General features: G+C 53.1%; 6 protein-coding genes across 28 annotated transcripts in view; 2 read left to right on the top strand and 4 right to left on the bottom strand.

Moving 5' to 3' along the window:
• SYT7 (synaptotagmin 7) overlaps nucleotides 1–47,633 on the top strand; it is a 61,847-nt gene extending 14,214 nt beyond the window's left edge. Inside the window, exons 2-13 of one of the 8 annotated variants that reach the window (XM_047691527.1) lie at nucleotides 10,425–10,528; nucleotides 14,912–14,991; nucleotides 18,897–19,028; nucleotides 19,920–20,144; nucleotides 23,579–23,947; nucleotides 27,879–28,001; nucleotides 32,772–32,907; nucleotides 37,061–37,331; nucleotides 40,520–40,689; nucleotides 41,179–41,293; nucleotides 41,835–42,034; nucleotides 44,343–47,633. In XM_047691527.1, the coding sequence (XP_047547483.1) occupies nucleotides 10,425–10,528; nucleotides 14,912–14,991; nucleotides 18,897–19,028; nucleotides 19,920–20,144; nucleotides 23,579–23,947; nucleotides 27,879–28,001; nucleotides 32,772–32,907; nucleotides 37,061–37,331; nucleotides 40,520–40,689; nucleotides 41,179–41,293; nucleotides 41,835–42,034; nucleotides 44,343–44,447 (2,030 nt within the window). In that variant the 3' untranslated portion in view covers nucleotides 44,448–47,633. The remainder of the gene's footprint in view (nucleotides 1–10,424; nucleotides 10,529–14,911; nucleotides 14,992–18,896; nucleotides 19,029–19,919; nucleotides 20,145–23,578; nucleotides 23,948–27,878; nucleotides 28,002–32,771; nucleotides 32,908–37,060; nucleotides 37,332–40,519; nucleotides 40,690–41,178; nucleotides 41,294–41,834; nucleotides 42,035–44,342) is intronic. The other 7 variants (XM_047691528.1, XM_047691529.1, XM_047691530.1 and 4 more) reach the window with 7 other exon arrangements.
• A 3,972-nt stretch (nucleotides 47,634–51,605) lies between these two features.
• On the bottom strand, nucleotides 51,606–53,642 carry LRRC10B (leucine rich repeat containing 10B). The gene is made up of 2 exons (XM_047692085.1): nucleotides 52,215–53,642; nucleotides 51,606–52,048 (listed from the first exon to the last, which is right to left on the bottom strand). Exon 1 carries the CDS (start codon nucleotides 53,575–53,577, stop codon nucleotides 52,699–52,701), a length of 879 nt encoding a protein of 292 aa, XP_047548041.1. The 5' UTR covers nucleotides 53,578–53,642; the 3' UTR covers nucleotides 51,606–52,048; nucleotides 52,215–52,698.
• A 12,271-nt stretch (nucleotides 53,643–65,913) lies between these two features.
• On the bottom strand, nucleotides 65,914–73,925 carry PPP1R32 (protein phosphatase 1 regulatory subunit 32). Of its 4 annotated transcripts, none has more exons than XM_047692049.1 (14): nucleotides 73,826–73,925; nucleotides 73,153–73,292; nucleotides 72,582–72,699; nucleotides 72,144–72,297; nucleotides 71,042–71,170; nucleotides 70,386–70,449; nucleotides 69,808–69,920; nucleotides 69,398–69,457; nucleotides 69,173–69,259; nucleotides 68,739–68,852; nucleotides 68,563–68,657; nucleotides 66,744–66,908; nucleotides 66,190–66,271; nucleotides 65,914–66,022 (listed from the first exon to the last, which is right to left on the bottom strand). In XM_047692049.1, exons 2-13 carry the CDS (start codon nucleotides 73,259–73,261, stop codon nucleotides 66,202–66,204), a joined length of 1,278 nt encoding a protein of 425 aa, XP_047548005.1. In that variant the 5' UTR covers nucleotides 73,262–73,292; nucleotides 73,826–73,925; the 3' UTR covers nucleotides 65,914–66,022; nucleotides 66,190–66,201. The 4 variants fall into 4 exon arrangements, with proteins under 4 accessions (XP_047548005.1, XP_047548004.1, XP_047548006.1 ...); XM_047692048.1 differs by lacking the exon at nucleotides 73,826–73,925 and adding an exon at nucleotides 73,478–73,543; XM_047692050.1 differs by lacking the exon at nucleotides 73,826–73,925 and adding an exon at nucleotides 73,519–73,542.
• A 16,151-nt stretch (nucleotides 73,926–90,076) lies between these two features.
• Nucleotides 90,077–105,005, bottom strand: SDHAF2 (succinate dehydrogenase complex assembly factor 2). Of its 4 annotated transcripts, XR_007121229.1 has the most exons (5): nucleotides 104,850–105,005; nucleotides 101,279–101,502; nucleotides 101,085–101,194; nucleotides 90,420–90,861; nucleotides 90,077–90,386 (listed from the first exon to the last, which is right to left on the bottom strand). XR_007121229.1 is itself a non-coding variant. In XM_047694040.1 (4 exons), exons 1-4 carry the CDS (start codon nucleotides 104,883–104,885, stop codon nucleotides 90,731–90,733), a joined length of 501 nt encoding a protein of 166 aa, XP_047549996.1. In that variant the 5' UTR covers nucleotides 104,886–105,005; the 3' UTR covers nucleotides 90,077–90,730. The 4 variants fall into 4 exon arrangements, 3 of the variants coding, with proteins under 3 accessions (XP_047549996.1, XP_047549998.1, XP_047549997.1); XM_047694040.1 differs by having other exon boundaries at nucleotides 90,077–90,861; XM_047694042.1 differs by having other exon boundaries at nucleotides 90,077–90,861; nucleotides 104,739–104,855.
• A 25-nt stretch (nucleotides 105,006–105,030) lies between these two features.
• On the top strand, nucleotides 105,031–127,319 carry CPSF7 (cleavage and polyadenylation specific factor 7). 7 transcript variants are annotated; one of them, XM_047694037.1, is made up of 10 exons: nucleotides 105,031–105,120; nucleotides 105,741–105,859; nucleotides 111,946–112,164; nucleotides 113,002–113,105; nucleotides 113,482–113,627; nucleotides 116,523–116,937; nucleotides 117,437–117,555; nucleotides 119,758–119,926; nucleotides 120,564–120,731; nucleotides 125,305–127,319. In XM_047694037.1, the coding sequence occupies exons 2-9, from the start codon at nucleotides 105,806–105,808 to the stop codon at nucleotides 120,724–120,726; spliced, it is 1,389 nt and encodes a 462-aa protein (XP_047549993.1). In that variant the 5' UTR covers nucleotides 105,031–105,120; nucleotides 105,741–105,805; the 3' UTR covers nucleotides 120,727–120,731; nucleotides 125,305–127,319. The 7 variants fall into 7 exon arrangements, with proteins under 7 accessions (XP_047549993.1, XP_047549989.1, XP_047549990.1 ...); XM_047694033.1 differs by having other exon boundaries at nucleotides 113,482–113,654; XM_047694034.1 differs by having other exon boundaries at nucleotides 105,044–105,193; nucleotides 113,482–113,654.
• A 23-nt stretch (nucleotides 127,320–127,342) lies between these two features.
• On the bottom strand, nucleotides 127,343–136,825 carry TMEM216 (transmembrane protein 216). 4 transcript variants are annotated; one of them, XM_047694043.1, is made up of 6 exons: nucleotides 136,402–136,825; nucleotides 136,079–136,168; nucleotides 134,573–134,674; nucleotides 133,941–134,033; nucleotides 131,057–131,258; nucleotides 130,241–130,776 (listed from the first exon to the last, which is right to left on the bottom strand). In XM_047694043.1, exons 2-6 carry the CDS (start codon nucleotides 136,134–136,136, stop codon nucleotides 130,761–130,763), a joined length of 471 nt encoding a protein of 156 aa, XP_047549999.1. In that variant the 5' UTR covers nucleotides 136,137–136,168; nucleotides 136,402–136,825; the 3' UTR covers nucleotides 130,241–130,760. The 4 variants fall into 4 exon arrangements, with proteins under 4 accessions (XP_047550002.1, XP_047549999.1, XP_047550000.1 ...); XM_047694046.1 differs by lacking the exons at nucleotides 130,241–130,776; nucleotides 136,402–136,825 and adding an exon at nucleotides 127,343–129,959 and having other exon boundaries at nucleotides 136,079–136,382; XM_047694044.1 differs by lacking the exons at nucleotides 136,079–136,168; nucleotides 136,402–136,825 and adding an exon at nucleotides 135,256–136,055.
• Between the last annotated feature and the right edge of the window lie 375 nt (nucleotides 136,826–137,200).

Genomic DNA, 137,200 nt, shown 5'->3' with positions numbered 1-137,200 from the left:
CTTCGCATTCTATTCTATCCCAGAGAGATCCCTTGAGCTGTCAAAGATTAACTGTACCCTTTCTCCCACCAAAACACCAATCAAAATATCTGAATCTCAGGATGGAAGATTCCTAGCCCCTGAGGCTTTTTCATGGCTCCAAGCGTCAGGTGGGAGGGTGTTGGGCAGGACAGGTGCCCTGGCATATAAGGAAGCCTGTGACTTGGGGAGCTAGAGTTGAGTCATCAGCATGAGGAACTCTTAAGTGCTCTGAGATCCTCGAATAAAACAGAGCACACCATTCCAACCTCAGCTTCTTTGCAGCCGTGTATTATTAATAACAATAAGATGCTGACTTAGGCCAAGGCACAACGATGCATTATTCATAGTAACTAGTGGTCAAGGCCTGCACTTAATCATCACACGTCCCTGATCCTGCCCCTGCTCCACACTCCTGGTGGAGAAGCCCTCCACCTGAGCTCCTTCCTTCCTGAACTCCTTCTGTTCTGATGGACATGAGCATTTTCAGGGGTATCCAGGTGGCTTATCGGCTTTGGGATCAGCATGGTTGAAGAGGGTGGTTGATTCCCAGCTAACTCAGAGCTGGCACCTGATCCCCTTCATCTTGAATGGCTTCGACCCTCATGACTTCCAGACTCACCAGCTCTCTAGAGTTGCTGATGGTCTCAACCCCCCTCCCCCATCTTCCAAGGCTGAAAACTGAAGCTAGATGTACCAGGCTTCCCTAGGTCAAGAACTGTGGGAGGTGGGGGTGGCTGTGGTGAGGAAGAGGTAGAAGATACCCCATCGCCATTAAATATGGCAGGAGATGTGAAACCCTAGGCAAACTCAGGAGTACTTTGTAAACTCCTCAGCACTGAACAAACGTGAGCTGTTATTACCAAGGCCATGCTCTCTGCTGGAAGAGAGAGCCAAGGTAGAAAAGGCACGGAGGACTCGTGGATGAGGCCTTTGTAGCTCAGCAGGCCCTGCTCCCCTGATGAGGAGTTGACATGCTGGTGGATCCTGACATGTCCCCGTCCAATTTCTTGCTGGAACGGCTCCTGGCCCATCCGAACAATCCTTCATTTGCTGTTTACTCACTTGGCATCTCCTCTGAATTCTAAACCGTCTGCATCCAGCCGGCCTCTGTGGCCCCTGCCAGCGCTCCCTCCCTAGCTCACTCACGCATTATCTGTTTTTATTACAGTCAAGGTTGAGGAGGCTTGCTCATGCTAAGCCCCTATTTTCAGTTACTTGTAACTTTCCAAAACAATTCCCCCTCGGGCCTCCTCTTTCACCAGCCTTGGGCCCACCCGCCCCAGGTGAAGTCTGAGGGTTTGTGGGTGTCTCCTTGGCTTTCTGAAGGACACTCAGGCAGACTGTCCAGGGGGCACGGGGCTAAGGTAGAGGCCCAGCTTTCCTGGGAAATGAATGCCAGGCTCTCTTTCCCCCTCCTTTTCCTCCTACCTGCCCATCTTATTTTCTATTTCCCAAGGTGGGTAGCTTGGAGGAGGAGTTTTAGACTGGAGAGAGAAGGCAGAAAATTCAGCATGTCAGGAGGCCCAGAGCTTTGCCTGGCTGTGTAAAGTTCAGAGTTTTGCTCATTGGTTTTCTGTTGCTTTCTCCCCGGTTCTGCCTTTTTCTAGCTCTGTGTGTGTGAAGGAAGGTGGGATAGGTACTGAAAATGTCCCCCTTTCCCATGCCCAAAGAGTCCTAGGGCTGGTAGGCTCTGCACTTGTAAATACCCTCCCACCTTCCCCCCATTTCCATCTGCTCAGCACACACGTGGAGGGGCGCTTCCTTTGGAAACCTGTGACTCTAGCTTTTGCTGCTTTCCATCTTGAACGTCATAACGCAGCCACCAAAGGATGGAGGGGGGAGACGCTGGGGCCTGATGTGTCGTAAGTAGTGCAGAATCAGGTGGGAGGAGGCAGGATTAGGATGGGAAGACGCTGGCAGACGTAGCCCCAACCACCCCCAACATCATTCTGCTTTATTCCGGAATAGTGGTTGTGCCCTAGACGATACCAGAGACAGAGCCCTGGGCAAATCCTGGGCTACCCCACTTGTCTCTGCTTCCTGCTCACCCTTATCTAACCCCAGGGGCCCAGCTCCCCAGCCTGTTCAGGGACCTTTAGGTGGACTGAGCCTCTAATGCTGGTGCTTTACTGAGGCTGAGGGCTGGGCCAGTGCAGGGAGGAAGGATCTCTGGGAAGGGTGTGTGTGAGAGGAGCCTGTGAAGCTCTTGGGGTAACTCGGGCGTGGCTCTCATTGGTAAAATTTGGGGGGAAATTCCTCCTCCTGACTGCCTTTTCTTTTGTGTTCCCTCTATTTCTTTCTTCTCTTGGCTGTCCTCAGAGTGTCTTGGCTCAAGGCTCAGCTCTCCTTGGATGGAACAAGAGAGAGGGTGAGCTGTAAGGTTTGAGGTTTACAGACTCCAGGTGCAATCCTGGCTTTACCTCTCTTCTGCTCTGTGCCCATGGGCAAGTATTTAACCCTTCTGAGCCTCAGTTTCTTTCTTTGTAAAACAAGTATGAGCCTGTTTACCTCCAGAGGGGAGCTAAAGATGTGAACATGATTCAGTGTTTAGCGTATATTACTTACTATAATGAGAGGTATTTGGTAGGGAGAACAAGGGCCTGCAATCCAGGGATCCCAAGAGGGAAGCAGTCTAGGTTTGGAGGGTGTGGTGGTGATGGGACAACTTTGGAAGGCCTGGATATGGAGAGTGTGCGTGTCACCAGCTGGGAGTACAAGAGCAAGCAAATTCCAGGAGAAAAGTCTGTGTGCACAGATTTCCAGCGTGTCCAGCACCTGTCCAGCGTGTCAGTCTTGCATCCTGGGCTGTGGGCTGTGGGGGAGCCCAAGAGATGGGGAGACATGATCTTACCCCATTGGCTCTGCTTGGGGGACAGGCCTATCCCCAAGAAAAGGGTGCTGGACAGAAGGTCAGTTAATTCAAACTTGGGGAATGAAGAGACTGCTGTGAGCACTTGTCATCAGGAAGGGCTTCCTGGAAGAGGCAGGCTTACCTGGGGGCCTTGAATAACTTCAGGCATCTGTTCAGCACTTATTTATCCAGCTCTCTTGGGTACCAGACTTGGGGCTACAGAGATGGGTGATCGAGGGGTTCCCATCGGGGGAAAAGACAGAAAGTACTAATTATTAACCCACAATGATGAATTGCCATAGTTACGGGGGAGGCAGAAAGGAATGTGGGAGGGAATGAAGACCATCTCGTCTCGGGATAGTAACAGTAGGAGATAGAAGGAAAGTATTCCAGGCAGAGGGAAGAGCTTGTGCCGAAGTGGGAAAGAGGTTGGCCTTCTTGAAGGCGGAAGGAAAGTGAGGCGTGGCTGTACCACGCAGTAGAGCCCACAGTGGAGGGCTGGTATGTCCTTCATCTCAGAGGGAAAGGGCAGGCTCGTGTCCTTAATCCACCGTGCCAGTCTCTTCTCTGTGAAATGGGGATGATCGTGGTATCTGCTAGAACCCCAGCAGGGGACGTTAGGGGTGGTTTCCGACGCTTGAAGGTGAACCGCTGAGGCCCAGAATGGGCCTACCCGGGGTCGCAGGCCAGGGGCGGAGACGTGACTTGAATCTGGGCCACCTGCCCCCAGGTCTACTTCTTGTCCCACTGCTCTGCCTCAGAAGGACAGACAGAATTTGAGTAGAGGAATAACAGGTCCTGGGAGAGGGTTCCACGCCAGAGGATGTGCGTGAACAACTAGACCTCGTGGATGATGGAGTGGGCTGGGCATCTACTTGTGGCCGTGGCCGTGTGTGCATTTGTGTGTGTGAGTGTGAGCACGGTGTCCATGCGCGCCGTGAGCCTCCAAGGCTTGTGTGTGTGCATGTGTTTGTGTGGACATGGGTATCTGTGCACAGTGTGTTTATCATGTGTGTGAGTGAGCATGAGTGTCTGTGTAAGGGATGGGTCTCTGAGGCTGTGTGTGTGTGTGCGCGTGTGTGTGTGTGCGCGTGTGTGTGCCTGCACACCTGCATGCACATGTGTGGAGTGTGGGCCGCTTGGTTGTCTGTGCCAAGAGCGAGTCTCTGTGGTATAGGCACGTGTGTGTACAAGCCATGGGTGTTCATGTCTGTGACCTGTGTATGTGTGTACCTCCTCCCCCTCCCTGCCTTTCTTCCCCCCATCCCACACCCCCCTGCCAGGCAGCTGGTGAGCGTGCCCTCAGAAGTCCATTCCCTCTCCAGCAGCTCCCCAGGGCATCCCAGCAGCCAGCCGTCCTGTTTGATTCTGTTCATCCATAAATTATGGCTTGCTGAGGAGATGAGAAGGAGTTGGGAGTGGGGGCAGAGCCTGGCAAGGGATGGGCTCAGGTCTCTGGTTCACACCTGAAGCCCAGCCTGGCTTCCAGCTGTGGGCGCCCCCACGCCCCCTCGCCCCAGCCCTCCCCACTCCTCGCCGCTGCGGGCATTCACTGATGCTCTTGGTCTTGGTCAAGCCCCAGGGCACGGATCCTGGTGCACTGAACTGGGCAAGACAGGACCCCTGGCCTGTGCTGTCTGGTGGGGAAGAACTAGATGTGTATCTAGTTCAGTATTTTATTCAATGCTCACTGTGCACTGGCTCCGTGCCCCAGATATCTCCACTACAGGGCAAACGTGGTAATACCGTGATAACAACGAGCATATATTGCCTACTTATTTTGCATCAGGCACTGTGCAGAATACATCATATGTGCTCATTTCTTTAAACTTTACAACTGTCCTAGGAGACCTGTACTATGATTGGCCCCCATTTACAGATGGGGACACAGAGGCACACAAAACTTAAGTCACATGTCTTGGAAGAAGAAGAACCAGAATTTGAACCCAGAGAGTCTGTTCCAGAGCCCTGACACTTAATCACTGTACCCTAAAAGGAGGGTGCAGGCTCCGTGTGATAGGAGCTCCTAGGCAGGAGAAATTCATTCCCACTGGGGATCTTATGGAAGACTTCTTGGAGGAGGTGTTTTTTATCAGGGTCTAGAAAAATCAGGAATTGTCAGACAAAGATGGCATGGGGAGAGATTGAAAGGGGTCCTCGTGTGTGTGTGTGTGTGTGTGTGTAGAAGAGAGGCTCAAACTCTGTCACTGTGGCTTCTCCCATCTCTTCCCTCCCATCTTGTTTGGGTGACAAGTGGGATAATATGCAAGCACTGAAACTTTAACAGTATTTACTGAGCACCTCCCATATGTCAGCCTGTTGCAGAATATCCAGAAGGAGCAAAACAGTAAAGCCCTTACCTTCATAGACCGTGGAGTCTGGTACACAGTGGGCATTTAATACATCATGGCCTCTATTAGTATCGTTATTCCTAGAGGCCTGGGGTTCCTGCTCACTCATTCTTTCAGCAAGCTTTTGTCAAGCACCTGCTGTAAGCCTGGCCCCTCCTTGGTGCAGGGGAGACAGTGGGGAACAGAGGGCAAGCCCCGCCCTCAAGGAGCAGACATTCTAGAGGGGACAACGGCGTGAGCTCGAGCCTGTCGTGCACCCTTGGAGGTGGGCTGCCTCCTCAAACACACAGACTTTACCCCGAGAGCCGCTGCACTGGGGGCATGGTCTGGAGAATGGGACCCCACCAGATCATGGTTGACCCCGAGCTCAAGTTGGCCAAGAGCCCACCACAGGCCTGGGCGGGGGGTGGGGGCAGCCATGTGCCCAAGCTTGTGCCTCACTCCCCAGACACCCCTGGGATCAGACCCAGGAGGCCCGGCTTTCCCCACTCTCAGCTGCCCCCACCACCCACGGCTCCCCAGTGTTACCCGTCTGCCCTTGTCCATGTCTCGCCCCCGGGACCCAGGATGTCTCCTCCACTCAAGGAGAGGTTGTGGAACCCGGCCCTGTCAGAGTCTGACGAGGGCTGCAATATTTTCTTTCCCCCGATGTTAATATGCTGACACTAAGGGGACTTGAAACCATGTATGTCATCGGAGGACGGGTTAGAAAGGCCAGGGCGGTTGTGCCTGGAGAAGACTGGAAGGGGACATGAGCGCTGTCAGCAAGGATTTAGAGGTCTGTCATGTGGCAGAAGGAGCCACGTGTTCCCAGTGGCTCTGGAGGGCAAACTTGGGAGCGAGGGGGATGGGGGTGGAGTGGGGGAGTTCTAGGGAGACAGACTCCGCTCAGCACGGGGCCCAGCCACCCTCCCTAACCCCGCCTGGCGGTGGAGCGCCTGCCAGAACCAGCTTCTTGTCCCTGATAGGGCTGCCCAGAGGGTTTGTGTGTTGCTGGGGCCAGACTCCATGACAGCAGAGGTCCCTTCCAGCCCCAAACTTAGTGATCCGTGCTCTGGGAATGGGGTCACTCCGGCTGGCAGGCAAGAACACACACCTGCACCCCCTTGATGATAACAGCGCTTGCTGGCTGAGGACACCGTGTCACTTTCGGTCACCGCATCCGTGCAATTTGCAGTGACAAGCGTGTGTTTCACCCCAGCTTCGAGGGCTGTGGGTGGGCAGTAGTGGGGGCAGGGGGAAGGGTCGGACTCCTTGCCTGTGACATGATAGCAGAGGATCCTGGGGGCCCCCATTAGGAGGTGCAACTTGCCTTAGCAGCACACCTCCTTCTTCAAATGGAACTTTCAAGTCCCCATAATGGTTTCAAGTCCCCTTAGATGCCCAAGATGTGAAACAGGGAAATGTTGCTGCTTTTTGGAAGAGGGCTTGAGAGACCTCAGCCTCATCTCGGCATCCACGTCTGTAGCCCCTGACAAAGTCCGGGAACCCTAACAGTTCCAGAGAGCACACAAAGCAAAGAAAGCCGACTTTGAGCTGGATGGCCTAGGTTTGAACCCTGGCTCCGCTACCTCCTACCTGAATGACCTTGGACAAGGTTCTTGACCCCCCTTGCGTCTCCGTTTCCCCGTCTGCAAAATGGGGACAATCATAGTGCCTCTTCCTTCCATTGCTGTTGGGAGGACTGAGTTGTTATGTCGTGGGGAGCGTCTAGAACACCTGGCTTATTGCCAGAGGAAGGGTCAGCTCTCCCATAGGTGAAGGTATGGACATCCGAGAGGCTGGGCACCTTGCTCACGGCCCCATAGCTGTTTAGGGGCTAGAACAGGACCTCCACCCGGTTCTCCTAGACTCCTAGCCCAGTGCTCATGCTGCCTGCCCACAGAAGGCTACTTGTTTTGGGTGGGCACTCTCTTCTCAGTGTGCCCTCCAGCTTCTGGGGTTCACAGGCTCCATTGTCAGGGGTCCCCTCCCTACAGCAGTTTTGAGAAAGACTTTTTTGGTCAAGAGAGGAGGTAGACCTCCTTGGAGAGTCACCCCATGGCCAAGATGTGTGTGGAAGGGGAGGTACGTGGAGAGGGTGTGGGAGGCCAGAGGAACCCAGCCAGAGCTCGGCCTCCTACCACGGCCTCACAGCTACCAGATCAAGAGCCTGCTCATACCCACTCTGGTCCTGACCCTTCCCTGCTCAAAAACCTTCCATGGCTCCCACAGCGAGCCCCTCAGCCTGACAGACAAACCCCTTCCCCATCAGGCCCCACTCCCTTGCCAGCCGGTCCTCCTCCACTTCACACCCACTAACTTAGACCAGCTCCTCAGACAACGCGCCTGACCCTCCCCCACCACCCCTACTCCCTCTTCTTGCTCTTCCCTGTCCCTGGATCATCGCACCCTCACCGCATAGCCATCCGCCAGACCACACCAAATACCACCTCCTCAGGGAAGCCTTCCCAGATAGCCCTCTAGTCCAGCAGGCATTTCTTAATTTGTGCTCCCAGAGCCCTATGTTTACGGCTGAGAGGAAACTAACACTGCCAACTTTAATCACAATATGTATCTATCAAGTGCCAACAGTAACCCTCTGGGGTAGGTGCCGCAGTTGTCTCTACTGGAAGGCACTGAGTGCTGAAGACACTTGTCCAAGGCCACTCGGCTACAAAGAGGCAGAAACTGCACTCACCCTTTGGGCTTTTCGTGGCTGTTTTGGAGTCTGGAGGCCCGAGCTGGGTGTTCTGCCCTTCACTGGCTCTGGGGCACTGACATGCTAAGAGATAATCCCCTGAAATCTTGCCTCTTTCCTGTCCTGCGTGCCTCATGCTAGATTCTTAGCAGATAGTGATTGAAGAAAGCTCAGACCAAAAACGGAATTTATTTTTTTTAAGAGTGAGTTCAGGGGCACCTGGGTGGCTCAGTGAGTTAAGCCTCTGCCTTCGGCTCAGGTCATGATCTCAGGGTCCTGGGATGGAGCCCCGCATCGGGCTCTCTGCTCAGCGGGGAGCCTACTTCTCTCTCTCTCTGCCTGCCTCTCTACCTACTTGTGATCTCCATCTCTGTCAAATAAATAAATAAAATATTTTTTTTTAAAAAGTGAGTTCAACAGAGGAAGGTGTGAGGTCACCTGCTTTTCTGGCCCACATAGCTCCCTCCTTCCAGACTCTTCCAAGGGGGCAGGGGCAGTTCCTGCAGAGACAACTGGAAAAAGCACAGGTCCCCTTCCTGGGAGGTACGTTCGCCCCTCTCTTTACCACAGACTTGAGTCTTGGGGCACCGGCGGTGTGACCTGCGGTGTTATGGCCATCACTCTCCCCCCTTGTTCTGCTCCCCACCACCCTCAGAAGCCTGGTGGTTAAAGATAGAAGCCTCCCATTTGGTAAATGAGGCCGAGCTGTGTTCCTCCACCCCAGAGAGAAAAGGGCAGGACCAGGACTTGGGCCTCTGCTAGTTGTCCAGACCAGAGCTCCTGGGTGCCGTGAGCTCTGATGTTGACAGTGAGCTGGGGGCAAGGCTGGGTCAGGGTGGGGAGGCTGCAGACTCGGGACAGAAGGAAGCTTGGTTGGCCTGGCAGGTGGACTGGAGGGGACCAAGTAAAGGTGGCCTTTTCCCACAGCTAGGAGGCTCAGGAAGTCGGGAAGGGAGAGGTGGTACCCAAGCAGGACTTGAGGGAAAGCAAGGGGTAAACGGACCACCCAGGGCACTAGAGTGCTGGTAGGAGGGAACCCCAAGGGCCCCGAGAGCTGGGCGAACCGCAGGGCCCTTCTCCTCGATGCCCCGTAGCCAAGCAATGGAGACCGGGAGCCCAGAAGCTAAAACCTCAGGAACCAGGACCAGACAGATACTGTCAGCTCTTTTTTTTTTTTTTTAATTTATTTATTTTTTTTAAAGATTTTATTTATTTATTTGACAGACAGAGATCACAAGTAGGCAGAGAGGCAGGCAGAGAGAGAGGAAGGGAAGCAGGCTCCCCGCTGAGCAGAGAGCCCAATGCAGGACTTGATCCCAGGACCCTGAGATCATGACCTGAGCCGAAGGCAGCGGCTTAACCCACTGAGCCACCCAGGCGCCCCTCGTCAGCTCTTAATTACCGCCCTCCCTGGCACCAAAAAGCCCACACAGGCTCCTCTGTAAATAAACAGCATCTACTTGCCTTTAGGACGTACCCTAGTGCATACGTATTCACAGTGCACGTGTGATCTCTGCTGCTCTCGTTCGACTCACTCCCCCACACGAGAATTTCTGGTGAAATTTTGCCTGCCTTGCATTTGCTTTGGGCTCATACTTGCAACCACCTGTGAGAAGACAGGGAGGAGGTTTAACCCGCATTTGCATGGGCGAAAACTGAGTGGTTCTGTGACTCGTCCAAAGCCACAGCGAGCAAGGTGTGGGATTTGCATGGAACCTGGGGCTTGTGTCCCGGGCCAGGTCTGTCAACATAGCCACTTCTGAAATATAAGACCCCTGAGCTCTTGGAATGGAAGCTTCTGGTGCCCCTCACCCCCTTGTGCCCCCCCCTCCACTGGCTAAAGCTAAACCAGGTGGGGGGAGCAAGAGAGGCAAACTCAGGGGGCTAAGGGGTGGGAGGGCAGGGCCTACAGGGGCCACTTGGGTGGTCTTCCAGTCCAAGGAAAGCTGAGCTGCAGGGGGTAAGGGCTGGTCAGAGGATTCCAGAAATTCCCTTTTGGACTACACATGTCGGCATCCAGGTAGGGCCAGACACTTCTGAGGGTCTGTTAGTGCCCATGCGGCAGATGTCGTCAGACGTTCTGTCCTTTGGGGAAATGGGGCTGGAGTCATGGCTCGGAGTGTCGGAGGGGATGGGAGGGGGCTGAGCAAGAAGGCTGTGCAGAGGCAGTGGCTTTTTTAGGGGGAGTAGAAGTGTGCACTGAGGTCTGGCTGGGCGGAGGGCACCCTCCCATCCCCTCATCTCCCTTTGAGGGAGCCCATGCAGGGAGGGTGTGGGAGGAACTTCAACCTGCACAATTCCCCCATTTTACAGATCAGGAAACTGAGTCACAGAGAAAGAAAGGAACTTCCCAAGGTCAACCAGCAAGCATAGCTGGGAGTGGAACTTGAGGCTCAGAGCTCCCAGTGTGGGGGCCAGCTGATAGGGTAGGGTAGTTGCTCTGGAGGTGGGGGGGCTCAGGGCTGAAGGAGGGTGGGCGGCGCTGACCAATGAGGGTCTGACCTGTGTATGTCCTCCCCAGGGGCGCCCACCCGAGATGTCCTGCTGGTCTCTGCCATCATCACCGTCAGCCTTAGCATCACTGTCGTCCTCTGCGGCCTCTGCCACTGGTGTCAGCGCAAACTGGTGAGGCTCCTGAACCTCGATGATGGGCCCTACATCCCGCCCCCCACAGTCCCTGGCTCCTGAACCCTCTCAAGGGCTCCTGACCCATCTGCTCACGTAGTCGGGCCCATTTCCGCAGGAATTGACACACATGCACGCACTGCATTTGCCTGGCTGCTGGCTCCATGTGTCGTGTGTACACCCAGAACCACACACCCAGGGACACAGTTGGGGACAGACGTGAGTCTCTCAGGCATTCGCACGCTCGCCACTACAGGCACACACGCCCCACCCCCTCCCCCTGGAAAGAACCATAAGCGCGGCCTGAGAACCGGGGCCCCCTCCCACCCCAGTGCCTGGCTCCCCACTGCCCGCAGCCCGCTGTTTCCCCCAGCCCAGCGTTGGGCGTGGCCGAGCGGGGTCTCCTGACCAATGAGGAGGCGCCGCCTGCCCCACCCCACCCCCAGCGCCAGTACATCCATCCTGGTTCTTGGGGTTTGTACAAGCACAAACGGCTTCTTTTCATTTTTAACGAGGGCTGGGGAATTAACGAGCAGGATTAGGCCATCAATAAGTAAGGAGACCATCAGGAGGGATATTCATCACCGGAAGGCCTGGGAGGAGAAGCCCGGCTGATCCTCTACCCGCCTGCATGCAGCCCACAGCTCCCTGAAAGGGGCCCTGGGGCGGGCTACAAGGCTAGACCACCACCCTGCTTCCTCCCCAACCCCCCACCCTCAGTCCTGCTGCCCCAGCCCAGAAGTGCAGTGGGGGACTTTCGGGGCTGCAGTGGGCACCCCCAAAGGTGGTATATGTGCTGCCAAAGCAAACACGGGGCACCCCCAAAGGTGGACCCAGAGGTGTCCCAGATGTCGGGCCTTCCCTGGGATTAGGTGCAAAAGCGTTTCTGACAGACACCTCTAGTCCCTAGATTGAGAACTGAGGGAGTGGGGGCCAGGCGCCCCATCTGAGACCCGCATTCTCTCCCTGCCTGAGACAGAGGGGCCTTAAGGATGAGCAGGGAGGGTTATGGCCCTGGGGACCATGTAGCCAGGTGCTTCAAGCCCCAATCCTACAGAAGATAAGGGTCAGAGAGCTCTGAGAAGGACCCTAGAGGCCTACAACCCAGCATGTCTCCTTCAGGAAAGGCAGACTCAGGAATGGGGAACACGACTTCCATCCTGGGACTCTCGGTTTCTGGGGCTTCTTCCCCTGGGGAGAAACCATGGAGAAGGCCAGCTCTGCCCCGTGTGTCCCGAGTGTGAGTGTACTGGTAACCAGGCCCTAGCCCACTCTGGGCATGCCATGCAGGTGCCCCAGGCTGGCCATCCCGCATTGTTCCTGGATCCCTGGTGTCTGCATCTGTCTCCGGAATTTCAGGGGCGGTGGAGGAGGGGACTTGGCCACGTGCCCGTGTGTGCGAGCATCCTCCGAGGCCAGGGGAGGGGCTAAGCTCACACACACACACACACACACACACACACGTGTGTGCATGCCCTGCCACCCCTGTCGGGTCTGTTCCGCTGTCTGTGTGCAAGTCCGCATTTGAAGGCTGAGGAAGGTGTGTGAGCAGGCGCTGCCCGTGACCTTGAGTGGGGGTCTGTGTGCTGAGTGGGCCACTCTGAGGGTCCTGGTGCAGTACGTGTGTGTGTTCATCCCTGCCTGGTGGGGCGTGCTGCATCCCATCAGATCTCCACCTGAGTGAGCTGATAGCCACTGTCCTGATCTCCTGGTGAGTGCTGCAGTGTGTGTGTGTGTGTGTGTGTGTGTGTGTGTGTTGTGGTGAGGGCCTCTCCCCTACCCCACTCACTTGGGGACCAGTGTTCAAAGATCACAGCTTTCATAGCTGGTGGGGGACCCGCCAGTATGGGAGGCACCTCCCCTGACCCAGCCTGTCCTCCCAGCCTCCAGCCAGGGACTTCCCCGGGGGTCCCAGCCGCAGTTGGTCTATGCCACTTTCTTCCCTGAGCTGCCCAGCCCCCCAACCCTGCCTCAGTTCCTCCCCCACCGCCCTCCATGGGGGGAGCTGGGAGCTTTCTGCCTGGGCTGCGTCTGTGCTTTCCGGGAGGGGATTTCATATGCCCCTTGCACAGTTCCTCGGCCTTCCTTGCCCGCCTGTCCCCTCAGCAGCAGTGATAGTGGTGTGACACCCCGACAGCCCAGATCCCATTTCCAAACATTAATAACTTCCTTAATCTCCAGCTGGCTTTTTCCAGATCAGCCTGGCCAACCCCCTCCCTGAGAAGCAGGCTGATGGGATTGGCTTCCCTTAGAGCCGCCCAGGGTCTCCTGGACCCTGCCTGGGTTTCCTGTCATTGCCCCCCCAACACCGACTCAAGTCCTGCCCTGGCTTCTGTCCCCCACAGTCCCGCAGCTCCTGCTGCAGACTGACCATGGCAGCCAGAGGGGAAGTTTCTCTGTGCTGTGGAAGGGAGAGAGGCAGGCCCTGCCTGAACTGGGGACAGCCCACCCAGCCATGCCCCCAGCCATGCCGGGCCTCCAGGAAGGGGCAGCTGACTCCCCCTTAGAAGAAAGTGCTCCCTAGGACGAGTTCTCCTGCCAAGAGAGGAAGAGGAGAGGGAGTAAGTGGTGGGGTTGGGGGGGCCCTCAACCTGGTCGTTCCTTGCCGGACACCGCCTGAAGTGAGGGAGATTTGGGGGGATGGTGGGGGTGGGGCTTCTTTCTCCCTGTGTCCTGTCTGGAGAAGGGCCCTTGGCCAGCATGGGCAGCTCCAGGCCCTGATTGTCCCAGTCTGGACTGGACTAGGCATTACTGGGGGTTTGAACTTCTGGGTAATGATGGGAGAGAGCGAAGACAGGTTTTGTGGACTCAGAGGAACCAACAGCTCTGTTTTTTTCACTCTCAAAATTTTGTCTCAGAGGCAACAGCCTGGGGCTGAGACCCCAGGGGGCCGGGGCACTCCCAGGGGACCCATTCTGAGCATCGCTGGATACTATCTTCCACACCGAGTCCTAGAGACCAGACAGTCCCTAATGTTTCAGGCTGTGTTCCCCTGGGGGGTGGGGGGTGGGAGGCTGCTGAAGTGTCAGGAGAGAACCTGTCCTATCTGTGAGGAGAGCCTGGAAGGATGAGGGACCTGGGGCTCGTCCAGTGACAACACCCCTTTTCAGAAGGGAGGGAAAGGAGATCAGAGAGGACAAGGGACTTGACCAGGGTGACCCGGGGAGGGTGCGGCGTTGCTGGACCAGGACCCAGGCACCCCTGAGACCTGGGGGCGCTGGGGGTAGAGTGAGGAGTCTGCCTCTCTGCCCACAGCATTCTGGGGAGCCCCGCCAGCTCCGCCAGGCTCACTCCATGGGCCTGGAAGGGGCTGCAGCCAACAGGAGTGTTGGGGACACGGCTATGTGGCTCTTCGTTTGTTTCAGGGAGGGTAGATTGTCGTGGCCGCGGTGTGAGCACAGGACAGGATGGTGGGGAGATGTGTGTGCACATGTCGGGTGTGTGTGTGGGTGTGTGTGGGTGTCTGGGCTGTCACCACCCCACTGCACGCATCGGCCCGGGGCCTGGACCCGTGGCCCGCGGGTGCGCGTGAGGACGCTCGGTGGCAGCCAGGAATGTTAATGGTGCCCGGCTCTGCAGGAGCTAAATTTAGAAACCCAAACCGAGAAGGTGAATGGGGCTCACCTTCCCAGCAGCAGGCCCAGTCCCCACTGCAGCCACGGCCCTTCTTCTCACCAGGAGACCTAGAGACCGCCTGGCCTGCTCAGCCTTCGCCCCACCCCAAGCTGGTGGGAGGAACTCTGGGCGCGGGCCAAGTTGCCCCGGCCTCAGAGCCAGTGGGCAGCCTCTCTTCCTGAGGCTGCCTTCCTATAAAGGAGAGTGTTTGGGCCCTGTCCTGCCTCACTGCCCAAGGCAGGAGGACCCCAGGGAGCCCCCAGACAGTGCTGGACCCGGTCCTGGGCCGGACTGGGCACGGGGCCCTCTCCCTGCCCCCACCATTCACGTCACTGGCCACTGCCAACCTTGCCCCTGCAGGATGCCACCCCCACCATCTGGGGGTGGTGACGTGGCCCATATGACGTGGCCAGGCGCCTGAGAGCCGTCTGTCCGTGGCAGAGGGAGGTGTGTTTCTGGGAGTCAGCCCAGAACCCCAGGAGACAGGCAGAAAGGAGGGGCCCCATCCCTGGGGGTCAGGGTTGGGGTGCCCTTCGAGGGGCAGAGTCGGTCCTCAGGCCTCATGGGACCAAGTTGCTACCAGAGGGGAAAGAGACAGCAGTGGAGCTGGCTCCCCATGGTGGTGACAGCTTCACACAGGGCCCCTGGATCCTTGTGGCCAAGGCTGGGCCCCAGCCTACTCCCCCTGCCCCCACCCAGGCCCGTGCTGGGGAGGCAGGGAGGGCGTAGTGCTGTCTCCCCGGAGTGACCCTCATGCTGTCTCCACAGGGCAAACGCTACAAGAACTCCTTGGAGACCGTGGGCACGCCAGACTCAGGGCGTGGGCGCAGTGAGAAGAAGGCCATCAAGTAGGTGCCAGGCTTCGAGTTTGGGGAGGGAACACGCAGGCAGCCCCACGTGGGAGGAGCCTCCCCGGTCCCCAGAGCTGGCCACACACCCATTCAGTTTCCCCCTCGCACGGGGCGCCATTCTCTCTCCCTGCCCCCTGCCCGCACACTCCTACTGCCTCAGGGTGGCTCCGGGCTCCCGCTTTTCTGCCTGTGCCCACACCCCCCACCCCAGACTCTCACAAGGTTCCAAGGACCCCAGCTCCATTTTCCCGCCGCTGTCACTTCCCGCTCTGTCTGCCTCCTCCCTCGACCCTGGTTGCCGTTTCCTCCATATCCCCTCACATCGCAGCCATCTCCAACACGCTCCTATCTATCCGAGCCCCCCGCCCCCTGCTGGGATCCCCTCTCCTGGGGGGCTCAGGCTCTTCTCTAAGGCCTCACCAGGGTCCTGAGGGTGACCTGGAAGATGGGCAGACCTCAGTGCTGGGCCACTTGGGAAGCCGAGAGTGGGGACTCTTCCCTTCCCTGTCACTCCCGGTCCCCACGGCCTTTCTTGTTGCCTCAGACTCCCCCAGGCTCCCTGTTTTGCTCTGAGATCCCTCTTCAAGGAGGTGGGTTTGCCTTCCTCAGACCACCTCTGCCAGCCCACGGCAGAGGGTCGCTGGGACACACGCAGGGCGGCCCCCACCACCAACCACCCCACCTGGCTGGAGACTCTGGGAAGGAGGGTTCTCTCTGGAAGGTTCCTCTCTGATGAACCCAGGCCTTCCCCTCCACCTTAGCCTAGCGAGGGCCGAGCCTGCCAGCAAGGGGCTTTGCCTGAAGGGGAGCGGCCCCAACCTTCCCTGACCCCCACTTCCTTCCTGTAACTCAAGGCCTGCACCATCCCCGCCCCACACCTTGCCTTCTGCCCCCTTCCCACAGCCTAGTCCCTCCTTCTTGTCTGTGTTCTCCCTTCCCCTTCTCCCCTGCCCCTGGGGGCTTCCTTGCAGTTCCTCCTCTGTTTTCATCTCTTGCTCTGACCCTGTTTGGGGCCTTCACAGAATCTTCCTGGCGTGTGCCTTGTGGTGGGGGGGGGGGGCGTGGGCAAGTGGAGGGATGGGCCTGCTGAGGTTGGGGGCGGGAGGAGGCTCAGGAGGAGGCCTCGGGGAGCCTTTGAAGTGGTTTGGTTGCACACGCTCCAGTCTTCAAAGCAGAGAGCTGGCAGGTCTCAGGGGCTGATGCTGAGTGCAGGCCCCGGGCTTTCTAAAGGTGGGGAAGGACCACGTGGGGCCCCCACACCAGGCCCCTAACCCAGTTTGCAGCTGGGCCGGGGCACCTGTCTGCCGAATGACCATAACCTGGGGATGGATATGTTCTAGATAGTCGTGGAAAGGGCCCGTGAGAGGAGATGGGATGACCAGCAAGGGGGACAGGCTCTGCAGGCAGGGGCAGCACCCTCGAATGTTCTCGAAAACAAAGGGAGGGCAATGGTGGCTGTCCCCTCTTTTCTAGAGCTGCCGCCTCTGCCCACCCTGCTGAGCTATAGAGCTTTTGCCTCAGGGGAGGGAAGCCACCGTTCAGCATGCCCCTAGGTTCCTAGGCCTTTACCTCTTGCCAGGGCCCAAAGCCAATCAAGTGGCAGGAAGCAGGGCTTACCCATGACACTTAGGACCTCCTCTGAAGGGATCTTTTGTCAAGGATTCTGGGAAGTTGCATTCTTTAGCAGTGGTTCCCAAACTGTGTTCCTCAAAGCACTCCATAAATGATTACTGGTTGTTCCATGAATTCCTGAGGTTTCATGGGTTCCGTGACCAACTAAGTTTGGGAAGCACTGCACACTCTATCCCCCTCTTGGAGATTAGGGTATTCGTTGATACATTAAAGCCTCTGAGAAGTCCTGCAGTAAAGGAACCTGTGTGTCCCAAACTTTTAAAATTAAAGATGGTCTTTTCCAGTACCGCAATGGACTACACGAGGGACCCTGGAGCTCCTTGGAACAGAGGGTGGGAAACCAGCCTGGCAGTGATGACCCTGGTGGCTCTTTCTCTGCAGGACCTAGAATTGGAGGACACTTGATTTTGGAGATCTGGAGGGGCAAGGGGAGGGAGGCTGTCCAACTTGTTCCATCTCTCTGTAACACTGGGGGAGGTGGACCAAAGGATGTCTCTGGCAGGAATAGGGTCTTCTGTCGAGGGAGCTTCTCCAGGAAGGGGCCTCCCAGTGCTGAGGGCCTGTCCTGCCTCTCCCACCTCAGCCTCCACTGTGCCTTTCACAGACTGACTCAGGACTTTGGCTTCGAACCCTGTGTACAGAGTCCCTGTGAGACGTTTCTAATGTGCACTCTGGACAGACAGACACTGCCCACACCCCTCTTGGGCCAGGACCACCATCTCCTCTGGGCCTGTGGTTGCCACTCAGCTTCTCTCCTTTGTTCCCAGGTCTGAGACAGAGAACCAAGGTCAAGGTCAAGCTCTGGTGTGGGGTGTGGGGGAGAGAAGCAGGTCCCCCAAGAACACATTTGCTCCATCTTCAGAGGGTGTGCCTCCCCCACAACACAGCCCTTGCCTTGGCCTTGAGCAGTGGCAGGGCCTCAGCACAGGCCAGGCCCACCCCAACACCTCCTAGGGCCCTTTTCCCTAGATGTGTTTCTGAGGGCTCTGGCATGACTCCCTTCTAGAATGTTCCTTTGGCCTGTTTCTTCTGCCTTTCCTCTCCCTGTGCTCCCAGGCCTGCTCCTCAGGGCCCCAGGAGCCTGACAAGCTGATGGAGCCCCTTGTCTTTGGCTCCTAGGATTTCCAGGCTGTGCCTTCTGCTGGCCAAGGCTTCTGCAGCCAGCCCCCAGCGGAAGTCCCCACATTCTCTCTTCTTCCAGCCTATCTGCCTCATTGGTGTGACTTGTCTCAGAGCAGGAGGGGGTGGGAAGGTGGGTCAGAGGGTCCCTTCCAGACCTAACAGCTCCACCTTGGAAAGGATCAGGGGCACAGAAAGAGGCTACCCCGGCTGGCAGGTCAGGTACGTGTCAAGGGCCTGGGGCTGAGTCTGCCCATCAACCGCCAGAGAGAAAGGCAGTCTCCCTCCACACAGGCCCCAAAACATTGGACCTGACGGGCTGCGGATGACTCTGGTCACACCCTCAGCAAGGTCAGAGGCCTGGAGACCCTTCTCTTCTCTGAGAGGTCACCCAACCACCATATCTGCAATGAGGAGCCTATCCTCAGCTTGGCTGAGATCCACCAAGCTCCCACAGAAGCTGTATCCTAGGAGGGGAGAGAGCAGAGGAGGCTGGGGGACCTTGGGCCAATGGGAAGAGGAGAAAGATGGGCCGGGAGCACGGCCTGCCCCAGGAGTGGCTCAGTGGAGATGGATGGAAGAGGAGAGAACTTTGGGTCTCCGCTATGGGAAAATCAACAGCCCAGCGGGTCTGGCCAACCTTCTGGTTTCGCAGGTGGGGAACCTGAGGCCAGGAGCAGTGGGCCCCCCACACCCACGCCCCCGAGAAGTTAGCAGCAGGGTCTGATCTACCTTTCAGCTCTTTCCAGCCGGAAACCAGCACCCTCTCCTCCTCCCACTCCCCATGCCATCCTCCCCCAGGCCTATCCCCAGCCCCCTCTCCTCCCCTCCCCTCTCACCATCTTTCTCTCTCCCACCAGCTTCCCGGGGTGCGAGGCTCCAGCCTGCCCACCAGCAGCTCGCCTCCTTTCTGCGTGGCTTCTCCCGGCCCTCGGCCCTGGAGCGTGTGAGCGTGTGCGGGCGCGTGTGTGTGCACGTCCACATGGGGCGCAGCTGCCCCCTCTCTTCCTCCCGCAGGAGCAGACCCTGGCCCTCTCCGCTCTCTGTGTGCGTGGCCCCGGGGCCCCTGTCCCCTCTGCCCCCGCAGGACTTGCGGTTCTTGTTTCTTCTTGTATCTCCCTGTTTTCTCCCCTCTCTCTCTGCCCCTCCAGCGATCTAGACAGAGACTTTTGGAATAACAATGAGAGCACAGTGCAGCAGAAATGGAGCTCCTATCCTCCCAAGGAGTTTATTCTAAACATTTCACCCTACGCCCCTTATGGCGACCCACGACTGTCCCTCAAGTGAGTGACTTTACCTGGTTTGATCCTATGTACCGAGTATCTGCGCACGCCCTCACTTCCCCTCCTGCTCCTGTCCCCGACTTCCCCCAACCGGTGCACCCATGGGCAGGCCGACCATGGAGACGAGCAACCCCTCCTGCCTCCCCTCTCCCTCCCGTTCCCTCCCTCCCCCTCTCCCTCCCCCCTCCCCCATCTCCCAGGGCCAGCGGAGCAGGAGAGCCTCCCTAACCCCCACAGTGGGTCCCCTGCGGCCCCCACCCCCTTCTCTGTACAGTCAGGATGGGGTTGCCCGTTTGGTCCCTCCCTCTCGGTGTGGCTCGCTTTCTCCTCCCTGCTGTGTGCCACTGCCCAGGCTGCTCGGTGGTGGTGGTCGGTGGTCGCGGTGTGGTCGGTGGTCGCGGTGGCGGTGGTCGGTGATGGCGGTGACGGTGGTGGGGGTGATGAATTCTGACTAACACGGCTTTCTCTTTCTCCCTGCCTTGGGGCCTCCTGGCCTGGACAGCCCGCTCTTCCTCCGTCGTTAACCCTTCGTTGTCCTGTGGGATAGAGTTGGAGGTGGCTGCCCTCCCCCCACCCCCGCCGCCCCTGCCCCAGGCGGTGGGGAGGGGCCGCCCCTCCATTGTCGTGGTGCGTTGTTCTCCGACCCCAGCCCGCCCGGCCCCCTCTCTCCTCTCTGCAGGCTCTGCTGTTCACCCACTTCGCAGTGCTGATGTGTCTCTCTCTCTCTCTGTCTGTCTCTTGTCCGTCTGTCTCTCTCCTCCTCTCTCACTGTCTCTTTCTTCCTTTTATCTGTCATTGTTTTCCTCCCTCTCCCACCCGCCCCCCCGCGTGTGGCCCGCCCTCTCCCCCCCACCGCCACCCCCGGTGCCCCTCTGGCCCGCGCGCCTCCAGTGGCACCCTCCTGTCGGGCGCCAAGGTGGCCGCCGCGGCGGGGCTGGCGGTGGAGCGGGAAGGCCGGCCGGGGGAGAAGCCAGCACCGGTGCCGCCACCTGGAGAGGACGCCTTGAGAAGCGGCGGGGCTGCCCCCAGCGAGCCGGGCAGCGGTGGCAAGGCGGGGAGAGGCCGCTGGCGGACGGTGCAGAGCCACCTGGCCGCAGGGAAGCTCAACTTGTCCAAGTGAGTCATGGCCCTGTGGCCACCGGAGCCGGAGCCGTGAGCTCGGGCCGGCCCCCCGCCAGCGGGGACAGCGGGACCCCCCCGGCACGCCCGCTGCTGCCCCCAGAGGTGCCGTCCTCGGCCTCTGGCTCATTCCATTCCTTCACAAGACACACATCATCCTCGCCATCGGGCGCAACAGCCATACCGTGTCGCATCCCAGCCTCCGGCTGCTGCCCCCATCAGTCTCTTTGCTTGCCAGTGACCAAGCCATTCCATTTTCTGCCCCCGAGGTGGCTTCATTTCAATCCTCAGGTCATCCCATCCTCTTTGACTGGCCGCCCCATCCCAGCTGTCAGGTCATCCCTCTGTGGGCCACCTGGACCATCCCATCCCTGGGGAGCTGGCCCACTCTCAGCCTGTGTTCGATGCCACTCACCAGCCTTCCCCCTTACAGCCGGCAGGTGGCTCTAGACCCAGAGGCTGAGCCATTCCATTTCTGACCATCAGGCACCTCCATCGGCTTGTCCCACTCTTGCTCGCACCATTCCCCCATCTGTCCTGCGGGCCCACCCTAAGCAGCTGGGCTGTCCCCATGGGGCCATCCTCATCTCAGCCATTCCCATTGGCTGTCCCGGTCTTGGGCAGTGAGCTGTCCCACTGTCAGCTGTTGGGTGGTGTGTTCTTGGCGGTTGGGTTGTTGAGCGCCCCAGCTAGCTTCTCTTTTCTGACGAGGGTGGTCTGGATGTCAGACAGAAGAGCCGTTTCCTTTTTAAAAGCTCTCTGAGCTTTCCAGACAAGACCGTCCCTCTCTTGGGCCGCGGACACAGGGCTGGCCCCTGTTCACAGCAGAAAGTATGTTCTCTCCTCCCCCACCATGGGGCTGCCTTATTCTCATCTTGGCTTTTAGAAACTTCCATTTCCCCACAGCTGAGCCTTTCCAGGCTCTAAATCCTTTGAACTATGACCATTCTCACCCATTGGGACGTACGTTCCATTTTCAGCTGTTAGAACTGCCTCACTCCCAGCTAAGGGAGCAGACAGCCTCTCACTTAGAAGACTGGCAGCCCTGACCCCTTCTTAGCTGGGGGCTGTCCTCTTGCCTCCATTCAGCACCGCACACACCCACCGCCCCGGTTCTCTTCAGAAGGCCTATGATTCCTGCTTTGGGACCATAGAGGGCCAGTGTGCCGAGACCTTATTGCTTGTTGGCCTGAAGGCACACAGGCCGATTTCTCCCTTGAGCCTCAGGAAGGTCTCGGAGGGAAGTCCCACACTCCCCGGAGAGCCAGGCCCAGCACCCCGCCCTCCCCAGCCTGCTTTGGCCACAGACTCCAGGCTGGCTGAAGCCTCCATGCCATCCGCTGGCTCCAGGCCTGGAGGCACCAATTTTAGTTTCCTGTGACTGAGAGGTTGTAAATTGGACTAATTTTGGATGTGATAGGAAACCAAAATGAGGTCAGCAAGGAGGAGGAGGAGGCCGTCCAAGTGTCGTCCTCCCCTGCCTCCACCTCCCCCACCCCGCCCCCCAACAGGGAGCTGTGGGCCTACCTGGTCTGACCCTGGTGGTAACCCGGGCTGCAGGCCCTAGCTGGGCAAGACTGCTGCCCCCTCCAGGACCCCAGCTCCCAGCCAAAGCCATGTTTTGCCTCTCTCTCTCTCCTCTCTCTCTCGTTCTCTCTCTCTCATTCTCTCTTTTCTATTCTCTGACTTTCTCTCCCTCTTTTGCTCTCCCTCTTTTTCTCTCTTTCTCTCTCTCTAGCCCATAGGGGCACCCTAACTGTTGTCCTTTGCTTCCCAGGGTAGGCTCGGGGGGAGCAAAGCTGAGGTCTGGTTGCAGTGGTGAAAGCGGTTCCAAAGGCCCTGGAGCCCCTCCCGCAGACAGCCCGGGTGGGGAGGCGGGGAGGGGGACATGGCTGCCCTGTGGCCCTAGACCCACAGTTGGCAAGCTTTCTTTATAAAGGGTCAGAAAGAAAATCTTTAGGCTCCACAAGTCACATAGTCTCTTTCATGCCGACTCAAGCCTGTCACAGCCATAGACAGGATGTAAATTAGTGTGTTCCAGTAAAACTTTATTTACAAAGACAAGTGGTGGGCCAGATTTGGCCCACAGGCCACAGTTTGTCAACCCCTGCCCTTGACCACTAGATTGGGAGACAGAGGGAGGGGACAGAGGAGGAGGCTGGGACCTCTGAGGTTCTGGCCCTGCCTGTGGGATGTGCTCATGTCTCTGGCCAGGGGAATAGAAGCAGGCAGGTTGCCTGGGGAAGCCAGGGGTCTCTGACTCTTCCTACCTCCGTCTCCTGAGACATTTGCAGGTACCCCTGGCATGGGGAACCGTTAACTAATACATGTCCCCAGGCCCAACCTCACTGGGTCCCCATGGCAACCTTGGGACAGAGGCAGCTCAGGGATGATTTTCACCCGGGCTTTATGAAGACACTCAGTTGAAGAAACTGAGGGGTGGGCTCACTCTTCCACAGTCCCGTGGTTCAGAAGCAGCAGAGCTGGAGCTTGAGCCCAGGTTCCTCTGACCTCATCCTGCCTCTGATCAGCCGTGTCCTGCTTCCCGTCTGTCCCTGCTCTCTTACCAGCATTTTTCAGGGATGCCGGTGGGCCTGCTAGGAGGGCGCCCTCTTCCAAATGCATAGTCACCCTGTCCTCCATCAGAATTGGGGCAAAGTGACCAGACAGGTGGTTCCTGGGGCTCCCACCTCATCTGATCCTTTCCCGGGTTCCCTCCTCTGACTGGGAGTCACTCCCAAGAAATCAGGAAGGGACACTGCACCTCAGAAACAAGGAACCCTGGAAGGAGGGCAAAGGTCTGCAGTCCTGAGGCAGCCAGGGCAACCAGGCAGAGGCCCAAGGACAGAGGGTGTCCGGGGACAGTCCCCAGCCTCTGTGGCCCAAGCATAAGAAAGGCCGGCTCTCCCTGTCTCGTCACACGTTACTAGGCCAGCTCTGCATTGGCCTGGATTTCCTCATGTCTCCAAAGGCCATTCGTACTTAGATCACAGAAGCAGACTTTCCTGGGGTCCCCCAGCGACACGGCGGGAGGGAGCGGCGGCGGCTGCTCCCTCCACCCCCCGCCGTTCCAGCACGCCAGGTCCGGGGGCCCTGGGGCCGCCTTCACCACGCAGCCTGCACAGCTCCCACGGTCTGAGAGGCGTTTGTCCGCCAGCCAAGCTAAGGCCAGAGGGTGGGGTGGGCTGGGCAGGGCCAGCCCAGGGGTGGTGGTGGGGGCGGGCTCGGGGCGGGCACGGGGCTCGGTGGCCTCCCGGGTGAGGTGGTGGCAGCTACGGCGCGGCAGCGACAACCGGGATGGAGGCCCCGCGAGGTCCGGCAGAGCGCGCCCTGCACTGGGGCCTCCTAGTCCTGACCCTCGGCTTCTTTCTCCTCCACTGTGATCCCTTCACCTGCTTCTCCTTTCTCTCCTCTCCTCCACCCGCCCCAAGTTTCGAGGACTCCACCCTGTCCACGGCCACTACCCTTGAGTCTATCCCCAGCTCCACGGGAGAGCCGAAATGCCAGCGACCCCGCACCCTGATGCGGCAGCAGAGCCTGCAGCAGCCGCTGAGCCAGCACCAGCGGGGCCGGCAGCCCAGCCAGCCCACCACCAGCCAGAGCCTGGGCCAGCTGCAGGCCCACGCGGCCTCGGCGCCGGGCCCCAACCCCCGGGCCTATGGCCGGGGCCAGGCTCGGCAGGGCACCTCCGCCGGCTCCAAGTACCGGGCGGCCGGCGGCCGCAGCCGATCCAACCCGGGCAGCTGGGACCACGTGGTGGGGCAGATTCGAAACCGAGGCTTGGACATGAAATCCTTCCTGTAAGTCCCCCCCTTGAGCGGGCCGGCCCCCACCTCCCAACCCAGCCTCTCTCCCCTCATCTCCTTGGGGAACGGCTGGCCCTCCGTGGCCCCTCTGCCTCTGAGGCAGGGTGCCCAGCAGACTCGGCCCACCCCTCCCCAGCCTCCTGTGGCTCAAGGCTTGTGCCTGAAGCCCCCCCATGGAAGGATTCTTATCTGGGCCGCCCCTGTGAAGACCCCAACTCCCCCACTTCCGTTCCTCCCGGGGCTCGGAGAAGGTCCCCCCCACCCCCCACTAAAAGTCATCGGGGACACTGGACAATGCCGGTGAGGCCGCCAGGTCTGCCTCCCCTTCCGGCTAGTCCCAAGCTGCTCCCGGCCTCCCTGCCAGCCTCCTCCCCTCCTCCCAAACCTGGGCTCGGGCCCTGCCTCCAAGCCTCCAGATCACCCCTTCCCTGTAACCTGACTCTGCTCACCTCCTGCGCCCGCACTTCCTCCCTCCCTCTCACTTCCCCTGTTCCTGCCATCAGCCCTGTCCTCTGCCTCTCTGACCTTCTCCAGCCACCTGTCCTCCGGCTCCCAGAATGACCCATCCCCTGAGGACAAACCTCAGATGTTCCCCCCAAAGCTTTAGGAAACCTTCTTTCTAAATCAGAGGCTTCTTCCAAGTGTACAGGCCTGAGAAGTGACCACCCACCTCGGGTATCTAACTGCAGCCATTCCTCATCTCCCCCCACCCCAGTCCCATGCTGGCCCCCTGCCCCTGCCCTGTCACAGGTAGGAGCCCTGCCCACCGCACATTCCCTCTCTCTGGCATCGCTCTGGGCATCTGCACTCACTCTCGGAGCCCAGGCAGACCTGGGCTTTGGTCCCTGATATCACTCGCCTCCTCCGGCCTAACATGACCTTCCTTCCAGGCTCTGGGGATTATTTCTATCGCCCAGGTCTTCCCTGGGAGCACTTTTCATGGAGCAAGAGACCAGCACTAAGCCTGGGAGAGGAGAAAGGGAGGAGGAAGGGGAAGGCCAAGATCAAGGTCCAGCTCATTGGCAAGATGGTGGGGATTCTGAAGGCAAGCAGGTCCCTCCAAGCTTCCTACCTCTCCAGCTGAGACCCCAGCCCAAGCTTCCAGTGCAGACAGGAGTGCTGCCCCTGGCAGAGGCACCCCAACAGAAGAGGCCTTGCCATGCCAGCTTCCCACACCTGTGCAAATGGCCCGTTGCCCTGGCCTGGCCGTCCATGCTGCCCATGCCCTACTTGGCCCATCCAGGCAGCACATCTGCTGGGGCTTTCCCCCACCCAAGGACCCTTGGGAATCCAGCTGGTGCCTGCATGAGACAGGATGCCCAGCCGAGCTTCCTGGCTTCCAGGCCGCGGTTGGTTTGGGAACGGATACGATGGCACTGGTAGATTAGGAGAGTCAAGGGAATTGGTTCTTCTGTGGCTTGAACAGAACTGAGAACCGGCAAGCCCCTGCACCCCTCCACTCCACCTGCCTCCGGCTGCTCTTCACACAGCTCTCACCCTGCTATCTGTTCTAGCAGCCATCAGAACTGGAGTAGGAGCCATCCCCAGTCCCTGGGAAGAAGGGAGCCGGCTGCAGGAAAGCCTCCATGTACCGACTCTTCCCTGCCCGCTGTGCCCCTGCTCGACTGGGATTTGATGAGTGGCACTGCTGGGCCAGCATCCATGGTCCACACTGCCATGCCCACCATTGCTTCATGGGCCCCTTGCCTGCTGGTCACCACTAGAGATCACCCACCGCCCCCCTCCTCCACTTGTCATTCTTCCCAGCAGGGGTCAGCAAATTTTTTTTCTGTAAAGGACCAGATTATAAATATTTTAGGCTTTGTGGGGCACGTGGTCTCAATCACATTTTTTAAAGCAATGCTTTAAACACGCATAAGCCATTCTTAGCTTGCAGGCTGTAGAAAGCCAGGCCACCAGCTGTACTTTGCCCACCTCTGACCTCCGCCTTACAGTTTAGCTGGTGTGCTTCTGAGGCCCTTCTCTTGCCCCAGAAGCTGCTGGTCTACGGAGATAGCCAGGGTAGGAGGGCTAGCCAGACTTCCCAGGATCCCACCCCCTCTTGCAGGAAGGATGGTGTTCCTCCTGCTTAATGGGTGTGACCCCACCAATACCACCAGCTTCTCCCCAGACTCTCCTCCTGCCCCTCGTTCTCACCCTTGCAGCCTGTGTTGCTGGAGAGAATGATAACTTGGGAATTTATGCAGAAGAGCCGTTTTGTTTTCAAGATGAGCAAAAGGAGTATCTGGAAAATGCATTAGCCAGGGAAAAACATGTTGTTTTCGTTGGGTTCTCCTTCCCCCAGCTCCACCAGCTCCTAAGCAGCCAAATGGAATTTTACCAACTCTGAAACAGTACCGGTGGGCAGAGAACAAAGAAAACGAGGATTTGTCCTGAGGGAAGGGGGAGTTGTTACCTAAAAGTTAGATGCCAGCGGGAGTGTCAACCTGGAGTAATGTGCCCAGGACGAAGATGTATGACCTCAAAGGCAGTGCAACCACTTGGCTTCCTCCCCTCCCTGGGGCCCCCACTGCCATCTCCCATTTTCCCCGAGGCCAGCCCCCCCAGGTGCCACGTGTCACCTGCTTGAGTTCCCTTCTGACAACCTCTCTAGGAAATAACCAAAGCCGCCTCTCCCTGAATGGGATAACGGTGGTTGAAGGGCAGATCTCCCAACCCAAGATCCCCCTCTCCAGAATATTTCATCAGGCTTACCATTCTTCCCTTGGCCCTTCCTGAGACATGCTTTCCTCCTCTTCTTTTGGATGAGAGACCCAGAGCTGGATAAGCTCCACAAAATACCCAGGAAATGCCCATGAACTCTGATGATTTTGTGGGGCAGCAGGTCACTTTCCATCCCTGGAAAATGCAGGGTGACTCCGCAGTTGCCACGGAGCTCTCTGAGAATGCCGCCTATGAAAAACGTCACACCTTGACCTCTGGCCCCACGCTGCTACCCACATGCCAGCTCCTGGTCTGCCTGGACTGAGCCTCCCTCAAAGCAGAATGACTCCAGCCTCTTCCAGATCTTCCTCATTGCAGAAACAGGCTCCCTCCAGACCTGGCCAGGTCCCTGCTCTTTCTCTCTCTCCACCTTTGCTTTTTGGTGACTTCTGGACTGTTTCTCCAAGAAAAGGCCCCTGAACTGGACTCAAAAGCCTTGGTGGTTTTTCCCTGGATTTCCAGGAAGGGGGACTCAAAAGAAGGCCCATGATGGCCAGCACACCACAAACCAGAAGGGACTTCCATTCTCCTCTGACGGGCTGTGTGTTCAGGGACCCCTCCTGGTGTCAAGGACATCTGGCTGACCATGACCTAGAGATGTCTTAATGAAGGTGCAGCGCCCACTGGATTTCCAGACTTTCTAAGAACCTCCCACCTGGGAGCCCAAACCTGCCCGCCCTTCCCAAAGCAAGATGGCAATGGAGCCCCTCCCTCTTCTCCCAGGGGCCCAGCATAAAGCCTCTGGCCTTTGTTCAACTGGAGATGAGTTCTCCTTGGAAGTCCGAGTGCCCCAGGTCATATGCTCCCCCCATCCCCTGGCCTCCCCCACCCCACCCCTGCCAGCCTTCCTTAACAGTTTCCTCAGCAGTGTCCTGGGCACATGCCCCTTCATCGGGCTTCTGCCCAGCCCCTTCCCCAAGTCTTTCCAGAGCACCTTGCTCCCTAGCCCCGAGGCAGGCAGGGTCTCAGGCCGTGGACACCTCCCCTCATTCCCTCCCTCCCCACGTCCACCCGACTCTACTCTACAACTGTTGACAGTGCTAAAGTGTGTGGTTTCTCTCCTGCAGGGCCAGTTTCTTACGCTTTTTTCTTCTCTCTCTTTGTCTCTGTCTCTGTCTCTGTCTCTCTCTTTCCCCTCCCTGCCCCAACCCGTGGGGCCTCCTCGTTTCCTCCCGGCTGGTGGGCTGCCCACCTCGGGCAGGGAAGGCAGGATGGTGGTGCTATCCTTGGTCTTAGGGCTTTCGGAACAGGATGACTTTGCCAATATCCCTGACCTGCAAAACCCAGGAACCCAGCAGAACCAGAACGCTCAGGGGGACAAGAGGTACGAGCACAGGCAAGGGCCTGCAGCGGCAGCGGCAGAGATGGAGGCGTGGAGAGGCTGCCAGCCTCCACCAGCCCTGGCCCGGCTGCTGGATGAGGCGGTGGTGCCCTCAGCGATCCTGGAGCGGGAGAACAGCCCCCTCCCCAGCTGGCGCCCTCACACACACCACACCCGGGTGTCCCTTGGGTCCGAGGCCAGTGTGGCCATCCTGGGACCATTCTGGATCAAGCCTGCTCCCCAGGCATGCTTGCCCTCGCCCGGAGCAAGCTCGCCTTTCTGCCCCATCTCCCTGCTTGGCTCCCTCCTCCCTTGCTGCCCCTCATCTTCCATCTCTGCCCCACCCCCGACCTCGAAATCCCAGTTTCTCTGGTGGTTGGTGGGCAGGGGGGATGTAGGGAAGGGGCACCAGCCTCTTCTCCCTCATCCCCGCCACCTCAACCTCCCTCTTGCCTGGAGGTCCCGCTGGGGTGAAGGTAGCACCTCGTCACCGCAGGGGTACTGCACAGGTGTGGCTGAGCTGCTTGGCCGATTGAAGAAGAACCCCTGGTGGGAGAGTGTGGGGTGTGGGAGAGGCCTGGTGACCAGAAAGAACTGAGAGGCAGCCCTGAACCTGAGGTACCAGGAGGAGGGACTAGGGGGAGGGTCCGAGAGCAGGCCACGGGTGCCGGCTAGGCTCCCTGTTTACACAGGCCAAGAAGGGGGCTGGGCATTTAGCCATAGTCTTGACCATGAGGAACTCAGGGAAGCACCTACTGGTACCTCCTGTCTCAGGGAGGGCGTGGAGCACTTGTGGGAAAGGAAACGGGGCAAGGTCGGAGGCTTGGGCAGTGCCACCAAGGTGGAGGGAGCCTGCCCTTGGTGTGGCTGCTGCCTGTCTCCTGGCCTTGGGCTGGGCCAGATGCACAGCTGTAGTCGCAGAGGGAGGGCTCCTCACCTCAGTCGGGTCTGCTTCTCGACACGACCAAAAGCCTCCCGGAGAGCATGTGGGCTGACGGCCAGGATGCCGGCCTTCTAGTTCTGGTTGTGGCAGAGACACGCTCCTCAGACGTGAGCCAGTCACTGCCCCTCTCTGAGCCTCTGCTTCCTTGTCTGTCGAATGGAGGACTGGAAAGGGTGACCCCTTCCAGCTTGGGCATGCGAAGCTTCTCATAGACGCTCAGGCGGGGGGCACCTGTCAGAGCCTGTGAACTGGGCAGGGATCCTGACATTCCCTGAGCCCCTTACCCTTAAGGCAGGAGGAGACTGTCCCAGGCCACCACCAGGGGCCTGTGGGTTATGGAAGGATAGGTCAAGAGTTAGCGAACTGCCTGTCCCTCCAGCAGCTTCTCGCATTTCCTTCCTATTCCAGGTTCACTGTTGAATATCTATGGTGGACACAGTCAGAAGTTCCCAGAGAGTGGGAGGGAAAAGCGGGACGGGTTCTTTCACTCAGTGGCACAGATGGTATCACACCCGAGCCCATGTCCTGGGCGGGTGGGAGAAACAGAGCCTACCACCTCCAGCCCACCTGGCACCCCAGGAGTTCTGGACTGGGTCCTGGGTAGGCTAGAGTGCTGCGGGGAAGGGGCCATGGGGGAGAGGAGGCAGGAGGAGGCTGGAGACCTCTGGAAGCCTGCTGAGCACCGAGCTCCTTGTCGGGGGAAGGTGTGAAGTGTGCAGGAGGCGGCGCAGGCTGGAAACGAGATTTCACATCACCCCTGTGTTCATTAGCTGGCTCCATTTCCACGCACAGCCTCTTTTTACCTCTGCCATGAAGGTCTCCCGCCCGTATTCTAACACGCCCATCCCTTCTGACCATTACATCAGCCCTTCCTGCCTTCCTGGGGAGGGTGGGTGTGGAGGTGGAGGCCATGGGCCCTCACCCCCCACCCTGCCTAACTCTCCGGGTGGACACATGCCATTCCCACCCTGCCACACCCACCCCGTCCATCTCAGGGCCTCTGGGGTGTTTCCCAGGCAACCGGGCGCTAAGAAGGTGTCTGGCACTGAGGGCTTCCTTCGCAGAACTCTCCCCGGCCCCAGGATTGGCAGCATCCCACCAGGCTCCCAGCACCTTAGGGTTCCACTCCTCTAGACTCCTGGCTCTTTGGACCTTGGCATGGTGGGCTTGGGTCATCTGTCCCTTTCTCTTCAGCTACTGCCTCCAGACCCAGAGTCTGCCCTTCTGCCCCAATCCCCCCACCCTTTCCCATCCAGCTGACCCCTTGGCTGTCCTTGGGGAGGACTTTCAGCACCCAAGGTCTGTCAGCAGCAGGTCCCTGGGCGACAGGAGGGCCCCGGGAAGAGGAGCAGCCATTCCAATTCCCAAACAAGGTAGGGGTGCGTCTAGCAAGCAACATGGAGATGGGAAGGTTGGTCACTACCTCCCTCCCAGGATCCTTGGTGGCCCGGAAGTCCCCCATCCAGGATCTCCCAGTCCCTTAGCCTCAGTTCTGTGGGCCCCAAGAACAGAATGCTGTTGGACCCGGGAGGGAGGAAGGAAGGAGGCCAGGACTATCCCTGGCCCCCGTTCCCCGCTGCCTTCACCCATCCTGCCCTGCATCCATGCCCATGTCATGCTCCCTGCCATCCCTTCCATCGCTCCTTGGGATCCGAATGGTGTCCACCGTGGCCCCACCCCCACCTGAGTGGGGCGCGGGGCAGGGCAGGGACCTGGCCACCCCCATCGCTCTCCTCGCCCCAAAACCACCATGTTTCCTCTGTCCCGGTGTGTGTCCCCCGCCTCCTCTCTGCCTCTCCTCTCGGCCGCCTCGCTCGTCCCCTTGTGCACCCTGCAGCCTTCTTCACTAGTCTTCAACTAACCTTTCTTGGCCTCTCTCTCTCTCCCCCTCTCCTTCCTCCCATCTGCTTCTCACAGGGATGTCCCTGGGCCAGTGACGGGGCCCCTCCGCCTCTCCCTCTGCCTCTCTGTGCACTTGTCTCTCTGTCTCTCTCTGTCCCGTGACCTCCGGTAGCTTCAGTGGCGCTGACCATCTTCCCAGGCTGCTTTGCAGCTGTGCTGATGCTGTGGTGTGGCCAAAATAACTCCGACTTTCTCATACCTTCAGCAGTCAATCTGGCGCTCTCCTCCTGTCCCACTCTATTTTTAACCTGACTTTACCTCTCCAGCTATTTCAGTGTCCTCTTCCTCCCCGTGCCTGTCTGCGTGCGCACGTGTCCGCGAGTGTGTGTCCCTGTGTGTGCGCGCGTGTGTGCGTGCATCGCTGTGGCCGCACTTCTGGGAGGGACCCTGGGGTGGCCCCAGGCAGGGCGGGGTGTCTCGTGCTATCTAGGCAGGGCCGGGTTCTCGCAGCAGGTGTGTGTGCGTCTGATTCGCAGGGTGTCTGTCCCTGACACAGCTCCCTGCTCTTGCCCATTTCAGCCGGTCCCGAGTCCCACACACACCTCAACATGCCTGGGTCTCCCTGGATGTTTCCTCTCGGGATCTAAGTGTGCATCGCTCTGTGTGTGTCATCTCACTGCTGTGGTCGACCTGCCTCGTTGCTGTGCCCTTCTCTCCCGGGTGCCCCCGGGTGTCTGTCGGGCTTGTGTGCACTAGTGTGTGTGCGTACGTCCGCGTGTGTGCACGCGCATGTGCACACCTTGCTGTTGGGTCCTGGTAACTCCCCTCCAGGGCGTGACAGATTCCGTGCATGTCTGTCTGCCTGTCGTGGCTAACTGTGTGCCAGCGGCTGGCCCGTACCGAGGATGTGTGTCTCACCTGCGTGTGTCCCCGAGTCTGAGGCTCTGGGACTCTCAGAGCTGTTCTCTTGCAGCCTGTCCCGAGCCCCACGCTGCCGGACTTCCTGTCTTTTCCTCGCTGCCCGCCCCACCTATCCTCCTCATGAGATGTTCCAGCCTGGTCCCTGGGCAGGCTTATAGTGCCCCCTTCCTGAGCCCCAGCTGGACGGAGCCTGGGCTCACCACCCAGCTGCCGGGCCAGAGAGCCCAGCTTCCCAGGAGCAGCATGGAGTCGGGGTGCACACAGGGCCTCGCACGGAATGGTCAGATCCGGGGCTTCTCGGTGGTGCCCCGTCTCTCTCTGACCCTGGGTGAGAGCCGTATCCCACACGCAGTCCTCAGAGCGGGAGACGGGTGGGGACTGGGGAGCAGGGGGCGTAGACTCGTCCCATCCCACAGGTGGCTGTTTCAATCTAAATTAGTTTGAGTCGAACGACACAAAATACTCTGCCCTCAGTCGCACTGGCCACTTCAAATGCTTAGTAGCCACATAGGGACAGTGCAGACATAGAACACAGCTGCCATCGTAGAAAGTTCTACTGGCCAGAGCTGTGTGGGCAGTAGTCCCGACCTCACCTGGTCATTCTTGGGTCTGAAGGGCACCTGCGTTCTCAGGCTGAACAAACACAGGCAGGGCCTCTGGGAGATAACACCCCGGGGCGTGTCTGCAGAGGGTAATGACGCAGCGGGTAACCTGGACATGCCGGGGAGCCTCCTCTGACAGGCTGGAGTGATGAGGGCTGCCAGGGGCGCGCTCAGAGACCACCATGCAGGCAGTGACCGGATGGTGGGGGGCTTCCTGGGGAACAGGAGGAGTGGGAGTACCCACAGGGGCAGTCTACCTGGATCACGCTTAAGTGAGGGAGATGGGCCCCGGGCACTGTCTGAGGGAAGACCAGCCCTCCCTGCGGACCAGAGCGTAGCTCCTGCTGGCCTCCAGGAGGTGGTGGCTGCTTGGGTCTCAGAGGATGTGCCACTGCCACCCCGGCCAAGGTGCCCAGCCCAGCCCACCTCCCAACTTGCACTCATTTGGATTCCCCCCGCCTCCAGGTTGCCCGCAGGAGGGAAGGCAGTGAACACAGCCCCGGTGCCGGGCCAGACACCCCATGATGAGTCTGACCGCCGGACTGAGCCGCGTTCCTCCGTCTCGGACCTCGTCAACTCCCTCACCAGTGAGATGCTCATGGTGAGAAGAGCAGGGCGCTGGGGCTCCAGGCAGGAGCTGAAGTGGGAGGCTGGGGCCGGGGAGGGGATGCGTGTGACAATTGGTGACAGCGTGGGAGTTGTCCACTCGGGCACGGGTACCAGCATGGTGACTGAGTGAGCAAGGCTTGGGTTCTTTGTTCAGCTTTTTCCCCAGAACAGGCTCTCTGTGCCTCAGTTTCCTCATTTGTCCAGTGAGAATAAGAATGCCCATGTTCCTCCCATCTCTTTCTGGGTTGAGTAGGGGTCCAAGAAAACCTACTCATGGGAGATATTTTTGTGATCCGTAGGAGGAAAGGCTTGGGGCAGACTGGGTCCCCTCTCTTGGAGCAGTGTCCCACTGAAGGGAGGTCCGAGCTGGTGCTCCTGGTGGAGTGGGGCTCATTTTCCCTCTCTCAGGGACCTCCCTTTATCCCCCATTGCTGGGGACCAGCTGGGGCTCAAAGGTAAAAGAAGAGTACGACCCCCCAGGTCCTGATTGCTGGGACTGTGCTGAGGGTCTTCTGTGCACACCCCGCTCCACGGGGCTCCCAGCCCTATGGATCTGGGGCGTTTCCACCAAGGCACCGAGGCCTCACCCCCTGGTGGCAGCAGTGAGTCATGGCCATGTGCCCCACCTGAGCTGGGGGGAAGAACCCAGGGGAGGACGCCATGATGGGGCAGCCGGTGGTTTGCAGGTGGCAGTCAATCAGGGCTTTGTCAGCTCACAAGTCCCAAGGAGGCTTAGGGTCTGGGGTTGGGGAAACTGATGCCTGCTGTGTTCCTACTGGACGTGACTGGAGACAAGTAATTTCTGCTCCCTGGACCGAGGGTCCCTCCCCAGTCCTGTAGAGCGAGGGAAGCCAGTTTGTGGGCTCTCAAGCCCTTGCTGGACATCATTCAGTTCAGAGTTCCTTTGCCCAGGCTCTGGCATGGCAGCTGCCACGCTCCCCTGGGGCCCCAGAGCCCCTGGGCCCCGCCCTTCTGCCAGTTAGGATTCCAGCCAGCTCCACCCATCCACCCCCACTGCCCCTTTTTTTGCCCAGAGATTTTCAAATTATAATATGCACATGAATCATTGGGTGAGCTCGTAAAAATGCAGATTCCCATGGGGCGCCTGGCTGGGTTCAGTTAGAAGAGCCTGCAGCTCCTGATCTCGGGGTCATGAGTTCGAGCCCCATGTTGAGTACAGAGATGACTTGGACACATATAACTATTTTCAAAAATGCAGATTCCCAGTCAGCAGGCCTGCAGTGGTCCCTCAGATCTGCATTTCTCTTGGATGCAGACTCAGGCGTCAGATTTTCCCTGTTCCAGAGCTGATTTCCCCTGGGCCTCTACCTGCCACCCCCCACCATAGGCCCCTGCTTGCCTGGCCCTCCATTGCCCTCTTGTCTATCTCTCCCACCCACATAGGTGGGCCCGGCCATGCTGTCCTCTGGATGGGCCAGGCCACAGCCCACCCTGCCTCCCTGCCCAGCCTCTTAATTGGTTACAGCTTCCTGATAGTTAGGTTCCTAGAAGAAACAGACCATTCCCAGCCAGCTTGCCTGCGGCTTGCTGCCTCCAGGGAGGAACTGAGCCTCGGGCAGAGGAAGGAAGTGTAGGCCCCAGGGCCCACTCGTGGGCTTCAGGGCTCAGCCGATGCTCAGAGGGGAGCAAGCAAGGTCTAATGGCCCAGCCCCAGGTGGAAGACAAGCAGGCCCCAGCCCGTCAGAAGCTGGGGGTCAGGAGTCAGTGCCCACAGCTGGCCAGAGGAAGGGACTGAGGGAGAGGGGTCAGACAGGAGGCCAAGCCATACCCCCATCTAAGTCACCCCAGCCCTGACATGTTTTTTGATGCTTGCTTCTACTGGAGCGGGGGCTCCCGCCGCACCTCCCCTGGGGCCCTGCTAGGGGTGGCCAGTCTGGTTGCCATGGAAACAGCTCCTCAAAGCTGCCCCGGCTGGTTAATTAGGGCTTGGGACTGTGGTTTGGGAAAGCTGGGAACAGGCATAGAGCCAGGCCCAGCTTGGGCCTCTCAACCCCAGACCACCTGGTTTGGGAACCTAAACCACTCAGTTTGGGAACTAAGACCTCAGACAGGGCCAGGGTACCCTGGGCTCCAGTCACCAGGGACTCCACCCAAACTACAGAAGGAACAGGAGGGGCAAGTGGTCTTTGCTGGCTCTGTCTACTCATGCATGCCCCAGGCTCCCAGTCCCATGGCCAGCTGTGGCAGGGGCTGGGCTAGAGAGGGACCACAGTCCATTTGCACCATCCCAGGAACCACGAAAGACGGATCTTACAGTCCCGTCCTGCAGGTGCGCCATCTAAGATGCACTGGGAATGAGGCTGGTACCAGCAGTGGGCAGGATCACAGGGGAAACCTTCCCTGCGTGGTAAAGCAACATTCTCAGTGGGTCTAGAGGGGAGCCTGAAGCTGGATCTGAGTGTCAGAGTGAGGGGAGCCTGAAGGACACACATGATGGCTGGGCACTGACCTGGCCTCGGGTTTTAACTCCCTGTTCCCTCATGGGTGACTTGGGGCAAGCTAATCACCTCTCTGCGCTCCCACCCCGACTGGTACATGGTAGTGCCTGCCTCATCCAGATGTCAGAGGGAGTCAGTGAGCGCCAAGCACAGGACACAGGGCGAGGCCAGGCCTGGTCCTTACTGCTTAGAGTGATTTGAATCTTCTCCCCTGGGGCAGGTGAGTTCTCGCTGGCTTGGTGGGGAGGGGGGAATGTCTCAAAATTGCTCTGAGACGTGAGACTGCTTTGGTGGAAAGAGTGGGCTTTCAAGTCAGAGAGGGTCCATGATGCTGTGCAATCTTGGCTGTGTGACTTAACCTCTCTGAGCCAGTCTCCTCATCGAGGGAGTTGTGCTAACCGCCTCACCCAGCTGTTGTCAGGATTCAGTAAGAAGGTGATGTAAGTCTTCCGCCATGGTAGGTGCGCACTATATATATTCTTATTTTCTGTATTACCTGCTAGTTCAGAGCCTGGGGCCGCTGCCTAGGAGGAAGGAGGGGACACAGGGAAGGCTCCTGTAGGGGAAGGGGGAGAGAAACTGGGTTAGCAGTTTCGCCCTAAATGTGGTACCACGAGTCCCAACTCAGGCTCTCATCCAGTCACCTGGGGCGCTTTCAGAGAGAGGGATGCCTGGGCCACTAGGACCCCTGGGTCTGGGGTGGGACCCAGGCAACCCAGAAACTTCCCCAGGTATTCCCATGAGCAGCCACAGCTGAGATTTGGCTGGGAGACACTCCCCCCAATTAACTCCCCCTACTTTTTCAATGTCAGCTTGGGAAGGGGACACCCACACCAGCCTCCATGTGCATGTCCCATGCTGGGCGGGCCCAAGAGCCCTGCCCCTGGGAGATGGGGGCTGAACACAGGCGGGGCCCTTCCTCTCGGTGGCCCTGGTGGCCCTCAGCCCCAGTAGAGCGAGCTGAGGGGCTTTCTAAACAACTCCACGGCCCAGGCCCTCTCCAGCCCCATGCAATCAGGCTCTCTGGGCACTGGGCCTGAGAACCTGCACTTTTTAGCATCCCCACGTGAATTTATGCCTTACACAAATCAGACGTTGCTGCTGAAAAGTCATTTTGTAAATCACATCATCCTCAGAACCCCAGAGAGTCACTTTCCAAAGAAATAGCCTGGTAAACTCTTGAGATGTGAACAATCTCCCTCATCTGTTCAGCAGCCCCGGCTTTTGTGCTGGTGCATTTCACAGTGGGCCCCGCTGGGCTGTGGAAGGCGGGAGAGCGGGAGGGGGAGCTCAGGGACCTGGGGTGGGTGGCGGGGACATCAATGCAGCTCTGACCCGGGAGGCAAAAGCAGCATGGCGGGGGAGTTTGGGGCAGGGGCCGTGGGCAGACCCAGGGCAGACTGGGGAGTAGAGTGCACACTGCTCTGGGGCTTGAGGGGCAGGGGCTGTCCCAACTCTGCCCCTCCCGGGTGACGGGACCATCCTCGCCCAGATGTGAATGTGAATGAGACGGGCCACCACCAGCCCCGCATGGTGACCAAAGGGAGAGCGAGCGCTTCGCCTCGGGAGGCTTGGCTTCAGGCCCAGGGAGGCTTCCTAACTGTGCTGGGCTGTGGTGGGGAGCCCCGGGGGGAGGGCGGGGAGCAGAACCCTCGCCAACCCCGCCGGCCTCTCCCCCGCCCCCAGCTCTCCCCAGGCTCCGAAGAGGACGAGGCCCACGAGGGCTGCAGCCGGGAGAACCTGGGCCGGATCCAGTTCAGTGTCGGCTACAACTTCCAGGAGTCCACGCTCACCGTGAAGATCATGAAGGCCCAGGAGCTGCCAGCCAAGGACTTCAGCGGCACCAGCGACCCCTTCGTCAAGATCTACCTGCTGCCAGACAAGAAGCACAAGCTGGAGACCAAGGTGAAGCGGAAGAACCTGAACCCCCACTGGAACGAGACTTTCCTCTTCGAAGGTGAGCCCGGGGCTGCCCCCGCCCCCAGCCAGAGCCCCGCCTTCTCCTCCCGCCCCCACCCTGGGGCGCCTGTACTTACCGGTGCGCAGGCGCGCGTGCGCACGCACACACGCACGCGCACGTACGCACACAGGTAGACTCGCGCGTCCCCGGCCCTCACCCGCACAGACCTCGGTCTCCGCCCAGGTAACCCGAGGCTCCTTGCGTCTAACTCAGCGCAGCCGGTACCTGGGGTCTCAGCGCAGACGCGGGCCTCCTCCTGAGGAGGGCGGGCAGGCGGGGAGGCGCGCACAGGACCCAGAGGGGGAGCCCCTGGAGTCCAGCCTCCCGCCCAGGCTGCGTGTTGGAAACCCAGCTCCGCCCCTCTTTGGCTGTGTGACCAAGACAAGTTCCTGCACTTCTCTGGGCAGTGGTTTCTTCATCTGTAAAAGAAGGATAGTAATAGCAAGGAGGAACAAATCAGTGACTTGTGAAAGCCCAGAAGACCCTTTACACCAGTTTGTTGGAGACGCTCCGTCCGTTCCCCTTCTCTGAACCTTTCCCCCCACCCCTCCCCCACATCCAGACGCGTGGTGACAGCAGCTCTGAACCATGTCCCTGGTTCCTAGAAGCCACTGAGGCAGATGCCCTTCCTCTCCCCTGCACACCCCCTCAAGGCCATCTTTATCTCTTACCTCTGAGGCGCCAAGGTAACCAGGAAGCTGGGCTGTGTTCAGGGAGCCATTTCTGTCCCAGGCCTTTTTGATGCGTGGACTCCACGTAGAGAAGCCATTATGCTTTCCCGACATGTTCAGCCAGTGAAAATAAATCCCTGTGACTCCAACCACCATCTGCCTCGGGGTTCCAGAATTTTCAGTGTGCACCCCAGGGAATCTTCCCCACCTGGTGTCCCAGCCATTTGACACCCCACCCCTTCTGCAAAGTGACAGCCAGCTCACCTCAGATGAATCGTCGAGGGTGAGCTAGTGGATGCTTGTGGGGTGGGAGGACCCTTCTTCCCGGTTCAGCAGGGAGACCTGTTTAGAGATGGGACAACCAGGGAGAGGTTCAGCTGTCTGGAGGGGTGTGAGGCCAGCTGGTGGGGCGAGATTTATGGGCAGAGCTTCAATCCCCTGATCTCTTCTGCAGACATTTATCCAGCACCAGCGATGGGCTGGGCACTGTCCTGAGTACTGGGGGTGCAGAAAAGACCAAGGCACCATTTGTCCCTCAAGTCATTCCTGAGCTAATGGAGAACATAGGTGTGTAGACAATCAAGCCATACTCTGCATGGCAGATGCTGTGGGAACCCACTGTCCTCTCCACTTGATGGTGCTAGAAAACATTTCCCACGATAGGGGCCATTCAGGATGGGTTCTCACGGATGAATAGGTGTTTGCCAAATAAGAGACTGACTTCCTCCTCTGCTGTTGAAAAGAATGGACTCCAGTGTGGGGACCTCTTGGAGCCTCCAACATTTCCAGAACCGTTCACCTGAACCAGTGCCAAAGGTCACTGGACAGGTCCCTGGGGGACTCCAAGATGAGCAAGACAAGACCTAGATCCCTTCGGTGGGAGGAGGGCCTAAAGGAATTCAGGGGGTGGAGGTTTGGGGAACACAGGACTTCCTCTTCCAGCACACCTGCTCCTGTGAGAGGCAGTTTTGCTTCTAGCATCTGGCTGAAAGTGCTAGAATGCTCCAGAGCTCTTCCTCTCCCCCCATCTTCTCCGCCAGCCAGGCTAAAGTGTTGGGGGTCCTGTCTTCTTCCCGCTCACACCGTGGTTCAGGATCTCACCACCTCAGGCCTCCAGGCTGACCTGCACCTTCTCTGTGCTTTGTGCCTCCCAGATTAGCCCCTCGTCTGACCAAGCCTCCCCAGGTCCAGTGACTCTGGCTTTAGCCCTTCCTCAGACTCCCTCCCCTGGCACTCCCTGCAGCTTCCTCACCCACTCCCCGAAGCACACTCCTGCTGCTCTATCAGGCCATTAGCTGCCATTTATTCATCCTTTCAAGTATTGATTCACTTAAACAAATATTTATCGAGTGCCTACTACGTGCCAGAAACAGTGTTGGATGCTGGGATCTGGTGGTTGAGGACAGAGATGCCTTCCTGGAAGTCCTACCCTGGTGGGAGTCAGGCCCAAGGAAACAGAGGAGCCTCTGTGAACAGCCCGTGGTGGCATGATGTGAACAGAAAGTACTAGAATCTAGAACAGGGGACCCGATGCCATCTGGGATGTCAGGGAGGAATGCTGAGACTGTTTCGGCCAGGCCAGGTGGTGGAAGTGCCTCCAGACAGGAGACACCGGGTGCTGGAACTCGGGGAAGGAAGCTGGTGTGGCGGGAGCCCATCACTGAGTGGAAAGCGCTCGCAGGAGGGGCCGGGAAAGGACAGCGGGCCAGGTTGTACAGAAGGACTGGAAGCCAAGGCAGGACGTGCGGCTTTTACTCTAAGTGCACTGGGAGCCCCTGAAAAGCTTTAAGCAGGAGGGTGTCACGATGGGATTTCTATTTTTAAGGGATCACTCTGCTGTGTTGACAATGGATGGTAGGAGAAAGCACACAGGCAGGGAGGGTGGTTTGGAAACTCTGGTGACTGTCTAGAACGTGCCAGCAGCTTGGATGAGGGAGGTGGCCGTGGAGAAGGGGATAGCTTTGGGATCTGCTGAGGAACAGCGAAAGACTGGCTGATCCCTGGAGGGGGAAGCGTGGCGTCTGAGGATACACATCCGCTCCTGTTTCTGTGTCTTTGCCCCTCCCATCTGCCTGAGGCCTCCTGGGGCTGGCTTGCTGGCCCAGGCTCTTTCAGGGATGATCGGCAGGGGCGGGGCTGCCCAGGGAGAGCGGGACCCCTGCCCAGCCCCCGAGACAGACACATGACCCAGGAGTGCCTAAATGGTCCCGCCTGCTCTTTAGCTGGGAGACTGCTGGCAAGTGATATGAGCCCTCTGAGCCTCTGTCTCTGCATCTGTAAAATATATCAGATGCCTTCGACCCTGGAGAGCTGTCATGAGGGAAAAGTGTGGCCATGACTGTTCTTGCTAATGCTTCAGGAAGGTCAGAATTCGGCTGTTGCCTCCCATACCTCGGTGGGGTGGCAGGGGGCAGGCTTCCTCACAGAGACTTGGTGCCCTGGGGGGTCGCCATGCCCAGGCCCCATGTGGCCCCTCTGTCCTGCGCTTCACCCAAGCCGCCGTCTGTCTGCCAGGTTTCCCGTACGAGAAGGTGGTGCAGAGGATCCTCTACCTCCAGGTCCTGGACTATGACCGGTTCAGCCGCAATGACCCCATTGGGGAGGTGTCCATCCCTCTCAACAAGGTGGACCTGACCCAGATGCAGACCTTCTGGAAGGATCTGAAGCCATGCAGCGATGGGAGTGTAAGGCCCCACTTATGGCTCCCTGGCTCAGGGGGCGGGCAGGTCAGGGCCAGCAGAACTGGTCCTAGTCCCCCTGCAACTTTGGGAATGTCAGGAGGGTGGTGGGAAACGTGCACCCGGGGGAGCAGAGTTCCCACCTTTGGTCTCAGCACCCATGCTTGGCCCTGGGGCAGGGTGGGTGGGAGCTGCTGAGCTGTGGTAAAGGATCTGGTGCCTGTGTAGGGAGGAGGGGCCCCATGGGGGTTGGTGTACGGAACTACCAGGTGAGGGGACACCGGGTGTGACAGAGGTGAAAGGTGGGGATGGGTGAGCACCTGGGCCCGGGCAGGGAGGGCCCTGGGGCAGTAGAGCTAGCCAGAGAGTTCTCTAACCCTCCCCTCTCCCCCAGTCCCCACACTGCTCCTGTTCTCCCTCCCAGGGGAGCTGAGGCAAGTGGAGGGGGACACCCCTCCCCACAGCCCAGGCTCACCCACAGCCTTTCCCTCCCAGGGGAGCCGAGGGGAGCTGCTCTTGTCTCTCTGCTACAACCCCTCTGCCAACTCTATCATCGTGAACATCATCAAAGCCCGGAACCTCAAAGCCATGGACATCGGGGGCACCTCAGGTCCTGGAGCTTCTCGACAAGAGTGTGGGAGGGACCGGGAAGGTTCTGGGGACATGACGGTCATGCCGGATGTGGAGAGCAGGGTCTGAGCTGTGCACTCACCCCTGACCCTCTTACTCCACCTTTCATCTCAACTCCGCTACCTTAGAGCCCTGGGTGGCCCCCTTTGGAGCACCCTCAGGGTCTGTATCACTTGGACTCCGTCCTGACCAGAATCAGGGAGAAGGGGAGCACTGTGGTGGGAGATCTGGGCTCCAGCGCCAGCTCGAACACTTGCCATGGGTGACCTCAGGCATGGGTGACCCACCTCTGTGGGGCTCAGTTTCCTTGTTTGTTTTCATAATAGGGCACTGAGTGATGGCCAACGTCCCTTCCAATTCATCTATCCACTGGTCCCCCAGATCCCTCTCCTTGTTGCTTGGGGCTCTCCTGACCCTCTCTGGGGAAGGCGTGCAGCCCCTCCTGCCCCAGCTGCCACTCCTGGAGAGGGAAGGGAATCCTGGGGAGTCCAACACTGACCCTTCTTCTACCCCTTCCCCAGACCCCTATGTGAAGGTGTGGCTGATGTACAAAGACAAGCGGGTGGAGAAGAAGAAGACAGTGACTATGAAGAGGAACCTGAACCCCATCTTCAACGAGTCTTTTGCCTTTGATATCCCCACGGAGAAGCTGAGGGAGACGACCATCATCATCACTGTCATGGACAAGGACAAGCTTAGCCGCAATGATGTTATTGGCAAGGTAGGGGCCTGGTGGGTGGGGCGACACACCTCACTTCCAAGAAGCAGCCCGGGCAGTGGGTGAGCTCAGGGCTGGGCCAGTCCCTTCCCCTCTTTGCACTTCCATTTCATCTATAAATGAGAGGATGGGACAAAATCTTCCCTGGGTGTCCTACTGTGGGTTGGTCCAGACCACTAGAAGGGCAGAGAAAGGAGGAAGTAGGAGAAAGACATGGCTTGGGTCCCCAAAAGGGAGTTTACTGGACAGGACCCTCCGGCTGGGTAAGGACCTCAGAGCAGTGTCACCCAGGTCCCATCTTCAGAGGGTGAGCTCGGTGGAGCAGTGTAAGAAGCCGCAGTCAGACCCCAAAGACCTGGCTTTTGTTCCCACCCCATGTGTTGCTAAATAGCTGTGTGACCTTGGGCAAGCCACTTGTCCCTCTGACCTCCAGTGTCCTCATTTATAAAACGGAGCCAATAGTACCGACCCTATAGGCCTTCACAGGGTGGTATGAGGATTACCCGAGATCTGCGGATGTTCTCCTTGTAGAAAGTGACTTTTCCTCATGATAGACTTACCAAAAAAATCCATACCTGGCCTTGAGTTTTTCCGGGATGAGTCTGTGACATAATCCCTTCAGTTTTTCTACCTTGAAATGTCTATCCCTGTGTCCGTTTATGGTTTAGTGTGGAGAGTTTGGGCTTGGGAATCACATCGCTGGGCCCCAGCCCCACTCTTGACAGCCATGACCTATCTGAGCCCCATTTCATTTCCACAATGAAAGTAAGACGGTCCTAACCTCCCAGCATACAGAGATGAAATAAGACAACATGGGCGAAATGCTTAGCACGCTGCTTCGAGTGTGTGTGTTAGCTGCCATTATAAGAAAAGTTATTCGTGAAGCATTCCTACTAAGGGCATGTCTGTGCATCCAGAGCTTTGACCAGGAGCAGTACAGGAAGCCAGGGAGGAGGGCAGGTGGAGGGGAAGGGCCGATGCCAGGAGCACGGGAGGAAAAAATTTGTGTTCCCTGAGGCACAGCCCCGTATGGGGTAAATGACAAGTGACCTGGGCCCCCATGGGGAAGAGAGCCACAATGGAGGCAACTCTCAGTTGGGGATGGAGAACTTAGCTACCTAAGGGAAGCCCCTGACCTTCAAGTAAGGTCCCAGGAACCTGAGCGCCCAACCTGTAGTCACAAGTGGCACCATTCCTCAGGGCGGCAACCCTTGTAGCCTAGCAGGACCATGTGTTCCCATCAGCCTGCGGCCTACTGAGCCCCCTCCTTGACCAGCTCGGGCCAAGTAACCATTATCTACTTCAGAGCTCTTTGGAAGCTTAGCCTTTTGCATTTGGGTGTTCTCGTGATACCGATCATAGCCCCTTCTGAAACTGTCCCACCTTCTGCTGCCTGAGCCAAGGTGAAGGAGGAGGGGTTCTCACTCCGGCCAGGGTCGCTTGGTGAGCCTGGGCTTCTAACCAGCCTCCAGTCACAAGGCTGGGGTCAGCTGGGGGAACCATGCCCATGGTTCCACGAGGCCGCAAAACCCCCAAAACAGAAGCCAGCGGGATCGGGCTGGTAGGACAGACTGAAAGGGCTAGATGTACATTCCACTGTACCACTTACAACTTCTGGGTGAGTCTCTTTGCTCTCCACACCTTCGTTTCTCCATCTATAAAATGGAGGTAATATACCTGCCTCATGGGTAAGGATTCGGGGACCTATGTTTATAAACTCCTGAGCTCAGTGCCTGGCGGGCAGGAAGTGGCGAGAAGGGGAGCGATCAAAAGTGAGAAGAGCTTGGGGCACCTGGGTGGCTCAGTGGGTTAAGCCTCTGCCTTCGGTTCCGGTCATGATCTCAGGGTCCTGGGATCGAGCCCCACATCGGGCTCTCTGCTCAGCAGGGAGCCTGCTTCCTCCTCTCTCTCTGCCTGCCTCTCTGCCTACTTGTGATATCTTTCTGTCTAATAAATAAAATCTTAAAAAAAAAAAAAAGTGAGAAGAGCTAGACAGTGGCCAGCAGGGCAGGAAGGGCTGGGCCTAGCTGCCTCCACCCCCACTGTAAAACAGGTCAGGAGTCTAACTGGGAAGGGCCAGGCAGGCCCAAGCTCCCAGAGGGAGGCACAGCAAGGAAAATGGGTCAAGCTGGTGGGGAGGAGGGAGAAGGAGGGAGCCTCTGAGGGTAGGCCGTCGCTGTAGGCAGAGGCCTCTAGGTCCCCATGATCACGACCTCGGGGTACCATTGAGGAGATGGAGATCACCCCCTGCGGGGGCAGGGGACAATGCTTCTGAGTGTCACTGATACCGTGCTCTTCCCTTTCTCCCCAGATCTACCTGTCTTGGAAGAGCGGGCCCGGGGAGGTGAAGCACTGGAAGGACATGATCGCCCGTCCACGGCAGCCGGTGGCCCAGTGGCACCAGCTGAAGGCCTAAGTGTGGCCACAGGAGGCCCAGGGGGCCAAGGGCCCGGGTCCCCATCATGCCCTCACCACTTTATGCACAATGCCTGGCCTGGCCCCCCGCCATAGGTGAGGGGAGGACCCTGAGGGCTTGGCCAGGGAGGGGTCCCAGGAGTCCGTTGGGCCCCGTTTCTAGGAAGTACCAGCCTCATCCTCCACCGGTCCAGCTCTGGGGGAGGGGCTTTGGGAGCCATTTTCCTGCTTTGCCCTTTTCCTTCCTGACTTGCTGATACTAAAGAAGTGGGGGAGAGCGTGAAGGCCAGACAGGCAGATGGGCAGACCCCTCCAGAGACCCGCCAGGTGGGCACGGTCCCCCGTTTTCTTTAAGGCAGTGCCTGGAGTGGAGAGAAGTTGCTCTCTCCCCAGCTCCCGATATGGGCCCGGGGGAAGGAAGGCCGAGGCGTTTGGCCTGGCCTGGCCAGGAGAGGCCCATCCCAGGGCAGTTTCAGGTGCCGGCTGGTCCCTGAATGCCAAGGATAGTATATAGCCCGCTCCAGGGTCCTGGAGCCGAAGCCCATGTACTTGGCGTCGCGTCCACTTTGTGTGTGGGGGGGGGCACTCTTACCCTGTCCCTCTGGGGGCCGCCCGTGCAGAGAGGGCAGGCTTTCATAAAGTGAGGTAGGACAGGAGGCCAAGAGAGGTCAATGCACAGAGCCAGGGGTGGGCAAGGAGAGGCAGGTGAGGGGTGAGAGGGGAAGGGTGGGGTGGCGGAAGAGGAGCAGACTCTGGAGCAGGACTGAGAACTTGGCTGCCTCCACCTCCTACCTGTCTCTACTCAGAGCTCTCCCGGAGCTCCTTGCTGAGCGATGTCATCACTTGAACATCATTTCACACCTTTTAGGCCCCTACTGCGTGTACCACATTCCACCAGGACTCCCCTCCCTTCCTTCTTAGGGGTCCCACAGCCCCACCAGCCCTCTTCCCCAACACCCTCACCCAGACATCCTCAGCCGCCCCAGATCTCAGATCCCAGCCAAGCTGGCCGTGTTCTCCATGCTTCCCAGGTTCCTTCCCTGTCTGGGCAGACCTCTGCAGCCCTCCATCTGCCGAACTCGCAGACCTTCCCTTCCATTTGGGGTCGGAGTCTGTGGCCCAGCCTTCTTTCTCCATTGCTCCCAGTCCCTCCGAGCAGCTCCTCCCGCCCTCTCAGTTGAGGCAGAGGAAGTAGGGAAAATCCAGATTCCGCAAGTTCTGAGGTTGCCTCACCCAAAGAAGCGGGGATTTCTCTGCCTCAGCCGTTGCAGAGACTAGAACTGGCCTCCCCTTGGAGATAGCATATGCCGGGATGATCTCTGCTTAACCCTGCTCAGCCCCACAAGGGTCCTGGTATTGATAAAAGACAGCTGGGGACAGTCAAATCCGGGGGGTCTGCCTGCCTGGGCCTGACGTTGCCGGCACAGGCCGCCAGGTGGCGCCCGGACACCACGTCTGTGGTGGCAGCCTGGGACCACAGTTCTACCCCGAGATGGGCCTGACCCCAAGGGGAGACTCTGGATAGGGTCCCCACTTACAGAGCACGGCAAAAGCATGGGAATTTGAGAGCCATTTTCCTTCAGTAGACTGCCCCTTGAGCTGCCCGTATCAAAATGTATTACACTGAATCTCACACCCGTGTCCTCATCCCTCCTCCTACGGTCTGGAGGAGCGTCATACAGTGTCAGTGAATCATTTTGTAGATTCAGGAGTGCTCTTGTAAAGCAAATAGTCACCCGTATTTCTTGTAAATCCCAATTTTTTCTGTATTGTAGCTTTGCTTAAAATGGGGCCCTGCCCCAAGTGCAGGGTCTTTATCGGTTAGCCTGGGGACCAGCCCCCAGCGGGATAGGAGGGCAGCAACTCCGAAGGCTGTGTGGACGTGATCAGAGGGTTTTGTGGGAAGCCTTGCAAGGCGAGGGATCTGTCCTCCATGGCTCCCTGAGATCCTGTGCCCCAAATACTACGGGGTGCCAGCCCCGCCCCTGTGTCCCCTGGCCCGCTGCGGAGCCTGGGGGCGCGGGGGGGGGGGGAGGGGGGATTGAACCAACCTGCAATGAGTGGGCGGAGCAACCGCACCTTTTTTTCCTCAGCCCCGCCCACAGAGCTCTTGGCGAATCATCTGCAGAGAGCATCTTAGGGCGGAGTCTGTTCCCAGTCTGACCCACCCAGGCTTACTGGTGAACCCTGCCTGGGTTTTCCCAACCCCAATACGCTGCGGCCTGGAGGCCGGGGAGGGGCGGCAAGTGGTGGGCCAAGGTCCTGTGGGCTGGCAAAGAAGGAGGCGGGTGGTATGCGGTGAGGGCGCGGTTGGGCTAGGGCCAGAGGAGAACAGGAATGGGGAACTTGAGGATGGGGGGAAGGGCACAGAAGCCCTGCCACCGTCCCAGGACCTTGGGCAGATCACCCACACTCCCGGGGCCTCAGTTTCCCCATCTGTAAAATGATGGTAATAATACTTCACCTACCTCATAGGGGAGGTTGTGAGGCCGCCGTCACCTGACCTGGGGGTTGAGGCAGGAGGACTCTGAAGGTGCTACCCGGGAGCAAAGTATTATTACTGTAGCCTGAAAGCAAGGCCCACCTGCCCCTCCCCCTGCAGAGTCTCCAGGGATAGCCGAGGCTGGCCTGGGCCCATCTATCTCTTCTCCACTGTGTCCCGGTCCCTTCATGAGCATCACCTGCCGTCTTTGTGGGCGCCCTAGACTTAGTTGTTACCTCGTTCAGGTATCCTTTCTTGTGACCATCTCCCTTCATAACTGCTGTACAAATTCCACCTGCCACAGGACCCCGCACCTGCCCACTGGCGCCAGACGCCAGGGAAGGGACAAGGAAAACAGCCACAAAAAAAGCCAAGGGGGCCCCCAGAGTCCCCAGCCTGGCTTGGGCCCCAGGGGTGGGGTTGGTGGCCACTGTTTGTATTGTGTTGGAGTCCTTGAGTGCAAGTGTTTTATTTTTAAAAAGACAGACAGACAGAAACTATCACAAGAAAAAAAAAATGCAGCAAAGAGAAATGAAGAAAAACTGAAGAAGGGGGAAAAAAAAAAAGAACCATACAAAAATTTTCCACCACACCCACCCTCTAAGCCAGCAAAATTTCCTCTTTGCAAAATCATATTTTTGTGGGAATGGGCCCTGCTTTTCGTGGCAGGGCCCGTTCTGATCAATAAAGGATCGTGACGAAGTAGGGCCTCGGCTGTTTCCTCCGTGGGTCCCAGCCCTACCTCACCTCCCAGAGAAGAGGTATTGGGTGAGGGGGTTGGGAAGCTTGGGACCGAGTCTCCCTGTGTCCCCTTTGGGATTTGGCTTCACTGGTGATGAGGCCCTCCCTGACCTTCCAGCCCCTCCTCAGATCTAGAATATGAACCCACCAGCTACCCAGAAAGCAGGAGAGCAGCCATACTTCCCTATCAGACCTGAAGCGAGGCTTGTCGGGAGTGGAGTCTCTTTGAGACCCTCTCACCCAGCCCAGCATCACCTCCTTCAGCTCCCAGGGGACTGTCACCACCCTCCAAGGCAGGTCAGACAATCCAAACCAGGACCCTCCACCTTGCCTACCTCTCCCCCCAAATGCTGATTGGCCTATCGTGGTTTCGGGGACCAGGAAGGAGCTCCAGGTCTGTTGGCTGGATCTTTGGCTTCTCTCTACCCTTTTCTGATTTAATCCTTTAGGATTAGAAGAGTCTTTCCAAATCGAAAGAGCCCATGGCCAGTTCCAGTCCGAGGAAACTGGGCCCCAGTGTCTTCCTTTTCCAGCCATTGTGGTTCCCGGGCAAGTTACTTCCTTCCCCAGGACCAGTGTCCTTAGTTCACAAAAAAGCAATAACCATCCCAGCCCATTTCCTGCCCTCCCCGCACGTAGCCTGGGGGAAGCTGAGGCCTGGCAGCTCTCAGGGTACTTTAGAAGGAAGGTGCTACATCTGTCGCAGACCCAGAAGGAGCAAGTGCACGTCTGTCCCCATGTACCAGCGGCTGGCCCTGCCCCCTCCAGAGTGAAGGGTGCCACAGCACCCCTGCTCCCCAGCACCTGGGGTGGGCAACTGCTTCCCTGCGATGCACCAAGAACCCCCACCTAAAGCCACCTGTCCTGTCCCCTTCCACCCCGTCAATTTCTTCCAACCTGGCTTCAGTGTCCTGTTAAAAGGTGGTTTTCTTCTTTTGGCTTCTGATCTCTATCCCAGAGATTAGAGGGAACCCTCAGGTCAGGTAAGTAGCCTGAAGAGCTCGCCTTGCCAGAACTTCTGTTCAGGATCTCTCTGGAAAGCTGGGCCCGAGGGAAGACCCCCTCAGGGGCTCAGGGGCTCCCCCTGAACCTTTTGCCTGGTTCGCCCACCTTCACCTTGTCGGCTCTCCCAGCATCCATGCCTTCACCAAGAGATTTGCCCATCTCTCCCTGTGCCCGGGAACCCCGTCCTCTGGTGTGCTCTTCCCCACGCAAACCCCTCCCGGATGCTGCTGTTTTCCCAAAGGCCATCCTGGGCCACGTCCTGCTCTCCTCTCCGTCCCCAACAAAGACAGCGGAAGGACACGCTTGATCATGCTGTACTCCCCAGCCCGTGGCTCCCCTGACCATCTGTGTCCCTTGAAGATGCCCCACTCCCTGTGTCTGCGTCCTGCGCGTGTGCGTGTGTGTGTGCCTTGTGTCTTTAGATTGTGAGCCCCCCTGGGCAGCGACCCCTGTCTGATACATGTTCTGTGTGGCACGCCTAGGTGTGCTAATAAATGTCCATCCTCAGAAGAAGAGTGTCCAGGTGTCTTCAGGAAGCTCTGGGACAGGTGGCTGGGCAAGATGGCATGGTGGCATTGGGAGGCAGGAGGGGGTTCTGGGCATGGCCTCCAGGTCCCGAGCAGCGCCTTCTGCTCTCCCAAGCCCCAGAGGGTGGGTGGGAAGTGGGGGATGACTGTCACAAGTTAAGAAAGGACATGCGCACACACACACATACCCTAGTCTCAGTCTCCGCCATTCTGCTGGCCAGATCTAGCTGCAGGGAGGCTCTGGGAGGGCACGATCCCACCCATCACGCACCGAGACCTGACCATCAGCTTAGGACAGAGGGGATCTCCTTTGGTGTGGATTCAGCTCAAGGTTAGGAGACCTGAACCCCATGGATGAGCAAGTCCCTTCCCTCCCGGGCCTGTCCCTCACCCTGCTACTGCCTTTGCTCATTTGTCATCACGGTCGCCACTGCCTGCCCTCTGGCTCTGATCCCTGAACCCTAGGCACACACACAGTTCTTGGAGAGCTTCCAAGGTGCTCCCCCAAGGCCCACCCCCCACTGACTGCCCCGCACCAACAGGAGTGCTGTAGACAGGTCCACTGTTACAAATTCCCCTCCAAAAATCTTTTCCCTTCCCCAACCCCCGCCCCCTCCCCACAACGCCAAGTGAGAAGTCACAGGCAGTTGGGGCAGGGGTGAGCTAGGACTCCCAATACCATGCTCTTTCCAGCTGTCCTTGGCAACTGTCCTTGGCAACGGCCCCCTCCCTACCCTGGTCTCTCCATTTCCAGATGGAGACCCAGACCCTTGGTAGTGCTCTCAAGCCAGGAGTCTGCAACCACTTTAGCCAAACAGTCTCATTTCCCAAGAGGAGCTGGTTCCTGGTGGTGGTACAAAGCAAGTAGCAAAGCTGGGAACTGGGCCCCAACAGGTTTTTCTTTCCCTGGAGAGAAACAGCCTTGGCAGCCCCTGCTTGGCTGGTAAGCAGCCATGGATGAGGGTGCCATGTTCGGTAGGGGCCCTCTGTGCCTGCACATGACCCCGGGGTACGCATGGGGACTTGGCCTCACCTAGAGTTCTCAGGCAGATGCAACAGGGGAAGGGGTACAGGGAAACACATCGAGAGGGAGGAAATCTGGGTTATGGGGGCCAGTAGGTACTCCAGAGTGACCGTGGTTCCCCCGACCTCCACACCTCGACTTCTCCTACATCTCAGATTAGCACGGAGGGAAGTAGAGAAACGCCGGGTTGCATGGTGTTCTGAGCTGTAGCATCACATCTACACAAACCCAACACCGTGTGCAGATGGGGAAACTGAGGCCCAGGGGACCACGACATGCTCCAAGTCACTTGGCCAATTGCAAAACTAGGACTGGAACCCACGCCTTCTGAATCTGGCCTCAGGGCTATTTCTTGTATGCTGTGGAATGAGTCACGGAGCAAGAGGACAGTCTCTGGTCAGCTGTGCTTCCTACCTCGAGTGATTTTGAGACCTAAAATTCCATCCTCCAAGTTTCCAAGCCCCAGAAAGGACCACTGACCCTGATGGAGCTCCAGCCAGGGGAGCAGGGGCACCTGAGGAGCCCCAGGAGGGAAAAGCTCTGCAGCCAAGCCCCAGACCCCTGGTTGTCCTGGAGCAGGAGGTAGCCTCCAGTCTTCCCCACCCACCCACTCCTTCTGTCCGTTCGAGGCCTTTTCTCTCACTTGCAAGTCAGCTGCTCCCAGATCCATCCCAAGCCTCCCTATAACCCAGGCCCAGCCCAGTGACCAACAGAGCTGCTGGGCCGGACCTGACCTTTGGGCCTTGAATGACATCAGCCCTGTTGCCATGGTGACCGTGGCCGGGCAGCATCTTCTCATGGGAGATGGGCCTCTAGGCTTGAGGCTTTATGATGTTTTCTTTAAATCTTTTTTTCCTGAATAATGAGGAAAGAAAGTAATACCATGACTGAGTAAAAAAGAGATAAGGAGGGAGAGACGAAGAAAAAGGAAAACAGAGTGAGGGATATGGAAAGAGGGAAGAATGGACACATGGCGAGGGGGTGGGGGGGGCAACTGCCAGTGAAAGGAGAGAGAAAGGTCAGCCCAGCTTGAGGGAGATTCACATTATATTAAGAGCCAGGAACCTACGAAGCAAGCTGGAAAGGACAAAAAAGGAGGTGAGAGTGGTTTCTGGCTGGCAGAGTGAGTGAGAGCGAGACAGGAGACCAGCCTCAAGCAGCCAAAGCCATTTGTAACAGACGGCAGGCACTTGGTCCCCAGACGGGACACAACTGTTGGCCACGGCCCGCCTGACGCAGAGCTGGCGCACATGGACAGGACCGGCGTGCCAGAGGGAGCCCAGGTTCCCCACAGCCATGGGACCCAGTGCTCCCAGGACTTATAAATAAACAGGCATGTGGGAAACACACATTCTTTCTCCAAGAAATATAATTTATGTTTACAGCCAGTTTTTTTTTTTTTTCTTCCTAAAGAAAACACTACCACGTGGGGCCCCTGCCCCTGATGGTGTCCCTGAGTGTCCGCCGCCCTGGCCCCCACCTTCCGTTATTGCTTGGATGGGAAAGATCTGGCCCTGGGAATTGTAGAGCGGCACCCCACTCCTCACCCCCTAAGGCTGTCCCTGGTGACGGAGTGGAGGCACACAGTGCTTGTCCCGTGCCCCACGCCGTGCCAGCCACTCTGACTGTGCCCATTTAAGGGAATGGAGAGTGCAGGCAGTGGGAGAGGCCCCGGAGCAGCCTCCCAGAGCAGAGATCCTCTCTCCTCCTCGCAGGAGGCCCTAGAGGCACAGTGGATTCTTCTCAAACTTGACAGCTGGAAGGCTCAGGCTTTGGGGAAGGGAGAGAGAGCTCTCTGCTCCCAGCGAGATTCCAGGCACAAGCTGAGAGAACAGAACAGAATCAGAGGCGGGAGTAAAGACCCTGCCTTCTAAGCGCCCCCTACCCCATGCAAGTTTTAGGGGGCCTGGGAAGGGAGGTATGTGCGATGGGCCCCAGTGGAGGGCCAAGAGCAGCTTGGGTGTTAGGGCCCCAATCCCGCTCTCCCACTTCTGTCCTGGGCACTGGCGCGGGGCCCACCCCTCCTTCAAGGGCAGCTCGGGCTCACACAGGCCTGTGGTCCACCCCAGAGGTAGCGGCTCCTGCACCAGGAAGGGTGGCTTTAGGAGATCGAAACTCCAGGAGAGGGAGGGCTGGTGTGGCACGCTGGGCACCCAGACTCAGCCAGAGGTGGTGATGCCGTGGACAGCACTGACCAGCATCTCCGCTGTGCTGTCAGCGACGCTATCAGACTAGACAGAGCCTGAGGCGACTAGACCGAGCCAGGCTTCCCAGTCTGAGGACTGCCCAGAGATCAGCCAGGTGGCAGGCAGCCAGGTGGCAGGCTGCGAAGATGGCCCCCAGGCCTGCCTGTCCCTATAGCTCGCCCAAAGTGCCCCCTTCACTGCCCCAAGGTAGGGGTCTGCCGTTCCCACAGACCTTCCCAGAGCCCCTCCTCCCTGAATGGCCCAAGTCCATCACCCAGAGCATAGGCTCAGGTGCCCAGTCCTGGAGCGGCTTCCAGGGCGGGGAGGCTGCCCCGGGGGGCCCCCAGAGCCCGGGAGCCACCGCCCCCAATGAGTAGGTCCTCTTCCTCCTCATCCTCAAAGGCCCGAGCTGGGCGCCGGGGCAGCGGCCGAGGTATGGGCTCGTCGCGCTCTGCCATGCGCTCGACGGCGCCCTCGCCCACGAGGAAGACGGTGTCGGCGACGCGCGGGGGCCCAGTGACCGGGTTGTGGTCGTAGGAGAAGACACGCAGGGCGCGCAGCGGGTGCAGGTCGGGGAAGCCGCCCAGGCGGTTGCGGTCCAGGTCGAGGATGTGCAGGCGGCCCATGCGCAGCAGCGCGGGCGGGAACTCCTCGAAGCGGTTACCGTAAAGCCACAGGCCGCGCAGGCCCGTCATGCGCGGCAGCTCGGCGGGCAGCGCGCGCAGCCGGTTGTCGCCCATCTGCAGCGACTGCAGCGCCACCAGGCGCAGCAGCGGCCGCGGGAAGCGCCGCAGGAAGTTGCCCTCGATCCAGAGGCAGCGCAGGCTCTGCAGCTGCGCGAAGTCCGCGGGCAGAGCCAGCAGCCGGTTGCCGCCCAGGTAGAGGCGCGTGAGGCGCGGCAGGCGACACAGGCCGTCGGGCAGGCGCTCGAGCTTGTTGAAGTCGAGCGCCAGGATGCGCAGCTCGCGCAGCTCCTCGATCTCCTCGGGCAGCTCGCGCAGCCCCGTGCCGCTCACGTAGAGCTTCTGCAGGCGGCTCAGCGCGCACACGGCGCTGGGCAGCCGCCGCAGCCGCCTCCCGCTCAGCTCCAGCTGCTGCTCGCCGCTGCGCAGCTGCTCCTCCGCGTCCGACGGCAGCTCGTCCGGCGTGGACTCGGCGATGCCCATGGTCACGGGCCCCGGCCCGGGCCGCCGCCGCCGCCGCCGCCTCCGCCTCCCGGCATCGCCCCGCCCTGGCCGCCCCCGGGGCCTCCCCGACGGGGCCGAGGCCGCGCCGGCTCCGGGGCCCCCCGCCCCGGCCTGTCCCTGCGCCGGGAGGGGGGCCGGGCCGGGCCGGGAGGAGGCGCCCGCTCGGGGCCCCGCAGCTGCGCTCCGCCGCCCGCCCTCCGGCCTCCCGCGCTCCCTCCGCCGGAGGCCGACTGCCTGGGCTTAGAGCTGACTTGCGGCTCCGCGACCCGTCGCCCTGGCAACCCCCGACGCGTGTGCGGCTGCCAATGAGGCGGAGGGGGGGGCGGGACGGGGCGGGGCCGAGGTGCCACCAGAGCGGGGTCCCGGTTCCTGGGCCCGTCTCCCCCGCGTCGACCCCGGCGACCCGCCGGGTGAGCCGGCGCAAGCCGAGAGAACCCAAGCTCCGCGTCCCGAAAGCCAGGCGCTGTGCCAACACCGACCCGACGTCCGACGCTGTCTACACCTCCAGCACCACGAGCCGTTTGGTGAGCGGTCGTGTGGACCCGGAGCCGCAAGTCAGAAGGCACCGAGGACCTTGGAAACCTGGCGCGCGACCCGGGACTCCGGGACTCCGCCCGAGTGGCTCTCGAGGAGGAACGGAGGGGCGCTGTCAATGCCGGCTACTCATCGCCAGTGGCTTGCGCTCATACTCACTTTAGGATAGTAACTCGGAGCAGTGTTACTTTCTGGCCCTTTTCAGGGTGGGTCACATCGGAGGCTTTGTGGGGACGGGGGCTTGGATCCGCCCCATCCCCCGCTCCCACTGCCCAACAGGTTCCTTGTTAGTGAGCTCACGCTCCAGTCTCCTGCCTTGTCCCGCCAGCTACGCTCGAGGTCTGTGTGTGGCTGCAGTGGGCAGAGGACTGGGACACGTGAGCCGCTCAGAGCACCACCAAGGATGACCACTGTCATTCTGCAACTCTCTTGCTCATGCTCCCACCAACAGCTGTGTGCCCCTGCCTTCTTCCCTCCAGTTCAGAGCCCTCCTGCCAGAGCTCTTGGCAGAAACACTCGCTCCCATTTACTCCGAGTCTGCCATGTGCCCAGCGCTGTACTAAGAGCATTGCACTGAGTCCTTGCAACACGTCTGCGGTTGGTACCCTCATTACCCCAAAATGAAAGGCGGAGAAACTGAGGCTCTGAGGGGTTTGACTTGAGCCTGGTAACTTGCCCAAGGTTACCGGGCTGGTGAGCAGCTGGGGTTTGTGCTGCTAATCACATACCACACCAACATAAAGAAACAGTGAATTTTCTCACCAGGGAGCCTCTAACTCTTTTGCCAAAACTACAAGGAAAGCATCATTAGTCCCATGTAGAAGAGGAGCAAAGTGGCCTGAGAGGGATTAGGGAACCTGCTTAAAAGCAGCCTCCGCAGGTTCAACGCATGCTCCATCCTGCCTCCCCTTGAACCTGGCTGGTGTGCACATGTAACTGATCTGACTCTCCCTCTAGCCTCCCTCCAGCTGCACCCCGACCTTTGACTCACCCCTATCCCCACCCCCACTGCAGACAGGGAGGGAGGCCAGCCCAGGGGCAGAGAGCAGTGACCAGTGCCAGGAGAGCATGAGAACCGCTTGGAAGCTGGAATGTCAGCTCCTGGGGCAGACAAGTTTATCTCCTGCCCTGCTGCACCGTGTCTGGCACATAATAGATATTCAGTGAGAACTTTTAACATTTTTTAAATGGAAACAAACTTTTCATACCATGAAATTCTCCGATGGTAAGTGTACATTTTGATGGGTTTTGACAAATGGAAACACCCATGTAATATTTCCATCACTCAGCGTTCCCCTGAGCCTCTCTCAGTCAATCTCTGCCTCCCAGAGGCAGCCATGAGTGTGACCTTTTTCATCACGGATCCGTTTTGCCTGTCCTTGAATTTCATATAAATGAAATTATTCAGTTCCCACATTTTTCTTTTCTTTTCTTTTCTTTTTTCTTTCTTTTTTGTTTTTTGTTTGGTTCCTGGCTTCTTTTGCTCAGATGCACAATATATATTTGTCGGATAAAGGGATGAAAAGACATGGGGTTGACAGGTGATGGGACACCGAGGAAGGTATCACTGTGACCCAGGAACCCAGCCACCCACCCCCTGTCCTGTGGGGGGCACTCACAAAATGAAGGGAGGACTCCCAGCCAAGGCAGGGGACTCAGGCAGAGAATAAGTGGAGCCCAGACCCAGACTGGGTGTAAGAGGTTCTGAGCTCCTTCTGGACTTGATCTAAGCCCCCATCCAGCTCGTTCATCCACTCCTTCGGGATAACTTTTTCGAAAAGACCAAAAAGCTGAAGAAAACCCAGCCAGGCTGCTGGGGGAGAGGATGAGCACCTCCCCCTCACACCCCCACCGCCCCCCAAGCAGGTTCCCCAAGGGAACATTCGTTGTGGAGGAGGAAGCCCAACCCGCGCCCCCCCCCCAACCACCACATGCTCCCAGCTGGCATGCCAGCACCAGGCAGCCCTCCTAGGCTCTGCGGGCATGGCAGGAACCCCAGGAGCCCCTGAAACTCCAGCCCCAGCCTGGCAGAGCTTCCTGGGTTCAAGGGCACAGGGGACCAGCCCTCTTTTTCCTCCGAGTCTTTTTCTTGCTCTGGGTAGATCATGTACCTTCACCTCCCACCAGGCCCTTCTCAGTGGGTAAAGGTAAAATGTGCTGGCGTTCCGGGCCCACGCAGGCTGGCAGCGGGGCAATCATGGTGATGAATCACGCCGGCACGGCAGGCGCATGGTCCTTGTGGAGCGTCACTAATGAATTAGCTTCTCCCCAGCACGCGGCTTCTCAGCCTTTCCCTACTCCCCAGGAAGGCAGGAAACTGAGACCGGGGAAGGGGGAGCAAGGGGGACGGAAGAAAGGGCTCCGACAACTCCGGGGATGCGCTCCGACCCGGGCCGTCCCCTCTGCCCACGCACACACACCAGAAAAATGCCCAAAGTGTGGGCCCCTCAGACACCCCCAGAAACGGCTTCTCTATGCCTCCTCACAAGCTCTGGTTGCCCTGCCCACCTCCACATCTGTGGGTTTGTTTTTTTTTTAATAAATTTTTGAAATACAGAAAAAGTACAAAGCTCTCTGTGATAAACACCCCCATGCCCAGTATCCAGCGTGGACAATTGTTCACATTTTTGTCATACTTCCTTACATCTGTGTTCTTTTACATAAAAAGAAGGTAGCACATGTCGTAATACGAAAGTCTCCTTTGTGTCCTCCAGTGTCTTCCCCACCGCGCTGACCCTGCCAAGGCTCCCCTCTGGCTCCCATTCCCCTCTCGGGGGCCAGGACCACTGGGGCTGCTGAGACCAGAATAAGATCATGGAATGTCAGCATCGTAGGTTCTTAGCAAGGATTTGAGCCTGTTAGATCCAACCAGGAAACATGGGAACAGGGACAATGCTGAGCCCTGTTAAAGGTCAGCGAGAAGTTAGGGACCTTCATCCCAGAACAAGGCATGGAGACAGGAAACTCACCAGGGGTTCCCAGGGGTTCATAATCTCCTGGGGTCTAATCCAACTCCTTCATTTGGAGAAAAAGGACATTGAACCATGTGTCCTTCATGCCACAACTCACTCTCCTGACCTGCACCACCGCCCCCCGCAACTTGAGTCCTCCAGTATTCATTCAACAAACATGAAACCCCTACTTGTATGCCTAGGCACTGGGGATTGCCGTGAATGTGAACATTATAGGCAAAACCCCCTGACTTTGTAGGACTTCTATCCTTGGGGGTGGAGATAATCTACAAAACGCATTCACAGTCTGTCAGGGACTAGGCAGGCTTTGCAGGAAATGAAACAAGGGAGAGAGTTCTGGAGGATGGAGGACCCCGTTTAGAACAGAGTGGCCAGGGAGACCTCCCCGACAGGGTGGCCTTGGAGAAAAGATGGGAAGGACGAGAGAGGGCAAACCATGCAGGTTGTTGTCAAGGGGAAATGCGTTCCAGGCAGAGGGCATAGTGGTGCCAAGACCCTGGGGCAGGAGTGGGGATGGGGAGAGGGTTCTGGAGCAGCAAGGAGCCTGGGGAGCCAGGGGGAGTGTGGTTAGAGATGAGTCCAGAGCCAGCTAGTGAGGAAGGGGCAGACCTCAATTGGGCCGTGACCTTTGTGGAGGCTTTGGCTTTGACTCTGGGTGAGAGGTCAGTGTGGGACTTTGAGCAGACGAGTGGCAAACAATCTGACACGTATCTGAACAGGCTGCAGCTGCAAGAAAGGGATGTGGTGGGGGGGGTTGTGCAACTCATACCCGTCTTGATTCTCTTCCACAGGAAAATGCCGGTTCTCACTTACGGAACCCCTGTAGATTATCTTGTCCACCTTCCAGCACAGTTTTTCCAGGCAGATACTAAGTCCCCCTTCTCTGACTGAGGAGAAGACAGATCCAATGGAGTAGCTTGATCGAGGTTACCCAGCTGGGGCGGGGCAAAGCCAGACCACCCTATTGCAAAGTCTGGGCTTCTCCTATGGCTCGTTGTCTCTCTCGGCTGGGGGAAATTAGAGAAACCACCCCGGTTGTCTATATGCTCGCTCCCATCCTGCAAAGAGTAAAGAGTTTTCTAGAACTGCCCTACTTGGAGATTTTGATCCCAGGGCCCAGGGCTCGGTGTGTTCGACTAAATGGGGGCGGCATTCTAGGGCCCACAGAACAAGCATCGGAACCTCAAACAGGTTCAAGAAGGCAGACCAAGGAGAGTCCCAAGTTCAGGGGCAGCCCAGGGCTGTGATCTGAACTCAGGGTTTGCCTATTAGCAAATCCCAGGCCGTCGCTCTAATCAGAGGCAGACCACGATGAGCCCAGGGTCCTTCACTCATGAGTACCTTCACTCAGGTACCCAAACTCATGAGCCTCGCTCAGCCCCCGCCAACCTGCTCCCCAGACTCCCTCGAAACTAGAGCCTCACCATGTCCTGAAGATCACATTGCCCTGGAACTTGAGCCCTGAGAGTGACCTGCCAGGTCTCTTGAAAGGTGAGTCTTCTCCCTTGTCCCTTCCAGGGACACTAGAGCTACAGCAAAAGAGGCCGAGAGAGTGAAGGCCACTCCATGCCATGCGTGGGAACCCGACCACTCAAATGGGTTCTGGGCATGACCAGTCCTTCTCCCAGGAAGAACCACAGTGCTCTCAGCTAGCAGCTGCCCTTAGGGTAATGCGTTCCTCGATCGGTGGTCAAGTGCAGGCTGAACACTGTAGACCCAGGTCTCAACCATGACGGCCAAATTCTTGCCTGGCCTGGACCCTGCCCCAGGGAGGGTGCTGAGGGTCCCAACTTCTTCTTCCTGAGCGCCCAGCCCAGCTCCTTCTCCCGGGGCCAATGGGATGGGGCCTGGACTGAGCCCCGGGCCAGTGGGGGTGGGCAGAAGTGATACCGCCCACACCCATTCACGATCCTCCACTCTTTGATTTTCTGCAATATTAAAGGTAGAAAAAAACTGGATCTCCAAGTCACCACTTCCAGATGAGTGACCCGACCCACACTAAACTGTGAGGCAAATGAGAAATACAACTTTTTAAAGGTATTTTATTTGTTTGTGAGTGAGACAAAGAGCACCAGCCGGGGTTGCGGGGGGGTTGCCAGAGGAAGAGGGACAAGCAGGCTCCCCACTGAGCAGGGAGCCCAACTTGGAGCTCAGTCCCAGGACCCTGAGATCATGACCTGAGCTGAAGGCAGACGTTTAACCGACTGAGCCACCCAGGTGTCCTGAGAAATACATTTTTAGTGTGTTTAACTGTAGACGTAAGGGCTGTTTGTTTCAGAATCATCCTGGAATCACCAGCACTCTTGCTCTCGGTTTCTCAAATGTGCCGGCTTCTCTCTGCTCCAGGACCTCCAGACATGTGCTGGGTTCTCCTCTTGCTTCTCTACTTGCTCATATTCCTCATCTTTAAGGTTTTCAGCTCAAACTTTCCTCTCTCAGAGAATCCTTCCAGAATCTTCCAGGGCCCATCAAGCTGCCCTGTTACAGATCCTTGAGCTCCCACATTTCTCCTTTGAAGTACTTATTCCAATTCCAATTAAAGAAATGATTACCTGTGAATTCTTTGATTGGAAACTGTTTCCCCTGTTTTAAAATGTAAGCTCTATGAGGATAGGGACCTTGTCTGCTTACTGACCTTACTTACTCCACACACTGAGCCCCTTGCCTGCTGCATTGCGCCGGCTCAAGGCATGTGTGTTGAATGAATGAATGGGTTGGAGACCCTCTCTCCGTCATGCGCCTTGGGGCCTTCTGCTCCACCTGAGCTACTCACCATCTCTGAACCTTAATTTTCACATCCAGAGAAGAAGCCCAGGGCCAGCGGGGAGGGGAGCAAGGCATTAGATTCAGGGAGGGCACCAAAAAGCCCTCAGTAATCAAGATAAGTAACAGTTTAATGTTAATATTTTTAAACCCAAAATTAATGCAAGAAGTCTATGATGAACAAAATATTAAAATTTTAATGAAGATAGGATCAGTTATCAGTGCTATGGTGAACTATATTGAGGCCTTTGGCAAAAGGAAAAATCAGCAGTACTCAACCTGTCTTTACTTAAAATGCTGGTGTTCTGTTCATTGTGAATTTTTTGCATTCGCCTTCAATTTTTTAAGTAATTGCATTCAACTGTTGTTTCTCTTGATTGCTGAATTTTCAGGCACTGCTCTGAATTTTGTGCCTGCGAAAAGGCCTCCCTCCCCTCACCCTATCCTGGCCCTGGAATGGGCCCAATCACCCTCTCTTGAAGAACGATCATGAAGCCTCAGGGAGTAATGTAGGACCTGGGGATTGTCATTCCGAGATATTAACTGATGTTCCACTGGAGACAATTTTCAACATATCCATTCCCATGAGCTGGCTTCCTATGTTCCCAGCTCTCCCAGGGAAACTCAGAACAAAGGGTCCAATCCCTGGCTTTGAGTTGCAAAAGAGGCTTTGAAACCCAGAGTTCAGACTACAGCCATGCAAGAGCTGGGTTGAGAGAGAGAAATATTTTTTTGAAGGTCCAAAACCTTGGCTTTGAACCTGGGGAGAAAGGAGCTGATGATGTAAGCCCCAGAGTGGGAAAGCATGTGTCATCACAGAAGCCAAGATCCCACCCAACAGGAGATAAAGCCTCAGCCATCAGGTGGGAGAGAAGGGGCAGAGCAGAGCACCCCTACAGACAGACGGCCTGCAAAGGAGCTCAGGGGCCACCTGGGCCGAGGCAGAGGGGGGCATGAAAAACATCCCAGGTACACATAGGGGACACCAGGGCAGAGGGAATCTGTCCTTTCCTTACCACATGAGGCCTAAGAATACAAGAGGCTTCCCACAAGCACCCCCTGGATGTAGGGAGAAGCTTCAATAGAGTAGAAATTGGGGGGTGCTAGCCCCTCCCCTGAATCCCTCTACACACCCTTGTGTCACGAGGGAGGACATCCAGAAGTTTCTGCCCCTCTGAGATGGTCTTGGTGGGCTGACAGCTGCTGATGGACCTGGAAAGGCTCCATGGGCGGTCCAGCTGGAGGGTCGTTTGCGTAACCCTGGCAACCACAGGTCAGGAGGTCGCAGCTGCTTCCGGGAGGGCACAGGTGGATTGACCCAAACCCGTGGCGATCATACATCTCAAGGGGAGTCCACATAGACGGCTTTCCTTCCCCTAAGAATGAGCTCCTGGGGAGTAGGACACAAGAGGGAGGCGTGGCAGAACTCTTGACTTGATTGGATCTGAGTCTTGAATGAACAATTTGAATTCAAAGGGGATGAGGAAGTTGGACTGGAAAGCCATGGGTGGATGTCTTTGCTAAGTTCAGGTACAGACAGACCAAGTGTGCATTTCTGAGCTCCTGGCCATGTGGCTGGTGGGGAATCGACACCCGCTGTGTGCCCAGCCAAGCCAGGGGCCCAGGCTCATGGGACGAGTGTGGCCCCCATTTCTGGCTGGGTAGCCTCTAAGCATTGCTCTCAAGTCTACCTGAGGATTCTGTGAGCTCCGAATTCCTTTTAACAAATTTCTCTCCTGCTACATTAGCTAACGTCGGTTTCTGTTGCTCGCAAAGCGCTCTGAGCAGCCCCCACAAGCTCGGACTTAAGCCTGTGAGCACTAAGGGAGCCCCATGATCACCGTGGAGGGTCCACTGTCCGGTGCTCCAGGGTCTTCGCTGTGGTACCCACGAGGGCCCACGCTACCGGGTGCCTTGTGTATGCTCAGAATTAGCTTGCCCCGTGTTCTTCAAAGCCGGGGCCAGAGCCCTCCAGGAGAACATGCAGCAAGTCTCTTACTGTAGGAACCACACCTTGTCCCTGGGGCCATAGTAAGGATGCTGGGGTCCAGAGTCCCATAAAGTCTTTCCTGAACACCACTCCTTTGGTGTCTCACCCAGTCTCCCTCTTAGGATGGGTGGTCCAGACCGATGCTCTTCTGACCTGTCTGTCGCTTTACCTGGGGACCTCGGAAGACCTACGTCACACTCACACACACTCACATATCCCTTCTCCAGCAAAAGAAAACAAAGCCCCATGCTGACCAGCTGCATGTGCCAGGACCTGGCTCTCCTAGGAAGCTTCTAGGCCCCCACTTCTGCCTCCTTGAGAGCCTCATTCTAGTGATGCCACGGGAGAGGCCTTGTGTTCCGAGCAGACACCCGAGCTGCTTCCTCGCTGGCCCGGATTAACCGGTTATCGCAAAGGTTTTTCCAGGAGTGAAGCTTTACGATGCCAAGAACGTCCTTGGCAGAGCCCTGTCTGTGGCGGCGTCAGCGGCTCGTGAGAAGCACAGAGTATCTGAATGCCTGGGAGACCTGGCAGGCTCTCTCCTCTGACCTTGAACCGGAACCCTCCTCTTGGTGGGGGAGGGTGAGTTTTCTAGATCTGTCTCCTCCTCTACCCTTGCATATTTGGCTGTACCGGAAAATTTCCTTGAGAATGGCCCTCCAGATGGTCAGAGAGGAAGGCAGGGATCGGGATCGGATTCTCATTTTCAGGCCCTCCATCTGTCTGGGTGGAGCGAACCCACTGTCCTCCCCAGGCAGGCTGCCTGCCACCACCCCCCGCCAGTCCCCCCCACCCACCCCCCCGCCCCGGGGAGCTTCAGGTCCACAGATAGATGCCTTTTCCCAGCTGGCCAGCTGTCAAGCCCGTGAGCTGGTGGCTTTGCGTGTCGCCACGTGACCTGGGCCAGATGGTACCGGTCATCATCAGTTGCCACAGTGCCGTAACGGGCCGCAGCCTGACATGCGTCCACGTGCGTCCAAGGTGGGGCCCCAGAGCGTGGTATCCAGCATTTCTCTCAACCTGCTGTCCCATCAGCCCTCGGGGCTCCACACCCCCACACCGCGGCTGTCAGCGCAGCACCCACCTGCGTCCCCAAACGTCCCCCAGAGGGAGGCCCCTCAGTGTTCTCGCTGAAAAGATGAAGGCCCACGGAACGTTCCCGTCACCCAGCAGGCTGTGGGGGCTTAATGACGCTAGTCCCCGTCCCTGTACACCTCATCACTTTCTAAAGCATCTGTGGGGGAGGGGAAGGAAGCTTCCAGGAGCAGCTACAGTTGGCACCCACTGAGAGTGACTCGCTTCCACGCCCAAAGCCTGGCTTCTTCCAGGTGAGGGGAGAGGCAGGCTGCCTCCAGGAGAGCCTGCCAGAAGCTGGCCTCAGACACGTGACAGGGGCCACCCAGGCCTCCAGACGAGGCTGGGCAGTGGCTTACCTGACCCAAGAGGCGGCTGCTCCTGGGAGGGTCCTGAGGAGGCCTGTCCAGGGCCAAGCAGGAGCAGACAAAGGCCAGATCCTGTGCCTGTCTCAAGTCCCCACTCCCAGCTGGGCCTCGGTCCCCTCTGCTCCAGCATCAAGGCGGCCACTAGTGGCCCAGCTCAAGTCCTTCACACCCGCCATCTTGTGTAGCCACAGCCTGGGTCCTGCTACTCGCTACTGCCCAGAATGATCAGGTGGCCTCCACAGCCCGTGGCAGGGTCTCCGACGGGCAAGGGGACAGGGGCCCCCTCAAATGAAGCCGCAGTACCCGGGCCCACACTCACCCGACAGCAGAAAAGGGGAGCGACAAGGGCAAAGGCCTTCACTTTGACGGGGGGTAGGGGTTCAGTAACCTCAGTAGCCGCAGGGTGGGAAGTTTCCATCCTTCCTGCCCTGGGGACACAGGGTCCCATAATTGAGGAGGAGGACAGAGGAGGTCTCCTTAGCATGGTCATCAAGAGCCCTGAAACCTAGGCCACCCGCCTTCCCCCGGGGGTTGCCCACCTCACAGCCTCCCTTGTCTGTCCCCCGACCCCCTGCCAGGCCTTCAGCTGGCCCCGCCTTGTGTCCTTGCCCGAAGCCTCACCTCCTTCAGCCCCCACCACTGGCCATGCTGCCCATGTCAAGGTCCAGCTCACACCTGCCTTCCCCACTCTGGGCCTGCCCTGAGTGACGCAGTGTGGTAGGCAGAGGTCGGGAAGGCTGGTGTGACTCGGGGTCCACTCACAGCCCCACTGGGCAGCCACCGCTCTGGGCTCCCACTCCAGCCCTTGCCAACAGGTGCCCACCCACAGTCCTGACTGCTGTGTGACCTGGGTCGAGGGACTCTGCCTCTCTGTGTCTGTCCCCTCATCTAGAAGTTGGGGAAATCCATGCTCTGTTCCAGGCAGGAGTTCCAGAACTACCTAAGTTAGGTGTTGGCCCTTCCTGGACCCCCTTCCTGCTCCTCACACAGTCCTTAGGGCTGGGGCCCAGGATCCAAATGGAGAGGTTGGGATGGGCTGCGGAGAGAGGCCGAAGGGATGAAGGCAGGGACTAAAGGAAAGAGGAGGTTGCTGTGCAGCCCCCTTCCCTCGGGTGGGGTCCAGAGCTCTAGTGCAGGAAACATTGTGGGGTAGCCCCAGCTCACTTGGCCTGGAAACGGGGTGCAGGACAATGGGAGGGGGAGGGGACCGAGAAAGGGTGTGATGAGGCTCCAGTGTCCCTGACACCACATCCCCTACTGCGTCAGACAGAGCGGGGCTGAGCCGGAAACTTGAGCTGTGAAAGGACACTGGTGGGAAAGAAAGACATGCAGGCGTGAGGTGTGGTTGGGTGTGTGTGTGTGTGTGTGTCCATCTTGTCTCTGTACGTCTGTTTGGGTGTGTCTGTGAGTCCGTCTAAGCATGTGGAATGTCTCTAAGTCTGCCTCTGTGTCTGTGTGTCCGCACAGACAAGCCTTTAGGTGTTTCTGTGAAGATCTGTGCATTTGTGTGCGTTTCTGTCTCTGCTGTGCTTGTGTTGGTTGGTATGTCCTGGTCTGTTGGCGTTTTTGTGTATGTGTTAGTATGTGCATGTCTCCAGGGGTCCGTGTATTTGTGTGCGTGTGACTGTGGGAGGGAGGGGCCGGTGGATCCCCTTCCCTCACCCCCCAAGCTCATCATGCTGATCTGGTAACTCGCCCCTAATGCTGGAGACCATGGACCAGCAGGACCCACCCACAGACTGTGGGGCTGGCCCTGGGTCCGGAGTCTGGCTGGGTTTGGAGCTGAGAGACTCTGTGTCCCCTACTCCCCCCTTCCAGGGCTGGAGCCAGCTGGAGCCGCCCACATCCCACATGGAGCCCCAGCCAGGCCAAGTGAGGACAGCCCCCGGGCCTGCCGTTCCAGGCGGCTGGTACACCGGGCCCCGCCCAGGGCCAGCAGCACTGCTCCACAGATACCCACCAAGGGTGGGGGGCAGCTGCTAGACCACAGAGTCTGCCCCTCTGCCTGCAGGCTGGCCTGGGAGGCTCTGGAGACATTCGGACCTGGGCTGCTGCTGCCTCTCTGTCCATATGACCTCCAGCAACTCATGCACTCTCTCTGGGTCCAGGTCCCCCTTATGAAATGAGGAGCTGGTGGTGGCAGAAACACAGCATACAGTTGTACAGTTATGCACTGTGCAAATGCAGCTGGTGGAGGTGGGGGAGACAGAGGCAGCCCGGGTTCTGCCTTGCAGACTGAGGGCCCTGGTGATGCTTTCTTCCCACAGGAAGTTTGCTCTTTAGGGACCGTGCTTGGGGGTGGGGACACCTTGTTCTAATTCTCACAATTACAATTAGAAAAGCTGCCCTGAGGCACCAGTGTTTTCTACCAGCCCCTGCCCCTCCCTAGGTCAATGTCCAGGGGTTCATCCAACACAGACCCTTGTCCATCTGTCTCTAGGGAGAGATCTCTGTGACTGCCTGCTCCTCTGCCCTCCCCTCTCCTTTGAGGGACCTATGCAGGACCCAGAAGGGCCCTGGAGGTCCTGCTCTGATCTCCTACCCCTGCATGCTTGCCCCGCCCTCCCCCGTCTTTTTCCCAGCTTTCCTACCAGTGACTGGACACACAGCCACTTCACTGTTCTTTATTTCATTAGGGAAGTAGCCAGGGGAGTCCCGGCAGGGACAGGGTGGGGGGTAGGGTCTATAACCAGCTCCTGTCCTGCCCTGCTGCGTTGGCAAACCTGTGGGGAATGGAGATGAGGCCCGAGGGGCTCCTGGGGTGGGGGTGGAGGTTCTGGCCAACCCCCACCCCCATTTCCCACCCCTCACTCTGAGGCTGGGTCCCCAGCAGGGCTTGCTTGACACAGGGCTGGGGATGTGGGGCTGGCCTACATGGGGCACCCCTTACCCAGACTCGGGCTCAGCTGGGAGTCATGAAGCGACCGCTGTGAGGCAGGACTCGATAGAAGGGGTCCGTGGAGGTCAGGGTTCTGCAGGGCGGGGAGGGGTGCAGGTGAGGGGGATGTGGGGCGCATTGGGACCTCCTCTTCTGCCTGCCCCTCCCCTACAGCAGTGCTCAGCTAGGTCAGCCAAGCCACAGATGTTTGCCTGCCAACTCTGGGCCATTGTCTTCGAAATGTAATTTTTGAGGAATTGAATTGAGCTGAACAGAGTCAGAGTGAGGTGGAACCACAGTCCATTCAGCTCTGTCCCTGCCCCCTCCCTGCAGCTTGGCTGGGAGCTGGCGTGGAGGGGGCCTCTGGGATGGGAATGAGGCGGTGGGTGGGCGGCGGCCATGCAGGGGGAGGGGTCACTGGGGATAGTGGGGGAGGACCAGGAAAAGCAGTGAACAAGCCAGAGAGAGGAAATGGGTCTCTCAGACAGACCGACAGACAGACAGATGGAGGGAGGAAGCTGGGGAAAGGCCCGGATGCTTCAACAGACAGAGGGAGGGATGGCTACCTTCCCACATGGGGGTGCAGGTGACGTAGGCTTTCGGTGGGGTTGGGGGTGGCCTCCATGCGGGTGACCGGCTGGTTGAGGGCATAGCCCCCGGGCTTCTGCGGCTGGATACCCCCTCGAGTCCAGCCCTCTCGGTCCAGACCTTTGGGGATATTCTCGAAGTACCTGCAGCATGGGGGGGGGTGTTGCTGGTGATAAGGGGGCCTCTGCCCACCTCTGTAGCTTCCCTGCCCTTCTTGGATGGGAATCTTGGCTCCAGCAGAGCACAAATGGCCTCAGATCCCTCCAGCCTCCTTCCTTTTGTTCATGCAGAGCCCTCTGCCAGGCACTCCCTGAGCCCCTGTCTGCCTGGGAACGCTGCTCTGGCTCTGTCCCTGAACTGGACGACCCTCCTTTGCATGGCCCCCTGATGCTATGACAGCACTTGGGAGCATAAAGGACTGTGTGCCTGCCTGCTCCCTCTCTGCCCCATGAACTTCCCAGGGGTGGGCAGTGGAAACCGGCTTATTCATTTCTCTCTAGGCATTCCACTTTTCATCCGTTTTGCTGATGCTCGCTAAGCACTGGGCCAGGTTCTGAAATGGCCACGCTTCAGATGTGGTCCCCGCCCTTGAACTTATGAAGTGAGGATGCAGAGAGATAAATGAGAAAATCAGTGATTACAACCCCTGGGGAAGGAGCCACGTGCCTGACACCTGGCAGGAGCTCGGGAAAGCCGAGGGGTGGGTAGGAGAAGGACCGCATAGACAGGGCTGCAGCTGAGGGTCTACTGGAGCTCCAGGAGGAGCACGTTTGCCCAGAGAGGTGCAGGGGCACTGTTAGTCCCTGATACCCAGAAGGAGTCTCTGTCCCTCCCCTCTCCCTCCCCCTTCATGGGAAGTGAAGAAGCCACCTGTGTCACAGATTTATGATATATGTTATGGCTTGGGCGCCACTTCTCCTATCTGAACTTCAAGGTCCCCATCCCAAAGAGGGGGGCCAGCCCCAGGGATGGGAGGCAACTTGGGAGAATAAGGAGTTGGGGGTCAGTGTGGACACAGGTGACACACGCTCACACAGATGACAGATGTTGTGCGAGGAGGCTTTTGTCCAGAAAATTACACCTCCTTTATCCTACTCCTGTAATGCCCTTCCCATCCAGTCCTGGCCCTGGGAGTCCTCCCCATGGCTCTCTGCCCACTTCTTCCTGGAAGCCTTCCCTGATGCTTAGCAAAGAGCTTACTTTCAGCCCAGAGCCCACCCGCTGGACATAGTATCTTAGCAGATGCCCTGTTGCTCTACACAGACCCTCTTCAGCCCCCATGTTCTTCCCCTGCCCCCCAGCCCGGGCAGCAGTGGCCTGCATGGCATCAGAGAGAAGTACAGAGGAAGGCTGCCCTTGGGCTGCTGGGGCTAGCTTTGCCTCTAGCAAGGAGGTGCCTGGGATCTTTAGTATGGTCCCTAGGGACAGCCCTTAATTACTGATTGATGGATGTGGGGGTATCAGTACCCCAGCTCTCTCTCCCCTCCCTTGGCCCTCATCATTCCAAGTTGTGTGTTTGCATTGTTTTCTAGAGTCTCCCCACTGGATATCTGGTTAATAACACACTGGCTTTGGGCTGCCTTCCTTTCCCCACACGACTTCCCAGCTTCCCCACTGTCCCCAGTAAGGGGTTTGTGCTCAAATCCTTGGCTCAGGGGCTGTTTCTGGGGGAACCCTCATTAATTCAGCGTTGCTCTACTTTGCAGGCTGTGAGCTCATCACGTGTCCCAGTGTCTGTCTGTGAAGTGCATGTTGGCTTCACAGCCTTGGATTTGGACGGGGGTGGGGGGTGCTCACCCTTGGTTGTAAGTGGTCAGGTACCGATTATCCAGGTCAGGGTCATAGGGGTTCCGGAAGTAGCCGGGGTTGTTCAGGCTGAACCCCGTGGGCTCCTGCACCAGAGGTACGGAGGGGACTTGTCAGGTCAGGAGGGGGTGGAGATTTGGGGATGGGGCTGGGCACCCTGGCCTCACCTTGTTCCCCACGGTCTCCCGGCCCAGCAAAGCAACATTCGTCTGCTGCACCCGCTGAGGGGGCTGGAACTGCCGGTGGCTCATGCTGCTAGGTTCTGGGCCAGGAGGGGGCACCTGCAGGGGATGGAGCCACGAGAAAGGTAGAGCGTGGTCAGAGGGAGGCGGCAAGCACAGAGGGCATGCAGGCAGAGGCACACAGACCCCCAATTTGCACCCAGTCCCAGGACCTCGTCCTTCCCCCTCCAGGCACACCGAATGCCCTGGTTCAAAGACACCCTCACTTTCCAGCTCCCAGGCCTTCACCCCTCCCCTGGAGGGTCCAAATATCCTGATTCTTCCCATCCTTAGTGCCCAAATGCCTCTGAGCCCTCTGTCCCCTCTTGTGGCAATGCTCCTGCTCTGGGAGAGCCCCCACCCCACCGAGGGCCACTCACTCTAGGGTTCAGTGTCCTCTCGGTCACCCGGTTGTAGCCAGTTTCCCGCTCGGATCCTCTGGCCAGCACAGGCAGGAACTCGTCCCCCTAAGGCAGAAGAGGGGCCGCTGGCACCAGCGCTGGGCTGCTCCTCCCGCAGTCGTCTGGGTGCTGTCCTAACTGCCCCACAGAACAACCCCGGGCTGTGGGCTCAGACAGCCCCCCACCCTCACTGGCTCAGCTTACGTGAGGGTGGGTCATGGGGAGGAAGTCGGACCTGGTGACGCTCCGGCCAGGGAGGAGGACCTGGAAAGAGGCCCGCAGGGGCGCATTAGCCAGGCCGAGGCACCTGCCCCGGGTCCCGAGCGCCAAGGAGAGCTCACAACACATGCATATGATTGGGGTAACCGAGGAAAGGGAAGAGTTTGGGGAGTAACAATGCTGAGTGAGAACTAGCAGGCCAGGGCTCTTATCCGGACTCCAAGTAACATTGGCTCTGCCCCTTCTCTTCTTTGAACCTCAGTTTTCTCATCCATAAACTAGGAGAGCTGGACCAAAGTGGTCGTTTTTACCCATGTGTTCATCTCATGTAGCTCACATTTTCTTAAGAAGCTAGAGGTAGCCCTGAAATTCTAGCAGGCACGGGCCTGACTTACGGGGTCCCCCGGGAGGGTCTGGGAGGGTGACTGGAAGACAATGGGGTTCTTGGCGGCCTCTTCGGTGAAGCCAGTCTCTTCCTTGGCACCAATTGTTTTCTTCTGCAAGAGATCTGCAAAAGACACGGCCCCCCAATACTGCCCCCCAACCCGGGCTGCCTGGCCCCACCCACAAGGCCTCCAGAGGCTCCAAGTCCCAGCCAGTGGGGAGGGAGCTGGCTCCAAGGGTCTGGATGCTGGAGCTCTAGGATCATGGGCACCAGGAAGCCTCCAGAGTCCCGGACAGAGAGGACAGAGAACAAGATGGGAGAGGAGAAGAGAGGCGCAGGAAGGACAGGCACCGACAGGCCTGGAGACAGCTGGGGTCAGGATCAACAGTCCTCCTGAGCCAGTGAGTTGCCCTTCCGGGGTTCGGTGCTAAGGCCCAGGTCCCCCAGGCTGCCTCTGCAGCCTTCTTTCTTTTGCTGGTGATGTCTATGTCCCCGACCAGCTCCATCTGGGTCGCCCAGTGTCTCTCCTTGTAGCTGGGTGGGGGGAAGTGTCCTGGGAGAGAGGCAGGAGTGCAGACAGGTGCCTACCTGGCTGGTTTGAAGGCTCCTTGAGATACTTGGAATTGTACTCAGAGGTCATGAAGCGCGGGCCCTGGAACACAGAGGGGAGAGCATTGGGGCCCGCAAGGTGGACCAGGGCCTGGAGGCGGCTGGTGGCTGGTGGCCCTTCAGTGCTCCAATTAGACCCGTGCAGTACAGTCTGCGAAGGGAGGGCGGGTACAGCAGGCCCAGTGCAAATCCCTACCCTACAGGGTAGCAGAGCGCCATACAGCCCACCATAAGTTCCCCGTGACCGTGAAGCCCGTCCCATCCCATCCCACACAGGACTCCCAGGAATAAAAATGGGCTTCAGGGATCCAGACAAGGAGGAGGCCCAACACGAGGAGAGAGGCTAAGGGAGTAAAGTGGGTGCTCCCATCACACTTCACGGCCCTGAGCTCGGGGAGTCTGGATGGGGTTAAGTCCTAAGTCCCAAGACACGAGTAAGGAAGCGTAGGACGACATTGATACTGTCTTGGAAATACCAAATATCCTTGGCTATCCCCAGTTTTTCTAGGTACCCTGAGACCCCAGGTAGTTGGCTTTTTGTGTGAGTCACAGCAGTGACTGTCTCCAGAAGGGGAAGGAGGTGGGTCTGGTCCCCCTGTCCCGCTCACAGCCCTGACTGGGGGCTGCCCACTCACATGCCGGGCGTTCTCCCACTCAATCGAGCCCTTGCCCTGCAGCTGGTGGAGCAGGGGCCCGTCCCTGGGCTCCAGCCCTGTGATGGACTGTGGCCCATAGTCCTGGGTGTCAAAATGGACCTTCCTGACCTGGGAAGAGGAAGTGGCTGGTCATGTTCCAGGCCAAGGGAGGGCAGTTACGTCTTGACTCTGCTTCTGCCCTTAACCCCTACAGGGTATCCATAGCCTGAGGGGTCCCTTGACAATGAAGTCCAATCATGTCCCCCCCTGCTCAGAACCTCACCATCATCCCATTGCACTGGGAGTAGAACCCCATGGCCTGACAGAGACCCACAAGGACCCCGGCCCCTCACTGGCCTCCAGCCACCTGCCTCCTTGCTGGTCTTTGTCACAGCAGATACTCGCACCACAGGGCCTTTGCACTTGCCGTCTGCACTACCTGGAACTCACACATCGCTGCATTCAGAGGGCACTAACTTCCCTTGAGTCTTTGACTCATGTCTCCACAGCAAGCTCTTCTCCCTGGTTTGCAGTTGCAACCCCTTCACCACTGCTTCCCCACCCTGCCTCTTCCCTGTTGCATTTTCCCCCCAGCACTTAGCACCTTCCTGAGCATCATAAAAGAGATGCTCAGAACATATCAGTTGAATGAATGAATGAATGAATGACTTAGTATTCATTCTACTGCTGGTGATAAGGACCATCATCGTAATGATGTTAGAATGAAGAGGATGGGGACGACACGGACAAGCATATGTGACATTGGTGGTGAGGACGGTCATGTGGTGCTGGAGATGTCAGTGGGATGGTGGAGACCATGGGATGGGGATGGCGTTGGGGTTGGGATTGGAGATGAGGGAGGCAGAGGTGATGGCAGTGACGGGGACGGGAATGGAGGTGGAGGGGAGGTGATGGTGCAGGTGGGGATGGGACTAAGGCGACACAGGTGGGCAGACTCCCAGCCCGCGTATGGCTCCTCTGTGCCCAGGCATCTCAGCCTGGACCAAATCTTGGCAGCACAGTCCCACCCTGCTGGAGAGATCCTCACGCTGTCTGCAGCCCCCCGACCCTTCCTCCAGCCCAGCCTCGGGGTCCCACTGACCTCCTTAGTGGGGGTCGCTGCACTGGGCTTCTCGCGAGAGTAGCCAGAGCTGGTCTGATGCATGTTCCAAGGCAGTGGATATTTGCCATCCGGCACCTCCAGGGGGCGGTAGTTCTGATTGGTCACTGACTGGAAATTGTGGCGGACTTGTTCTCTGAGGGTGGGGTGGGAGCCGTGTATGACCAGGGCCACCTGGAAGCTGCTTATCTCTAGAAGCCGCCCACTTCCCCCAAACCTCCCCCAGGTGCCTCAGGAGTCCGCCTGCCTTGGGGCCCCAGCTAGGTGCCATGCCCTGAGGGCTCCAGGACCCCAGACCCAGGTCAGACAAGGTTCTAGGTCTCCGTGTGTGGAGCCCACAGCTGGTCCAATGAGCTCCAGTGCCCCTGAGTCCTAAGGCCCAGGGGCGCAGACAGGGAGAAAGGCTTGCACAGACCGTACCCCATGGCTGGGTTGTCCAGGGCATCGAGGTTGGCGTGGTACGAGACCACGGGCCGGTAATTTGATCTGTAGCCTGTGCCTTCATGGCTGCCCATGCGGGGCCTGAAATCCTCCCGACCTGCCAGAGAGGAAGCCAGGAGACCGGACCGGCCCACGGGACAGGGGAGTGGACGAGCAGTGAGCAGGGTTTCCCAGGCAGGGCCAGAAACACCCCCCAATTCTCACCCCCCTCAGGATCCAGGGGTCCTCGGGATGGAGAAGGCGTAGAACCAGGGACTGGAGCAAGAGCCGTGAAAGCCTGGCCCTTTGAGACTGTGGCAGCAGGGAATGGAAAGGATGGGGTAGGGACATGGTCAGCGTGGCAGAATCACAGGACAGCCACGGGAGAGGGGCAGCGGGGCCAAGCCAGCCTGGACATGGTCCCTGGGGGGCTCAGGCGATGGATCGGCTCAGCTTGCTGGGGTCCATCGGAGCATGTGATGGGCCAGAGGCGCTGCTCATCTCACAGTGGGGGGGCCTCCCGCTATTGGCCCCAAGTCCTGGGGTGGCCCCAGCACAAAGGGGCGCTCACCATAGGCTGTGCAGTAGCTGGTGGCGTAGAATTTCAGGGGGTCCGTGCAGCCCCCTGAACTCATCTTCACATACGGAGAGACAACGCCCAAGGGGAGTTTCCCCATCATGGTGCTGGGGGGCAGGGCCCCAGCGGGGCGCCTGAGGAGGAAGCACAAGGAGCCCCATCAGCTCAGTAGCCCCAGGGCCCAGAATCTGCCTCAGGCCCGGGCTGCAGAGGCCCCAGGGGTGACGCTCAAGCCCCACCCAGCCAGTGCCGTCCCCCCTCCGGCCCGTCCCTCTCTCCGTCGACACCCACACCCCATACTGAAGGAAGGACTAGTCACCTTCGGCACCTAATCATAGACTCATTCCACCTTCCCCACACCTTGTTCTCTCCCCAGTTCACAGCAGGAAACAAAGACTCCAAGTGATGACAGATGAGCTCATAATGGGGGGTGGGGTGGGCGTGGGGAGCCAGGATTCAGGCCTGGGGTGTCTGACTCCCCGCACTTGACCTTAATCCCCTCATGGCCTCCTCTGGGGACTGAATGGACAGACACCCTCCCAGCCCGGCCCCGGAGCTCACTGCCAGCCCTGGGCTCCTTGTCCCTCCCTCAGCTCGCCCCGGGGCCTTGCAGAGGGATGTTGGCTCGGCCCTCCTGGGTCCCAGCCGCAGCTGGCCCCACCCTCACCTGCCCTCTGCTGTGGCTCTGAGGTCTGAGGAGAGGCTGCAGGAGGCAGGAGCTGCCCCAGAGAAGCCCAGGCCCTCTGGGAGGTGGCCAGGCCAAGAGAAACAGTGCGTCGCCTAGCAACCGGTGCCTAGCAACAGCGTCCCCACGCCTCAGAAGCCCTTCTAGGGCCAGGGCCCACGAGAGGCGGAGCTGGCCCAGAAGAAGGCAGCTACGGGGGCCTAGGCCCTGTCTCCTGGGCACCCCCCCCTCCACCCCCTTCGCCCCAGTCTCTAGCTTCCCCTGACAGGGCTGGGCAGAGCTGCCGTCTTCTGAGTGACAAGAAATAAAAGATAATCTCGAACGATCACTCTCTCACTTATTAAGTATCCACTTCTCAGCAGACACTTTATATCCTTCGTGGCCAGTCCTCTGAGTGGCTCCTCCAGGTGGCTATTATTATCCCTCTGTTCACCTGGGAAAAATGAGGCTCAGACAAGTAGTGTCTTGACGAGCCAGAGATCTCGAAAACATCAGGAAAGAGAAGAGTTGAGACTCAAACGTGGGTGGGCCCGGATCCCACTTGTAAGCCTCTTGGGGAATTATCCTATTTCCTGTGTCCTGCTAGAGCCAGATCAGTGCCAAGCTCTTCCACACACACTTTTTAAAAAGATTTTATTTATTTAGGGGCGCCTGGGTGGCTCAGTTGTTGGGCGTCTGCCTTTGGCTCGGGTCATGATCCCAGCATCCTGGGATCGAGTCCCACGTCGGGCTCCCTGGTTGGCTGGAAGCCTGCTTGTGTTCCCTCTTTCGTTGTCCCTCTCGCTGTCAAATAAATAAAATCTTTAAAAAAAAAGATTTTATTTATTCATCAGAGATAGAGCAAGAAAGAGAGCATAAGCAGGGAGAGCAGCAGACAGTGGGAGAAGTGGGCTCCCTGCCAGGACCCTGGGATCATGACCTGAGCTGAAGGCAGACGATTGACTGAGTCTCCCAGGCGTCCCTTCCACACACATTATTACCTCGGACAATCCCCAAACCACCCTGTGGCAGGGGTACTAGGATTATAGGGCCAACAAGCCCCAGCAGCTAGGAGTGTGACTCAAACCTCAAACCTCTTACCGCCCCCAATTCCTTATCTTCACCGAGGGCCGTGACTGGACCCGCCTCATGGGGCCGTTGGCAGATTTCCTGAGGGCCTGGCTTCAGCTCCTCAGTTTTTCAGGGCTGCTGTGCTCAGCCCATTTTGCAGATGGGAAAGGTAAAGCCCAAGGACATTGACCAGGCCTCAGAGTTGGTGAAGAATTACAATGGCAGTGAGCCAGGCCCATCGCCCCTGCTCCCTTTGAGCCAGCCCATTTGCCCCATGGGGCTTTGAAGCCTGTAACTGTTTAACAAGTGGATCTCTGGGGATGGGGTGGGAGTGGAGAGCCCAGATGGGTAGCATTTGCCACATTTCTGTAGTATAAATCTTCCCCGCATGGCTGCTTTCAAACCACCAAGGCAAGGTCACCGAGCAGGGAGTTGGAAAGTCGTGCTCAGTCCCCTATGGGGCTGCCACCGTACAGAGTTTGCGTCGTACAGATCCAGTACACAGAAGTGACCTTGAGACCATGAATGATGGACAAATACAGTAATATAATAAGGAGATGATGACTTTGAAGTATTTATTAACTTCAGGGTTTTTTTTTTAGATTTTATTTATTTTTATTTATTTGACACATTGAGAGAGAGGGAGAGGGAGACCAAAAGCAGGGGGAGCAGCCGGCAGAGGGAGGAGCAGACTCCGCTGAGCAGGGAGCTGGCTGTGGGGCTCGATCCCAGGTTCCTGGGATCATGAGCTGAACTGAAGGCAGATGCTTAACCAACTGAGCCACCCAGGCGGCCCTTAACAAAATCTTTATTTAAAAAGAAAGAAGAAGCAGCAGCCGCAAGGTGACAAGTGAGTGCACACAATCCTGCTCTCCCCGTGTAACGACAGAGGCCAGGAGAGCCCCACCCCGGAAACACAAGAGAGGGTAGGACCTCCATGGGCGGTTGGGACAGAGGGATGGAGTGACCTTCCTCCAAGGATGCAAGAGTTCAGACTCTGAAGCCGGTGGGACAAGCCCCAGCTCTACCACTTACCAAGGAAGACTCGATGCGTGTTACTTGTGCCTCAGTTTCCCTTTCTGGAAAATGGTACCTACCTACGGGGTTGTAAAGCCCTCCAAATACATAAAGCCCTCTAAGTACTCCGTGTCCAGTGTCCAGCAGGTGCTAGGCTTGCACCAGGCGGAGATGAGGGAGGGCTTGCCACCTAGAGGGCCCTGAAAGGGCACAGGTGGGTAGCACTGGCAGGCCAGGAGTGGTGATGGGTCCCAGGTGGCTGGCCAGTGGCTCCCAGTGTGGGGAGGCACTCAGTGGGGAGAGGCTGTGCCAAGTTTTCCTTTTAGCAGCTGGCGGGACAGAGGAGGTGGTGAAAGGTTTGAAATAGTTGGTAACGCTGTGAGGGAAACTCTGGAGCTGCTGGGGACAGCCTGGCCTGAAGCCCACAGAGGATGGGGCGGGGCGGGGCGGGGGGGTGGGGCAGGATGGATTCTGGGAGGTGTCTGCTCTGAGACTGAACTCCCATTAAGTCTGGGCTCTCAGTGGCTTGTCGGTTTGTTTTTGTTTTTGTTTTTTGCTGTGGGGCGACACCCAGCGGCTGTCACTGGAAACTGCAGGAGATGCAGCAGCTGGAGCTCTCATAAGGCTGGGGGGCTCCTGAACAGAACTGAGGAGGGGGAAGAGCCACTATTGCCTCAGCCATGGACCACTCTGCCTCACCTGACCTCCAGAACACAAGGGGCCGACCTGGCAAGGAGTGCTCTGGGAGGGCAAGGGCCAGAGCCTACAAGCAACAGGAGACTAGGGGCTGCTCACCAGGTGGAGGTCTGGGCAGTAGTCAAATTGCTGTGTGACTTTTGGACCTCTTGGATCGAGGCCTGTTTTCCTATCTATAAAATGAAGCAACAGACTAAATGATCCTTCCATATTTTAAGCAGGAAATCCAGGCCCCACCTCAGCCCCTCTTTCCATAACTGTTCCCATTTATTAAGCGTTTTCCATGCAGGTGCCGAGCTGCACTGTCTTTTCACTCTTCAGTCCAGCCCTACGAGCAGGGACTATTGTTACTGCCCCCGCTTTACACACGAGGAAACTGCCTAGGCCTCAGGAGCAGGAAGGGGTAGAGCCAACTTTGACTCCAGAATCCACACCAAACCCTGCTAAAACATGCTGGCAAATTTGGTGTGACGTGCTGGGACTGTAGCAGTAGACTCTCACACCATTTGGTTGAGCTCAGTGATTTTCCAAAGGGACAGACTGCCTTGGCCACATGGGTGACCTCTTTCTCCTTTCTAGACCTGCCCCGTCCTGAGCAGTAAAATTCAGCCCTGTTTTCCTCCTGTGAGAAAGCACAGCTACAGACACCCTGGGGCTGGCCTCAAACACCAGCAGCTGCCTCGTCTCTGAAGCCGAGAAGACTGAGGCTCAGGAACCAGCTAGAGGATTTGGGGGCCCTGGTGCCCAGAACTCCATAGCTGGGACCACTGGGGGAGGGCCCTGACAGCCATCCGGGGCTAGCGTGCCCCATCCTTTGACGAGTCCTGAATGGGGACAGACATCTGCACTCTGGGCTCTGGGCTCTGCGAGCTTTAGGTCCCTAGAGGAATATCAACTCGGGCGAATGAGGCAGCATGCCACTGAGCAGGTGTCATTTGACTTTGATTGATGTGTGTCTTCATGACAGACCTTGGAGGGCAGGGCCAACTTTGTCAGGAAGAGAGGTTCAAGGAGGGAAAAGCTTCCTAACGCACCCAACCTTCTAACGGGGGAACAGGGTGCCCTGGTGGGGAGTGAGCTCTCCATCACAGAATCAAGCAGACGTTTGAATTGGATGACAATAATACCAAACTTTCTTTTGGGCTGTATTTGGTACCCGGCACTGTTCTAAGTGCTTCACATGTATTAACACATTCAAACCTGATCACAGTGAGGTGTGTTTCTCGGGGGGTGGATAGCATCAGCCCCTGCATTTTACAAATGAAGAAACTGAGACACAGAGAGGCTGCTTCACCTGTTCGAGGTCACGCAGCAAATAAGGGAGGGGTCATTATTTGAATCCAGGCAGGCTGGCCCCAAGGGGAAAGCTGTTGGCTGCTTTGATGTTGCCTCGTGGGTTGAACTAGAAGATTCTCCAAGCTATTTTCAAAATCTGAGCTTTGATGGCAGTTTTCTTTTTTGAAACTTGTGCCTCCCTTATCCTCTCCTGCACAGAGCTCCTTGGTCGGTGCTGGGCACCTCACTGTAAAAATCCACAGAAGAAAGGTTTAAAATAATCCGAATTGGCCAAGACAACTAAGAGGCAGGAGGCAGGCCTCTGGGATGCAGCTGAGTGGGAGGCTGGGGTGGCGCCGAGAGGGGACTTGGTTATCTTTTTTCAAAAAATTGTGGTAAAATACACGTAACAGAAAATTTCCCATTTCAACCATTTTAAAGTGTACAGTTCTATGGCATTAAATATGTTCATGATATTGCACGGCTATCACCAGCGTCCATCTCCATAATTCTGCCAACTTCCCAAATTAAAACTGCACCCATGAAACACTCCTCACTCTCTTGTCCCCCACCAGGCCCCGGCAACCACCCTGCTACCTGCTGCCTCTATGAATTGGACGGCTCTCAGACCGCCTGTAAGAGGGATCATACAGTGTGTGTCCTTTTGTGTCCAGTTTAGTTCACCTAGCATCATGTCCTCGAGGTTTATCCCCAAGGTAGCCCATGTCAAAATTTCCTTTAAAAAAAAAAAAAAAAAAGGCTGTATGGTATTCCATTGGGTGGAAATACCACACATTGCTTATCCATTCAGCCATGCATGGACTCTTGGGCTGTTTCCACTTCGGGTTATTGTGAATCGTACTCCTACAGACACGGATGCACTTTGAGTGCCTGCTCGCATCTCTTTGGGGTGTAGACCCCTTGGTGGGAGAGGAAGAGGCAGGAGGGCTCCTGTCTTGAGGGAGACCAGGTCACATCCCTGCTCCTCTCTGACCCTCTTCTAGAACTTGGCTTTGCTGTCCAGCTCTGGCACTGATGGGGCTGTGTGACTTTCCTTAATTAACAACCTCCTCTGGTCCTGCTGCCTGTGAAAAGAGGGGCGGGGCCGGAACAGAAGGTTTGGCTTGTCTGAAGTTTGAGCCCTGTTGTTTGTTTTGGCCTCAGGGCCTTGGAACTCTTTCTTCAAACAGACCTGGAAATGATGGTTGGCTCCAACTTCTGTCATCTGTGCCATAGCCGTAGCGGTACCCCAGCTCATTTTCTCTTGAGGTCCTTCCTCACCGCCAGAAACTGAAATAGCCGGAGTCTGATGGCCTAAGCCCACTCTCTCTCTGTCTCTCTTTTCCTAAAAGGGAACAATTCCCTTGGTGACCTGAGCACTCTCTCTCCACCTCCCGCCATGCCCGCACAACCTCTTCTGGTTCGCTTCCCCCGCAGGTGGACATTTCCTGGAAGAACTCTGGCGTGCCTCTTTGATGGCTGTTCCGTTTCTGTCTGTTCTGCTTCTTTTACTGTTTCCTCTGGGTGAACTGGTTGATCTTGCACAAGGTTTAAAAATTCATGACTCCTGGGGAAGATGAAATGAGACAGAGCAGAAAACAAGAACACAATCCCAGGGCTCCAAGGGGATGAAGATATTCTCGGCAGTGATCGGCAAGGAATTCAGGGCAGGGGTCCAGAGCAGTTCTGGATACACAGATCTGGGTTCAAATCCTCCCGCCCTGTGTTCTCGGATGCCTTTAACTTCTTGACGTCTGTCCCCTTAGCTGTGTGATGAGGTCACGGTGGTGAGGCCTCACAGCAGAACCCACACAGTAGGCTGAGGGATTCAGAAGAGACACATGTACGTGCTTAGCACCCAGGCCAGCACAGAGAAAGCACTCAGTAAGTGTTTGGGATGAGTCTACATTTCCCAGCTTCCCCTGCGGTTAGATAAACACAGTGTGTCCAGTTCTGGGGGGTCGAGAACCACTACTCCCAGCCGGAAGGAGTTAGAAGTGGCTCTGTGTGTGTCGGGGGAGGGGGAGTGGTGAAGACCCCATGTTGGGACAGAAGACTAAAAGATGGGGGCAGCCTGGGTCACCAAGTCACCACACAGAGGCTGACTGCCCGAAGAGCCTTTGTCACCGTGCCATGCAGTGTTCTAGAGGGGGCTGCCGGGCCAGCATGAGGCCGGGCATGAAGACAACACAGACGTCATGCCGAGCTCCCCACGGGCCTGACGTGCACACGCCATAAGCCAGCTGTCGGGGCCATCACCATCAGGGCTGGTTGTTAGCGCAGCACAACTCGCCCGTTTTAACTTGGAAGCATTATAATCTTTAAACACTATTATTTCAGAATTAAGCGCAAAAGGTTGGGCATGACATCGAACACCGGCCATCCTTCCAGGCCTCGTCGCTAACCCTCCCCGTGTGTGTGGTAAACATACACTGAAAAGACAGAGCGTGGATCACTCGGCCACCCCAGGAAGGGGCTGCGCCGTTCTCACTGGACTTGGCCCACGTGAGAAATAAACTTTGCTTTGTTAAGCCACCGAGATCGGGAGGTTTCTTTACGACCATAGTCTAACCAGCTAGGTGCCCTTCTGCTCCAGACCCACCAGGAACCATTTAGAGACGCTCCAAACATGGCCTGCATTCTGTCGGCCCTTTAGCCCTGCGGTTTTCCTCCGCCTGGAGTGCCTTTCCCGGTGCCAGTGGTTTTCCTAAAGCCCGGATCTGCGTAAGTCACTTCTCTGTCAGTATCACTCAGCCCCAGAAGTAGCCTCCAGGAGGTGGGGGGAGGATGCAGGCGGCGGGCACCCAAGGAGCAGTGTAGGGTTCCCAAAGCGGACACACTCCCTGATGTTTTAGGACGGACGGAGACAGACAGGTTTTTAACAATTTATAAACCGAAATCACTGAGTAATGGGAACAGTACATACAGGCAGCGTGCCAAGTTCTTTTCTTACGAGAAGGCAAACGTGCAGAGGACTTAGGAAGACGGGCGGGGAGCCATGCGGCCCGGCTTTACGTGCGACTGTCCCCAGCTCACCAGTGGAGCAAACTTGGGCAGCTGGCGTGGCTTTTGGGCACCTCTGGTTCCCAGGAAGGGCGGGGTGACCAGGGTGCTTCTGCCTTTCTCTAGGAGGCGTAGGGAAACTAAATGAGAGGCGTGCCTCACACGATAAGCACATCTCGCTATTCTTAGTCCCGGGATAAAGCTAAAAGAAGCGTGGTCTTGGCTGTCCTTCTGACACTGACCAGGACACCGACCATGCGACCACGTGGCCCTCCGGCCACACAGTGGACGGGCACTGCAGGTGCTGGGGATCACTGGTGTGGGTTTCCAAGCACTGACTGTATACAGGCATCATCACAACAAACCCTCCTGGATGCTGACGATCATTTTTTTTTTTAAAGACTTTATTTATCTATTTGATAGAGAGAGAGATCACAAGTAGGCAGAGAGGCAGGCAGAGAGAGAGGGGGGAAGCAGGCTCCCTACTGAACAGAGAGCCCGATGCCCATGTAAGGCTCGATCCCAGGACCCTGAGATCATGACCTGAGCTGAAGGCAGAGGCTTAACCCCCTGAGCCACCCAGGAGCCCCCCCGATGATCATTTTTCATGTGCCAAACTGATAAGTAATTGTATCAGAAAGACAGTTAACATCTTTCGCTCTCTCCACCTACATACATATGGGCTGTTGGCATTCTCAAAGCTAGTTAATGTCACGGTTTAAAAAGAGAATGGCTTTTTTGATGGAAAACTTGATTTTCATTTTAAATGTAAATCATACTAGGAAACCAAGAAATCTTTTGTGATAGACCAGTCCTCGCCAGTCCCATTTTTCTCAGTGAGGAACTAATTTTTTTTTTTAGGAACTTATTTTTAAATATGAATTTTTGTAACTCGATTAGACTACTTTTAGCTGCATTTAATTTTCATTTGAACATTTTATTTAAAATTTTTAAAAATTCGGGGCACCTGGGTGTCTCAGTCGGTTAAGCAGCTGCCTTCGGCTCAGGTCATGATCCCAGGGTCCTGGGATCGAGCCCTACATGGGGCTCCCTGCTCAGCGGGGAGCCTGCTTCCTCCTCTCCCCTGCTGCCGCTCTGCCTACTTGTGCGCACTCTCGTGCGCTCTCTCTCTCCCTCTGTCAAATAAATAGATAAAATCTTTAAAAAAATAAAATATTTGAAACTTCAATATGTAGTTTTGTTTGTTTTCACAGTTACAGATGTGATTTTTGACAAAGATGTCATAGGAACCCAATAGGACAGGAAGTCTTTTTAATAAATGATGTCGGAATAACGGGGTATCTCTATGGAAAGAGAAAAGAGCCTCCAACCTTACCTCACACCATATCTAAAAATTCACTGAGGATATAAAGGTACCTTTGTGACTCAGAGAGAAGCAAAGGCTTCTGAAACAGGTCACAGAAAGCAATAACACCATCAAAGGAAAAGCTGATAAACGACTTCATCAAAACTGGAAAGTCTGGCTTTTCCAAGGACCCTGGGAAGAAAAGGAACACACAGCTCCCAGACTAGGTAAAAAAATACCTGCAAACATATATTGGCAAAGTACTGATATACAGGATGTATAAAGAATTCCTACCATTCAATAATAAAATGACAACAACTAAATTTAAAAGTGGGCAAGAGGCTCGAGCTGGCATCCCACAAAAGAAGACATATGGCGGCACCTGGATGGCTCAGTTGGTGAAGCATCTGCCTTCGTCTCAGGTCATAATCCCAGGGTCCTGGGACCGAGCCCCACCTAGGGCTCTCTGCTCAGTGGGGAGCCTGCTTCTCCCTCTCCCTCTGCCTGCTTGTGTTCTGTCTAATAAATAAATAAAATGTTAGGAAGACATTTGGATAGCCAGTAAGCACATGAAAAAGAATTCAACATCATTCGTCATCAGGGAACTGCAAATGAAAACCACAGGGAGGTGCCAGTTTCTACCCACAAAGATGGCTACGTTTTGAAGGACTGACATCAAATGCTGGCAAGCTTGTAGGGCAGCTAGAGCTCTCGTACATTGCCCGTGAGAATGTAAAAGGGTACATCTGCTTTGGACCACGAGCTGGCACTTGCTTTTCAGCTAGACCTACACCTACATATGACCTAGCAATTCTACTTCTAGATATTTACTGAGAAATAAGAACATTCAATCACAAAAAGAATTGTCTGGAACCCAGTACCAGAAGGAGCTCAGATGCCTATCCATGAAATGAATACAAATGGGGTAGAGTCGTTTGACATGATACATTCGACTCAACAATAAACGGGACCAAATACCAATGTGGGCAGTGCCAAAAACGTTATGCTGACTGAAAGCAGACACAACCAGAAGAGTACACCCCACATGATTCCATCTTTATGAAATTCTAGAACAGACAAAGCTAATCTATGGTGAGAGAAAAAGTCAGAGATACGGTTGCCTGGCATGTGAGGAGGGGTATTGTAGGGACTGACCAGGATGGAACAGGAAAGAACTTTCTAGGGTGATGGTAATTCCTGTTTCCTGATAGGAGTCTGGTGTGGGCACCTGTCAGAAGGCAGCACATGTACACTTAAGATTTGGGCATTTCATTGTATGTAAATTTTGGAGCAAAAGAAAACAACTTTAAATATGTACGTCTCATTAATGATATGTGCTCCACAATATTTAGGGGAAGCATTCTGATATCTATCGTTTTCTTTGAAATGAATCAAAAAGTAAATGGATTAATGATTAATGGATTAATTCATTTCCAACCCTCCAGAAAGGGATGGAAAGATGAGCAGATACACAATGAATCAAGCAAGGAAAAAGTTAATGGGAATCTAAGTGACAGGCATACGGTTACTTGATGTGAAAGTCTTTCGAACATTGCTGTATATATGAGATTTTTTCTAATACGTTAGAAAAATTCCACATTTTATGTATTTGAAAAAAAAATTTTTTTGAAGTAGGCTCCCCGCCCAACACGGGGCTTGAAATCATGACCCTGAGAAGAGTCACGTGCTCTACTGACTGAGCCAGTCAGGTGGCCCCAAAGTATTTGTTTTTATAGCTACCTTGTTAGTTTTGGCAAGTGACACCACTGATAACAGTTTTTCCCATTTACAGCTGTGATGTGAAGTTTCTTTTCAAAAATTAATTTGTTTAAATAAAGAAGGAAGTCAACTTAAGGACGACAGTAAGGATATACTAGTATAGATGGGGCACAGATATGGCAAAGCTCAGAAAGGCAAGGAGAGGACAGGGTGTCTGGGGCAGGTGGGGTGTTGGGAAGTACACGGCAAGATCTGGGGAAACCTGGATTTCCCTCCTGTCTCGCTGCTTCCCGGTTGTGTGACCCCCAACCCCTTACGATATTCTTTTTTTTTTTTTAAAGATTTACTTATTTATTTGACAGACAGAGATCACAAGTAGGCAGAGAGGCAGGCAGAGAGAGAGAGAGAGAGAGAGAGAGAGAGGAGGAAGCAGGCTCCCCGCTGAGCAGAGAGCCTGATACGGAGCTCAATCCCAGGACCCAGGGACCATGACCTGAGCCAAAGGCAGAGGCTTTAACCCACTGAGCCACCCAGGTGCCCCTCTTTTCTGTTTTTAAGATTGTATTTGTTTAACAGACATAGTGAGAGAGGGAACACAAGCAGGGGGAGTGGGAGAGGAGAAGCAGACTCCCCGCGGAACAGGGAGCAAGATGTGGGGCTTGACCCCAGGACCCTGGGATGGTGACCTGAGCCGAAGGCAGATGTTTCACCGACTGAGCCCCCCAGGTGCCTCGTCGGAGTGTTTCTAAGGGCCAGGCCTGAAAGTGGCTCTCCTTCTGCCCGCACCCGACCTGCCAGTCCCAACCATGCAGCCCCGGCCTTACGGAAGGCAGGCTGGGGTTATGTCGTCTCCCTGCTTGGTCAGGAAGAGGTGGCAGTGGGGCGGGTAGACCCTGTAGTCTCCGCTGCGACCCCACCTTCTGTGTGCCAAACCAGCCAGTCTTTCTTCTCACGCATGGCACGCTCACATTCTCCCCAAGGGACGCCACCCTAAGTCTGTCGAGTCCCTGCACCTGGCTCAAAGCCTGGGGTCTCCGGTGACACTGGTGCACCAGCCTGTTCCCATCCCATGCAGCTCATCCTGGGCCAGGGACCCACAACTGGAAAGACAGGCACGCGGACGCTGGGGGGCCCATCCGGTGTGGGGCGGGGACGGCACTGCCCCGAGGCTCCTTCGCTCGCTGGTCCTGCTTTGCAGGAGATTGAGCTCACGGTTGGCATTGGCCCAGCTCTTCTATCCGCGGGGCTCCTCCTCCACCATCTCTGAAATGGGCATGGCACGTCCTGTCCCCCCGGGGGCTGCGGACTCCCCCTCCTACTCATGCGTGGTAAGTCCTTTCACAGCTGCAAACTGTGGCACCTGCAGCTCACGGTTCTGTCGGCAACACAACTTGTCACAGACCCCCTTGCTTCTAGTCAGTTCTGTGGCCCCCCAGTCACACTCACCCGAAGTCTTTCCCCAGACAGTTCTAGCACATAACCTGTCTTGCTGGTTCCCTCTGTACCTCTCCTCTCCTCAATGGATGTGTTGAGGGTACTTGGAATGATAAAAAGGAGATATGCCCTAGTCTGGTCCTGTCCTGAGGCACTTTATCCAAGGGAAAAGTTTCACCGGGTTTTTGTGGCCCTCAATTTTTTTTTTTTAATCTCGTCTTTTTTCTACTTAGGGCATAGAAGATTTTTCAACCCTGGAAGGTCCTGGATCTCTGGATTCTATTTCCTTTCATTACTACTTGAACACCACGTAATTCTTTCCTGAGCTCATCTCTTCCTCGTAACTCTCATCCAAATGCAGACAGAAGTAGCCGACAGAAAGGACTAGCTTCTGGCTTTCCAACCTCTTCTCCATGGGTTGGCAGCTTGGAAGGCATGTGGGGTTCCTCTCAAGTCAGAGAACACAATAGGTTTACCAAATTTTGCTGATGTGAAACACCGTGAAGGCCATCACAGTGCATCTTTAAAATTAAAGTCTGGGCATCTTTAACTGCCTTTTCCTACTTAAGTTGGGAGACACGTTATCTAGTGCAATATCTACAAAAATGTCTCATGTCTGTGGGACCCTGATGACAGGGTGGGAGCCAAGAAAAACAGGAGAGTGAGGGTCCCGCTCACAGGGGCCTGGCATCAGAGTCTCTGGCTCGGAGGAGCCAGCACTGGGTCGTCAGCGAAAGCACAGGAGCCAGGGGTGTGCGAGAGGTTGGGCAACTCATCTCTGTACCCTAGAACGGGGTTTGCGTGGCCCTCCCGGCCAGCCACGCCCAGCAAACGGAGCCGGCCTCCAGCTCGGAGGGAAAGGACCGGTGGTGACGGGGAGATCCAGAAAGCTTCAAACCTCATCTCTGCTGCTGGAGGCACGCCCAGATCCCTTGACACAGGGCAGTTTGAGCCCTGCCCTCTGACTGCCTCCCCAAATCCAAAGTGCCTCTCAACTCCAAACCATCATCGGGAGGTGGCACCGGTCCTGCTAGGAGGGCTCCGGGGGTTAAGCCTGGAGCGGCTGAGGCCATGCCGTCATGTCTGCAAGAGTCCCGGCCCCGGGGCCCAGCAGGGAACCAAGGGAGGGTCTCCACCAAGTCCGAACAGCAGTCCTGCACGGACCACAAGGAGATCCAGAAGCCAGTCTCGGGGGAGGGCTGGCGATGGCGTTCCTGTTTGCCCGCGATGTAGCCAACGCCATCCGCCTACATCTGCCCAAGGCCTGCCTTCAAATGCTTCCCCTCTGTGACTCTGAGCAAGTAGCTTTCTATCTCATCAGGCCTCACTTTTCTCACCTGCGGAAGGGGAATGACAACCCCAGTTACCTCCTGTGACCATGGTGCGCCTTCGGCCGGAGTCCTTGTGATGCTCTTAGCAGCGCTGGGCCCGCGTCAGCAAAGAGCACGTTGCTAGGCCGACCTAGCAACAGTGTTGCTAAGGTGCCAGGTCCTGTGCTAGGCACCTTCCGTGTGCGACCTCATTTGGTCCTCATGCCCACACACGCAGGGAAGTTCCTTTTCTTTCCCTTTTACTAAAAAAGACACAGAGCAGTGGAGAGGTTCAGTTGACGCGCGCGCCCGGCTGATGAACGGGCCATTGGGAGTCTTCCTTCGATCTCTCAAGCAGCTGCCCTTAACTGCTCCGCTCTACTTGCCCTCACCACGGGTCCCAGCGCCTCGCGGAAGGTGAACACTTCTCTCGATACTAACTAAATGACCTGAAATCCACTGGCAAACACACTGCTCATCTTAATGTCATCGCTCGCTTTACAACTACGGGCTGTGATGGGTCGTTATGTAAGCTGCGCTCACGGCGCCCTTCTTAAAAAAAAAACAACCTCGTCCTTGGCAGGAGTATCTGGATTCAGGCAAGACCTGGGACCCAGCAAAAGACCGTGACTCTTCTCCCTGCGATTGTGGGTTGCGAGGTGGTAGATTTCTTCTCTGCACGTCTTCCCCTTTCAAGCCTCTTATCTTGGATCGCTTCCACTTCTCCGTAATCCCCCTTAAAACGTCAGACTGGGACAGACCCGTGTTCCTTAAAGCTGCACGAGCAGCCCTTGCCTCAGGCCACCTGTCCCAAGGCCACTTCAGCTGACTGGGGAAGATCTGGCACCTTTCCGCGCTCCCAGAGGGCTCCCTGGGAAACCTGTGTCCCACAGACGGGCCCCGTTGCCTTGACAGCTGCAGGACGGCAGACCCACCCCCTCAGACACGGCCGGCTGGGCTAATGGGGTGCTGTTGGCTCAGAAGTCTCCCAGACCTGCTGGCCCCTTAAGGCTGCCTGACTTCTGCGTCGTGAACCCTTCCTCTTCCTCGAGCCACGGCAGCGTGGCGGATGTACTGACAGATAAACGTGAGACTCTCAACTCTGCCAGCAGAATCTCTTTTCCTGGTGATGTTTATTTTTTTTTATTTTTATTTTTTTAAAGATTTTATTTATTTATTTGACAGAGATCACAAGCAGGCAGAGAGGCAGGCAGAGAGAGAGGAGGAAGCAGGCTCCCTGCTGAGCAGAGAGCTCCTGGTGATGTTTAAAAATATGAACGAGGTTTGTGACTGTGCCCCTCTGGCTGGAGCGACGAGACAGACCAGATAACCTCCAGAAAGCCCAAAGCCAGAACAAGACACCTCCACAATGACCCCAGCAGATCCCCTCCAAGGCATAGAGCTCGGGCAAAGGGGTGTGGCTGGTACACTGGGAAGACTGGGAGTGATTGAGACACGAGACTGGGAAGAGAACAGCCTTTGTGAGCCAGTGGGACAGGTCACGAGGCAGCCTGGGCGGCAGAACTCACTTCGGATGGGGCAGAGCAGGGCCCTGACTCAGAATGAGGTCACCGAGCAGTTTAGTGTCAGACTGAGAGATGGGGCCGGCTCCTGTTCCCCACAGATCCTTGGGGGGCTGCTGGCCCTCGCTATATGTTTATTAATTTTTAAAAAATGCGCTGTGGCCAGCCTAGTTTTAGTCAATGCCCAATAAAGGGAAAAACTGTTTACATAGCATCCCTGGGTCTGATGCTGAGCAGCTGAAGTTAGCAAGATCCCTCACCTTCCGAGGGGACACAAGCCAGCAGCCTGGGTGGAAAACAATTCTTCAGAAGCATGCCAGTCCCAGGGGACAATGGCAACTGTTGAACATTATGTTAAATGAGACAAAATCAGGGTCAGAACACCTCGAACCACCCCCCTGGGGGGAAAGGCCCAGGCTGCCCACTAGGCCACCGGGGAGGGCCACAGCAGCATCCGGGATGGATGGGCAAGTCGCTGCCCATTTGTGTGCACGTCTTATAGTCCAGTGCGCCCCACAAACTCTCCGGCTGCTTAACACCCTCTGCCCAATGCCTCAAACGAGGCCCCAAGTGACCAGAGTCTGCAGGAAGCCCCCAGGCAAGTCCTCTCCGAGGGCCCCGCTTCTGCCTCCCAGCTGTCACTCCCACATCTGCTTCTCGCCCCCAGGGCGTTTTTTCTTCCCTGGCTGGTGAGACACCCCCGTGGTTCTCCAGCGGGCTCAGCTTTCCTGCCTGCACAGGTGACATGCCAGGCAACTGGTATTAGGAGACAGCTTTTAAGTCTCGGCTGAGGCCTCAACCCAGCGTGGACACCAAATAGCTACTGAGAGCCAAGTGTGCTAGGGGCCGTGTAGGAGCTTTGCGAGTTTTCTCTCTTCTCATCTGAAGCTCACAATCAGCTAAAATAAGGAGAGTCGTCACCCCCATTTTATGGATGAGGACATGGGGGCTCAGGGCAATGCACTTAGCCAGCAGGTGGGCAGCAGAGCCAGGATCTGAACCTGAAACCAGCGCCAACACTGCTCCTTCTTGCATGAGAGCTGCCCTGGGTAGCCATGGGCTTACTTTGGGAAGCATCTAGCAGCTTCCTCTCCCCTTCATGACACACAGGTTCACTGTCTCAGAATGATCGAGTCTTTGCCCTAACATTGCAAAGCATGAATTCCTACTAAGTTTCCACCAGTAAAGAAGAGTGATCTAGTGGAAAGTTCCTCCACTTTGGTGGCAGAACTAAAGGAGACTGTCACTTTCTGATGGAACAGTGACTTGACCTTGGACAAACTGCTCTCTGAGCCCACTTTCTCATCTACAAAATTAGCATAACACCACTTGTCCATAGTGTGCTATGAGGCTCTCACGGGGTCCCATAAGTAAAAGCTAGTTCTCTTCTCTTCTCTCCTTAGCGGGGGACACTGAGGGGCAAAGAGGACCGGGAGGAGGCTCTCCAGGAACCCTTCAGCTCCAGGATGCTGGAAGCAGGCACTGCCTCTCCGCATGCATCTCCTGTGATCACCAACCCCGTGCTTATCCCCACCGGCCTGCTTTCTGAGGTCTGTACCTCGAATGGTCCCCGCCCAGCCCGGGGGGCGACAGTGATGACTGGGTTACAGTTCTGAGAGCAAATCCTTCCAGGGAGACCACTGCTAGACACACATTAGTCTCCTGGCCCGGGAGCTCAGCACTGCCAACCGACTCATTCTAAGATGTTATTGCTTATGTGTTGTTGATTCGTCGACTACAATCACCGGGAAGACTGTAGAAAGACAGAGAAAGCTTGCCATCGTGCCACACGGGAATCAATCCTGTGGCTGTCACCTTATATAACTCTGGAGACAAGTGACTGTGGATTATATGAGGACAGACAGAATTAAAATAATTGTGTGAGGGCCGGGAACTGTGATTTCTCCTTCATAAAATATTCTTTAATATTTAATTATCTTTCAGTGTACAGAGTGAACGTTTGCGAGAAAATCTGATGAGGAGGATGTGGACTCGTCAGCAGCAAACCCACACATCCCTGCCTGCCGCCCTCGCTCTGCCCGCCGTGCCTCTGAGAGTCAGCTCAGGGGGCTTGGGTCTGCTGCCCCAGGAGGAAGGACTCTACCTGGGGGAGAAGGGGGGGGCAGATTTCACTTGAACAAAGCCCTGGGCTGCTCGGGGAAGCTTACTACCCAGCCCCCCCCCCCCCCCCCCTCCCCGCAGCGGGCTGTCTCTGCAGGGCACACACTTCTGGCGGAAGCTACGGGTGAGCACAATCGTGTCCCGACACTGCCCTCTTGTGGCAGAGGCCCGCCTCGGGAGACCGGAGCCAGAGCAACAGGCCAGAGTGCCGGCAACACCAGCAACTGCTTTTAGGTTTAAAACTAAACCAATAAAGTGTGAGAATGAGTCACACCCAGTATTTACATGTCCTGAGAGATGGGTCCATCATGTGAAGCAAGACTAACGGTCTGGGTGGGCTGAGTGTCTCAGGAGAAGCAGGAAGCCAAGGCCGGGATCTATCCTAAGTTAGGGTCCACAGACGGAGCCCCCACGGCGGGCGCTGGTGCACAGCTCAATGTGGCTTTTCAAAGAGGTATTCCAGATCTGGGGCGCGCAGTCTCTGCTCTTTGTTTTTATTTTTAGCAAAGTCTCTCAGCAGTGCCATGACTTCATTTTCAAATATTTCTGGAGCTGGTTTCGCTTCTGCAAGAGAAGAATGGGCAGAAAGAATGATGTCAGTTAATCCTCAGGCATAAGGACCCTGACACTTGAAACTCTGGCCTTTGCAAAGAACCGGGAGATACACAGACTGTCTCTAGTCTTCCTCTAAATGCACACAGTGGCCTGGAGCGGGAGCGGGTGACCCACGGCTGCCTGCCTGGGTAAACAGCGCTATTAGAACAGCTGCTCCCATCTGTTTACATACTGTCCACGGCCGCTTCTGCACGAGAATGGCAGAGCTGAGTAGCTGCAACAGAGACCATATGGCCACAAGACTGAAATATTTACCGTCTGGCCTTTTATGAACAAGTCGGCTGACCCCCAGGCCGGTCCATACGCGGCAGCACGATTTTGCTCTGCACTCGGCATTTCTGTGTTTTCTGGGTACTGTGCTTCCCCTTCCAGCCTATACGTTTCCCAAGGTAGAAGTCCTCGGTTGTACATGACAGACTAGGAGCTCTACTAACTTCAGCAAAAAGGAATTCATTAGAAGACTGTCAGAGGCACACAAAATGGACATGACCCCGGAGAACCAGATGCGGATGGAGAGGCCACAAGGGCATGGACAGCAAAGCCACGGGAGTGTCATCTTGGGGGTGTGCGAGGGGGCCCCGTATGCCTGCTTACCTCCCACCTCTCTCTCCACCTGGAGATACTCGCTTAAGATTCCAGTTATAAGCAAAGCCTCCCACCGGGGAAGCTTAGGTAATGTGCTCAAGAATGACCCTCCTACCAAGACTACAATGCTGGGAGAGAGAATTCCTCAAAGCTTAGTTCCCCCTCACTCAGCACAGAGCCCAGCATCTAGGGGGCTTGGTGTCGGGTTTTGTTTTTGTGATCACTGGAGGCCAGGAGTTTGAGGCATCCCCCCGGAACAGTGCAAGTTGGAAAGAACACTGGGCTCATCCTAACAAGAAAAGCCAGAAAAACTACAAACAGCATGACTTTCTGTGAAGTCATCCGAGAACAGGTCACGGGGCAACCAAGTAGAATAAAATCTAAGGGAAGAGAAGCTCCCCCCGCCAAAGGAGAAAGTGCACTTGAGCACCTGCCTGCCTGAGACAGGGCCCAGGAAGAACAGACACCGGATACCATCCAGACAGGTCAGAAGAGTTTGGCTAAAATGTTTAACCAACTGCTACAAGCCAAGTGGGGGCTAGCCACAGATGCCGGGGAGTGCACGCCCTGCAGGCTGTTCTCAGTACACCTCCAGAGTGCGCTCCTGACCAAGACTAGTTCAGAGCAAGAGGTGGGAGAAAGTCTCCCTCAGCGGTGCAGGCTGGGAGCAGCGGAGTGGCCAACATCGCAAAAAAAAAAAAAAAAAAAAAAAAAAGCATAAAGTCTAGCCCAGCCCTTCTCCTCAACGAAATAAAAGCCTTAAGAGACTGGGTGTAGCTCTGCAAATCCTACTTCCTACTTGTTCAAGGACCCATTTGGGATGGTGAAAAGAGAAAAGGAAAAAAAAGAAAAATCTCATCCTGTGGGACAGGCAGGGCCACAGGGACTGAAGGTGAACCAGGACAACGGAGAATGCCCTCCCAACCTTCCTTCCCCCAAGTGGGAAGCAACAGGAATCTACTGTTTGGGAAAGGCAGGAGCAGCGAGAGATTCCCTTTGAGGCACAGAAATAGGGGGAAGGCTGAAAAGCTGAGGGGAGAACAGGAACACTGAGAACTACCTTCCGGAAACTCAGCCCCTACTCTCCGCGGATGGGAGCAAGAGGCTGGTGGTGCAGTGAAGGGAAGGAGAGCAGTAACAGAATCTAGGTGAGCTTAACTCCTAACTAGACTGACTCGATCCCATCCTAACAACTTACTGGGAGCGTGCCCATTTCTAGGCATAAATACCATTCACTTCACTCTTTACTGTCCTACTTGTAATGTCTAAGACTCAATTAAAGATTATGAGATATGTATGCACACAAAAGAAGAAAAACACAACACACTATGAAGAGACAAAGCGATCAACAGAAAAAGCCTGGGGGATGACCCAGATGTCAGAAATGTTACGGAATTTAAAGTTACTAATACATTAGGGGGTCTGGGTGGCTCAGTCACTTCAAAGCATTTACCTCAGCTCAGGTCATGATCCTGGAGTCCTGGGATCCAGCCCCGCACCCGGCTCTCTGCTCAGTGAGGAGTCTGCTTCTCCCTCTGCCCTTCCCCCTGCACACGTGCCCCCCCTCTCTCCGATAAATAAAATCTTTAAATAAAAAATAACTAAAATATTAAAGGCTCTACCAGAAAAAGTAGACAAAATGTAGGAACCAAATGAGCAGCTCGACTACAGAGCTGGAAACTATGAAAGCCAAATGTAAATGTTAGAACTAAAAACACAGTAGCAAATAAGCAGATTGACCTCAACAAGCTCATCGAGAGACTCAACACTGCAGTGCAGGAAAGAACTGGTGAACTAGAAGACAGATCAGCCTCACCCGCTACAAATTCCCCAAACTGATACAGAAAAAGAAAAGACTTAAAGACACAAAACAGAATCTAGAAGCTGGAGGGTACAAGTAAATAGTGTATGGGAGCCTACACGCCCGGAGAACCCAAGCAGGAAAAATACCAAGAACAAACATCAAGACACATCATATTCAACACCTAAAAACCAAAGATGAAGTGGTGTAAACATTCAGGAAGAAAAGAGACATTACACGCATGGGAATAAAGAGACACAGTAGAGTTCTTGTCAGAACCTACACATACCAGGAAACAGCTCACGGTAATGCTACAGGAATTGGAAGGTAAAGGTACAATAAAGGTAACCGAAACAGCAAACCCGAACCCAGCAGCGCTCCTGACCAGACGGCCTCAACCCCGCATACTAACAGCCAAACAAACAGGCCCCTGTAACGCGCTGAAAGAAAGTCCTGTGAACCTGTAATTCCACACCCAGTGAAAATATCTTTCAAAAATGACAAAAACTGGGCGCCTGGGTGGCTCAGTGGGTTAAGCCGCTGCCTTCGGCTCAGGTCATGATCTCAGGGTCCTGGGATCGAGGCCCGCATCGGGCTCTCTGCTCAGCAGGGAGCCTGCTTCCCAATCTCTCTCTCTCTCTCTCTGCCTGCCTCTCTGCCTACTTGTGATCTCTGTCTGTCAAATAAATAAATAAATAAATAAATCTTTAAAAAAAAATGACAAAAACAGAGATAATTCATAAGAGCAGACCTGCTCTACAAGAAATATTAAAGGAAGTTCTTCAGGCAGAAGGAATAGGATACCAGATAGAAACATGGATCTATACAAAGAAATGAAGATCTCCAGCGATGACTAAAATAAAGGTTAATATAAAATATATTTGATAGTTATTTATTGTTGTACATATATAAAATATACCATAAAAATTACAATTTATAAAACTATTTATATAAAATATAACATTCTCTACCTTATTTTAAACTGCTCTAAAGATAATTGTCTAGGGTGTCTGGGTGGCTCAGTTGGTTAAGTGTCTGCCTTCGGCTCAGGTCACGATCCCAAGGTCCTAGGATCAAGCCCCGCACTGGGCTCTCTGCTCAGCGGAAAGCCTGCTTCCTCCTCTGTCTCTGCCACTTGTACACTCTCTCTGTCAAATTAATAAATAAAATCTTAAAATAAAAAAAAAGACAATTGTCTGAAGTGAAACAAGAGAAATATAGTATAGGCCCACAATATAAGTAAAAGTAAAAAGTGGGACAACGACAAGATGGGAGGGAAGAATTGGGAGTATATTATTGTAAAGTTCTTATATCTTATGTGATACAGTAAATATAACTTGAAGAGACACTAATTCATTACAGATGTATATGGTAAAGCCTAGGGCAATCACTACAAAAAGTGATACAGGAAGTATAAACAATAAACCAACAATGGAGGTCATATGAAATTTAAAATACTCAATTAAAAAAATGGAAATAGAAGGGAAAAGGAAAAAAGAACAGATGGAAGAAACAAGAAACAAAAGGACTGCAGATTTTAATTCAATCACATTGTTCAATTAATAAATGCAAATGGCCAAACATATCAATGGAAAGGTAGAGACTCTAAGACTGAATAAAAAAGAGACTACATACGCTATCTAGAAGAAGCTTGATCTGAGCATAAAGACAAAGATAGGTCAAAAGCAAAGGAATGGTGTGGGAGGCAGATTTGAAGCTGGCCCTCAGTATTCCCCACTCCCCTTGCATCCAAGTCCTGCATAACCCTCAGGACTGGGAACATGACGATGCTGACCTCGATTAGGTTACACGGCACAGCTGACCTCAGCACAGGGAAATTATCCAGGTGGTTCTGACCTCATCACATGCGCTCTTTATTTTATTTGTTTTTTAAGGGGGGACAGGGAGAGAGAGAGGCTTAAGCAGGCTCCACACCCAGCATGGAGCTCGATCTCACAACCCTGAGATCATGACCTGAGCTGAAATCAAGAGTCAGATGCTTAACTGACGGAGCCACCCAGGCGCCCCACATGCGCTCTTTCCAAGCACTGTTCTCCAGCTGGTGGCAGAAGGAAAGTCAGAGAGATCTGAAGTGTTCAGAGGGATTCCACGTGAGGGAGAATCTCCGCTGCTGAGATGGAAGGAAGCCTGCAGCAAGGACCTGCCAGTGGCTTCCCGGAGCTGAGAGATCAACGGGGAGCAAGACAATCGTCCTCAGCCCCTAACCCTAAGCACATGAATTCTAAGAACCTGAATGAGCTTCCAGACAGGAATGCAGAACAGCTGACACCAATTTCAGACTGAGTTCTAGGCCTACAGAACTTCTCACTTATAGAACTATGACTATATGTGTAAATATGTATGAACCATGCTGTCTAAAATCACTGTTTCTCGTAGTTCTTCTAGATTTTATTTATTTATTTGACAAAAAGAGAGAGAGAGAACACAGGAAGGGGGAGTGGGAAAGGGACCCTGATGTGGGACTCGATCCCAGGACCCTGGGATCATACCTGAGCTGAAGGTAGATTCTTAAGGACTGAGCCACCCAGGTGCCTGTTTCTTATAATTTACTATGTAGCACAGAAAACTAACATAGATGGGAAAAATACATACCATGCAAATACTAATCAAAAGAAAGCTGGCATGCCTAAATTATTATTTGACACTTCAGAACAAAGAATATTATCAGCAGGGGTGCCTGGGTGGCTCAGTAGGTTAAGCCTCTGCCTTTGGCTCAGGTCATGATCCCAGGGTCCTGGGATCGAGCCCCACATCGGGCTTTCTGCTCAGCGGGGAGCCTGCTTCCCCCCTCTCTCTACCTGACTCTCTGCCTATTTGTGGTCTCTGTCTGTCAAATAAATAAATAAATCTTTAAAAAAAAAAAGAGCTTCAAAATATATGAAGGAAAAACAGAGAACTGAAAGGAGTAATAGACAAATCTGCAAGATAACTAGAGATTTCAGCACTTTTCTCTTATTAATCAACAAAGTATAGAGGAAACCAGTCAGAACATCGAGAACAGGAAGAACGGCATCAACCAAGCTGCCCGAGGTGACATTGACAGTGCACTTCATCCACAGGTGCAGAAGACATGTTATGTTCAAAGAAGTGCACATGAGACATTTGTCAAGTGTCACGGTCATAGTTCAGGCCATAAAACAAATTTCAAGAAACTTAAAAGAACTGAAACTATACAACCTAAGTTCTGGGGTCCTAATGGAATTAGTAAGTTTCATTCATTTTGAATGAAACTTCCAGGGGCGCCTGGGTGGCTCAGCTGTTTGAGTTCCAGGGTCCTGGAATCAAGCCCTGAGTCAGGCTCTCTGCTCAGCAGGGAATCTGCTTCTCCCTCTCCCTCTGCTGCTCCCCCTGCTTGTGTTCCCTCACTGTCAAATAAATATTAAAAGAAAGAAAGAAAGAAAGAAAGAAAGAAAGAAAGAAAGAAAGAAAGAAAGAAACGAGACTTCTAAACAACTCATGGGTCAAAGAGGAAGTCAGAAGGGAGATTAGGAATTGAATGAACCTCAATCTAAGTAAGAAGAAACAGAGAACTTGAATTGTTCCATAGCTATTAAAAAAAAAAATTAGACTTTACAGTTAAAACCTTCCAAAAGAGGGGCACCGGGGTGGCTCAGTGGGTTAAAGCCTCTGCCTTCGGCTCGGGTCGTGATCCCAGGGTCCTGGGATCGAGCCCCGTGTCGGGCTCTCTGCTCAGCATGGAGCCTGCTTCCTCCTCTCTCTCTCTGCCTGCCTCTCTGCCTACTTGTGATCTCTGTCTGTTAAGTAAGTAAGTAAATAAATAAATAAATAAATAAAACCTTCCAAAAGAGAAAACCTCAGATCCAGAAGGCTTTCCTAGCAAACTCTACCAAATATTTTAATAATACCAACTCTATATACCTTCCCAGAAAATGGAAGAACACTTCATAACTCATTTTATGAAGCCAGCATTACCCTGATCAAAACCAGGTAACCTTACAAGAAAACTACACACCAGTACCCCCATGAAGACAGATACAAAGATCTCCAAAATACTGGCAAATGAAATCAATCAAATGAAATCAATCAAGCAAAAGACCAGATGATGTTTACCATGAGAAGGCAAGGTTGGTTTAATATTTGAAAATCAATCAATCAAAAATTCATCATATCAATAAATTAAGGGAAAAAAAGCATATGACCAAATTATAGTGTCTACAGAAATGCCTAGAAAGCAGCCAACAAAATTCAACATCTATTTATGAAAAAATGCTCTATATACAAATGGAAGGAAATTTTTTCAATTTGATAGAAGTCATTTATGACTAACCTACAGGTAACAGTATATTAATAATGAAAGAGTGAATACTTTCCCCCTAACACTAGGAACAGGCCAAGGGTGCTGCTCTCACTGCTACTATCAAGCATTATACTTGAGATCCTGGACACTGCAATAAAACAGATTAAAGATACAATGAGCATACAGACTGAAAAAGAAGAAAATCTTCCCTGTTCACAGATGACACAGCTGTCTACACAGAAAATTCCAAAGAATCTACAAAACAGCTTCTAGATCTGAGTGAGTATACAGAACACAAAAATCAATTGTATTTATACTTTCTACCAACAATGGGAAATTGAAAATTTCTCTTAAAGTACCATTTATAATGGCACAAAAGTATATGAAATACCTAGGTACAAACCCAGCAAAATATCTCCAAAATACGCTTAAACTACAAACACAGATTGTAGCAATTAGGCTTCTAGGATGGCCCCCCAAGACCTGCACCTCTATCGTGCTCTTGCGTGATTCTCATGCCTACTCCCTGCCCTGGGCTGGACCTAAGGACTCGATTCTAACCAACAGAACACAGCAAGGACAACACAATGTCACTTCCGTGACTAGGTTACAAAACACTGAGACTTCCTTCCTGCTAGGAGACTCCTCTCTTGCCTTCTCGGCTTGCATGTTTTGAAGAAGCAACCTTCCAAGCAGGAGAGGCCCTTGTGACAAGCAACAGAAGGCAGCCTCTAGGCAACAGCCAGCAAAGAACTTGGGCCTGCAGGTGGGGACCTGTGAGGAACTTAACTGCGCCAACACCAGAGAGAACTTAAAGCAGATCCTCCCCTGGCTGAGCCTCCAGATGAAACCCCAGACCCTAGGCTGACACCTTGATTAAACTGTGTGACAGAGTAGAGCACAGCATCCAACTAAGCCATGACTGGATTCTAGATCCACAGAAAGGCTGAGATAATAAGGGCGGGTTTGTCTAAAGCCAGTAAGTTTTGGGGTAATTTGTTATACAACAATAGATAATATGCTAATTAAAGAAGTCAAAGACCTGAGAGCACCTGGATGGCTCAGTCGGTTAAGCATCTGCCTTCCGCTCAGATCATGATCCCAGGATCCTGGAATTGAGCCCTGCATTGGGCTCCCTGCTCAGCAGGAAGTCTCCTTCTCCCTCTTCCTCCGTCCCTCTTTCCAGCTTGTGTGCTCACTCTCTATCTCAGAAAAATAAAATTTTAAGATTTTTAAATAAATGTAAAAAAGAGAGTCAAAAATCTAAATAAATGGAGATACGGCATGTGATAGATTAGACAATTCTCAATACTAGAAGAATCTGATCTATTGTTCTAACACAACTCCAATCAAAACCCAAGTAGGTTTTTGTTTTTCTGGGTTTGTTTGTTTTTTTTTTTTTTTTGAGAAACTCAACAGGTGATTCTAAAACTATAAAATTCCGAGAAGAAAAAACAGAGAAAATCTTTGTGAATTCAGATAAAACAGATTCTTAGACACAGTATCAAAAGCACAATCCACTAACGTACCAAAGAAAACACTGTACTTCACCAAAATTAAAAACCGCTCTGTGAAAGACAATGTTAAGAAAATGCAAAGACAAACCATAAGCAAGGAAAAAGAAATTTCCAAGACACGTACCTGATAAAGAATTTCAATCTGACCACAACGAACACTCAAACCTCAATTAGAAAATGAACCAACCCAACTCAAGGTAAAAACAAAGGTGGGGTAACACCTGAAGAGAGGTAAGAGCAAAGATGTAGGAATGGCAAAGAAGCACTTAAAAAAGATCCTCAATATCCTTAATCATCAGGGCCAGGCCAATTCACTACAGTGAAATATCACTGCCTATTTCTTAAAATGGTTAAAAACAAAAACAAATAAAATCCTGATATTACCAAGTGCTGGTAAGGACGGGGAACTTCACATCTAGTCCCTGACAACGGCGAATCTGTCTTCTGCCCCTATAGTTTTGCCCTTTCCCAGAACATCATAAAAATGGCATCATATAGTACGTATGGCCAGACTTTGAGTCTGGTCTCTTTCACTTAACAGAGGAGTCAGCAAACTATGGCCTGCTGCCTGTTTTTGTATGGCCTGTGCGCTAAGAATGACTTTTAAATGGTTCAGGAGAAAAGTCAAAAAGGTATTTTGTGACACATGGAAACTCTATGAAATTTAAAGTTCAATGTCTGTCAATAAAATGTTACTGCAACACTGTAGCAATGGCGGCCTGTGGGCTCCAGTGGCAGGGGTGGCAGACTCAAGACAAGGACTGTATGGTCTGCACGTATTTACTCCCTGTTCCATTACAGAAAAAGTTTGCCTTAACTCTTACCATATGACTCAGTGACCCTTCTCCTGGGTTTTTACCCAAGAAAAAACTGCAACCTACATCCACAAAAAGCTATATGCAAACATTTATAGTGGCTTTACTCATAATCGCCTAAAACTGGAACACCTGATGTCCCTCTCCTGGTCAATGGATAAACAGTGGGGCACATTCACAGGATGGAATTTTACTCAACAGGAAGGGAGCGCAGAGTAAATATTTACACTTTGTGGGTTTTCCAATCTCTATATAAGTCTCAAGATTGTATTATCACACTTTATGCTCAGAACCTACAGAATGGTTTCTATTTTATGACTCAAATCTGGGCTGGAAACTTAAAACCAGAAGAGCCGAAGTGTGAAAGAAATGGAGGAGATGTCCGCTAATATCCATTCTCCCATCTTTCCTTGATAACAGAACCCCCAATGTAACTGGATGCATGAAACAGACTATACTATTTTTTCATCCTGACTAAAAATCATCATGTGACTGAACTGTGGGCAATGGAAAACTAGGGAAAGTGTGGGGCATAATCTTCTGCGGACTCATAAAAAATAAGGTGTGAGCTTCTACACACTCTCTCCTGGCTGAAACATAAGCCATGACAGACAGAGCCACAGCAACCACCTTGAACCATGAGGTAGACAGCACATGACGGCCATCTGGGGGATCTGCACCGCATGACTTCTGAATGGAATGCCTACCTCTGGACTGCTGTTATGAGAGAGGAATACAGTCCTGATTTATTTAAGCTATTATTGGTTTGTTTTCTCTGACAGCCAAAGCTAATCCTAACTATAAACAGTGAGAACCATTCTTCCCAAAGGTAATGCTGTTTTTAGACTATCAAGGAACACTTGCTATGCAGGCTTTACAGCTGTCGGGTTCCACACCATTCCCTCTTCCCAGCCTGGTTTTTCTGTAACTCTGCCTTTCCACACCATTCCACTAAACTCCCTTTTTGCTTATGTCAGATGGGTTTCTGTTGCTTACAAACAAAGAACTTTAATAAAACCATTTTGCACACTTTGAAAAATTTGGAGAGTGCTGGGGTTGAGTGTTGACTGCATGAACAAAAGAAAAAAATTGCCGAGGACACAAAATTCCAGACTCAAATCAGCGTGAACCATCCTACTTTTCACATCATGCTGCTTGCTGATCATGCCCAGTACCTGTGGCCCAGTAGTAAATATCCCAGTCATTACTGGGCTCATTAATCAGACGATCATAGAGATTCAGCTGTTTCTCAGTCATGTGGTGCAGATATTCTTTAGCAAAGAGGCTAAAACAAGAAAGAGAGAAAACAAAGATGAAAAAGCCATCTCCAGTAAAAAAGAAAGTGACACCAAGTCTCGTATTTCCCTACCTAAGCAGAATACAGTTTTCCAACATTCCCCTCTTTCTGCTCTCATAGAGCAGCCGGGCTCTTTTGGTTTCTATGGACTCATCAGTTCGCTCCTGCCACGGAGGCAAAGGGATTTCAATCATGTCTTTTTGGGAATCTGTTGGGCTGTCACCTCTGTAGCAACGGCCGAATGATGGTGTGCTGAGCAAAGGAGACACTAGATGGCGCCTTGACAGAGCAAGCATCTGAAATAAACCACAAACACCTTTATAAGGACTAACATCACTGGCATTCACTCAACACTTACTAGGTGCTAAATGCATTCAATCTCATTTAGTTCTTACGAAATTATGTTGATACTATCCCCACTTTATTACACAGGAAACTGAGTCTCAGGAGGTTAAATAACTTACCAAGGTCACCCAGATAGTAAGTGCAGTTAGGACTGGAACCCAGCCCTAACTGCAAATGTATTCTTAACACCCTTCCAGAAATTCTCCAGCAGAAATATTTTCTCCTTCCTTTATATTCCCTTAAGATTCCTTTTTTTTTTTAAAGATGTTATTTATTTATTTGACAGACAAAGATCACAAGTAGGCAGAGAGGCAGGCAGAGAGAGAGGAGGAAGCAAGCTCCCTGCCGAGCAAAGAGCCCGACGTGGGGCTCGATCCCAGGACCCTGGGACCGTGACCTGAGCTGAAGGCAGAGGCTTTATCCCACTGAGCCACCCAGGCGCCCCTCCCTTAAGATTCTTATGGACTGGTATATATTATTCACTCACTTGTGTTGCAACCTGAGCATACAGTGATGGCATGGTTCCTAATCCTCCACAGGCTCCCAATTTGGAGAAGGGCAAAACCTATCAAAATGCAATGAGAAGGTAGTGACACCAGCAAGATGACTGAACAGGAGGCCTCACACTCTCCTTTTCTCACAGAGACACCAACTCAACAATACATGGACCAACTCCCTTTATGAGAAATCTAGAAACCAGGTAAGAGATTCCTGAAAAAAGCCAGCAAATCCTTCCAACTGGGAATTCACATGCATAAGCCTAGAGAAGACCTATCCATGCAAGAAGTCTGACAGGCTCCTGGAATCTCTAGCCAAGCTGACTGGTGAAGGTCTTTTCTTCTACAAAGCCAGCCCACAAAGACTTAGGAGAGGTAACTGTTTTCAAAAGTGTGGATCTGACAGAGAGTTGCAAGGGACATGAAGAAACAGGAATACATGGCCCAGTCAAGGGAAGAAAATAAATCTCTAGAAGCTGGCCCTAAAAAAACAGAGGCATATGAATCACCCAACAAAAGAATTCAAAACAACGGTCATCAAAATGTTCAATGAGCTCAAAAAAGGAAAAAAAAGAAAGCATGAACAGAATATCAACAGGAAGAAATATTAAAAAGAACCGAACAAATTTTGGAACCGAAGAATAGAATAACCAAATGAAAAAAATTCACTATGGGGGTTAACCGGCAGACTTGGATCAAGCAGAAGAAATAGTCAGTGAACTCAAAGACAGGTCCTTTGAAATTTCCCAATCAGAGGAAGGGAAAGAAGAATGAAAAAGACTGAAATGCGCCCAAGGGACTTATGACATCATCAAGCAAACCAATATAAATATTATGGGTAAAGATAAATATGTGACAAATATAGGATATTATAATACTGGTACGTAAATCACTTTTAATTCTGGTATAAAAGTTGAAACAGAAAAACATAGGCTAATGGATATACAACACAAAAATATGTAATTGTGGGGGTGCCTGGGTGGTGCAGTTGGGTAAGCAACCGACTCTTGATTTCTGCTTGGGTCTTGAGCTCAGGGTCCTGAATTCCAACCCTGTGTTGGGGCTCAGTGCAGAGTCCGCTTGGGACCCTCTCCCTCTGCCCCTTCCTCCCCACCCACCCTCACCTTTGTACACATGTGCGTTCTCTCGCAAATAAATAAATCTTTTAAAATAAATAAATAAATAAAATCTTTTTAAAAAAATATAGAGAGAGGCGCCTGGTGGCTCAGTGGGTTAAGCCTCTGCCTTCCACTCAGGTCATGATCTCAGGGTCCTGGGATCGAGCCCTGCATCCGGCTTTCTGCACAGCCTGCCTCTCTGCCTCCTTGTATACTCTTTCTCTGTCAAATAAATAAAATCTTAAAAAAAAAAAAGTATGTAATTATGGCATCAATAATGTAAACAGGGTGAAGTAAAAGGGTAGGCTTTGTGGTATGTAATTGAAGTTACATTATTAACAGCTTAAAATAGATTATTATGTTTTATGTAAGCCCCATGGTAACCAAGAATAAAACATTCATAGAAGATACATAATAGAAAATGAGAAAGGGGTCGGGGCGCCTAGGTGGCTCAGTGGGTTAAAGCCTCTGCCTTCAGCTCAGGTGGTGATCCCGGGGTACTGGGATTGAGCCCCGCATCGGGCTCTCTGCTCAGCGGGGAGCCTGCTTCCCTTCCTTTCTCTCTGCCTGCCTCTCTGCCTACCTGTGATCTCTGTCTGTCAAATAAATAAATAAAATCTTAAAAAACAAAAAAACAAAAAAACCAGGGTTTAAGTAAAAAACTACCAGGAGAGATATGGGACATTATCATATAATGATAAGAGTAGGGGTAACAGAGTAAATGCACCAGAAATATAAATCAATTATAAATATATATGCAACCAACATCAGAGCACTCAAACATATGAAGCAAACTGACAGAACTGAAACGGGAGATAAACAGCAATACAATAAAAAAAGATTTCAATATTCTACATTCAGTAATGGATAGAGCATCTAGACGGAATATCAATAAAGAGAAGACCTGAATAACAATATAGACTAAATGGACCAAAACGGACATGTACAGAACATTTCACCCAAAAGCTGCAGAATACATTATTTTCAAGCACCCTTGAGTGGGAATACTCTCCAAAATAGATCACCTTATCTATCTATCTATCTAAGGTTGCAAAACAAGCCTTACCAAATTTAAAAAGATTAAAATGATACAAATGATCACACTGACATGAAACTTGAGATCAACATCAGAAAGAAAACTGGAAAATTCACAAATATGTGAAAATTAAACAACACACTGTAGCTCATGAATAACCAATAGTTCACATGGATTAAAGAAGAAATCGAAAGGGGAACTCGAAATGAGGAACTCGTACTCGAAAATATCTTGAAACGAAAACGCAACACACACAAAAGTTATGAGAAGCAGCCAAAGAGTAGTACTGAGATGTTACAGTGTGAAAAGCCTACAATAAAAAAAAATTATCTTAACATGTGAAATATCTCTAACAGGTATTAGACAAAAGAACAGACTGAAGAACACGGAGAGGTGGTGCAGCCAGCTCCACCTGGGGAACAGGTGAAATCTGAACTGGGTCTCGCACGAGACAGGCACACAGTGAGCTAAGAAAAGGGTGGATGTGACCTGAATCTCCCGTTGCAAGGAGGATCTCTCCTTGGTTCTGCCCTTGCCATGGGCTATCAGGCAGCTGGATGCTCCTCGCAGTCCTCCTGACTGCGCTGGTGAACGAGACTCAGTCCCCACTATAGCACCCGGGCCCCTAAAATCTCTACGCTCCTTACCCGTGGCAAAACCTGAAACGTGGAAGCCACCGCCATCCTCCCCGACTCACACCGGAAGCCTACCGTCAGGTCACTTCCGGGAACTTCCAGACGCCTGAAGTGCGGACTTCAGCGCTGAAGGGCTTGAGCCGGAAGATGCGTTCCTGCGTCTTGCGGAAGTGGCTGTGCGTGTGACGCCAGAGGCGGGGGGGGGGGGTGGGACCTGGGGCCGAGAGCGGTTCGCGCGCTTCGGGCCTAGTCCGGACTCGCCGCCGCCTCCGCCATATTCCCGGTAACGGGGGCGCGCGGCCGTGGGCCGGCTGGGCCGGAAGAGGGCTCGGGGCCAGCGCTGAGACTGGGAGGGGGTCGGTTGAGTTTGGGGTAGCCGGAGTCGGCGGGCGCGGGGTGGTGCGGGCCTTTGAGGGAGGAGGCCGAGGGCGCGGGGCCGAGTCTGTGGGGAGGGAGCGGGGCGGGCCTAGTTGGGGGCGAGGACTAGGCCTGGGTGGGGAGCGGAGGCGGCTGGAGCTCCACGACCCGCGGGGACTCTAGCCGGGACCGCTTTGGGTCCTAGGCAGGTGCAGCGGGCTGGGGCTGCGGGCTTTGACGCCGTCGTTCTTCCCAGCGCCGTCCCAGGGCCCCTAGGAGCAGAGGCCTGGACTTTGCCGTCGCGCCACGGGCAGCTGCGGCGCAACTCGGGTCGGGCCCGAGGGTGATGGGCAGCGAGCCCCGCGAGCCCCGGCGGCCTGGGAGAGCAAGGGGCGGCGCGAGGCCGGGGGCGGGGCGGAGCGGAGCGGAGCGGGTGGACCGAGCTTGGGCTGCCGGGATGCTGCGTCTCTGGAGACGGGAGGTTGGCAACCATTGCTCTCTTCCGAGCCCGGGACCCTCATGCCTTCTAACTCTTGCCTCTTTCAGGATACCGCAGTGGCATCTTCCTTACTTTGTCCGTTCTCCGGGCTCGCGATCTTCCTTCCGGAGCCATGTCAGAAGGAGTGGACTTGATTGATATCTATGCTGACGAGGAGTTCAATCAGGTGAGGGGTCATCGGGAGCATTGGGATTTTCCTGGATCTGCTGAAGAATCACTTTCGTCAAACTTGCAGTGGTTCCAAGCTGCGGCAGGCCTTGCTAGGCCTGAACAACCCTCTATCGGGTCTAAAATTTTACGATGTCACAGACTTTCAAGACGTCTGATCATTCCGCTTATGTTAATTTTAAGCTCCCAAGGCTTAATTTTACAGGCTTTAAAAGCAAATAAAAATTAGGTTTAATAGAATGGTGAATCAACCTGTGGAACTTGCTCCCCCAGGAGGCCAAACTTGGGTGTCAGTCTCCTCAAAGACTAACCACACTTAAAAATCACACTTAACGTTTGCTGTAGTATTCATGAGGACAGTGTTCATACCTGTTCCTTTGCGGATCTTTTTTTTTTTTTTTTTCTTTTGTGAGGGAGAGGTGGGGAGAGGGGGAGAGACTTTTAAGCTCTCCTTGCCCAGTGCAGAGCTGAGATCACAACCCTGAGATCACGACCTGTGCTGAAATCAAGAGGAGGCTTAACGCCCTGAGCCACCCAGGCACCCCTGTTTTCGATGCTTTGAAATTCAAGGGCAGCTGGAGAAATTTAGTCCTTTTCTCCATAAGATAGTGCAAAAACACAGTATAAGATGTACTTTAGTATTTAATCGCAGCTTCATTCTGACTGTTTTGGGTCTGTCTTCCTTCTCTAAGTAGTTTGATTCTAGTCTTAAGAGGTACATAGGCATTTTGGTGAAATAAATTTTATTGGTGAATCCAATTGTTTTGAGGGTAGAGGTAAAGGTATTGGATAAACCAGTTAAAAAGCACTTGTAGACCCCCTTATATACCCTGGATTTGTTGGTTGCTCTATGTTATGTTAAGGAACATCATGTAGTGATTTCCCTTGAAATGATAATCTAACTTACTGAGCTCAATCTCAAGAATGTTCCATAGTCTCTTTAAAACTTAATAATTATCTTACCCAGATTGTTTTCAGTCCCATTTTTACTTGATTAAACTGGTTCTTCCCATTAGGATCTTTCAGTGGGTATACATAAGGACCTGGAAAGAGGATAAAAAGATTAGAGAAAGAAAGTCCCCTGGTTAGACCCTGACTTTTATACAAGCCAATAGAGGTTTTATACATGTCATTTTCTTTACTTGGCACAAGTATACATTTAACAAAAAACACATTGTCCTGTTTTAACGTCTAACGAGATTTTAGAACACAAAAGTGGGACAGTATAGTGAGCTTGTACCCACCAGCGTCACCAGTTAATTTGTTTAATTGCCATTTTCCCAGGTCTCCTCAGGTAAACTGAGTCCTCTACATGTGACTACCAGTTGACCTAAATATATGGAAAAAAACTTGTTAAGTTCAAACAAGTCAAGTAATTATGGATGAAAAGAAAGATTTAGAATAGGAGTGTAGTTACACACCATTGTTTTCCATTTACTTTGAATCAGATCTTTACTATGCTTTACAAGTTGTGGGTTGCTTTTGTTCTGTCTTTAATACAAGACAGGAAGAAAAGAAGGAGGTTCTCGTAGTTATTTATTAATAATAACCCCCCCCCCCCTTAATTTCCTTTTCTGGGTTGATAACAATGCTGCTGATTCATTTTGAGAAACGGGCAGAGTGGTGCAGGTCTAGCCACATTTGGTCTGAAAAAATGGAAATCCATAATTTCTTAAGCAGTGTAAGTTGGAGGTTCTAGTCAAGGCACAGGCCTTGTCTAGTGGTCACTGTTTTGTGAGGATAGAAGTCGTTGGCCTCAATTTGTTATATCTCTTCAGTTAGAAAAGGCTTTTTTGTGAGTTTAAGATAGGCCCAAGATGGCATGTGGAATCTAGTAGATATTTATACTGAACAGACAATATTTAATGCTTGGCACGGTGAAAGAAGTATAGATTTTGAATGTTTTATGTCCATTTGTGGAAGGTCCCGGAGGGGTGCCGCCCACTGCTCACCCCCCATCACTCCCAGTGAATTAATTTTTGGTAAAGCTGGATTTAGTGTAATTTGGAGGCTGCTAAAGAAATGATTAAAGTTCTGTTTGGCGGGGATTGTTAAAAGCAAGGTTAGACTGAAGGCAGCCAGTACAGATTGTATTTTAGAATGTTTGAGGAATATTAAGGATTCATTCCAAGCCGACCCATGCACGAGAACCCTGTCACACGTACTCTGCTCCCCAAGCAAAATGAACACAGTCCCTGGACAGAACCCTGTGGTTCTGGCTCCCTGATCTCTTATGACATAGGCTGTAAAAGCCTCTTTTGCAGAGCTGCTTTACTCCTGTCACACTGGGAGTTGAAATTCACAGCTGCTCTCTTGGACTGGGGAGAAGCACTCTGAAAAAGTGAGAGCTGCCACTTTACTGAGTGTTTAGCCTCTTAAGGGAGACGCTTTGCACATTGCCCAATTCTGTTTGCCACTTCCATCAATGAGTACTTATTGAGCAATTTCTGTTAGTGTCAGGACTAGTGAGCAAACAGGGACGAAATGGATCCCTGTGTTCAAAAGAGGTTCCATTCCTGGTAGTTGAGGACAGTGGATGGCAGGGAAGGAGGGCATAAGGTGAGGACTAGACATAGTCATTATAAAGCTAAAAACTTTTTTAGAGCTTTTGTTACAATTAGAAGAACAATGGTATCAAGTAGGTGGCCTTGAGAACAATAAATCTTAGCTTTTCTTACTTCCCTCAGATATCAGGAAAAGGGGGTTGGAAGGTAGAAACACTGAGCATACAGGTGGAGAAGTTCTTATTTAAATTCAAAATCGCGCAAGTTCTTTTGTATCTAAAAAGTTTCAGAGACAGTCCTAATTCTTTCTATGCTATTAAACAAAATTTTTCTTGAGATTTTCATTTAGTTTTAAATACATACTTACTTTTTAATCTCCCTGGAATGAAACCTTCAGCATCAATGCATGTAAAACATTGTATTTTTCATTTAATTTGTAGAATTAGATTTTGCTTTAATCTAATCCAACACTGCATGATCACCAGCTCATATATGGTAATCAGAAAAACCTCAGGCCTTTAACCTGTTTTTCTGTTTTACCAGCTGAAGAAGTTAAAATGCATTGGTGTTGCTAGTAGATTTAAATCCAAACAGAACTTGATACGTTGTTTCTTCAACAGACTCCTCAACAGGCCTGCTCTGTGCATCAGAACAGTTCCCACCAACTTTTTTGAACCGAGGTTCTATGGCCCAGAGAAACCATTTGAATCTTGTGACAATTTTGGATTCATTGAATCCATTTGTGCTTCTTAAAGTGGTAAGGTAATCCATATACAAGGTTTTTCAGGACTTGAGTCTTTCGTGCTCTCTAAGGGTTCCTGAAAGAGTAGATTGTTGGCGTAGGCTTGCAGTATGGGAGATTTCCTGGTGATGTGTGTGGTCTCTGAGCTGTCCAGATCTGCGTGTTAGTTCACTGCCCAATTATCAGTGGTAATTTTGGTATTATAAATTTTAGACACACGTCTCTGAATCCCAGATACTGCCTGGAAGGAATTCCAGTTTGGTTGCACTGAGTATCTAAAATGGTGTGTTTCTTTATTCCCCTTTATGTTTTACTTCAGAATCCTTGAGTTAAATTTAAAAAGTGCCCTGGAGTGAAGTAGTGCTCTCTAAGGATTAGAACATCAAAGAGGATCCAGTGGTTTCCCTCTTTTTCCTTTACCTTGACCCATAAGGCATATTCCCATCCCTATTCTATGAATAAGTGAATAAGTGATTTTGTTTAAAGTTGCAGTTCTTTGAGACAAAAGGGCTATGAAGTATTTTACACTCATTGTATTTGTCAAGTTTTTAGCACTTCACTTAATTTATTATCCACCCTGTGCTCTCTGATGTTCTCTTCTCTTCCTGTTCTTTACATACTGTTTTTATCCAAGATGCTTATTTATTTGTAATTTGACTACATAGAACAGTCTTTCTGTGCTTACTTGTCTTCATTGATTCCTTTTCTTGTTTGATTTTTTTTAAGATTTTAGTTTTTTAATTTTAGAGGGAGAGAGCACATGAGCAGGGGAGGGTCAGAGGGAGAGGGAGACTATCTCAGTTAGACTCCACGCTGGGTGTAGAGCCCATGGGGCTCGATATCACAACCCTGAGATCACGACCTGAGTGGAAACCAGGACTCTGACTCTTAACCGACGGAGCCACCTGGGTTCCAACACTGCCCCCCCTTTCTTGTTTTTAAATTTCCTCTAAAAAGGTTAGTCTCTTTTGCCATTCTCTCTGATATTTTTACAAGGTATAAACTCCTCTCTTGTGGGTTTTTTTTTAGAGAATTTGTAGTATTTGAAATTATTCTTTGCCTCAGGAAGTAGAATCCTTTCCCTTTGACTATCAGAACAGTGATAATGCTATTTTTGTGTGCATGTTCTTCCATAGTACTTGAGATGAACTGAGAAACTGAAAGATGGTTTCCAGAAGCATGCGATGTTATATAGGTCTAAGAATGAGTTTTGTAGTGAGTCCCCTCTCTAGTCTCACTTTAGAATCTACAGTTCTTATGATGGAATCGAACAGAGAAAGTTACTGGAGCTTCCCGTCTTGAGTTGCACTGGAGGAAGTGCTCCCTTTCTTCAGGGAACTAGACGAGTTACTTAATGTAGGTTTTTCCTTTATTCCTTTTTTAAAAATACAGCGATGACGTGAATGAGCTGTAGTTCCCTTAAAACACTTGGAACGTGTGTCTCTGTCAGTTCGGCAGCATCTTTAGCACTGTTGGGATGTTTCAGAATATTTCCTGAAAAATACTCTCGATCCGGAACATAAAAAGAGCTCTTTGAGATGACATCACAAATCTGAAACATTAAGATTTCCTGGTAGTAGCTCTTACGGTTTTAGGATTTGGGGTATATGGTGTTAATTTGGCTGCTATAAGAAAATACCAAAAACTGAGTGGCTTATAAACAACAGATGTACTTGTCGTGGTTCTGGGGACTGGAAAGTTGAAGTCAGGTTTGGGCGGCAGAGAGGGCCCTCTTCAGGTTGCACAATGCCAGCTCGTGTCCTCCTGGATGCAGAGCTGAGCAAGCAAGCTCTTGGCTTGATGAGGTTCCACCCTCAAAACCTGGTCTAATTGTAATTATTTCCCAAAGACCCCACCTCCTGATACCATCACATTGGGGAATAGGTTCCAACATAGCATTTTTGTGGGAACAGGCAAATTCAGCCCATGATAGCAATAAACAAGTAAACATAACACATAAAGTATACTTCGCATTATGTTTTTGGAGTACACGTTCACGTTGTAAATGCTTACTGTGGCATAGCTTATGGTGTGGGTGTTTGTCCTTTTTTCTGACCCTTAGATTGGAGAGAACTTCACTGTTTTTGTGTATCCTTGAACATCTCTGGTGTTGCTCCGAAAAGTCTCTTATTTATTAAGAGTCACGGTAATATATTGGAGCTGCATTATCATCTGAGAAATAGTAAGGGAAAATCTCCCAGAGTATTCTTTTCCCTTTTTTAAAAATGTTTCTTTGATGGTCACTAGAAAGATGGGTTATTGAGTTTTAGAGCTTCTCTGAGTCATTTGTGTAAATCGGAAAGTTTAAACCAGTGGCTCTGATTCTTTTTTTGCATTCTGCGTTCTCACTTTAATATGCTTTTCCCCTGCTTTTTATTTCGAGATGAATATATTCTCATTAAATAAAGTAGTAAGTTTTCTGTAACTCTTGATTTTGGAAATAGCACAAGATGTGGAAAATAAGTTTTCGTTACGCTTAGATGTCACCCTTCAGAAGCTGACCTCATTGACAACAGTAGCAGGTGCATCTTTATGCGTTCCTAGTTTGCTTCTGTAATCATCATGTACCTTTTGATTCTTACAGTTGGCTGAATCTGGAAACATTGCAGACTACTAACAGGGTCTTGAGAGAAAAACCTACAGAAGCATAATTCAATGAAATGGTTTTAAGTGAAAAATTATTCTTACCTAGTCTCCTAGAGTAGAACAGGGAAGTTTTTGTATGTTGTCTTATGAAGTATTTGACTGTGGATTCTCAGTAAACTAGAATGAAACAGAATAAATCCAGTGGAAGGTCTGGAAGGTCTGCAAACCCACCTTTGCCAACCCATCTCTTAGGACCCAGAGTTCAACAATACAGATCAGATTGACCTCTATGATGACGTCTTGACAGCCACCTCCCAGCCCTCAGATGATAGAAGCAGCAGCACTGAGCCACCTCCTCCTGTTCGCCAGGAGCCGTCTCCCAAGCCCAATAACAAGAGTCCTGCGATCCTGTACACGTACAGCGGCCTCCGCAATAGGCGAGCTGCTGTCTACGTGGGCAGCTTCTCCTGGGTGAGCATGGGGAACCAGAAAGCCTTCTGGGTCGGCTGGAGGGAGAGCGCTGGGAGGTGATGGCATTTTCAAAAACCACTGTTGCACTGTTTTGTGCTCTGATGGGGTTGGATTTCTTTTTCCTGGGATCAGGTTGGATTGATCTCTGAAAGAGAACTATCCTGAGGACGTACTGGTGCCGAAGAAAGCAATAAGTGGGTAGTTGCCTTTTCTGCCATCTTGTTAATGCCCCTGGCCCTGGGGCTTTATGTCTAGCAGGGTCATCTGTGGGATGAGATTTCAGAGTGGACACCTTGAACTCTTGGTGGTCATTCGATGGTCCTTTGATAACGATGGGTGACAGGGGTCAAAGACCTTGATAGTTCTAGTGTATTCAGGGTAGGTGGCGATTGTTGTTCTGCAAAAGTTCTTTGGTGACAGACATGCTTTGGGGCTGGTGGAGGGAGGGTCCAAATTAGGAAATGTACATACTGAGGGAAAAGTTCCTAACAGTGGTCAAACTATAGCCTGTCAGGTCTCTCATTAAAAGCTGTTAGTCATCGTTGTTTTAACTGATGACCAGGCGGCCCAAATGGCGGTCAAAGTTAAAATAGGTTTTAATTTTCTTAATCTCAAAAGATGGGGATTGGGAAGGGAATGGGGGGCTTTGGAATTCCGGGTGGGTGAGGGTAATCAGAAAAGCCTGTGCTAATTGAACTATTGATGGGCTCTTGGGTTTCTGTGGGAGGTCGTGGCTGTGACTAGAATCCTAGGTTTGGGGAAAGGGTTTGGGACATTCTAGGTGGGGAGGGGGTGTAGCTGTTGACATTTCTTCCTTTTCCATCTTGCCGGCCACAGTGGACCACAGACCAGCAGCTGATCCAGGTTATTCGCTCTGTAGGAGTCTATGATGTGGTGGAGTTGAAGTTTGCAGAGAACCGAGCAAACGGCCAGTCCAAAGGGTGAGGTCTGCATTTGAGGAGTCCTGTCTCGTTTGCCCTCATTAGGGTAACAGGTCTACGATGTATCTTGTCCCTGGATTTTAATCCCTCTGACCCCTGGCCCAGGTTGTTGCCTTGGTTTTGACAGACCACCTTAGAACGGGGACCCAGCTGCAGTGTGACAATGTCCATCCATCGAGGGGCAAAAAGAACTAATTTCTGACTCCAAATAATAGGAAGATAGACTGACACCTTTTCATTGGTGCCAGTTTTGTGTATGTTGTATTAGCAAGGTATTTTTGCTTTACCCGTTTTCACTAAAAGTGGAAGAGAGTTTCTTTGTTCCTCTCTTGCTTGACTAGTAGATCTCACTCATCTTTAATCTTTCTTCCCAAAGGTATGCTGAGGTGGTGGTAGCCTCTGAAAACTCTGTCCACAAATTGTTGGAACTCCTTCCAGGAAAAGTTCTTAATGGAGAAAAAGTGGACGTGAGGCCGGCCACCCGGCAAAACCTGTCACAGTTTGAGGCACAGGCTCGGAAACGTGAGTGCGTCCGAGTCCCAAGAGGGGGTACGTGGAGACCATCTGTATGAAGGGGGCAATTTTGTGGGTTTGTTTTCTGTGTGCGGGTTTGTTTTCTGTTGTATGGGCTCTGCCTCCAGTGTGGAGGAGTTCGGCGGGGGGGGGGGGGGGGGGGGGGGGGGCGGTGGTGGTTGTGGGTGGTGGCATGGGCAATTAGTAGATCCAAAAATGAGGCTGTGTACAAAAAAGAGCACTGTGCTGAGAGGTAGGTTCCGGTTATAGTCTGGTTCTGCCACTGACTCATTGTGTGACCTTGGGGAAGTTACTGTACTGCTTAGGGCCTCTTCTCCCCTCTGAAATAGATACATGATGTTTAAAGTTCCTGTCAACTTTAAATTATGTGGTTTTGTGTAAAAAATCAGTGTATAAGTGAATGGGCTTAATTGTAACGTGCTCTTTATAAATTAACAAGCAGCTGCCCTAATGTGAAGGTAATGTTTGTAAAGATGGCTATAATCTTATCATAAACATGTGCTGGAAGGGTGCTTTGTAAGAAATCAACCAAAAGGCATGTTGGAAAAGAAGAGTTTAACAATATTTCTCCAGCACTGTCCAGGGGACAGGGTGCCCATTCAGTTACCTGATACTTTAATCTGCTTGGCAAGTATTTCCTACTAATAAAGTTGCATTACACGACCTTAGTTTGATGATAGTTTCCCTGAGTTCACCTTACTCCCTTTGTTCTGATTCTGTACTCACCAAGCCACCTTCTGATACTAATTTGGTTTCCCAACTAGGCTCTCCTACTGGGAAGAGAATGCGCTGACCAGCCGACACAAGTATTCCGGTCTGCTTGGCAGTTATATTTCTCATTGTAAATTAATAAATTGGCATTCTGGTTTATGAATCAGTCTCTTGTGAGTTTGGTTAGCGTGAATCAATTTTCTAGGGTACAGTCACCCCTGGGTGAACTTCTAAAGTCGAGTTTCTGAATCCACGAAACCTGAGGACCAGACCTTGGATTTTCCTGACCTCACAAGGTGCAGCCACCCTGCAAGGCCTTGCCCGAAGCAGCCAACTGCCTTTTCTTTCTTTTCTGACAGTGGGGGTGAGGGGTGGGGGTCGTGGGGAAAGTGTCATCACTTGCATTCTGTCATTTCTTAGGTTCTGCTCTCAAAATAGTGCTTTGTATTGATTGGGTGGTCCACTGGGATCTTGTATCGATTGATTGAAGGTGGAGATAGGCCACGTCTCTCTTGCATAGGAACAACTGTTCTTCTGACTGGATTGAGAGCCTAGATGGGTATAGTGTGAACTCCCATTGCTCTGGGTTAAAAGGCACATACTTTTCTTCTTTAACAGCTTGAATTTTCAAGTTCTTCTGTTTCAGAGCTTTTGTATGATTTGACCCTTTTCTGACTTTTCTAAGCTGCATAAATGTACAGTTGCATTAGGGATAGCATTCCTACTTCCCGCTTAGCTGTTTACTCCTCGATGTTCCCTTTCTTTGCTGAAGTGATGGCAATGACTGAGTGGTAGTTTTCCGCTCTGTCGTGTAGTACAGTACCAAGTACAGCTGGTGGACTTCTCTGCTTAAAAATGGTTGCTCCTCTTGGGATTGTAGCCATAGATACAAAACAGAACCCTTGCACAAGTAGGAAGAGTAGCTGGGAAGATGGCTAACTTTCAGAGGATCCCACTAGCTAATACGTCTTTCTTTGGTTTGAAAGAACTCAGGGAAGAAACAGGTTGCCATGTGGATGAGACATGAAGCACAAGTGTGCCATGACCGGCACCAGTGATAAACCACAGAGGATAAAGCGAGGTGGCTGCTGAGATGATGGGTCCCCCCATGCCTGAAACCGGAGTTGAGTTTACCAGCAAGTATTAGTTTTAGGAGCACTCACCTTTCTGTCCACATTTGACTGCCAACAGCATCTCTCTGCTTCCAAGACTCCTAAGGCCATGGGATCATGTTCTTTTGGATTCCACATGAACCAGGCTTGGAGTTGACTGTTAAATTGGCGAGAATGAACAAGTTTAACTGAGTGACTTGACAATGGCCAGCCATATCCCCAGCTGTAAACAAGCATGTGTGAGCCCCTGTTATGCCCAGCACCATACCAGCGTGCTGTGGTGATCCTCCTGTGGGGTACAGTGTTTGGGCCATTGAAATACAGTGGGAGTTCCCTAAATGGGAGGCTTTTTCTTAAAAACTAAGCTTTTACGGAGGCCCTGCTGTCATCTGTGCCATCTGCTCTGTCTGTGGGCACATCTTATCTTGGCTTACCTCCCATTTTCTCTGCTGCTCACTTGACCTCTAGTCTTCTGTGGCGTATGTCTCTTCCCCATCCCAGTGACCATTTTGGTATATGGATGGGGGAAGTATCTATCCCCTGCCTTTCTCTCACTTTTCCCAAATTCCCAGCAAAGAGAAAATTCCAGGTGCACAGTAGGATAGTACTGATCTCAGGTCTACTAGTACTGGTCGAAGGAGAGAGGCCCTGAACCTCTTGATCAGGGACGGGTGATTTCACATCTGCTTGAATCCACCAGAACAGTAATGAGCATACTTCTCAACAGTGTCATTTTTTCATGCGTTAATTAGGGTCCTGCATTTAGAAATAGAAGACAAATCGAAGGATAAATTAAGTGTGAAGCATAAAGTTCTAGATAAAGAGCATTCTTTGACATGGGATTGGTGATAACTGCTTTCTGGGTTTATGACTTAACTAACTTGCCTCTGCCCTTTCTTTCTGAGGCCAAAGAAAAAGGAGTAGATGATTTTACCTTCTTCCTCAGGTGCCTGTCGCCTTCTTCAGTATGGTGTCAGAGGATTCTTCCTGAAGGATGATCTGGTTCCATGGGTACATGTAAAGCTTTGGGCAGTAACGTTAGTTCTGTTTTCCTTCATAGGAATACCTCCACGGGCCCATTCCCGGGATTCTAGTGATTCTGCTGATGGACGGGCCACACCCTCTGAGAACCTTGTACCCTCATCGGCCCGTGTGGATAAGCCCCCCAGTGTGCTACCCTACTTCAATCGCCCTCCTTCAGCCCTCCCCCTGATGGGTTTGCCCCCACCCCCAATTCCACCTCCTCCTCCTCTCTCCTCAAGTTTTGGGGTCCCTCCTCCTCCTCCTGGCATCCACTACCAGCATCTCATGCCCCCTCCTCCTCGATTACCTCCTCATCTGGCTGTACCTCCCCCTGGGGCCATCCCACCTGCCCTTCACCTCAATCCAGCCTTCTTCCCCCCACCAAATGCTACAGTGGGGCCTCCACCAGATACTTACATGAAGGCCTCCGCACCCTATAACCACCATGGCAGGTAAGGACTATCTTGTTCCCTTCAGATCTGAGCCAGGTATAGTAGGGTACGCCATGTGTTAAGCATTTTATTCTCCCTGAGGAAGTGAGTGTGAATTCTTGTGTTCTCCCTTGTGGAAACTCTGTTGTCATAGTATTGAGTCCTGGGAAATAGTTAACCATCTGTTAGATAATGTTTTTTATTTGGTGTTTCATTTGCATCTAAGTCTCTTGACCCAAACTATGTCTTCAGCATCCCTTTTTAAGGAGCTTGATTAAGTCACGTGCTGTATGTGGCTGTTAGGGTTGCTGTGAATGTCTAGCGCTATTGGGTCACGCCAGAATTACAAAAGAATATGTTGTAAATCCTGTCCTTGAAGAGAATGTGAATACATAAAACGTGAGCAGGCTGAGAAGCATTTAAGACATTATATAGGAGAGCATGATTAACACTGTATGGTAGGATCTGGTAAAGATAATAAGAAGTGTGGGCAATCAGGAATGGTATTATTTCTGTGCAGCCGAGATTCGGGCCCTCCGCCCTCTACAGTGAGTGAAGCAGAATTTGAAGAGATCATGAAGCGAAATAGAGCAATTTCCAGCAGTGCCATTTCCAAAGCGGTGGCTGGAGCCAGTGCAGGTAACTCACCCTTACCTTTGCCATTTTCTCCTTACCTTTAGTTTTTCCACGTTTTGTCATTTCCATTGGCAAGAAGTTCAACAGGATAAAATTGGAGCACTGTTAGATTCTCTAGAGCGGCACATTTTGGGTAACATATAACCTGCCTGAACGGCTTTGGGGAAGCTCTAGTGGTGTTAGTCTGTATCCAGACCTGCCCCATGAAGACAAACTTAGTCACTAGATTATAAATAACTAATAGTATCTGATTGTAGTTTTTGTTGTAGAATGAAATTCCTGGCCTTGTGGAGATCTCAGTGGTTCATCAGTGGACCTAGTGTCTTTGTAGTGCCTAGTATAGATCCCAGGTTTTTTTAGGACTGATACCCCAACTAGATGTGGTTTGATATGGAATCTCTTTATATTTGGGGTCTAGACAGAACTGCTGGCCTCCCTGTAGCCTATCCTAGAAAGAGTGAAGTCTGTTGGGTGTCATCGTAAGACATAGTATGCCCTTACAGCTAACTTCTGCCCTGCTGTCAGTATTAAGTGGGCAGAACCAGAAGCTGTGACTTGGAGAGCCCTGGCATGGAATCTTTGGTTCTTTATAGGGTTCTGGTCCAAGTTTCACATTATGATATGAGTCATACTCGCTTCCTTCTTGTGAGTTTCCCACATTAATGTAAATGTAGACTGTCAGATCTCCTAAGAAGTAAGTTAACACTAAATATTACCATCTGTTTTCTGTAATTTCTCATCTTTGGCTGCAAAATTTGAATCCACAGAGTAGGTTAAAGACAGGAAATACATGTATTCTCTCTCTTTTTTTTTTTCCCTCCAGAAAACTTTCATTGACATCTGAAGGATTTTTTAATTAGAAAGTAATCTGTGCTCATTTTAACAAGTCCAATATACAGGGGAGTATAAAGGAAATAGTCATTGTACTTCCTTATCAACTCCTTCACTTAGAGAAATCAATGACTGAGTCTCTATCTCCCTTCCTTTTTGTTCTCATTTAAGTCATTCAAACCACAAATAATTAATGAATGCCTACAAAATAAGCAGAAATTCCCCATCCCAGTAGAGCTGACATCCTGGTGTTCCTGGACCTCCACAGAATCAAAGTTCCTCCACAGTTTCTGATCTCTTCTCACTGCCCTGGACAGAGGAGGCCACCAGTCCTCATCACTGGACCCCTGTCTGGTTTCATGCTTTCCTCGCATTATCTTCTGTCTGGATGTGCTAGATTTAGCTTGGGAAAGCATTCTGCAAGTACCCAGCCCCTGACCACGATCCCTGAGCCAAGCACTGCTCACCTTTGGGGAATGAAGGGGCTAGTTCTTGATGGCAGCATAATTTAAAAAATACATATGTATGAATACACTCCACATATAGACGTGTTAGATATACGTTACATATACATGTGTACGCATCTGATTATAGATTCAAAGTAATTCAGACTTAGAAACGTGCAGTGGTAATTAATAAAAGTCTATACAAGGACCACCACCAAGACCACCTTCTACAGTTTAGAGTCTGTCCCTCAGATTTTTTTTTCTGTGCATATGACAACATATATAGAATTTTTATTCTTTTTACAAAAACGGAATACTGTTTTTGCAGATTTTTAGAAATTAATATATTCTGGACATCTGTCAATATATAATAATGCCTAATGTTTATCGAGCCCTTACTGTGTGCCTGGCACTGTGCTAAGCGCTTTACGTGGATTACTTTGTTTACCTGTAGATGTATTGTGTGCTTTTTAACAACTATGTAGTATTTTATAAAACCAACATCCCATAGTTTATATAGCACCCTACTGAAGGAACTTTTAGGTTATGTCTAATTTTTTGATAAAATAATGCTGAAACATAACATTGTTAAGCATACATACTTGTGAACAGAAGTAGAATATTCTTAGAATTGCTGGGTCAGAAAGTATGCACATGGTTTATTGTAATGGATATTGTCAGATCACCCTCAGACCACCCTGCCCCGGTTTGTACCTCCACTAGCAACATCCGAGAACCTGTCTGATCGCAGACTGTTGGAATATAGGTGCGTCTGCTCTTCTACCTGCCACCTAAGCTTCATCCATCTTACCATGGTTCTGTGGGACAACTAGTTACTCTTGCTTTGTGTCCTCCTGAGTTCTCCTTTCGGTCCAGTTAGTTTACTGCCTCTGCTCATCCTTGGCCTTTCCCATCCGTCCCCTGTCAGGGGATTACAGTGACGCGATTGAGACGCTGCTCACAGCCATTGCTGTTATCAAACAGTCCCGGGTCGCCAATGATGAGCGTTGCCGTGTCCTCATCTCCTCTCTTAAGGACTGTCTTCATGGCATTGAAGCCAAGTCCTACAGTGTGGGTGCCAGCGGGAGCTCGTCCAGGTGAGTTGTTGGTTGCTTCAGCAACTCTTCCAGGGATTGGCAGGGGGAGGAAGAGAGCCCAGGGGATCTGGCAGGGCCCTGGCTGGAAGAGCCGGCCTCACCCTGGTGTCTTTAAGGGGACGGAATTAATCAAGCATCTGTATCAACACATGCCGTAACATGTGCAGTCCGTGTTGTCACCCAGCACGGTGAGGCAGCGGGCTGTTTAGGAATATAGACTGGTGGATAGCTAAGAACATGGGCTTTGAAGCCATACGTGCTTGGATTCAGATCTAGTTTTGCTCCCAAGTACTTGTATGGCTTTGAGTATAGCCGTCAGTCAGCTTTCTAAACACTCTTCTCATCTTTGGAAAAGGGACAATAGCAGTACTTCTCTTACAGATCTATTGTAGAGATTAGGTGAGATAAGCATGTAAAGCTCCTAGCACTGTGCCTGATGCATTAGTAAGATCTCAACACATTGGACTGTTACTATTTTCCCAAAAAAAGACTAGCAGTCCTCAAAGAGCTAACATTCTCAGACATTGGGCCCATAGTAGAAAAGTGGTTCAGACAAATACCGGAAACACGAAAACACAACACTCTTGGAAGGCATGTGGTAGGTCCTCCGAGTGAGGCTGAAGGATCTTTCTAATAGGAAAAGACATCGGTCCCGAGAGAGGTCACCTAGCCGGTCCCGGGAGAGCAGCAGGAGGCATCGGGACCTGCTTCATAACGAAGATCGGCATGATGAGTATTTCCAAGAAAGGAACCGGGAGCACGAGAGACACCGGGATAGAGAACGGGACCGGCACCACTGAGAAAGGTGGGACGAAGCCCCGCTCCTGGCTGTGGGCGATCTTATAAAAGAAAAAAATCATGATCATGAAGAGTCTGCTCTTTTTGAAAGCAAATTAAGAGAAAGGGAGGACTTTTTGACTTAGGTAACAGAAAATTGAGGAGGGCAGATTTCCTGCTCTTCCTGCTTGTTTGGAGAAGTCTCACCCTGAAATGGACCTGAGATTGATCTGGTTTTGTGTCTTGTCTGCCTTAACCTGGTATCTGAGAGACAGCTTGGCGTCCGGGCTGAGAACATAGTGTCTGCTGGCCGTATTACTTTGTTCTTCAGTTTCCTCATTTGTAAGTGAAGATCGCACGAGCAGCTGTCTCGCTGAATTCAGTGAGACAGTCCACCCAGAGCATTAGCACTCGTGGTACTCGTCACATACCAAGTTCTCAGTAGACGATATCCAGTTATATCTTCACCCCACTAAACTTGCAAGGTGTTTTCAGGAAAAATTGACCAGGACAAAAAAGTAAGACCACTGCCTACTTGTAGGTTTTTGAGGTGCAGCATGGATGATTTTTAAGAATTAAGATCTATTAAAAGGATATTGAAACTCAGGATGCTTTAGGAGAAAGCTGATCTCGAAAAATAATCATGTTTAATAATATAGAGACTGTGTGGAGGGTATTTCAATGGAAGGATATATTTGTTTGGGAAACAAAAAACAAAAGCAGAAGAGTTGTAAGTGGAACTATATTAACTCGGGTTATGGAGAAGTTGAGTTGGGCTTGGCTGGGTTCAGGGGCTCCAGCTGTGTCCTCAGGACTTAACCCCTCCGCATCCCTCAGCTCTGCTCTTTCTCTGTCTTCATCCTCAGACAGGCCTCAGTGCTTGGGTTGAGGGAGGGGTAGGGGGAAGGCACCACAGCCCCATCATTCTATCCCACCGATTTAGCTATCCCAACTGAAAGCTCCCAGCAAAACTTGTTTCTAGTATATAAGCAAGCAAGAGTGGTTTTGATTCTGTTTCTCTGGAGACCTTTAAAAGCAGTCTAGACTCTGGCTAGGGTGATCTGCTTTTGGTTCTTGGAAGTTACTGAATAACCCAAATGACTTTAGTATCTCATCTTGACTTTGGTTCCACATCAAGTATGTTTTGAAAATGTCCTTGTTTTTTGTTTGTTGTGTCTGTGTGGGGTGGGGGGTTTGCAGTTTGGTTGATCTAAGGTGATAGTGACTGGCAGGAGGGTGAGGATCAAGAACAGCTCTCCACCATGCCTTTAGGGGGGTTAGAAGGGTGAATGGATGAAGACAGGGAAAGAGACCCTTCCACTCCCTGGGAATGCCTGTAGTTCACCAGCAGTAGCCAGACTGTAAACAGAAAGAGCAGTGTTTGGCCTACTGACCGCGTCCTAACAAGAAGAGTTCTGTCCTGTGTTCCTGCCGCCCTCTACTTTGTTGTTTGGCATTATCTGCCATTAATATAAGCAGTTAGAGCTGGAAATTTCTTTCTACCTTCTTTAGGAGGTGAATGAGTGGGAAATGAGAAGTTAACATTTTTTACCTGCCTTCTCTGTTCTTTTTTTTTTTTTTTTTTTTTTAAAGATTTTATTTATTTATTTGTCAGAGAGAGAGGGAGAGAGAGCAAGCACAGGCAGACAGAATGGCAGGCAGAGGCAGAGGGAGAAGCAGGCTCCCTGATGAGCAAGGAGCCCGATGTGGGACTCGATCCCAGGACGCTGGGATCATGACCTGAGCCGAAGGCAGCTGCTTAACCAACTGAGCCACCCAGGTGTCCCTGCCTTCTCTGTTCTTAAACCACTCGTTTATTCCACAAAATTTTAGAATGCTTGATGTCACGGAAATCGAAGCTAATCCATATAAAATCAATAGACTGTGCGTTCTAGATACTTCTTTCTAGGTTTTGCAACAGGTTGAGATTGGGGAGGTACCCATGTATCTCCAGGGCTCTAGGGGGAGTGGAGCTCACAAAAAGCTCTGGCCTCATTCGGCCTCGGGGTGGGCGGGAGGGTGAGCATCAGGGTAAACCTCTGTTCCTGTCCCATCCCTTCTGTGGCAGCAGCAGCGTTTCCCTGCTCTTGTTTGAGCCGGCACAGTTGCTAGTGTTGCTGTGGTCTGGGGCCACCCCTTCCTTAATCCTGCTGCTCACAGTGTGGGTCCTTCTGAGTGGAAGAGACTAGAATAGTGACCAGGGAGGTACATGTCCGTGCAGAGCATGAATTACAGTCTCGGGGCCACTTTCCCTTTAGCAGTTAGAACATAGAACTGCATGTCACAGTTCCTGGCAGCTTTGCTTCTAATAGCCTTTTGACAGAAGTTGTGAGATCCACTGACAATTAGTATTTTGGGGACTGAACATCTGAACCTGAAACAGGAGCCGTCATTTTGCTTCATTTCTTCTGCCTATAAAATGGGCTTTTTTTTTCCCCCATTATGAGGTGATGCACTTTGGATAACTGAAAAACCTACAACCCAATAGTTCCCAGAAAACAGTCATTTGGCTGGTGCAGGCCTCTGACAAGAGGAGGAAAAGGAACTCTGAAACAGGTTTTCTGGGTCCCCATGTTTTATCCCTTAGATATGTCACTCATTCCTTCCAAATAACTAGTCCAAAAGAATTGCATCAGGCACTCCCAAAATGTCATTTTCTCACATCTCATCTTAAGGACTCTGCATTCTGTCTGCAGTCACCAAGTCCTGACGTAGGACGTCTCATTGGGGAGATGGTGCCTGGGCCCATTTAGCTGGAGAACTGTGCAAGCTCTGTGTACGACATGTTTTAGTTAGAAGATACTAGTGTTCATATTGTATGGACAGTGTTCCCTGAGAGCCAAAAGGTGTGTCTGTCTAGAGGCAGCAATACAGACAGCAAGCTTTTCTGTCCCTTCTGCCTCAGGGTGGGCACCACCACTAGGGCACAGTCTCATTGGCCACTTGGGCTTCTGCCTGCATCCAAACATTACCACCAAATGTATCCATAGGCTCTAAGAACTGGGTGCTACAGTTGACTTTTCTTGATGTACTAGTTATCCTGTGTTTTGTTTTGTATGGACAGTTCCCAAACTACATCTGTTTTCGGGTATATGTGTGTATGCTTTGGAATTTGAGGATATCCTTAGGTAATATGTGGCTTTGGCTTCAACTTCTCGTGGTTCTTGGCTCTTGGCTCATTATTTGGAGATATTATCCTACTTAAGATGTAATCGTTCTCACCTCATTCCTTTCCTCCTGGTCCAATGAAAACTAAACATTCTGTTCAGTTTTGATCCAGTGCAAAGATTCAGAAACGCAGATGGTGTGGAGAGGCACAGAGGGCTTCAGTTTTCCCTCACAGGAAATGAGACAGATGCCTGCAGTATAGGTGTTTAGAGAAGCCGGAAGGCAGTGGCCTCTGTAACAGATTCTGGGGATCCCAAGCGGAAATATTCCATTTCAGAACATCAAAGGGTCAGGCAGCTTGTGGATTCCCCCCACCCCCCTTGGATAGCTCCTCCAGGTTACAGAAGAGCACCCATAAAGTGAGCACTTGTGTGCAGGCTGTGTTGTGGGTTTGGCCTTTAGCGGAATTACCAAGCCTGAATTTAATCTCCCTTTCTCTTGTTACCTATGAGTTCTGTTTTATGCGGTCAGATGACCAGGCCGCTTCCCAGCTTACTGATGCTGCAACACTGGAAAAGGGCTGGGTATACCAGGGACCCAAACTTTGGTAGACATGTAGTGAGTGGCTTTAACAGAGTCTTACTGTTTGGCAGAAGTTCTTAATTGTGCTTTTAGGTTTCTTGAATGGGGACTACTGGTTCTTTGATCTCCATGCTCTGCTTTCTGTTCTGGCCTGGCCCGATAACTCTTGGTAGTAGGCTGTTTCTTGGTCCCTCACTCAAAGCTATTGTCTGGGGAAAAACATAGAAGCCCTTGAGCTTTAGTACAGGTTAGAAGATCCCCGGCCCCTTGTGTGTATGCACGCACACGAACTTGCAAGAACACTGTTTGGAGTCTGTTTTAAACAGGGCTTCTTGGAGAGAAAAGTTTAGGAGTTTCCTGTGTAAGTACATGCTCCCTGCTAGGGCCTCTTGGGTGTTTGGGGGTGAACAGATTTGGTTATGTGCACACTTGTTTTCTTACCATTGTACCTCCCATTTCCGGATTTTACCCCTCCCCTTAAGGTAAGCTCTGACTTGCTCAGAACAAATTTTCTGAAATGGTAATTCAGTTCCCCATATTTCCTTATCGCAACTCTCCTTGGATTGTTGTAGTTTCCATACTTCTCCGGGCAGAGTCTCCTTTTCAGTCAAACTGCTTTGAAACTTTGTTTCATTGTCTGTTTTCCCCTAACCTTAAAGTGAGATGTCACCGCTTTTTTCTCTCTACTCACTGTAGCTCCTGCAACCATTCCCGCATTGCGCACAGTGCCAGACACCCCCAGACAATCCTGCTTTCTTTCCTTCACTTTCCCAGGCTTGCATTCTGTCTGTGTATATACCCTACTTCATACATTGTAACTTCAGAGGATGCCAGTGTAACTCGCGTAAGCCCATCATTCGGAAGGTAACCGCTAACGTGTGTTTTCTTTTCTTCTGATGTTCTCATTGCAGGAGTCTGGTTGGAAGCAAATGTTTTTTTAATGGACTTGCATCTCCTCACCTTGATCAGGACTAAAGGACGGAGGCCACTCCACCCCCCCCCCTTCCTCCAAACCCCTGACCCCCTTCAGACACCCAGGGAATACCCTCTGCCCTACAGGACTGAAGACTGCCTGGCAGCCCTCCCAGTCCCACCCCTCCTGTTTGTCAGGGGAAGGAACCTGAAGACTTTGTGTGGTTGGGAGGGCTGGCAGACAGGAAGAAAACCTGTCCAGACCCCTGGTCTCCACAGAGAATGGTGCTTTGTCCAAGGAAACGTAGGAGTTTCTGATTCTCCAGGAGCAGTTCAGTGGTGAGGCTGATAGGAAGACTTTCTTCCCAAAGAAAACGGATCCTCCCTGCAGGATCCGGGAGAGTGACTGGGTGTGCCAAAATATGCCCAGGCTCCTGCCCTCCGCACGAGGCTTGGTGGGGCCAAGAGGGTCCAAACCCCTTGCTAACATACCACTTCTTTGTTTAACTCCTTTACCTTCCCAGCCCTTTGAGGAGGGACTCTGAGAACAGAAATTCCCTTACGAGAAGCTTCTCCTGTTCTTGCTTTTCCCTCTTACATATTGACGGTTCGTTTCCCTGACCTCCCAGAGGGCTGAACCTTCCCACCTCCCTGCTGCCCAGCTGCCTCAGTGGACTTGCCCCTCCTAAGTAGAGAAGGCCCCTGAGGTTGCTTGCTGCCGGGGAGCCTGGCAGAGCCAGTTACCACCCGCTGCTGCTCCGTGCTTGGTTGCCTCTTGGAAGAACCCGCTGTACTAGGTGTTCCCTTTCCTGGGGCTTTTTCATTTCACACGTGGAGCCCCTCCCCCAAGAAGGCTGCTTCCTTGTTTTAGAGGAAGCTACTGCCCTTGGGAGATGGGGACATCGGACCTCAGCAGTGAAGAACCCTTGTGAACTCCAGGAGCGGGAGGACGGAGGCAGGTTGGGCAGGCTGTGGCCTACTTCCATAGAGGCTTTCATTTTTCAGGTTCGATGTAAGCATGGGCTTGCATCCCCCAGGTACATACCTATTTTACTCACTGTGGGAGAACCTGGCACTAGCAGGCAGGTGAAGTCACAGATTTGGTGTCTTTCCACCTTTTGACTGTTGATGTATTAATAGTTCCCCTCGCTCAGTGTGGAGGTGCTTCCTGCCTCTGATGAGTGAGGAGGAAGTGGGGCCTGACTCAGGTGAGCTCAGCTCAGAGTTCTAAGGACCACCACTCCGGGGGCCATTTTCTACACAGGCAAATGGAATTGCTTTTCCCATAACATCCAAGTTGTGTGGTTGCTGCCGACGACAGCTGCAGCTACAGAGTCCTGCGGTACCCGTGGGGCGATGGCTGCTGCCTCTGCATGCGTGTACGGGGCACATGACATCTAACAGGAGAAGAGACGTGGCATGTGAGACGAGCTGTGGCATGTGAGACGCAGGGTCACCCGAGACCCTCTGGCTCAGAGGGGAGAGACTGAGTTGGACCGGAACCCTTCTTCTTCCCTGCACGTTTCTGATGTAGCCCTCAGTCAGTCAGTGAGGGGGTCCCCGCAGGGCTGGAGAGGCACATTCCCTTGGGACAGAGGCTACATGTTTGCAGCTTTTTTCCCCCTGTCCCCAACCCCATCCCCACCTCCACTTCAGAACATGGCCCCCCGCCCGGCTGGCCAAGTGTTAAGTGATGTGCTTATCCTCGAGAGCAGCTCCGGGTGTCTTTTTAAAATGTAGAGAAAACCAAGTAAGGTGACAGTTTAAGGAAAAAAAATATATAGAATACCAGAAAAGCCGTTTACCCGGAGAATTTTTTCTCCCCATTTTTGTTTTGTTTTTACTCAATGACACAAATTTTAGTTCTATTTCCTGATAGCAAAAGGAAAAAAAAAAAAAAAAAACCCAGCCCTCAAAAAGGCCAAGGCCCCGTCCCCCTGTTGTCGGTGATTTGTTTGTCTTTCTGATAGGTTGAAAATTGTGTAATAAACTTGATGACGCTGTCAATCTTTTATACTGCATTGTATTTTTTTTCCTTTTGTAACAAAATATTTTTAAATAATAAATGGGGTGTGAGCTGTTTTATGGATTCTGCATTGAATAGCTTTGTTGAGGTATTTGGGACCTGGGCCGGGGCTGACACAGAGGCTCTGGGATGGCACTGAAGCCCCGAGTTCGGAGCTGGAAGCGCCGGCTGGGCGTGTGGTGGCCTGCGCGACTCCTGGGGGCCTGGAGTGCAGGTCTTTGAAGCGCCCCATGAGGGTTAGCTTGCTTCCTTAGCCAGCCAAGCTAAGGGAAGAAAAATTCCAAGTTGTCCTTTGTCCTTCAAGATTCCTAAGGTTTGTTCTCTGAGTAAATGTCCTTCCCTTACAGTTCGGTTCTGATGTTCTCAAGTTCAGGAAGGGAAGACTCCTCTGCTCGGAGTCGAAGTATGCCTGCCAGTGCCCGCTGCCGCTGTCTGTGGACCGTGGCATAACCTGTGAGCTGAGAACCAGAGCTGTTCTGCCTTTCACACAGTGGTGTTTGAAGAATCCGAGAGAGCAACATGAACATGTTTTGGAAACCGTAATGCTGTCTAAGCTTTAGGAAGTACAGATTAGAAAGTTTAGCAGAGTGTTGTGGGTGAGCTCCTTGGAATTACAGAAAGCTTCTGGCTTTTCAGAGCCAGAGGAACCAAGACAAGTGTTACATGTACAAAAAGATGAACAAGAGACCAGGTGGTACATAATGTATACTGGGACCTGCGAAAGCAAGATCAGCAAAAAAACAAACTTTTCGGGGGAGGGAGAACCCCGGAAGCTCTCTGACAACGCACAGCATGAGGGTAATAGGAGTGGGCTCTCAAGGCAGGTTCCGTGGTCCTGTGCTGCCTATTCCAGCAAGCCCCACTTCTACGTGAAGTCTAGAAATCTACTTTTTATGTCCCAGATGACATTCGTGTAAACTAAAGCATGAGGACCGGTAAGTTAGAGAAGTAAACACGTAGTTCATCAAAGCGCTACCATGGTGGAACAGAAAGGGAATGATTGGGGTTCCTGTTGGTTCAAATCCCAACTCTTACTTAAGCTAAACGCCCTCAGACAGGAGGTGACTTAACATTCGAGTTGATTTTCTTCTGCCTCACAGGCTCATGGTATGGACTAAATCTACTCTGCCAGGCACTGGATGAGTATTAGTCTCCTAACATTGCTGTCATGGTAGAGAGCCACAAACCCGAATCTGCGTGTGCCAAGTGCTTCCTGAACTGGGCCAGACCTCAGCCTCTAGGGATGGCCATTGCAGTCACCTGACCTGGCCATGCGTGTGACAAATATCTGAGCAGGTCTCTCCCAGCCCCTGTGACCAAGGCCTACTCCTTCACTCAGGTCCTCTCCACTGTTCCAAAATGTTGATCCTTCAGGTCTAGATGGGCAGCCCAGTGAATTCCCCTTGGCATTCGAATACAAAACCCAACCACATGAGCCCTGAAAGACTGGCTATGCTCATTCCCATCCCCTGCTGCCTCAGTTTCTGTTGTATGACATTCTGTTGTGGTGTGACTACACCTGCACGTGTGGTTCCAGCAAGCCGCAGGAAGAATGAACCTCTGTGGAGCCGGCCCCGGGAAGCACAGTGCACGAAGCTCCCAGAGAACCATCAGATGAATGAGGACTTCCTGCTCTAATCCCATCCCCATTTCCGACTACTCATCCTCCTCAAGTGGTACCTGTTGAGCAGAATTTACTTGATCTAGACAGACTGCTAAGACAAGATTTCTAGATCCAACTGTTAGTAACCGGTTGTGGGATGCCTGGCTGTTCCCTTCTCATCTCTAAGTCTCCAAAGTGGGGGGGTTTAGATTCCTTTCTAAGGTTCCTTTTAATTATAAGCCACCTCTAAACTTCCAACTGAGACTTTCATTCATTTATCTGTGTTGCCGGGAGAGTGACCTTAACCACTGAGCCTTTAGAAGAAATAGGGAGGCCCTGGAGAACCAGTTCCTGTCTAGCTTGATGTCAACAACTTCTTCAAAGCACAGCAAGAGAAAACAGCAGTGCAAGCAACAGGCCGGGGATTTGGGGGGGCGGTCTGTGACTGAAACACCAAGGAGGTTCCAAGATTTTTTGTTACTGTTTCATGGTGGATTAGGCCTGTTTACAGTTTTTGGATAGACTCCAAAAGCAGCCAGGAAGCAAGGACACAGAAGGGGCAGGAAACAAGATAAATGATCAGTGTTTCTGGACAGTGGAGACCTTCACAGGATGAGAAGGAGCTCGATCACAGGAAATAAGCAGAATTAAAAGCCAGCGTGGAAATGCTTAAAGACCAATTAACTCTGACTTTGAGCAAGAGCAGATATTCTAGGATTCATCTGACAGCAGAGGGGCCATATGGCTTGAGGTTTTCTAAAGTGGATTCTGTCATGGCTCCTGGCGGCTTCTTGGGGGAAAAGAGGAAAAAAAAAGCCACTACTGAGTTAGATGAGAAAATTTTAAAGACTTGGAAAAAGGAATGATATATGCATGTAGGGCACTATTTCTCCAGTTTAAAAAAAAAAGTGTATTTCCTTTTATGTTAATTTGAAATTTTAAAATAAACGACTGGAAAATGCTGGCTTTTGACTATGCTTCTTCCAAGTATTCCTGCCTCACTCTGGTAAGAAGCTGACCATGACCTGTAAGAGGAGTGAGAGAAAAGATGCTGGCTTTGGGGCAGAGATGAAGTGTATAAGCAGTCTGTTACAGGACGACATGCCTGAGGAAGATACGGAAGCTGACGGTGCTTTTAGGGGTTAATTTAAGCTAGAGCCAGGGGAAGAAAGTCACCATTGCCTTCGTGTCCATACAGGACCAGTAAGCACAGCCTGAGAACAAACCACTGGGACAAAGCCTACCTTCCCTTGGGGCAGATGAAATTCTAGGGACAGGTGCCATAAGGAAAAGGCTGCAACTCCCATGATAGAAAATATACGTTTATTACAAAATAATGTTTGTATCATGATGAGAGTAGAAAAATAACACTATGAACCACTAAAAAAATTCTGGAGCTCAGTCTCTGGGGAACGACGTGAGAGGCTTGCGCGTCACCCTGGGAGCAGACCGTCCTGAGATTCTCTGTGCTCACAGGGAATATGTGGCTCCGGTCCTGAAGGAAGTCCAAGGAGCCCACGTGGGCCACACAAGATGCTCTGGCCATGAGGATCAAAGAGAACCGGAGCTCAGCAGGGAGCTGGCTCTGAGCCGGGCCAGAATGGGACAGCCTCGCCCCTCCCTACGCTGGAGTGTAGCACAGTCTCTTGGGCTGATGGTCCTGGTTTAGAAGATGATGCCCAGTGGCCTCATGCTCGGATGTCTGTACTGAGGAAGAGCTGCGACCCTTCCCAGAACAACATGACCCAATTCTCACTGGTGTGGCTAAAGACCAGAAGAACCTGTGGTCTCAGCCCATGAGGGCTGCTGGCTGAAATGTCTGCACTTCAAATCCTGTCCATACTGATGGCAGAAAGAAAGAAAAAAGGTTAAAAGACCAGTGAACAAGAGCAACTGGCCTGAACTGTTCTATCTTCCAAGCCTCCTGGCCCCAAAGAACAAAGAGAATCTCTTCCCTGAGTAACTGTCTACCCTGAATAGGAAAAGCAATCCCCTAGGCACCCTTTTTCCCCCTGAAAGTGCTTCAGACCCCTCAGGCTTCAGAAGAACAATGAGTCCCTCCCTAGGAGGAGATGGGAACCCAACCCTCAGGTGACAGGACATGGTCCCTCAGCAGCAGTACCTGGAGAAAGCCGTCAGGGTGAGCACCTCAAGCAGCAGCTCTGAACCACAGAAGAAAAGCAAGATGCTGTTCATGATGGCTTCTAGGCGGAGCACGTAGGTCTGCAGCAGCAGGTAATAGGAGGCCATCATGGCAGATGGGAAGGTCAAGGCCACGCTAATACCAAGTGGCATCTTTCGTTGGCAGAGGTTTCCCTTTGTACCTGTCAGACACAGCCCATGGAATCACCTCCAAGTGGCCTGCTTTCCCTGGGCTCAGAGGAAAAGTTGGGGGGATGGAATGGGAGAGCCTGGCAAGGCAGAGAAAAATGATCCCAAATGGGGATGGGCAGATTTATAAATGAGGTCCCACTGCGCTCAAAATTCGAGGCTCCAGAGGTGCCACAGGATGGGAGTCGTTCACTCCAAAGGTCCTGCTTCAAGTCTGCCTCCCACTCAAGGGACAGCGACTTCTTTGCTTGGGGGGAATATTTTTTTAACTATAATATGTAATCATTGAAAACTTTTCAACTAATATAAATACAGAAAATAATTTTAGAAAATATGGAAACTAAAAGGCTCCAGGACTGCCCAGTGGAGACAGCCATTATTACAGAACGATGTATACTGCTGCAGATTTTTTTATGTGTGTATACTTACATATTACTATTTATTATTATAAAAATAGGATCATACTCTACATACTGTTTTCCATTTATTTTTTCCCATTTAACTTAAGTTAGACAACTTTCCACGTATAACTACCTAATTCTTTTTTTTAATGGCTATGAGCGATTTCATTGAGGCAATTCTATAATTTATTTAACTAATCCTGTATTAGCAGATGTTTAGGTTGCTTCCAATTTTTTTTTAAGATTTTGTTTATTAGAGAGAGAGTACTATCGGGGGGAGGGGCAGAGAGAGAGGGAGAAGCAGACTCCCACTGAGCAGGGAGCCCAATGTGGGGCTTGATCCCAGGACCCTGAGATCATGATCTGACCTGAAGTCAGATACTTAACCAACTGAGCCACCCAGGCGCCCCTCTAATTTTTTTTAATTAATTTTATTTTTTAAGTAATGTCTACCCAGCATGGGGCTTGGACTTACAACCCAGAGATCAAGAGTGGCACACTCCATGACTAAGCCAGCCAGGGGCCCCTCTAATGTTTTGATGTTACAAAATATGTGGCCATAAGCTTTCTCCAATAGGTACCTTTACATATCTGTGGAAGTATTTGGCTTTTTTCAACCAGTTTTAGATGTGTAATTGTCAGGACTAAGAATACAAATTTTAGGGGAACCTGGCTGACTCGGTCCTTTGAGCTTACGACTCTAGATTTCAGCTCGGGTCATGATCTCAGAGCTGTGAGATTAAGCATCAGGCTCTGTGCTCAGTGGGGAGTCTGCTTGAGATTCTCTCCCTCTGCCCCTCAACCCCACTCATGTGCACGTTCTCTCAAATTAATAAATAAAATCTTAAAAAAAAAAAAAATACAGGGTGCCTGGGTGGCTCAGTGGGTTGAGCCTCTGCCTTTGGCTCGGGTCGTGATCTTGGGGTCCTTGGATCGAGTCCCGTGTTGGGCTCTCTGTTCAGTGGGGAGCCTGCTTCCCCCGCCCCCCCCGCCTGCCTCTCTGCCTACCTGTGATCTCTATCTCTGTCCAATAAACAAATAAAAATCTTAAAGAAAAAATACATATTTTACATGGCAAAACTATTAGCAAAACAATTGTTCTAATTTATATTCCCAAAGAGTGTGGGAATAGAGAGGCCTGGTCTTCATATCCATTCCAATACTGGGTGTTTGGAAATCTTTTAAATATGATGGATGAAATTGTTACTTTGTTGGTTCAATTTGCTTTTTATTAATGAGCTTGGGCATTTTATCATGATTACTGATACTCTGTAATTATTCTTTTTTTTTTTTTCTAAAGATTTTATTTATCTGACAGAGAGATCACAAGCAGGCAGAGAGGCAGGCAGAGAGAGAGGAGGAAGCAGGCTCCCCGCTGAGCAGAGAGCCCGATGCGGGGCTCGATCCCAGGACCATGAGATCATGACCTGAGCCGAAGGCAGCGGCTTAACCCACTGAGCCACCCAGGCGCCCCCTCTGTAATTATTCTTATATGAACTGCCTATTAGTGTCCCTTACCAATTTTTAAAATTAGGTCATCTTTTCTTTAGTGATTTACGTGAGCCTTCTTTATCCTTTGTTACATGTGTTGCAAATACTGTTTCTTCTCAGCTTCTGTTTTAACACTGTTTTCTGGGATAAGATATTCTAACTAGTAAGGAATTTGCTCTGGATCTGTGAGGATAAAAACCTTGTCCTAAGGGCACCTGGGTGGCTCAGTTGGTTAAGCATCAGCCTTTGGCTCAGGTTATGATCTCAGGGTCCTGGGATTGAGCCCTGTGTCAGGTTCCCTGCTCAGTGGAGAGCCTGCTTCTACCTCTCCCTCTGCTGCTCTCTCGACTTCTGCTCTGTCTCCCTCTCTTGCTCTGTCAAATAAATAAAATCTTAAAAAAAAATGTCCTAAGAAGTCCGTGTTCAGAGAGCAGAGGGGACCTTAATACTAATGTGACATATATGGCCTTGAACATGGAGTTACAGTCAAATCTATTCTCCCAAGCAAGCCAGGGGGAGGAACCAGGCTCTCCTAGCACTTAGGAAATTAGGAAGGAACTATCTAAAATGCTACTGACAACCTCTAGCCCTACAGAGCAACAAACAAGTAAAGCTTGACCCAAAATATGAAGCAGTTTAAAACTTCCGAGAGGGAGTAATGGGACTTTCCACCAGATCCAATCTCTTATTGTGAGACTAGGTTATGTACTTGTTCTTGTTAATCAAGTTACAGAGAGCAGTCTGTCTGAGAAGGAATGGAAATATTCTCTAGACAACACTCACCAAAAAACAGTCGAATTACTTCAATTCCAAGGTAAAGGAGAAGCATCACCACATCGAGTACTAGGTTGGCTGTTGGATATGGTAGCAGGAGAGCTGCCAACAGAAAAGCCAGGGTTTGCAAGCCTATAACAGCACCCACAAGAGCTCCCCCACACCTGGGGATAAAGAAGGCATGCATCTTATCAGCTTTCCATGAACTAGTTAGTGAGATGTGGGCAGGATCTATTAACCTGCTGCAGGACACGTTAACTCGCAGCGTGACTGTGTCTGTTAGAGGCCAGCTCGTTATTAGGGGATTTCACCCCAAACTCCAAGAGTCTGTGAGGCCTCCACTCTCCAAAATGATTGGATCTACATAGGTACACTGGCCCCTGAACAGTTTCTGAGGGTCACCAATGAGCTTAGTGGGGCTCAGCAGAGAGGTGACGAGGGAGAGTAAGGACAGAGAAGTCCACATTTCCCAAACTAAGGAAATGCTTGCTGAGGGGCTTCCGAGTGAATCATTCTCGAACAAGCCATAGAATGAAGAGGTGAGGAGGAGCTACAGAAAAGTAGGCTCTTGATGGGAGTTGGCTCTGGGCTGAAGTGGGGAAGGGATGTTGGGGCAACGGTAGTCAAGCCCCACGCCTTACCTTTGTACAGAAATATGAAGAGTTCCAGCAGAAAATAGGTAGCATAATACCACCCGTTCAGAAAGAACAGGATTTCCAGGGGGGTGGAGGACAGCCGTTTACCTGGAAAGACGAGCACAAATAAGAGGGATGGGCCGGACGGCACCTCAATCTCTGTTCTTTGAATGGTTCTGTGCCTAACTTGGAAGAAAACACGAGGTCGCAGCTAGTGGAAAAGGCCACCTGGGGTACCTCTGACTGCGGATAAAGAGAGGGCATGTGGGCGCGTCTCTGTGTGTGTGTGTGTGTGTAGAGGGCTTCCCTTAACCCCCCTCATTCCCCGGAATTACCGTCAAACCCGACTCTTGTCTTCTGGGTGGAAGTCAAGGCCTCTGTAAGATCTAACCCAGTCACTATGCGGGCCATTGGGGCGCAAAGGCCAGCACTGGCCTGTTCGAGGTCACACAGCAAATTCGTAACTGAGCCGGCCTAGAGAGGCCCAGCTCAGGATCTGGGGGCTTCTAGACCTGCACCTGGAGACCTTCAGGCATTCCGGGAGGGTGGGGCTGCGAAGCCCCACTCTAGACGAGCGGGGAGCGATGTCCCTAGCCCCGAGAATGATGAGTTTAGGTCGAGCTCTAACGGGGGCGAGAGGGACACTGAAGGCATCAGGACCAGAGACTCACACACCTCCGAAATCTCACCTCGCGGCGCCATCTTCAGTCCCCATGGAAACTGCGCACGCCGCTACAGCCGCTCCCAGACAGCGAGGCGCGGCCGGAAGCGGGGGATGGAGCGACCCCGGCTTCTGGCCCCTCTGTCCGCCCGCGGCACTCTATGGTTTCCAGGGCCCGGCCACGCGTGCGCGGGGAGGAGCGCGGGCCGACAGCCTTTGGTGGGATTTCGCCTCGCTGAGCGTGGAGGAAGAGTGACAGGGGGCACAGCTGTCGCCCGAAGGGCCCCGGGGCAGTGGCAGGTCTCTGGCTCCCCCGACCCCAGGTGGCCATGCATTGGTCTAAATGGTCAGCTGTGTGGCACCGTGACCACAGGATTAGTAGTAAATGGGCCCTAGCCCGAGGATTCTCTTTTCTAACAAGGGACTTATGATGAGAAGCAGCTTGCGCGACGGTGCTCTGCAAACACCGCGTGGGGGTTAGCATCGGCCTGTAGTGTGGCGGATTTAGGTGTCAGGTAGTTAGCGGACCCCACAATGGGTCAGAAACAGAGGGCCCCTCCAAGAAGCACAGAGAAGACACAAAGATGAAACGTGATCACCACGTGACCCAGAACAGGAGGGGAGTTGAGAGACCAAAATACTCCTCGTCGGGAACTGAAAGAAGTTGCCAAGGGATGGCCTGTGAACTGGGTTCTGAAGTCTGAATACCATTTGGAGTAATAAAAGTGTGTCGCTTCCCGCAGAGGAGTGGAAAGATAAAGGGTTTTCAGTGGACCCAGGCTGACATGCCCGTTAACCCGCTGTCGGTCCTGGCAGGGCAGGAAATAGGTAATTTGAATAGAGTGACTAACCTTTAAGGATGTCGCCAGTTGGAATGGAGGTGGGCGGTAATTCTTTTCTTCTGGGCATAAAGGGGAAGGAGCAGAAGCGATTCCATGCACCTGGAGAGGGGTATGAAGAAGCCCTCCCACCAGGCCCTGACAGTCCGAGAAGCCTGGTGGGTACATAACCAACCTTGTTTCCCTCCCCTCTCCTCTGCCTTTCTATCTCTACTTGTGCCTCCCATTGGCAGAACTTTCTGCAAGCTGAAGGTTTTCTTTAGCAACCGTGAGCAAAGCACAGGGTAAGGTGGGGAAGGGTGGAAAGGGATCTGGTGGCACAGGGCCGTCTTTACCTCTACTGCCTGCTCCATATGAGACATTAGGCAGGTTCCAGCTTTGAGTCTCAGATGTCCCATCTCTAAAAGGACGGTGGACCAGCTGCTCGCTCTTGTACTTTAAGTTGTTAGGTTGGCAGGGTGTGATGGTGGCGAAGCACAACCACACCCACTCATTTACATATTGTATACCGCTTCTCTCCGGGGACAGTGGTTAAACTGAGTCCTCTCCAGCAGAAACAATGTGGCCTGCAGCCTTGAAAACTTAACCACCTAGCCCTATTCACCCCTGTCATAAAGGATGGCAAGGAGTAAACGTACCAAAGGTTAAAGTAGATGCTAAGACTGAATTGCTCCTAGCACCGCAAGCAGCAAGAATGACAGCATGGCAGCCTGGGTCCCCTGCACCCAGGTCCTTTGAATGACAATGAGCCCACAGAGTGGGGCACACAAAGCATGAAGCCCCATCCAAGGAGCCCAGGGTAAGGGCTCAGCACCTTTTTATTTTTTTTTATTTATTTATTTTTTAAAGATTTTATTTATTTATTTGACAGAGAGAAATCACAAGTAGGCAGAGAGGCAGGCAGAGAGAGAGGAGGAAGCAGGCTCCCTGCTGAGCAGAAAGCCCGACGTGGGGCTCGAACCCAGGACCTGGGATCATGACCTGAGCCGAAGGCAGCGGCTTAACCCACTGAGCCACCCAGGCGCCCCTCAGCACCTTTTTAAACAAGCAGTTAAAAAGCCAGGGCCCTGGGGGGTGGGAGCAATTACAGTGTAGTCATATATACAATAAGGGGTTAATATACAAAATAAATAG

This window comes from Lutra lutra, chromosome 10 (assembly GCF_902655055.1).
Source record: "Lutra lutra chromosome 10, mLutLut1.2, whole genome shotgun sequence".
NCBI classification, from domain to species: domain Eukaryota; kingdom Metazoa; phylum Chordata; class Mammalia; order Carnivora; family Mustelidae; genus Lutra; species Lutra lutra.
This window is presented reverse-complemented; position numbering and strand designations above follow the sequence as displayed.

Bases quoted from the DNA above. Each gene is read 5' to 3' on its own strand.
- LRRC10B (XM_047692085.1), bottom strand. From the start codon at position 53,577: ATGGGCATCGCCGAGTCCACGCCGGACGAGCTGCCGTCGGACGCGGAG.
- PPP1R32 (XM_047692048.1), bottom strand. The intron at 72,298-72,581 runs GTACGGTCTGTG...CCCCACCCTCAG, and splicing joins CTGGACAACCCAGCCATGGG to AGAACAAGTCCGCCACAATT. The intron at 69,921-70,385 runs GTAGGCACCTGT...TGTCTTTTGCAG, and splicing joins GGAGCCTTCAAACCAGCCAG to ATCTCTTGCAGAAGAAAACA.
- SDHAF2 (XM_047694040.1), bottom strand. From the start codon at position 104,885: ATGGCGGTGGCTTCCACGTTTCAGGTTTTGCCACGG. The intron at 101,503-104,849 runs GTAAGGAGCGTA...GGTTTATTTCAG, and splicing joins CGTTTCAGGTTTTGCCACGG to ATGCTTGCTCTGTCAAGGCG. The intron at 90,862-101,084 runs GTACTGGGCATG...CTTCTCTTGCAG, and splicing joins TATTTACTACTGGGCCACAG to AAGCGAAACCAGCTCCAGAA.
- CPSF7 (XM_047694032.1), top strand. From the start codon at position 109,051: ATGGCCCAGAGAAACCATTTGAATCTTGTGACAATTTTGGATTCATTG. The intron at 113,106-113,481 runs GTGAGGTCTGCA...TTCTTCCCAAAG, and splicing joins GCAAACGGCCAGTCCAAAGG to GTATGCTGAGGTGGTGGTAG. The intron at 116,938-117,436 runs GTAAGGACTATC...ATTTCTGTGCAG, and splicing joins CCCTATAACCACCATGGCAG to CCGAGATTCGGGCCCTCCGC.
- TMEM216 (XM_047694046.1), bottom strand. From the start codon at position 136,136: ATGCCCAGAAGAAAAGAATTACCGCCCACCTCCATTCCAACTGGCGAC. The intron at 134,034-134,572 runs GTAAGGCGTGGG...TTCTGTTGGCAG, and splicing joins CTTCATATTTCTGTACAAAG to CTCTCCTGCTACCATATCCA. The intron at 131,259-133,940 runs GTGAGTGTTGTC...TGTGTCTGACAG, and splicing joins AGTAATTCGACTGTTTTTTG to GTACAAAGGGAAACCTCTGC.